Source organism: Pipistrellus kuhlii, unplaced genomic scaffold (genome assembly GCF_014108245.1).
Source record: "Pipistrellus kuhlii isolate mPipKuh1 unplaced genomic scaffold, mPipKuh1.p scaffold_m20_p_1, whole genome shotgun sequence".
Taxonomy (NCBI): Eukaryota; Metazoa; Chordata; class Mammalia; order Chiroptera; family Vespertilionidae; genus Pipistrellus; species Pipistrellus kuhlii.
The window spans coordinates 119,080,273-119,196,447 of NW_023425404.1; the positions used below are offsets into that span (position 1 = coordinate 119,080,273).

The 116,175-nt window shown below is 41.2% G+C and overlaps 1 protein-coding gene across 2 annotated transcripts; it reads right to left on the reverse strand.

The window, feature by feature from the left end:
- Nucleotides 1–30,702: 30,702 nt before the first annotated feature.
- ITIH5 (inter-alpha-trypsin inhibitor heavy chain 5) lies at nucleotides 30,703–110,035 on the reverse strand. 2 transcript variants are annotated; one of them, XM_036461320.2, is made up of 14 exons: nucleotides 109,862–110,035; nucleotides 100,947–100,991; nucleotides 92,306–92,469; nucleotides 91,292–91,393; nucleotides 87,419–87,669; nucleotides 69,463–69,635; nucleotides 67,560–67,676; nucleotides 46,043–46,211; nucleotides 43,803–44,112; nucleotides 40,481–41,040; nucleotides 37,783–37,836; nucleotides 35,415–35,531; nucleotides 32,811–33,188; nucleotides 30,703–31,766 (listed from the first exon to the last, which is right to left on the reverse strand). In XM_036461320.2, exons 1-14 carry the CDS (start codon nucleotides 109,949–109,951, stop codon nucleotides 31,468–31,470), a joined length of 2,829 nt encoding a protein of 942 aa, XP_036317213.1. In that variant the 5' UTR covers nucleotides 109,952–110,035; the 3' UTR covers nucleotides 30,703–31,467. The 2 variants fall into 2 exon arrangements, with proteins under 2 accessions (XP_036317213.1, XP_036317224.1); XM_036461331.2 differs by having other exon boundaries at nucleotides 69,463–69,632; nucleotides 109,862–110,034.
- Nucleotides 110,036–116,175: the final 6,140 nt, after the last annotated feature.

Below are 116,175 nucleotides of genomic sequence, written 5' to 3' on the forward strand. Positions count from 1 at the left end.
CTTGGTTGCTTCCTTCCAGTTGGAATACAATGAATAGTATGAGGGGTGGGCCATTCTGGACCCCATGAGTTAGTGTGCCCTGTTCTAAGGTGACCAAGTCCCAATGCTCCATACTCACAACTTCACATGGAAGTTTCGTCCTGAGGACACTCACCCAAAAGAGAGCTGGGCAGGCTAAAAGCCAGACTGAAGGGTTCTGGCTCAGGACCTATCCTAGACCCAGTCTGCCTTAGCCTGTAAGTTCCCTGAGGAGGACACCACATCTGCCCTGTCCTCCTTAGGCCCACAGTACTCAGCCAATGAATGAATGAATGACATGAATGAATGAATTAATGAATGAATAAACAAATAAACTCCTGTCTAGTGTTCCCTCTCCTTGACTTTAAGGCCCATTCTCACCCACAGGTGTGGACTTGGACCCCTTTTATGACTATAAGATCCACCATTAAGGACACTCTCCAGAACATTGAGTAATGAGTTACCCTCATTGCTCCAGGTCCAGTAAAGTTGTAGTTCCAGCAGTGGGCTACCCTAGAGGCCTAAACATGTCTAGTCATTTGTCTTATCAAATTCATATGTTCAGTCATGGATCTATTCTCTTTCTCAAAGTAATTAGTTGAGCACCTGCCATGTGCCAGTTGCTACTCATTTTTTAATACATAGTATATTTACACAACTTAAAGTTCAAAATTATATATAAAATCTAATATTTTAAAGAAGGCTCCCCCTGCTAGTAGCCATTCCTACTTTGTTTTTTATTTATAAGTAACTATAAATATATAAGGAAGCACCCTATATATTACTGTTTTTGTACCTGGATCTCTCCATAGCAGCACATAGCTGCTATGTATCTTCCTCAGTACTTTTAATAGCTGTATAGTATTCCATTGTCATATGTACCAGAGTTTACTTGAGTCTTTTTCTATTGTTGAGCACGGATTCTTTCTAATCTTTCATTATTGTAGTACAATATCTCAGTGAATACATTTATGTACATACTATTGTACAATACTTGTGTAATTGAATTTGTAGAATAAATGCCCAGAAGTGGGAATGCTAGATCAGGGGTCAATGCATTTGCATTTGGGGGAGGTCAGATTCCTTCTTTTCTGCTCCCCACCAGCAGTGCATAAAGATGAAGCAGCATTCCCAGGAGTGGGGATGCTGTGGGGACCATGGTGGACAGGAGCTCAGCTTTTTCCAGTGTAGGCGGCCGGACAATCAATACACAGATAATTGCAGGTTGTAATTAAATGCTGTGAAGACAATGAAACATGATACTGTGATGGAGAGTTGTGGCGGGTGAGGGTTGACCCATGCTACATAAGGAGTCAAAGAAGGTCTCTTTGCAGAAATGACTTTTGATTTGAGACCCAAATGGTGAGAAGGGGGCAGCCAAGAGATCAGGAGAGCATCTGAGGGGACAACGTGGCAGAGATGCTTAGGCTCCTCTGGAAAGCAGTCTCTGCCCAACTCACCCTGGGAAGCCCGAGAAACAGATGGATCAACAAGGCACACAGCTACACACAAATCACAGGCTGCTGGGTTCGATTATTCTATATATTTCCAACCTGAAGAGTGTGTAATGTAAGGGGAAATGGGACAAGGACAAGTTCATTTTGTTGCTTAGACTCAGAACTTTCTGTTCTTCACACGTAAGATTTTATTTTTTTCATAAAAAATGTTAGTTTCCGTAATTTAGCAGATACAGCATTTAAAAATTGTGCTTCAAAATAACACATTATAAAATTGACCGTTTAACCATTGTTAAGTGTGCTGTTCAATAGTGTTAGGTACATTCACGTTGCTATAAAGTTTTAAATTTATTAACAGCAAAAATGAGGCCAGCCTGTGAAAAGCTGGAAACAAGATAAAAATAACTAGAACACTGACAAAGTCATGTGAGCACCTCTGCTTCCAAAGTTCAATGGGAATTTTAAAAATGGGGGATGGGGGGGTGGGGAGGGGAACTCACTTATGGATGAGGATAAAATCAAGAGTCTTTGATGTCTGGAAATGGCCGTTCCCTAAGACTCATTCTCACTGTCCCTTCCCATCTAGGATATAAAGTTATGGCATTTTTCAACTCCTGCAGCGAACTTCTATGCTTGAGGATGAGTCACATCCTTTACTCAGGAAAAGAAATAATGAACATTTAGTAGATGATTGAATCAGATACAGCAGGCAGGTCGGACTTTTCTCAGCAGCTACCTGCTCATCTCTGTACACTTCAGACCCAGCCTGGCAATCACAGGCCACAGTGTCTGTGGGTTCCTGCGGAACCAGTGGTTGCTAGATAGATTCACTAACGTGTGCCCATGTCAGACCTGTACACCCTCTCTGTGCTCTCTGGCCTCTCATATATCTTATGGCAATCACTGGGAAGACAACGATCGGCTATTTTATAATTTTATAACAAATTAATGAATTTTAAAAATCTATTAGAGCCTGGCCGAGGTGGCTCAGTGATTGAGCATCAACTTAGGAATCAGAAGGTCACAGTTAGATTATGGTCAGGGCACATGCCAGGGTTATAAGCTCAATTCCCAGTGGGGGGCATACAGGAGGCAACTAATCAATGATTCCCTCATCATTGATGTTTCTATCCCTCTCTCCCTCTCTCTTTTTCTCTGAAATCAATTTTAAAAATCTATTAGAGATAAATTATGACATCTTAATAAATGACAATGAGCTGCACTGAGTCCTGCTTATCCTTTATGTACATAAGATGTACATATAGATGATGCAACAAAAAGTAGCTTTACTACAGAGACAGGAAATATATTGATAGTGAAAAAATATATCCAGGTGTATCAATTTTCTCTTCATTTTATTTGCTTCAGTGTGCAGTATGGCAGCAATCCACTAGATGGAGACATCCATCCGTTTATCTGTCAGTGTGCACCTCTTCCACTGCTTTGGACTCAATTTTGGGACTTGAAAGCTAGGGGGCAAGATTTCCTTAGAAATAACTTGTCCATTAAAGAAGAAATAAAATAAGGATCCCTTTGAGTACAAAATGCCTATGAAAGTCCCACTCTTCTGGCGACAAGGCTCAGCTTGCTTCAGGGAAGCAACAGATGTGAGGGGATTTTGTTAAAAGCCTGGACAGTTGTTTTTCTAGAGGTGGACAGAGGCATCAAGGAACGAATGTATGATTCCATGAAAAACCTAAAAAAAAATTCGATAAATGCTGCTGTGGCCTGGAAAGTGTGTCTTGGGTCTGTGTGCTTTCTCTTCCATCACTGCTCCCCAGGCAAAGGGGATGTGGCCATGCTGAGTGTTCACTCCCAGAGTGAGTGCAGAGCAGAGCCTGGAAGAGATTCTGGCATCTTGAAGTCATAAGGCCACTCAGAAACATTTGATGTCATGCCTTGTGAACGGTGCTTGAGCTTCAAGGCCTTTCCTTGGTCTGAGGGCCTGGTGGGCACAATGAAGCTGAATTTCCATGTGGAGGTGCCTGGGGGCTGCGCCAGGAGAGAAAGCCGCCCTTTGCCCCTGCCCGGCCCTTGGCCACCTGCTCTTGCCTTTTCACTCATTTTGTGATCTCTGACCAGCACTGTCTGCCACTTTCTTTCTTTTATAATTTTTCTTTTACTTTTCAAAGTTTGTTCTAAAATTGTAGATATACTGAGTGGCCAGATTATTATGATCTCTGAACGCATAATAAGCTGGCCACTCAGTGTATATCCTATATAACAAAAGGCTAATATGCAAATTGTCCCTTCGATCAGGTGTTCGACCAGCAGGCAAGCCAGCCAACTTCCCATGTCCCCTCCCCCTGGCCAGGCTGGCCAGACCCCGTCCATGCAGGAATTCATGCACCGGGCCTCTAAAATATATATATATACTGAGTGGCCAGATTATTATGCGTTCAGAGATCATAAAATTAATATGTGTTCAGAAACTCAGCAGTGTGTGTGTGTGTGTGTGTGTGTGTGAGTGTGTGTATTGGTGGGGATATATAGGAATAGATTATTTCAGGCCCACAAAGAACTGCACTTTTCCTTGTGTGTGTGTGTGGGGGGGAGGGTTCTGATTGGCCAGAACCCTCCATGCCTATGACCACCTCTCATCCAGAAGTGGGGGCAGGGGGCACGGAGGCTGAGGAAGGGGTGCTCCCTCCTGCTAAGCTATCAGGCTGATGCGATGCCCGCTGACAGCTCTCCCCAGACCACCCTGTGGAGTGTCCACTTGCATTAATATCAACATTATAATGACGATGCCTCTTAGCTCCTCAGGAAGGTGCCTCAGACACATGTAGGAGAGGAATTCAGGCAAACATGCCACATTCTTGTGTGACCTCCACAAACAGATTTGTCCCATGCCACAGGCCCCTCCTGCCTGCTAGAATATTTGTTACATTCATTTGGCACACTTTGGCCAATGTTGTCTAAAAGCACTCATTTAAGTTGCTTTCCAAAACGCATTCCATTTGTTAAGTTGAAGGAGGAGGGAAGGCTGTGGGAAAGAGGGTGAGTGTGCATAGCCTGCGGAATAGGGTGGAGTTTTCCAGCCTAAGTCGTCCCTGGAAGAGTAAACTGATTGTGTTCATTTTATTTAACCAGAAAGATGATAGAAATAGATAGGTAGATAGGTAGACAGATATGATTGATAGATTAGATAGATGGATGGATAGCTAGATGGTGGCTGGATAGATATTGTAGATAAGTACATAGATGTTAGAGAGACTTTATACTCCATTTTTCATAATTTTAAAGGTAATCCAAAGAAAGGGAGGAATAATGTATTAGATTACATTATAAATAGACAGATCCTGTTATCAGGTGAGCCGTCTGCATGTTTTTGGTGAAGTGAGTTATAGCTCCCTCTCTAGCCTGAGAGGATCTAGCCAGGGGCTGCAGGAAGGTGGAAGTGTGGGGACAGCCACTGGCTCCATCCACGGAAGGAGTGGGCAGCCACGTGGGAGCAGTAGGACCTTTCTCTGTAAATGGCAGCAACAGAGCAGAGTAAGAATTTAGAGGCAAAGCCAGAAATACAGCATTTATTCTGTCTCTGAATATAGAGGCCTTAGGAGGCCTTCATGGAACACTGCATGTATCTCCATGACCAGAACCCTGGAGGTCCAGGCCGAACGTCATCCCATGAACGTTGTTCTGGAGCCAAGAGCGCTCTGCTGGGCAGCTGACTGTGAGAGAAGGGTGGGCTGCTTAGATGGGAGAGAAAAACTGAGAGTTTGGGCCCTTTTGTTCAGGTTTAAAATACTCAACTTGAGCTCACGTTAGGAAAGGTTCTTACAAACTTCTCTGGCGGTGGTAGACACGTCCAGTGATTTATGCATCCCTAAGGTCTGCATACTTGTCCATAAGTCACTTTAAAAATAAGAATGATTAATTAAGACCAGGTCCACCTAGCCCTTCTGCTATGTAAAAAGGATCCCCAAACAACAGAATTGTTGTTTTATGGATTGGTTTAGATACAATGGGCTCACTTGATTACAATGCCACATGCTTCAAATATTTTTACTGAAATGGATCAGGCCCCTGAGAGCCCCTCGGTAACAGGGAGGTTATGCCAATGTCCCCAGGGGAGGAAATGGAGATTGCTTCAAAGGTTTCGGTTTTGTGATTAATAACAATAAGAAAAAAGGGGACACAGTCATAGGGTACAGGTTCAGGTCTTTCTTTTTTACACTCTTGTCTACGACTTTTCCCACCTCGGTGAATCTGAAAACACTGTGGTGGAATTCTGGTCCCCCTCTTTTCTTCCTTTCTAGTGGAACCAGAGGAAGAAAGACATGGTGGAGAATCTGGTCTGATGTGACTATTTTAATATGGAACTAAAGAATATAATAAGATTTTACCACTTTCCCGAGAGTTTTCCTCCAATAATGGCTTGTAATCACATTGCTTTTTGCTTTTGAATATTTCAAACATGGCCCATGTTAGGGCTACTTTCTCTTGGTTTATAAAATGGCAACTAACACAAAGTAAGTTGCCGCACATGAAAGTCAAATGAGATAAACAAAATATTTTTTCCAAAAAGCACAAAATTATTTCAGAAAAAATGATTTTCTTTAACTTCAGCTTATTTTTAAAATGCAATTGATCAGGTATATGGATGTGTCTAGATTTCTACTTTATTCACTCTCCTGACAATTTTTCTGAGGACAATTATTAAAATCTTCATTATTTTCTAATTTTGCAAAAATAAGATAGTATAATTACTTATGAATTATTGTAAAAATAAATAAAATATAAGTGTTGTAATTTAATGTTCCATTGAAGTTGCTATGACAAACACCATCCTATATAATAAAGAGGTAATATGCAAATTTACCATCATGCCCTCACACAAGATGGCCACCCCCATGTGGTCACAAGATGGCTGCCAAAGATTGCTAGCAGGGGAGGGTATTAGGGGTGACCAGGCTGGCATGGGAGGGCAGTTGGGGGGGACTAGGCCTGCAGGGAAGGGCAGCTGGCAGGGACCAGGCCTATAGGGGAGGGGAGTTAGGGACAACCAGGCCGACAGGGGAGGAAAGTTGGGGGTAATCTGGCAGGAAGGGGAGCAGTTAGGCATGATTAGGTTGGCAAGGGAGCAGTTAGGAGGTAATCAGGCTGGCAGGCAGGCGAACAGTTGGGAGCCAGCAGTCCTGGATTGTGAGAGGGATGTCCTACTGCCTGTTTAGGACCAATCCCCCAGAGCCTAAGCTGTCAATTGGACATCCCTGAGCAGTCCCAGATTGGAGAGGGTGAAGGCTGGGCTGAGGGATACCCCTCCCCAGTGCACAAATTTTGTGCACCAGGTCCTCTAGTAATTTATAAAGAACTATAAAATATATTTGATGTTTGTCTCATTTATTTCTAAATGTTTGCCTATATGAATGGCATCAAATTGAATGTATTTGAAAATGTATGATGTGGAACAAGACAGTGTCACTTAGAATGGTAGATGAAACTATGGCATTTAAAGAAAACTATTTCTCAGTTCTGTAAGACCTGACTTCATAAAGACTTTATCTCTAAAACATGTCATTGCCCTTATAACCAAAATTAATTAAATTCTGCATATAAATAAATATATATTTAATTATCACTAATTGTTACCCAGCTCTAACTAGGAATGTGAAGTGCTAGTGAGTCTATCATCGATATTCAGTCTTCCTTTGCCAGCATGGCTTTTTAGGTAGGGAAACCTGATGTCATAATAATAAGCTTTTGTGCTTCTTCAGACCTTATTTGACTAACAACATTTTATATTAAATGAACACGTCTTTGGAGAACAGCTCAGTCTATTTTCACTGGTTATGTGCAGTGCATTTTGCCTTTGATCTGTGAAAATGGATTGGTCGGTGTCTTTGAAAGCTATTGGAGAGACTGTGGTTGTCAGAAATCAGACAGGCGAGTACAATAGCATTCGATACAACAGATATTGATTGGTGCAGACACTATGTACCAGACACTATGCTGTGTTTGGGACATACAGAAATTAATTAGTCTTTGCTCTTCGCTTTGTGAAAAACACATACTTCTGATTCTCCTGTGCTGTGGCATGTGAGGCCCATCCTTGCCTGTTTAATTCTAATTATAATCAGTTATTCAGTACTCATCCCTTTTTAAATTCATCCTCTCATTCACTTGCTCATTCAACAAATCTCTATTTTGTACCTACTATGAGGTAGGCACTGTGCTGGGGTAGAAGGAGGAGAAAATCCAGGCCTGGTTTTCATGGTGTTCACACTTCAGTGAGGGAGAAAGATGTTAATTCAAGAATCCTGGTGATCAAATGTAAGGCTGCAGCCAAGAGGAGTGCTGTGAAGGAGAAGGTTGGTGGGTGCTGTGAGCCATGTGATAAGGGGAGGGGAGAACTGGGCCTGTGATCTGAAGGTGGAGGAGGGACTAAGGAGCAGATAGTGACCAGAGCAGAGGATGCAATTTGGTGCAAGAATAGAGAAAAAAGGAAGCAGGAGTCAAACTATGGTGGCCTTGTAAGAATTATTCTGAATGGAGTGGTGACATGCTTAGACTTGGATTTTGATACAATTTCTCTTCACAGCAAAGAACTCTATGCCCCAAAATATTAATAGTACAGTTGAGAAACCTCGGGTTAAAGAAAATAAACTGTTCAAGATTTAAGAAAGAAAAATTCTCTTTATCATCCAGAGAAGCCAATAGCACTGGGTTTGAAGTAATTTCCAGTGGAACACAAATAAATAATACAGGTTTGATTAATCTTCTTTCTATTGTAAGATGCTTTGAAAACATGGCATAGTGAGTAAAATGGTAGAAGAAAATAATATTGTGGCCTCCTGAAATCCTTATTACTTTGCAGAGTATTCTCTCCTGGAGGGCAGAGAACATGCCTTCCTTTTATAGATCTGATGACACCCGTGTAGAAATGATCATCTGTGGGAAAAGACTGGTTCATTTAAATAAAATTGGATTGCCATTACAGACTGGCCGCTATATAAAGCCTTGAATATTTTCCAGCCAGTGAAAGAGAAACCACATCTCCTGCTGTGAAGAGCCTTCCATGGTTCTACTTTGATGGGCACAGCCTACAGATGTCACTTTAGCTTCTCTTCCCTCTCCTCTTTGCTTATTGACCCAACGAGTTTCATCTTGGATGCCACCATGGGAATCCTACTCCTCTGGTCTGGTGTGAAGTCAGGATTCTGGGTGGGAAATGCTGTGATTATTCCTGTTGGTGTGCGAAGGTGAACTCCAGCGGGGGCGGATTTAGTCTTCGCATCACAGAAAGGACAGTGCTGTGGCATTCTGTTCACTCAGAGCTTCAGCTTAATTTCCTTCCCACTATGGGCCTTCAGAAAAGGTTCTTTGTAGGATTACTACTACTCCTGTGTTTTATGAACAACAGGAGTTTCAGGAGCTCAAGTGACCCGTGTAGGTTCACTTGCGAAGAGCAGAGCCTGCTCTGGTTACTTTAAGCAGAGAAGGATTTGTTACAGGCCATTAAATGACTCCCAGAATCATTGGTAAGACTGAAAAATGGAGGCTGAGTTTCCTGACACTGCTCCCAGAGTCATACTGCAGGAATGGGCCACCAAGGAGCTGTGATTCTGCCATCATTGAAAGCTTCCTGCCGTTATACCTGCAGGTCTGGGAGACTAGGTTTTTGCTTTGTCCACACTAGCACAACACATTACCCCACTCTATGTCAGTTAGGAAACCAAGTCCTGAGCAATTGCTTTCATTTGGTGGAACAGAAGTTTCATTTAGATGCCCTGCATTTGTCAGGGTTCTCAAAGAAACAGAACTAATAGGATGTGCACTTGTAGTCAGAGATTTACATTAAGAAATTAACTCACATGATTATGGAGGCTTGGGAAGTCCAAAATTTGCAGGGTGGTTGGCAATCTGGAGACCCAGGAAGAGCTGGTGTTGCAGATGAAGTCCAGAGGCCACGTGCTGACGGAATTCCCTTTGCCAGGAGGAGAGTCAGTCTTTTTGTTATATTTATGTCTTCAAGTGATTGGATGAAGCACACTCACTTTATACAGAGCAGTCTGCTTTATTCAAAGCCCATCAATTTAAATGTTAATCTCATCCGAAAACACCCTCACAAAAACATTGAGAATAATGTTTGGCCATATATCTGGGCACTAATGTGGCCAAGCCAAGTTGACAAATAAAATTAACAATCCTCTCTGTCTCAAGAGAGTCTAACACATGTCTCCCCACTACTCTCTGAAGTACAGGCAGGTATCCCAGAAGGAGGCTGGAATAGATGTGTATGAGCCAAACTGAAGAATCTGCTAGTGTCTCTGAAGACATCCTCATGAAATCAGAATAACACTTCTAAGTTTATGTACAAATATTTTTGGCAACCAAATACAAAGCATTGCTGATTCTGTTGTTGGCTTTAGTGCAAGGTGAACAATTTGATTTAAGTTCTGTCTTAGATGTGGAGAAAAAATATCTCCTGTATAGGACAGAAAAGATTGTCCTAGTCTTAGTTCATGGGTGTTCACATGGATTCCTGAAACAAATGATTCTAAGCCTCTATCTTTCCTAATGATTAATGCAGAAATCTCCTCACTTATTTCCATTTGCCCAAATTAATTTAATGCGGCCAACTTCTTTAGTTTCTCTCAAAATCTCAGCCGAACGCCTTTTCTTGGAGAGGATACCTCAGGTCCTCCCACTAGAATTAACCAGGTCAACTCTCAAAGCTTCTGATTTGACCATTGCACAGTGCTTCAGGTTAATCAGGCACTAATTAAAGCACATAATTAGTAATCATTCACTTTGTATGGTGCTTCATATTTTGAAATATTGTCATATCTCTTGTAATCTTTGGTCTTCATTGTTTTTCAGGTGAAGAAAATGAAGGTCGGGCACTTTGAGTGACTTGTTCTGTGGAGTACAGTGCTTAGTCCTGGGGCAGCAGGCCCACTCGCCTTACTCCACTTGTCTGACCTCCTCTGTTCCATGGCTTCCATCCCCACGGTTCTGCTGCAGCTTACATTCCATTACTCCAACACTACCTCTCACCCTTATGACTTTCTCTGCCTTGCTTCACGGTATCCTATGTGAGCTACCTCAAGTGGGTTGTGAAAGATGCCAAAGGCTAATTTAAATTAACTCTCATTTAATCTTTGAGTATATAAACAAATTACATGCCAGTATACTCCCTCTGTTTTAATATTTCTCAAACAGTCCCACCAGGGTGCCATAAGAGGTCTCTGAGTGGCTAAAAATTCCAGCGCAGTCTTTCTTGTGGTTTGGTAGACATTATTTATCGCCAGACCAGAAAATGTACTATTTATGCATTATTAAAAAGTCAAGAAAATTTACTACAGCTTACTTGCTATAAATTCTATTTTAATCCACTGGTTTGAACTTGTTTCTTATAAGAAATATGTGTTAAATGTAAGGTTTATTTCCTCACCTCTTTTTCCTTGTCTCTGCCTTGTTTTAGTTTATGCTGGTATTTTCTACTAATTAGTGTCCCTCTGATGTTTATAGCTCCTCCCAGCTCTTAACATGCCCCACAGACAGGCCTCATGGTATCTTGGGCAGAGCAACCTTAAGAACTAAGGTCACAATGATAACCAGAACAGTGAGCTGAGGTTTTTTACCAGGGTTGTGTCTCCCTACACCGAAGAATGAGCTCCATGGTCCAGAAGATTTAAGCAAAGCGTGTGTTTTTTTATTGCAAGCAGATTCAAACTCCCTGCATTGGAAGGGCGTCCAAATAATTGATTTCCAGTGCAACTAATTGGTCTAGGGGCATATATGTGCTCTAAGCCTGCTCTGTATCTACCTGTGCCATCACCTGATTGATTCCCTCATTGCTCTTGCCCAGAAATGGACCTGAACTTTCTCTATTCCTATGCATCAGTACACCTTGTTGTTGTAGGCCCTCCCTTGGTTTCACATGCCTCCCACTGTTCCAAAAATCATTCCATTATTTCAGCATGTTTAGTTTCTGTAATTGGCCTTCTCAAGCTGCTGTATCTACCCCTGCCTATGTTCCACCTGCCTTTGTTTTCCACTGGACCCCTGTCCTGTCTACCTGCATGTCAAGCTAACTTCTCTCAACAATAGTGTTAATTTAACATTGCAAGCTCCTAGGAGGAAGGACGAGTGCTGTGTACTTCTTTGCATTCCACACCAGCCAGTGAAATGAGACCATCTTAGTGCCTGTGTGATAGGGTAGCTGTCCTGTGCACAAAGCATCCACTCAAGCTTTTGTTGAACATATTATAGTGAAAGAGAAAATGAATAAATTCATCAACGACAATTTTAGGAGAGAAAGAGCAGGAACATCATAGACTCCTGAGTCTATTCTCATTTCCTTAAATTTTTCATCCTTAGAGACAAGGCCATCTCTCAAAGCCTTAACTCAGGCTACCCTACCATCTTTCAAGTCTCAGTCACACCAACTTCCATGCCTTTCCTGGCTGCTCACAAAATCCACCCCCTTCTCTGACTTCTTCTGTAATGAGCTAATTTTCTTGTATGTTTACCTCTCACCCAGATAGTAACCCTGGTATCTCTTACACTGTGGGTATTCAGTAAAGGATTCTTGATTAGAGTCTACATTCATTATGTCACTGTACAGTTAATCTCCATGGGTAACATGTCAACATGGAAAAAAAACTGCAGTCCCATAACCTATTTAAAAATATGACATCTCTCCTGACTGCTGGGTTGCCCTTCAATGGAAAAAAAAAAAGTGTCAGATTTGTTCTCCTATTTATTTGAAACTTCATGCCACCATGGCTTTGCACCTCTGAGGATGGGAAGAAAGCTTCATGATTGCTGAGAATCCAGCATGAAATAATGGAGGCATTTATCTTGGGGGGTGGTAAAAGAGAAAGAAGCTTGGAAGGGTCAGAATGAATGGAATCTGGTTGGGCCCTCCTCACTTTCTCCCTCTGTGTGGGAGAAGAACAGATGGTGAAAGGGCGGAAGAAATGACTATTTCAAGTTGTTCCAAAAACTGGGAATGGGTGGGGATGAAGTCGCTCTGGGGTCAAGTGAATACTGGTTGGAGTTAGGGAAGTAAATGATGGTGCGTCTTGGCCTTAATCTGTTTAAGAAGGAATTTTAAAGTCCTTCCACCAAAGTACTCCAGCTCTACCTAATGTAATGCTTAAGGTTTTTCACAGGCAATTTCCAGTGACTTATGAGGCTGTGTTTTCTCTACTTGTTGAAGGTATCTTTCTTAATCTGAAAAGCCCAATGGGAATTTGTGTTGGTTCTTCTCCCATCTCTTGGCTTAGGAGTCCTGCTGCCAGTGTCTTCAGTAATGTTCTCTGCAGAGGGGGCAGACAGATCCTCCCTCCAATCCCAAGGACCTGAAGATTATAAGCGAGAAGCAGACCATGTGATGTGCTCAGCAGCAGTGGACACCCGGGAGGCAAGGAGGAAAAGGACTGAGGACCTGGGATGAATTCTAACCGGAATGAGCTGTAGAGGGATGGAATAATCGCATCACTTATCCAAGAGTGGATAACCCCAAATTCATTTCTTTCTCCTGTAGAATATGATGTCCTGTTTTCATATCAAAATGTGCTCTATTTAACCTTATAATTTCTCTGTATTGCCTAAATAATACCATATGCAAAGAACAGGATGAAAGTTTGACATAAATTTTCTTCCTTATAGAAGAACAAAACTGTTTGTTAAACTCAGGTGAAGGCTGAACTGAAATCAGCCATGGCTCTCTTTTTTCTTTGTTTCCCATGACTATATCTATAGGTATGGCCCTTGGAATCTGCAGTCATTCATTATCTCAAGGACACGGAGGCAGAATTCCTCCCTAAAATAAGGTTGTTCTGACTGTGGCTGGTCCTTTGCAGTCATGTCAGAGGCACATATCCTGCCGGCCATGGAGGCATGGGGGTTGCTCCCATGCTGTTGCCATGGTGATGTGCAACGTTTCCACAACACAGCCTTCCCACGTTCTCTGAAAGCCAATTTGGACAGTGAGCCCTGAATGATGCTAGTCAGGCTGGAAAGTGATGAAGGACCCTTTGGGATTGGTATTCTGATTTTCGCGTGTAAAAGTTTAACTCTGGCTAGAACCAGGCACGTACATGAGCACAGGCTTGAGCTCTAAAGGAGATGAACCCAGAGGAAGACACAGGGTTGCTCAGAGGTATGGAACAAGTGGAACCTCCTTCCCTTTTTATTCGTTTTTAGGTGTTTGTAAGATGTGTAGAATGCCGTAATTGCAGGCATTCTTGTGTCTGTGAGAGACAGGCAAGCTGCAGAGAGTAAAATGAAAGTGAACACAGGTGAGGAGGAGGCAGTGAGCTAATGACAAGGGCGCAAGCAATGGTTTATGTCCATGGTTTCAAGATTTTAGCCTTTTCTACAAAAGAACAAAAGGGAATCCAGGAACTTAATTTAAACTTGATAGGTGTAAATAGTAGTAAGACACTATATTTAGAGCACTTTGTGACCCCAGGAGAAAAGAGTACCCAACACCCTACATAATTTCTCCACTGTTATTAACAGAATTAATCTGTGTCTGGCACGGGGCCGCACACTTAGCTGGTAAACAGTAAAATGCTGAGTGAATGAAGGAGCAAAGCACCCAAACCATCAGTGTATTGATGTGTCATTTTCTGGCCATCTGGCTCCTTTGGGCACATGCCCAACCTTGGGGGAATTCCCAGCTTTGAGTCCTGTCCTCCACATGGAAGTGTCCGAGGGCCAAGATTCCACAAGATGAGCAAGAAAGCGCTATTCTCCCACCCCCGCTTTCCTTTTCCATGGGCGTGCTCCGGAGAGGAGCCTGTTGGGGAAGACAGACTCTCAGGAGAGGATTTCAGCCTTGGTCTTTTTTTTTTTTTTTTTAATATATTTTATTGATTTTTTACAGAGAGGAAGGGAGAGGGATAGAGAGCCAGAAACATCGATGAGAGAGAAACATCAACCAGCTGTCTCCTTCACACCCCCTACCGGGAATGTGCCCACAACCAATGTGCATGTCCTTGACCGGAATCGAACCCGTGACCTTTCAGTCCGCACGCTGACGCTCTATCTAATGATCCAAACCAGTTTTGGCTTTTTTGGCCTTTTTAGTTCAAGTCTTGTGGTCCTGATTTTCAGAAGGAAATAGAAGTGCAGGTAAATTGATGAAGAAGGAAACGGTTTAGTCATTTATGACTGACTACGTGGTCCAAGGTCATCAGCCCAAAACTGGAAACAGAGGATCTCAGGTTTGTCCTCCTCCGGGTGGATCAGAATCTCCTGTTTAGAAAATTTCCCTGGTGATCCATAAGCACTTTAATGCCTGAGAAGAATGGTTTGGAGGAAAGCCCAAGCAGCCGTCTTCAGAACTGTGAAAGGAAACGTGTACTCGACCGAGTCACGTTAAACAGTTACTTGGATTTAGCACCAAGGAAGACAGAAAATTCCAGAAGGATATAGAAATGAGGGCGTAGTTCTAACACAACATTCCATTGTAGGAACTTTTGGATTCCTTGACTTGTAAATCTCTGGCACATTAACAGTCTGATTAGGCCCTGGGAGGGAAGAAGACAAGCAGGAGAGAGACATTGGTGGGGAGGAGAAAGAACAAAGGAAAGAGAGATCCAATACTTTTCTTAGTAATTTAAAGTAATACATACCCATTCTAAAACTTTTAAAATACCATGTAAGAGCATAAAATTTAAAAAAAAAAAAATGACGTTGGCATTGCCTTCCCCCAAGATTGTATTAATCAAATACATTTAAAAGCACAGTCTCTGGAGTCCAACTGCCAGGTTTTGAATCCCAGCTCTATCATTTACCAGCTGTGTGATCTCAGGAACATTATTTAACTTCTGTTTGCCTCAGTTTCTTCTGCTATAAAATTGAAGTAACAGCAGAATTGTTGTGAGGATTCCATTTTGATAGGTGTATAGCACTTTCAACCATGCCTGCACATGTGTTTTATGTGTTGGCTGTTACAATTCTAATACTTTAATTTTTTTTTTTCATATTTAGATCCCTTTGGTCTTTCAGCATAGGAGTAAGGAATTAGGGAATTCATTATTTTCTGTGTTGGTTAGTCAGTTATTTAAGCATCATTTATTGATTAATCTCTCTTCCTATATGTCTTAAGGGTTTATTACATCCCCAAATGATCCGTGGATGTCCTGACCCCCAGTCCTTCAGAATGTGACCTTATTTGGAAACAGAAGCATTGAAGATATACATATTGTAGTTAAGATCATATTAGAATAGGGTGGGCCCCTTAATCCAACATATCTCAGGCCCTTATAAAAAGATGAACAGAGACATAGAGAAGATGGCCATACGAAGCAGAGATGGGAGTGATGCTGCCACAGGCCAAGGATTGCCTGGAGCTGCCAGAAACTGCAAGACACTAGGAAGAGGCCTTACTCTAGAAACTTCGAAGAGACATAGCCCTGCCAACACCTCAATTTCAGACTTCCGGCCTCTAAAGATAAACTTCTGTTGTCCCAAGCCACCCAGTTTGTGGTACTTTGTTATGGAAGCCCCAGGAAATGAAAAGAACATATAATGGACATTTTTTTTGTTGTTGTTCTTTTGGTCTGGTCACTTATTCCTATGCCTTAATGATATGTTTTAATGATTCAGAAGAAAGAGATATTGAGCATTCCCATTTCCCCCAATAGGTACTTTTTGAGATAAAATTTAACAGAGGCCAAACCGGTTATAGTTATGGGCCATTGTAAAATTCTCATGCTTTTCTGAAAATCTGAGACTCCTGTCAGTCTCACCTCTCACTTTAGGGCCTTATGCACAGGGATTTTTTCCACGGTGACACCTCAAATAAAGGTTTCAGTGTCTTAGCTGCCATGTCTGCTTTCATTAATTGAGAGAGGTTTATAAAACTTAGTGGGATGTTATTAATGATTAATAAATTCCATCCATGCATCGCACCGAAGACTGCATTCATGCCCAATCTGTCTTCACTCCCTGGTTTACGACAATGTTAATTGCTTTTTAAGGACTGTTGGTGGGGTTGCAGGGAGAGAGTGCCAGTGCCAGGATCTATTTCACTTGAGTAAAGAAAATCAGATTAGAATAATGAATGACACTCCAGGAACTATGAGGTTTCCTGGGGGAGCTAATGACTGTTCATGGGGTCTTAGCACGAGACCCCCTCTGTGGCATAAATAGGGATGCATTTCATAGCAGCTAAGCATCAGGAAATATGCTTTTAATTATCACTTAAGATGTAACCTGTCAGAGGTATTCGTATCACTTGTATGTAATGAGAATTGATTTTCAGATTGCATTACTCAGAAAGCCTTGGATAATGGACACCCGGGTTCTTTCCTGAGACCCTGAGTCACCATATGTTTCTGTGTTGGTGCTGTCCTGACCGGCAGCCATCAGATATCTGATCTACCACATGCGACCAGGCAGAGGCCTGCTCGTTAGCTTTGGGGTGGCTCTTGATGTATGAAACGCCACCAAGCTGAGCCTGGCTCCCAGGCTTTGCTGCAAAGTGGAGGAGCTCTGGAAAAACAAATTAGGGGCTGAATGGTTGACTGGTGCCCAGACTTGCCTTGTCAGTGCAGGAATTTCGTGCAGAAAGGATGTTGATGGGAGAAGCATCCATGTGAGCACTGCTCACTTCTGGCTCCAGGCGTCTTCAAACTACGGCCCGCGGGCCACATGCGGCCCGCAGAGGAGTCTGATCCGGCCCGCCAGGTTTTTTGGGCAGTGAGCGCAGCCGAGTTGTTACAGTAGGAATTAGTAGTTCATATAGTCCGGCCCTCCAGTCTCTGAGGGACCGTGATCTGGCCCCCACTTTAAAAAGTTTGAGGACCCCTGGTAGACCTTCCCAGGGTTTCCTCACCTTCTCGCAAGTGATCAAGCAGGACCCAGAAAGGCAGTCTGGGTGCGGGTGCAGAAATGTGCTGAGAGGAGGAAAGCTGTCTGGTTATCCACGTGTTTCCCAAATTTACATCCTTCTGACATCATATGCTACTTTCCTGTTTGTCTTGCCGTAACTTGTACTGCCTTTACAGTGATTTAGTTAATACTTTGCTTTAAGCTAACTTGGTACATTTTATGTTTACTTTGCAAAGAAAACTTAAATCACTATTGTAAACAGATTAATCTTTACTAGTTTGGAAATAAAACTCTGTAGTTGTATTTATTTTTTATTGAAATATATCAGATATATAACATTGTGCAAGTTTAAGGTGTACAACACATTGATTTGATGCATGTATATATTGCAATACGATTGCCTTCACAGAATTAGTTAACACCTCTATTGTGTCACATAATGTCATTTCTTGTGTGTGTGTGTGTGTGTGTGTGGTGGGAATAATTTAACTTTTCAGTTATAGAGGGATATCGTTGCCTGCTGATGGTTTTGGCTATGATGATTGTTCATGATTTCTTTGTTAAAATAGATATTTGAGAGGTGTTAAAGGCATAGTAACATGATCTGGAACCTTCTCTTTTCTTTGTCAGATCAGGAAGATTGGAAGAGAATTGGACAGGAATAACTTTTTCTCTATGAGATCCCATATTATTGATTTTTATGTCTATCTAAAACCTAAAAGAATGGTGCTGTGTGTTCTTTTGTTTGAGAAACAATAATATCCATGCATAACTATAATATGTTGAGCCCACGTTGGCAGATTATGTAGAGGGAAGTCAGAGAAAGGTGGAAAAAAGGACACAAGCAAGAGTAAGCAGGTCCCATTGATGAAACTCTGCTTCTCTAGCTCTGGAAAGAAAAACAATCAGGGTTAAAATAAGCCCCTCCTCGGTCTGTTGGCCCCTCCCTCACGTTCCTTCATTGCCTGGGTGAGTATTAATTGCTTCCCATGTATCAGACACCATGGACACACTGGAGCCACAAAGACAAAGACTCACTGTCCTCAGGGGCTTGTCTAGTTTGACAAAAAGCAGAGAGGTGCGTGGAGAGCTGTGGGGTCTGCTAGGATGTCACTTGAATCAGATCCTGGGGACAAGCAGCAGCAACAGGGGAGAGTGGTTCTGAGGCGTGATCAATGTCACCAACCTTATCCATGAGTCTTCTGCCCACATCTTGATGCTGCTTGTAGAGAGCATCCCTTTAAGCAGTATACGAAATCAAGGTGTGCATGGGTATTTAAGATGATACTTAATGCGAAGGTGCCCTTCAGACATATGGCACCAATTTTGCCTCCCATCATCAGTGAGCAAGGTGCCCATTTTGCTGGGTGTGATTCTGTCTAATGGACACTAGAGGGCTTCCATGTGGAGTCCAGGGGGAGTTGGAGAAGGCTCCGTAATGCCTAGGAAGGAATGATTACCCATCAAAGAAGACCATGGTCGCCCCAAATCAGATAAAGCCTGGACTAGAGTTGGGAGTCCCAAGTTCAAGCCCTGCCCAATGAGCTCTGTGTCTAGCTTATGCTACTCTATTTTTCTGGGCTTCAATTTCCTCTCCTAAAAAGTGGTGATTGAGACAATCACTTCCAGACAATAAATGTCCCTGAAGTTAAGTTTCCCACTTTTAAGTGGGCAACCCCCCCCCCACACACACACACACACACCCGGCTGGGAGCAGCCTGAGCTGCACTGGAAGCTGTGCCCATGAAGCCAAGTCACTAATGCTCACACCCCAGGACGAAGCTGTTATTGGCCAAGGCATGGGTAAAGCTTACCTCCTTTCTTAACTAACTGGATTGTGGCTTTTAAAACATTTATTGCTGGCTGGTATTCTTCTTCCAGAGCTGAGTAAACCAAGCAGGCCCCGTACTTGGGACCCTTAACGTGACTATAATTGAAGTAACAGGGAGTTAAGGTTAAATGGGGTCATAGTGTAGAACCCTGAACCAATGGGATTATAGTCCTTAGAAGAAGAGACACTAAAAGGCTCTTCTCTCTCTCCTCTCTCTCTCCCAATGTGACCGTAGAGTGAAGTGTTCACTGGGACCTAAATTGATCTGTACCTTGATCTTGCATTTCCAGCCTCAGAACTGTGAGAAGTAAATGTCTTTTGTAAGCCACCCCATCTTTATTTGTTATGGTAGCCAGAGAAATCAGCATGTCTCGGCGCTACACATGAGAAACAAAAACAAAAACAAAACAAAACACCAAAAAAGAGAAATGCAAGCAGGGATTTCATGGAGGCATCAAAACCCCAACTGTCCATCCAAAGCTGAGACAAAGTTCAGCGTCATCATGTATCAGTAGAAAGCAGGAGGCCAGGCGGACCCCACATTAGGCACGGGTGGCGGGTCTGGCTGCTGCTCCTCCCCATCCACTTTCCTGGGTTTCAGTAGGGTCAGCCTGGATCGGTTTCCTCCTGCTGATTAGCAGACAAAGGGTGGCTCAGCGCCATCTGGGAATCACGCTTTCTGGCTTTCTCGCTGGCAGTGGCAGCACCTGGAACAATGTGTGGGGACAGAGTGTCGCCCACGGCCCTCTGTGCAGCACAGCGGCATTCATGCCCGTTCCCAGGAGAGGCACATCCTAATTCTCTCTGGCACCCGGACCAGGGAATCGCACTCTTCACTTCCAGGGGAGCCATGATGAGGTTTCCTCCACACCCGAGACTGGCACTTCCCCCAAAATCTGGAGCCTGCAGGCTCCTGGCCTCAGAAGCCAATTAAAAAAATAGACCATCCAGGACTGAGCGGGCCATTCCTGGGATGCAGGGTGTTTGTTAGGCTGGCTGGCACTCTGCCAAGGGAAGGGCTTCTCACCAGCTCTTCTAGAAGGTTCAGGAGGGGCCTCCATGCCCAGCCTCGGATTCATGCACACACTGCTGGACTTGGGCCCTCCTGCTGCCTGGCCCCCTCCCTCTTCTTCTCACCCTGCCTGTCCCAGCAGCAGGGCCCCTCCCAGCTCTGCTCCTTCTCCTGCAGTCCTGCAGGCCCATTCCCTCGCTGGCCTCTGCCAGCGCCTCTGGACGGGCAGACAGCCCCGCCCTGGCTGCCAGAGCCGCTCTGGCTCCGCCCGCACCCTCCCGGCGCCCTCCCTCTCCGCGGGGCACTAGAGTTTCCCCTGGCGGACCAGGCCGGGTGGGGAAAGTGCCTTCGGGTTTATCAGAGTTCATCGGACTGTCTAACAGCAGGCGCCGGGCTGCCAGCATCAGGGCGACTTGAATTTCAACCATTTTCTCTACTTAACACCTCGCCGGCCCTCCCCCCGCGGCCCCGCACATAATGAGCCCCATTCTTTCCCGCAGGCTCAGCCCGGTGGCAGCCCGGACCCACCGCGGGGACACGCTGGCCTCGCTGAGCCTGCTGATTGTTCTCCCGTTTCTTTCGGGGACACTCAGCCGTAATCCTACCTACTGGGGCACTGGGCAGAGGGGCGCCAAGGCCTTTGCTTCTGGGCCTCTGGGGGCGAGCCCAGCAGGGACCTGTAACGGGGGCCTGGCCTGAGCGGCCTGTGGTCGTCAGCGGGTCACTGGGTCTTCGCTGCCACTGTGACCCTAGAAGCAGGAAACAATAGGCCTTGCAGGGAGGTCTTGGAAAACCTCCTAACGTTAAAGTCCTGGGAGAAAAGGAATTGAAGATTGGGGCTGGGGGTGGGAGGGAGGTGACAAAAAACCATTCTAGTTATTGTGCTTAGAGTTAGGCTCTGTTCACTAAAAGGGATGGACCGTTGGGAGAAAGCCAGAGTAGTGAGGGTTATTTAGGATGGATTCCCTTAAATCTAGTACAAGGCACTTAGGTGTGACTCTAAGTGTCTGCTGTGCAAATATGGCAGCAAAAAGACCTGCTTTGGGAAGCTTTAGTAAGAAATTAACTTGCAGGTGTTTTGTGTTTTTGTTTGTTGTTGTTGTTTTTTTGAGGGAGAGATCATATTTTATCAGGTGTTCAAAAGTGTCCCTGACTCGAAAGATATTAAGCATCATGTAATCTGGTAGGATCATTCTATACAACTATTCTGCAACTTGTTTCTACGTACGTTAGACCTCTATGTTAATACACACGGATTCATATTGTTGTAGTAGCCACTAACCATTGTCTTCACGTGCCCAGGGTGAATGCATACTGCCATCTTCTGATGGCCAAGTAGGCTATTTGTTTTTACTATTATTAGGAAGTGGCAAGGAACAACCTGTACAGATAACTGCAAATTTATGTGAGTTTATGAAATATATTCATAAAAGTAAAAGAAAAAAGAAAAAAAATTGATGCTGTGACCTGCCCAGATCCCTTTTGGCTCCCTAACCAGGGGGAGTGGCATCCTTACTTCTCCCAGTTCCTTCCCCATCTTCCTCCAAAGCCCGGGACCAGGTAGACATGAGCCAGCAGAGCAGACAGAGTGGATTGGCCCTAAATTCCCTGAAGCTCTCCTGCCCCAGACAAAGAGTATGGAAGAGAGGAACAGGGGACAGAGAATGTGCCCACCCTGCGTGGGAAATAGAAGCCAGGGGCCAGCAGAACCTCACAGAACCTCAGAAATCTGTTCCTTTTTCTAAATATGGGCAAGTGCATAATTCACTTTTGCTTCATTCCTCTGAGCTACAGAGATACAGGATGTGCAAATGAGGTTGGGCAGGAAATGGGGACGCATTTACCTCTGGGCAGTTGATTCTGTGCAGCACCTCCCATCCTCCCATGGCCCACGGCCCCAGATCTAAGTCTACGCTGGGCTCTTCCCTTTCTTACTCCCTGACAGATGCGTGAGGACTGGCTTATCTCCTCCGCAGAAACCAGGGCAGTCACCCCAGCTCAGCGTTGGGTGTCTGACAGAGAAAAAGGGAAGTTCCTCGAGCTCCCACCTTCCCAGCCAGAGTCCCTCTCTGCCAGGTGCGGTCCAGCGGCTCATTAATCATGTCAGTAGCTGCATTGTCTGGGCCTCTCCCAAGGAAGACAGGTGACATTTACAAGCCAGTGGATGTTCATGTGAGTTCCGTCTCTCTCCATTTCTGTGTATGCAATTGGGTGGGGGTTAGCACGCTCTTCCCCGGCCGGCTCTGCACACCCCAGCTCCCCAGATGTGTGTCCATGTCTTTCGAGTCCTGATTTGCTGTCAAAAGCTACCAACTGAAGCTGTTTCTAAGAGAACATGAGAAAGATGTGGTCCCCACCCGGCAGAATTCCCTGCCTACTCCGGGCCCAGACTAGAGAAACCCAACATTCCATATCCATACAATGGACACCTGTTGTTAGAGGGGAAATAAGCAACACTGATGTTACCTCGTTTGGGGATGAGGTGGGATCCTGGGGGGCCAGCAGTCCTCAGCAGTAGCAGTAGAAGCCCCACACCTCACCTTTTCACCCCTCTATTTTGTCCAAAGCATCACAGTGTCATGAGAAGAGCAAAGGCACTGTGGTCAGGCCACCCTGTGCTCACAGAGCTCTGTGATGAGGGCAAGGCATTCCGTCTCTCTGAATGTTTACTTTTTCTATACAGTTTACTTCTCTGTCCTTGTGGCATTTTTATTAAGAATAAATATGTTTTTATGTAACATACTTCTAGTTCGGCCAGCATGGGTCAGCGGTTGAGCATCTACCTATGAACCTGGAGGCACATGCTTAGGTTGTGGGCTGGATCCCCAGTAGGGGGTGTGTTGGAGGTAGCGGATCAATGATTCTCTCTCATCATTTATGTTTCTATCTCTCTCTCCCTCTCCCTTCCTCTCTGAAATCAATAAAAAATATATTTAAAAAAATACTTCTGTGAGACCTAGATCAAATGCCAGCACCCCTTCTACCCCAGACTGGGAACAGTCTCTTCCTTTTTAAACCCCAACACACTTCCTCTGAGCCTCTGTAAGAGCACCCTGCTGTCTGTCTTTTATAAGAATTGATTACATGACCCATTATCTGCAGGGCTGGGAGGGAGGTCACTATGTCCCCTCCACATAGTTGGGGACAACCAAATATTAGTTAAACAAGTGAAAAAGTGAATATGTTTGTTTTAAAGCACTTTCTCTCCTGGGAAAATTGCATGAACAATTTAAAATGCTATTATCATTCAATAATATACAAAGTTTTGTACTTATTTTCATTATAAGTTCTTAAAGTGTCCCACTTTTGTTTTACAGGGAGTCAGATGAAGAGATTGGAAAAAATAGATACCTTCATGTTGTATAGGAGATCTTTTAGTTCCTAGAGTAGTGCAGGAGAACTTTTAGTTTCTAGAATATTCCTGGAATATGCTAAGCCTTCTTCCAAAGCAAATACACTGCCCTGTTGAGACGAGTCTTCAGGCTTTGAACTATTTCTGCCTTCCCTTGGAAATGTTTGTTTCTTCTGTAACATTCAGAACTTTCAGAATAGAACCTGGGATTCAGCATTCTACAACATTTACAGAGCTTATGTTACCTTCATGGCTTAACAAGCCTGGCAATGTGAGGCAGACTTCCAGGAGGAGATATAACAGGAGAAAAGTGTGTATGTGTACCAGTTATACATCCATTCACACTGAAATATCTCAAGTTATTGCATTTTTCTGTTGCCCTTATACATTTCACAAAGTTATTTGTAAAAAGCATAATAAAATGTATTTATAATTAATGTTGTACTGATAGTTCAATGAAGTAATTTGATGTTATATCAATAAACTTAGTGCATGTGGATTTCATCTTATATAACCAGAAATTCTCAATAAGCAATCAGGACATTGAGCGTTTTCTTACACAAACACAGCTGTTGTTTTGAGAAAATAATATGATCAACAAAGAATTTTCAGGAAGAATGCTATGTCAATAAAAATTAATTTTGACTTGGCCTATGAAATGTACCCAACATACATGCACATGTGTGTGTCACACACACACACACACACACACACACACACATACACATTTTCACCTTTATTTGCAACAATCAAAATTAAAAAGGACTGTGCTGGACCTTCCTGTCTTCTCAGATCACAAATTTCAAATCCTATATAATAAAAGGGTAATATGCAAATTGTCCCCTGGACCAGGAGTTCAACCGGAGTTCAACCAGGGGGCAGGGCCAGCCTACCAACTGCCTTCGGCCCCTCCCCCCTGCCAGCCCAATTGGTCTGTTTGTGCAGGCTGGCCAGACCCCACCTATGCACGAATTCAGGCACTGGGCCTCTAGTACTTATAATAAAATGGTAGACATTTTGAAGATGTGAAGTTTTGATTTTGGTCCTGAGTTTGAGATGATGCCAGATTAACTAAAAGGAAGCATCCCAAGATGAGAAATCCACACTGCAGACTTATGTGCAAGAGCCTCTTATGCAGAGCCAGAGGATGGAGCCATGCAAGGGATGAGGTCTCTAAGGGAGAGAGTATAGGGTGGAAAGTGTAGAGGATGAAGGATGAACCTTAGGGTAGGTCCACAGTTTGGTGATAGGAAAGAAATGAGACTAAAAATATATATATTTTTTTAAATTAAGAAGCAAAGGGACCTAGCACTGCAAAAGAGGCCAATGCTGTCATGTGGGGAAGTTGAAGACACTGATAGCTGGAACTGGACCTCAGAAATGGTAACGTGATGTCTGAGAAACAGTTCCTTTAGTGTGGTGAGGACAGAAGCTGAATCTGATGAGTTAAACAACTGAGTAGGAGGTTAACAAAGAAAAATAAGGGTTTGAATACCAAGCACTACAGCAAGCCTGGCATAGAAATAAAAGAGAAAATAGAAGCCCAATGGAACCCAAGCAGAAAGAATAGTCTGAGACCAGAGGAGACTTCTGGAATGATATGTGAAATCAAGAGAAAAGAACCTAGTGGGGAACAATAGTTTGGAGATTCTAGAATGAAAAGGAATAATTTAGGCAACTGCCCGCAGGAAATGAGAATGGTGGGGATCTGGAATGAAGGTAGACAGTTTTACTTGGAAGGAAGGGGTATGATGGTAATAAAGCCATGTGATGCTAGAGCCACTTTGAGTGTTTTTTGTTGTTGTTTGTTTGCTTTTTAATATATTTTATTGATTTTTTACAGAGAGGAAGAGAGAGGGATAGAGAGTTAAAAACAACAATGAGAGAGAATCATCAATCAGCTGCCTCTTGCATACCCTCTACTTGGTATGTGCCTGTAACCAAGGTACATGCCCTTGACCCAAATAGAATCTGGGACCTTTCAGTCCGCAGACCGACGCTCTATCCACTGAGTCAAACCAGTTTTGGCTATAGAGCCACTTTGATATGACAGTGAATGAGGGGGATCTTGCAGTTTTCTCAACAAAATAGGGGGCAGCTTCCTGTGGAAAACTGAGGGTGAGGCGGTCTTGAAAGCTGAAGAAGAATACAGTGGCAGTCAAGGTCAATGCACTTTGGGAAAAAAGGATTTAGGTTTGCTGAATGCCAGTGGAGGCCCTGCTGATTGAACAGGCCCCTGGGGGCGCTCTGTGACTTTCCCTAGACATTTTCTGTGTCTTAGGAATGGGAGTAAAGGAAGCTTGTAACAAAGACAGATTTGGGATAAGGTCAAGGGAGGTAGAAACCTGGGATTCTACCAAACTTTATCCACTGTGGGTTCTCAGCAACTGCTGGATCTACAGAGCAGTGTTTGAAACTGAGCTGAGTAAGAAGACTGCTTCAGAGTCCAGAGTATCACCATTTGTCCACCACCCAGAACTGAAATATCATTGCTGACATGTACACATAAGGAACTGTTTGACATTAAAATTGGGTCTCAAAAGAACTGTTGGCCCAGAAAGACTACAGACTAATTCATTTGCCTTTCAGCATAACCATTATTGCTTGTCTCATTTTCGGTTCTTATAAGTGTATTTCTAGTAGGACATGATCTCACTCATCTAGGGGAAATGATGAAAAACATGGACTGATGAACAAGAACAGACCAGGAGACAAGGAAGCATAGATCAGACTGTCGGACCTCAGGGGGAAGGTAGGGGAGGGTGGGGAGAAAGGGGAGAAATCAACCAAAGGACTTGTGTGCATCCATGTGAGCCTAACCAGTGGTCAAGGACAACAGGGGGGTGGGGGCATGCATGAGGAGGGGTGTGGGATGAGAATGGGGGGGGGTGATGGCAAATATGTGATACCTTAATCAATAAAGAAATTTTTTAAAAAATACTGCTACAATTCAGAAGATGTTCCCAGTGGCTTAACATTATAGAGACAGTACTAGTGTAGCATGTGGTTGCCTCTGCATGCACTCTTCTTTCTTGCAGCTTAACACTTCACATTTTGAGAGTGGTTCCCAACCCCCTTCCCACCTTCAATGCTGTGCCTCTCAATGCTCAGATCGCATTCCTCTGCCAAGCTCTCTTACAGGGTTCCCACACTCTGTGCCAGTCTTTGTATTCATTCTTTCTCCTCCTCAAAACTGTGAACCGTGGTGGTATGGACTTTGTTTTCTCTGAATCCATGGCTTTGGGACACTGTATCTAGAAATACACTGGAGTCACTGAATGAATCCTCTTGCATTTATTACTTGGAAGTTCAGGAAATATCTTTGTATAAAGGCAAAAGATAAAAGTCACAGACCTAAGAAGTTATCTCGTCAGTCCCTTTTTATTGTATTTATATTGTAGATGAAGAAGCCAAAACCCAGAGAGGTCGATTTCGAGCTGTTGAGACCAGGCATTTGCTTGTTTTTAACACAGCCTCTCAGGAGTATTTCACTCCTGCTCAGTCTGGTTTGGCTCTAGTCAGGTGCTGCACCATGCACCACTCAGAAACTTAATGTAGCTCAGTGGGAATCTGAGAAAGAGCCATTGGACCACTCAGAACTGGAAATGGGATGCCAGAACCACAGGCTGGAGATGCCCCTTGAATAGCCTTTGACCCAGAGCCAAATGAAATAAGTTCTGAGCAAGATGGTGGGCCAGTGTGTGCAAATGAGTAGCCTGATAAGAAGGTGATCAAACTTTGAGATGCTAGAGTTCCAGAAAATAAGGCACTGAGATGTTTAAGACACTTCTCTACTTATTTGACAGTTTTATAAAAGGCCAGGAATGACTGTTGTACATTTACTGTTCTATATAATAATTTTTGTGTCTCAACAGTATTCTTCCAATGTCATTAATTACTCCATTTACATATATTTTTGTGTAATTCATAAATTCCTACAAACAAGCAGTGCAACTAGAATCATAAAGCTTTATTTTCCAGAGCCTTAACTCTGTTTTCACTAAAAACACAAACATGCCAATATGTTGGTTATTTTCCTATGTAGTTCTCCTATTAATTTTGTTTAAGAAAAATGTCTCTTGAATGTGAACTATCTTGTACCCTACTTATTATTTTAAACTGACTAAAATAAACACTTACAGTTATATTTCTAAGTGTTTGTTTAGCTGTGCTATTTTATTTGCCATTTATTTTAGGTGGATTGTGTTCTTCTGGCCTCAAGAGTCCTCCAAATTTAATAACAGCACTGTTTGTATACATTCTGTGGGGCTTGAAGAAATGAAAAGAACTTGTTTGTTGATTCAGTATCTTATTTGGCTCAGGCTGTTATATCAAAAATGCTACAGATTGGGAGGCTTAAACAACAAACATTCATTTCTCACAGTTCTAGAAGCTGGAAAATCCAAGATCAAGACACTGGCAGATTTGGTATCTGGTGAGAGCCCACTGTCTGGCTCATAGATGGCATCTTTTACCAGTATAATGGCATGGTAGAAGGGTAAAGGGAGCTCTCTGGGTCTCTGTTATAAGAACACTAATCTCATTCATGAGGGCCCCTCCCTCATGACCTCATCACCTCCAAAAGGCTCCACCTCCCAATTCAACACACAGGGAATTTGGACTTTGACATATGAATCTGGGGGATGGGGGTGGGAGAACCTTCAGTTCATAGCATTCACTTTAGTCAAGAGATAAATTTAAATTATTCCTGTCCCTAATCCACCTCTCCTGAGGATACATGATTCAGTTAAAGTTTTAATGTTACTCCTGATAGAAACAAAGAGGTGTTCTTACCAACTCCCAGTGCCTGTCTAACAGTGCTTGGTTGTGACAGAATATCAAGATGGTAGATCCTCCCAAAAGCCCACTCCCTTGAGCCTGAAGTAGTATATCATCAAAAAGTCAAATGGAAGAACATTATGCACCCTGCACAGCTGGGTAGAGAATGTCCAGTCCATTTTAGTTGGAGAATATAAAACTTTATATTAGGAGACCCTGAAAGATAACCCATCAAAAGCCATTCTTTTAGATGCATGAAGGAATGGAAACCCAGAAATGAAGACTTTGAAGATCTTATTAATTATTATGAGTTTTTAACAGTAGCTATTAACATGAGATTTATGTCCTCTAATTGCAATGTATTTCCCAATCTCATTCATCTTCTTCTTCTATTTTTTTCCCCTTACCCAAGAATATTTTTCCATTGAATTTTAGAGTAAGTGGGAGAGGGAGAGACACACAGAGAGAAACATTGATGTGAGAGAGACACATCAATTGGTTACTTCCTACAGAGGCCCCAACCAGGACTGGGGATCGAGCCTGCAATCAAGATACATGCACTTGACTGAAATGGAACTCTACACCCTTCAGTCCACAGGCCAAAAGTCTATCCACTGCACCAAACTGGCTAGGGCACATTGAACTTCTTATTTAGTTACCCTCCCTCAATTTATAAATGCTTAAGGAAAACAAATGATTGCTCCAATGGTGAAATTACATCAAAGCTAAGAGAAGCTGTTCTGGAGGTTCAGCCAGGCCCTCCAGAACATAACATGGGAAAAATCACCCAACTTTCCTTGCCTCAGCTTTCCCATCTGAGAAGAGGGTTCCTCTACTGCTCTGCATTGGTAAAAGAGCTTGCTATTCATGCACATGGCCAACAGAAAATACTACATTTTTTCAGGTAAATTAAAAAGTCCTAACTATCACACGAGTGTGGAGTTTTGAGCTCACATATATTACAGTCTCTGGCTGAAAGAGAAAATTTAATAGTAAATACCTTTAGCAATAAAAACAGGTGTACAACGGAAGAGAAGGAGAAAGAAAAGTGTGATTCAAAGAAAGGTAAAAACTTTAAAATAATAAAGCTCAACCTTGATACTTAAAAGAAAATATTTTTTTCTAAGTAGGTGAGTAAGGGGTGGTAGTCCACTGGAATTTTTGTCACTGTTCTTAGGAAAGCAGTAGTAACTGGGAATGTCTGGCAGTAGCCTCCTCTCCAGCTGACTCCTGCACCTGGAACACAGATCACTGCCCCAAGTGCTAACTCAGCAGGCCCACCTCTTGGCTCGAGGGGCATCTACCCAACTGGGACTAAGATGATGTAACAGGAAGGTCCTCATAGAGCGTGGACAGGCACTGGCTGGCCCTGGCTCATGCTCCTCTTCCCCTGAGCTCTGAAATGTGGAAGCATCTGTCAGTCTAGGCAGGTGTCCTCACACCGCTGACATGGAAACAGGCAGCTAGTCTGGGAAGATGGGAGTAAGAAGTAACATAGAGGGCAGGCCATGGTCTGGTGGGTTCAAAAAGAAGAGAGAGACTGAGACTCTGAGAGAGGCCTGAAGAATCCCCCGGCACTAACTTAATCTCCTGGTCCGACAGGAATGTGTGGGGATCGTTTTGCTGCTCATTGTTCCCATGAGAGGGCAAGTCTGATAAACAATTTTTATAACTCTGATTTCCCTCCAAGTGCTAAGTATGCTTCCATATTTCATGAAAGCCTGCTCTGGAGTCAGTCCTGACTGGGAGAAACCACCTGTGAAGCCAACACAAAGGCTTTTATTTCATTCAGTCTCATATCTAACTATTCTATTTCTCTGACCCAAGCCTCTCTTTCTCCCTTGTTTGGCACAAGTGCCCCCTGCGTCCATCTGCATACTGACTGTGCCCCTCACTCAGTGAGGGTCAGGCTTCCTGAACTTTGGTGGTCCAGAGAAGAGCAAACTGAGCAAAAGTGATGAAGGCGGAAAACAAGGCTTTGATGTCACTAGCAGGCAGTCTTCCCTTGATAATATGTATGGGTTGCAAAGAGGGTGTCTACAATCAGAAGGTTGACGGTCACTGATTCTTGAAGCCACCTCTGATTTCAACCTTTCCCTTTTGGGATCAGATGTGTCCTTGTTCTGAACACATCTGATTCCATAAGAGCTCCTTACTCATGTTGATTTCCTGGCTTTGCCTATTTGAAGTGTGGAAGGCGTCTTAGACTTTGCAAACATGTGCCCACTTCCTGCAGAGAACGCACAGGTTGATTCCTGTATGTCAGCTGTCAGACACTCGCTGTGCTGTGTCTCTCCCAGTCCAGCACTGTGAGAGCCTACTTTATTGCCCCCCTGGAGGATCGGGACCAAAGAAGGCTACAATTATGATGAAGGCTAAAATGTGCCCAGCAAAAGTTTTGCCATTTAACTGGCCAACCACCAACACCAAGACAGGCAGGAAAACACATCCATGCAGAGTTGTCCTCTTTATTATAAGCATTTAGCTTACTGGAATAAATAGGAGAATATCCACTGGCAAAGTAAAGCATTTTACAAAACCCATGAGAAAGACATGGGTAGCTGCGATATAGGCTTTCTATTTCCAAATCAATTTTTTTTATAAAAATGAAAACTAATTTTCAAGGGCAAGATATTATAGCAGAAGAAAACCTTCTCCTAAGAAAAGACTTAATTGTTTACAATGATCAAATCTCCATGCTATCTGTATGACCTGTGGCCTGGGCTCCATCAGAGGATCCCCTGAAGCAGAGGCTGGAGATCGTAGCAGTGCTAAGAGGAAGGATTCCTAAGCATTTATAAGGGGGAAAGCTGTGTGCCCAAACTTGGCTTTTTTTCATAGAGAAAACAAACTTTGCAGCACCCTTACTTCATCAGAGTTACTTTTTGGTAGGCTATGAGATGGACAAGCCAGTTGCTATAAGACACAGACTTCTTGCTTTTAATCATGACCTTCCCCCCTTGATGCTACCATCTTTCCCTATAGGACATAAGGAGAGCATGTCAGGAGGAAGGAGCAGGGAAAATAACATTTCATTTCAGCTCCCTGATCCTACTCTTTGCTTAAGCTGATGCCTGTCCTACAAGCCACCAGGGGCAGGCCAGGGGTTGCAGCTAACTGCCAAGAGATGGGGCATAGGCCAGCAACAAGAACCACACGATGGTATCCCCCAAGGCCATTTCCCTGTCATGCACTCTCACATTAATGCACACTAGTGTCAGAGTCCCTTGGTTAGTCCCAGGCCGAAGGTAGTCTCTGAGTCAAAAGGATGGGCTGCCAGGTAATCCTTGTATTCACCATCGAGCAGCTGGGCAGCGTTCCTGGCAAACCAGCAGTCTATCTGCTCCTCCCCGTTGTAGATTTTCCTCTGTTTCCAGACCACCGGGACCTGATGCCCTTTCACCTTGAGGACCGTTTCAGACTTCTCATCTGCCTTTGGGAATGGAGGACTAGTAGTGTTCCTGCTGAGCCTGTCAGGCTCCTCTGTGAGTCTGGCATCCTGGTTCAGGAACTGACCTGAATGGACAGAGAAGCATCTGGTTTTAGTAGAGCACAGGCCACATCATGTAAGAAAAAAATCTGACATCGATTCAGGCCTTCAGTGACCAGCAAATGCACAGGTGGTACCCAGAGGAAGGGGATTCATGATGTCAGAGATTGACTCCTAGCTGGACTCTGCCAGAAGCCACTTGCGCCTTCTCCAGCGTAATTGACAGAACACGTGTTTGGGGGCATATGGAGAGGAGAGACCTCCACATCTGGAAGCTGCCCTCTTGCTGACACTGGAGAGCTGCCTAACCAGCAAACAGAGATAACCAGAGTCTCCTACTGCGCTGGGAAGGCAAGAAAAGGGGCAGATGAATAAAGAAGAGTTAGGCCTCCCCCTCTTTCCTCCAGGGTCATGGCACCCTCCATACTAGGTTTGTGGTGTCCTGGGCCAAGGGTGCAGAAAGCAGTCAGTTTAATTGGTTCCTGAGACACATCATCAGAATTCCCCAGGTCAAGTGAGGACGTCGCTAGGGCCAAGGATACCGGTCTGTGTCCGTCAGAGAGAGCTCACAGTTGGCAGGCAGTCGCTACAGAAATGTGTTCAGCTCAAGTGCCAGGAAATCCTGCTTTCTAAACTGAGCCCGGCAGCGCTGGCTCTTTACTTGTGGGCAAGGAGCCCGCACAAAACTGCACGTCCAAGAAAGCCAGTCCAAATGGACAGCCTGCTGCTGCTCACACAATGTGGGTGGCTGCCATGGAGGAATCGCCATGGCGCATGGGTGCTGGGCTGTGGACGGCCCCTTCTTTGTATCTTCTTGCTGAGAGTGAGGAACCAGAGGATTACTCACAGTTTCTTTGCTCACTTTCCCAGAAGGCAAGTGAGTGATAATTTGTTTACAAAGCCCACTCCTATTCCAGAAAGTCATGAGGAGGCAAGAAACACAACTTTTGTAATATAGGTAAAGACATGCTTCCCACCCAATGTCTCCATCAAGCTAACGTTATTGGCAGCACCAGTTCATTCAGAGCCGAGTGCTCTCCTCAGACCCCGCGGGAAGAGCAGCTGCTTACCTAAGAGTCCATGGCAGTTGCCAGAAAGGCCTTTGCTGCTGGAGATGTAGAAGCCCAGGTGGTCTCGCTGGTAGGGGGCTGGCTTTTTGTAGAGGTGAATGAGGATGACGAAGGCAATGGTGCCTTGGATGGTGACGGTGACATTGGCATTGGCAGACACTGACACCTCCAGCCCCCGACTCTCCACTACCATGCTCTGGTTGCAGGGGAGGACCAGCCTGTCCCCGCCATCCAGGATGACCCTGTGCGGTGTGATCTCCAAGTATGACCTCTCGGGCTTGTTGACAAGGATGGTGATGGTGCGGAAGTAAGTGCGTTGTTTCTTGTGGCCGTTGGGAGGAGCAGGGGCCCCGATTAACGCTCCATTCACTGTCACACCTGAAGGCAGAGGGGCAGAGAGCAATGGTTAGAAAAACTATCCTACTTTCATGCTAAAGGCATCCGAACAAAATCTCCTTCCTCCTCCGGCCTTATCTTTGTAGCTCTCTCACCATGAACTTTCACTCTCAAGTAGAGGCCACTCAATGCCTGCGGAATGAATGAAGAAATGAATGAATGTATGAAGTTAGGAGGGAATTTCTGCCCCATGTTTGACCAGTATCTCAGGGGAGGGGAAGGATGATGTAGGTTTGGGTCAAGATGTAATAAAGATTAACAGATTGCATTCATTCTAGTATTTCTTTCATTCTGACTGTAGGGACAAAGACACATACAGTACTTCTTATCTACCAGTGGCCACTGATTCTGATTTGGAGACACTGTGATGCCATGAGCAGTGTGATATAATGCAAAGGTTAGAGTTATGCTTAATCCACAACTCAAGTTCTTCTATCTTCTAGGTGTGCACCTCTGGACAAGTCACTTTAAAACTCCGAGCCTCAATGTCCTCATGTGTAAAAGGGGGCATGAAACCTAAGGGGACTATAGTGAGTTTCACAGGAGATGACATATGTGCAAGCTGCCAATGGCCAGCAAATACAACTCTTTTTTTTCCCCCCCCACTTCGCCATCATGAACGCACAGCAACTTTACTAGACCTGAGTGAGGCATGTGAGTCAGACCCCTAGCAATAGGTGCTGTCCAGACAGATGGCAATTCTTCATCAGATGTTTGGGGCTGAATTAGATCATGTACATTAAGTGTATTTTGCTCTCAGCAAAGAGCCAATTTGCATTAATAAAATATTGCTTCATGATTAACTCCTATTGTCTCTGCTTTGGGGATAATCTTCCCCTACATCTTGACTAGAAACTTCTTGGACATCCCAGGAGAAAACTGCTTTCTCTGGGCTGAAGGGTAGGGGGAGGGAAAAAGCTCAGCATGAGTAGAGGTCAAGTATTTCTACCTTAAGGCTCCAAGCATCTTCCTCAGAGCTTCTCATCATGGACACACATTGAACACAGGAATGAGAGAATGGCTCAGGGATAGGAGGGGGAGGAACGTCCAGGGAGGGCACAGTTAGGCCTATCTCACTCCTGAGCCTTTTTGAATTACAAAAAAAAAAAAGCTGAGATTTTGTTCTACAGCTAGAAAGGCCTGTAAGAGAGCAAGGTAAGTGAGGAGCTTAAAATCAGACATTACATAACTCCATCATCTGTGTCAGCATGCTGCGAGGCCCTCTGTCACCTAGCCTTCCAAGAAACTCATTTTCTTAGAACTGAGAAATGCCAGAATGTCTACTGCAAAACTTGTCCTCAAAAGTTGGGCTGCATGGCTGTCCACATTGCCATCCTGAGGCACTGTTACCTGCATGTAACAATTGTTAATTATAATCCTCACTGGAGGGCATGCTTTTTGATTTTAGAGAGAGGGGAAGTGAGAGAGGGAGGGAAGAAGGGAGAAAGGGAGGGAGGGAGGGAGGGAAAGAAAAACATCAATGTGAGAGAGAAACATGGACTGTTGCCTTCTGTACACGCCTTGACTAGGAATAGAATCTAAAATTCTAGTATGTGCCCTGACTGAGAATGGAACCTGAAACCTTTTGGTGCACAGAATGACACTCCAACCAACTGAGCCACATGGGCCAGGGCCGAGGGAAGCTTTTTATATACCAATCTCTTTTACGTGGTCCCTCTATGGAACAAAGGGGATCAGAGCCATGCTTACACCCATGTTCTCTGTACACAAAGCCCAGTAATTGACATGGGGCTTAACATCTTAGTCATGGAGGAGCTGAGATAAATGAATTTAGAACACCCCACCACCACAGTTTTTGAATAGAAAGACATAATAACAATAATATAACACGAATTCGTATAGCACTAATATGTTTTCAAAACAACTTCTGTTCCATTATTTAATTAAATCTCTACAATAGACTGGTAAGACCCGTACATGAGCACCACTGTTTTACAGGAGAGACAATATAAACTCTCTAGTTGAATAGTCAAGGCCACAAAATTAGTTAAGTCAGAGAGCAGGGTTTCCAATAATGTCTTCCTGCCTTCAAGCCCAGCACACAGTCTAATTCCTTTAACTAATCATCAACAATCCTCACTGAGCATCTGTGAGGAGCCCCTTACATGTACATCCATCTCCGGAACAGTGGAGACATAATGTCTACCTGGCTCTTGCCCAGAGACCACAACAGAGGGCAGAACTTACCAGAGTCTGCATGATCAGAGACCAGCCTTAGGATGTCCCCGGGCTGCCCATCAATGTTGAAGCAGACAGTGAGCTTGCTCAAGGGGAAATCCACAACAAAATGGGGGTCTCCATCCGCTGCAGAGCAGGAAAACACAGGAGAAAACAGAGAGGAAAGACACTTACTGAGTGTAATACTCTTTTATATTTTCCTTGGGATTAGTTATTTGATCCTCTCAGTGATCCTGAATGTCCAAATGAGAAAGATGTCTGGGAGGTGAAGTCACTCACCAAAGTTATGTAGTTAGTACACAGTAAAGTAAGGATTTGAATTCAGGTCCCCTAAATTCAAATATAATGCTCCCTTTCATCACACCTTGGCCAAACTCAGACAACTAAGCTTTGAGAGGTAAGTGGGAAACAGAAATGAAAGAGGGTTATTGCAATACTAGAGGCCCAGTGCACAAATTCATGCATCAGTGGGGTCCTTTCGTTTGGCTTGGGGGACTGGGCAGGAACTGGCTCTCTGATATCCCCCAAGGGGTCCTGGATTATGAGAGGGCAAGGGCCACGCCGAGTAACCCCATCAGTACACGGTGGGGTCAGGGAAGGATGCAGGATGTTGACCAGGTTGAGGGATCCCACCAGTGCATGATTGGAGCCAGGGAAGGACAATGGGAGGCATCAGGGCATATCCAGCCCATCTCACTCACTCCTGATTAGCCAGACCCCAGCAGCAAACTAATTTACTGGTCAGAGCATCTGCCCCTGAATGGTTAGTATACATCACATGTGTTAAACACAAGGCCCGCGGGCCAAATCCGTCCCGCCAGGCCTTGCAATGTGGCCCGCACCGCGCTGTCATCACTGCACTCCGCTGCGTTTCCATCACAATGACAGTTTATGACTGTTCAGTAAACCATTCGGCCCGCGATTTAGGCTGGATTTTAGATTTTGGCCCCTTCTCTGATTGAGTTCGACACCCCTAGTATACATCATAGTGACTAGTCAACCAGTCGAATGCCTGCCCCCTGGTGGTCAGTGTACATCATAGCAAGCGGTTGAACGGCCTTAGCCTATCATTAGCATATTATACTTTGATTGGTTGAACAAACAATCAAGCACTTAGCATATTAGGCTTTTATTATATAGGATACCCCCTCTATTACGGAGCCTGCTTTCTTCAATTTCCAGTATGACTCCAATAATTTCTTTTCTCCTTTGACCACCAAGTGGAGAGTGCCATGGCACTAGGGACATTCATAGTGCCAGATGCACAAAAGCCTTGCCCGACAGTAGTAACAACCAAGCCTAGCAGAGGGCTGGTGACAAGTGAAGGACACAGAGTCAGCAGGAACATGGCTAAGTGACAGTTCTCTGAGAGTTTCTTGGGCTCACACCACAGCATTTCTCCTCAACTCATCAAAATCCCTTTACAAGGAAAGCTGCTGCTTATCCCAAAAACTAGAGGAGAAAGTCATTACTCCACGTGCATCCAAGAGAAAGATTTTCTTGCATCCATCAGCACCCGTGTGTTCAAAGGAATTGCATTCTCTCCACTAGAGACTGCGTTTTCTATCCATACAACTCATCCTGAGGATGTCTCTGGTTTTATGAACATGCACATCCAGTACATCAGCAGCAAGACTTACAAAGAGAAGTGCACATTTTAAGAATCTAACCCAGCCGTTGTGTTGTTATCTCATCTGGATTTTTTAAAAAATATATATATTTTATTGATTTTTCACAGAGAGGAAGAGAGAGGATAGAGAGTCAGAAACATCGATGAGACAGAATCATCGATCAGCTGCTTCTTGCACACCCCCTACCGGGGATGTGCCCACAACCGAGGTACATGCCCTTGACCAGAATTGAATCTGGGACCTTTCAGTCCGCAGACCGATGCTCTATCCACTGAGCCAAACTGGTCTCGGCTCATCTGGATTTTTACTGTAATTCCAGAGAATTGGCCAAAAGAAATTTTATGGTATGTTTATCTATTCTTCCCTCTAAACCAGGGATTAAAAAATAATAAAATAATTTTTGTAAAACCAGCATGCCCCATATATTTGTAATACCAGAAGCTGAAGCACACATTGCTTCAGATCTGTAAAACAAATGTCTTTTAAACTCCACAATGATGAGACTGTGAGTCTACTACCCATCCTTCCATCTGGGCTGTTGCCAGGCTCCTGGGACTGTTATCCACGGTGCTTATGTAACAGTTTAATGATGATCTTGATTCTCAGAACTGCCTCACGCTGCTGGTTTGGGCTAAGAATATGGGTCTCGGTGTCACATTTCTATGAGCTAGTATTTTAACTGGCTTCAGGGCATTCCTGGATGTCCACTTTCTAAACATGTAAATCACATACATTGTTTTCCTTACCTGATGTTCTGGAAACTTTAATTCTTGGGTTATATGGTTTCTTGAGAGTAGATCCTATAAAATAAAGGAAAATAGCAACCACTGTTATTCATTAAAGAGGATGAAGTGAGGGATATGAGAGGAGAGTATTGAGATGAGTAAAATATAATTTTCAGATACATTCATAGCAATTTCAAACATTATCTGTTTTTTGTTTGTTTGTTTTCCCACAGAGATATTTGTGTGTATATATATTTTTTAATGGGTTATACTATACATGCTGAGTCATATCTTGCTTTTTTTTCAGGTTGGACCAAATGCTTAAAAGGGAAACAATTCTATAATCCAGGCACAATAAACATTCAAATTCTATTCTGGGAATCAGTATTCCTGTATTCCTTGTCTTAAATGGTGATCCAGGAGTAAAAGTAATAATGATTACCTTGTAATTGTGTGACTCTTTGTCTATTCAGAGCTTTTAAACATATAGTATCTTGTTTGACACCCTCAGCAACTTTGAGGGATGATTTAAAGAAGGATCTTGGCCTTACAACACACAAATGAAGGTGCAACAAGTGGAGGCTTAATTACTTTATGTTTTTATAAATTAGATAATAGTCTTTTTGTCTGTGATTTCTGTGCATATACTAGAGGGAATATTCCATCTTAATTCAGATGTAGTTATAGGAGGAAGGAAAAAATATTTGTTTAATGATCCAGAATTTCAGATTTGCAAGATGAAAAAGTTCTTTCAATCAGTTTCACAACATCAATATACTGACTGCTACTGAACTGTACACTTACAAATTGTTAAGAAGGTAAATTTTATGTAATGTGTTTTTGTACCATACTTAAAAAAAAAAAAAACAGAGAAAAATGTAAAAGGAAATTAGAATCCAGTGTCTATTGTTGTGTGTATAAACACAATCCATAAAGCAGCAGGCAAAAATAAATGATCAATTAAAAAATAACCCAAAAGTAAATTAATTTCTACAAATAAACTAACATTAATATCTTATTTCAAATTGTTTGTAATAACAATTATGCCCCTCTTAACTAACGTTTGCCCCTCACAGAAATTAAAGATCAAAGTATTGCAATGCTTCTATGTGTCCCTATCTTTCCCACACTGGTCCCTGGCCAGCAGGACCCGGGCAGAATTGGGCAGACCACAGGAAAGCAACTTCTCAATTTGGATGGCTAATGTGAGAAGCCTTAGTGAGTGGCAGCTGCCACAGACACTCAAAAAGAAATAAAGAAAAACTCATCATAGCTTTAAGAAAACAAAGATTGTCTTAAATACTAACTTACGCTTTAGGAAAATTCAATTCCAAACAATTTTTTTGAGCTATCAGTTGGTTATTTCTTCATAGGGCTAATCCATAGCATTACACAATTTGCTTTTCATCAGAACTAAAATTGCACTAGTTTTGCCAAAACAAGCTCCACTCTTTCTAAAAAGGCAACATATCACTTTTAACCTCTACATCAGGGTCTGAACTTTTCAATAAATGTCTAGTTCTACATTCCTCAAAGGGAGAAATTCTAAACATTTGTTGAACTCTCATATATGCCAAAACTTTACACATTCAATCCTTGCAATGGCCCTTCAGGGAAGTTATTGTCTACATTTAACAGGCGAGGGAGTAGAAGTTCAGGCGGGCTGGTGAGCTGAAAGTCAGCTCTTTCTGGATTCTAAACGTATGCTCTCTTCACTACATCTAGAGCTTATCAGAGTTTTGTGGTTTTTTTTTTAAATATATTTTTCTTTACTTTAGAGAGGAAAAGAGAGAGAGAGAAACATCAATGATGGGAATCATTGATTGTCTGCCTCCTGCACACCTCCTACTGGGGATGGAGCCCAAAACCCAGGCATGTTCCCTGACCAGGGTATCGAACTAGTGACCTCCTGGTTCATAGATCAATGCCCAACAACTGAGTCACACTAGCTGGGCTCTTCTAGGAGTTTAGAGTGTGAGGAATAAATGAGACAGCATTTGCAGGTCCAAGGGTAATATCTCCCCCAAGTTCACAAGGAGATGTGAACTTGACAGAAATTTAATGAAAATGTTACACATACAAAAAAAAAAAAAGGCCCTTTTCCACAAACAGATACTACTGAGAATGTAACCCTCAGTTTTGGTTGAACTAATTTTCTTTTCCACTTCCTGTTCTCCTTGCTACTATTTTCCCCATCAAAATGTAGCTGAGACCTTAGACGGTTACTATTTAGAGTCTGAGTGACAAGTATGAAAAGGGTGAATTCTCTCAAGAATCAGGAATTCTCACCTATGTTCTCAGGAAAGTAAATCTAGCATACACATAAAATGATATAACTCTGAAGTACTTAAATACGTGGAAAGGCACTTAAAGAGTGAATATGGTCTATTTGTTAGTTCATCTTGGTGCCTCCATTAATGACTGGCAAATGTTGGGCATTCAATATTGGTGATTGATGGATGGATGATTTTCACCAGGCAACCTTTCTAAGACAACTGTCATCCTCTCTAGTGTCTCTATAGAGATCCACAGTGTATAACAGTACAAACACAATAATTGAACACACACTCTGAAAACTAGGAGCTGCAGGTGGGGTTATTGCTTATAAAATTATAATGCCACAGAATAAAACAGACTCCTGCTGAGGTGACCTTGCCTGAGAAGGAGGCAGAAAGGACATGTTAGGCTCCTACATTTGGCCATCCCTGGAGTTGGTTACCTGGCTGCAGGTTGGAGCCTTGCAGACTCTGCACCACTGTCTCAGGCCCTGTTGCAGCAGACATGCCATAGCTGTCCTCCAGCTTCCTTGTCTGCAGTGTGGATTTCTTCAATTTCATGGAGGTGAACGGGGTGAGGAAGTGAGAGTTCATGGCCAGAGCCTGGGCCTTCTGCCTCAGTCGCTCCTTCTCCTGCTCGTCGTCATTCTGCAGCCAGGAATTCAGCAGCTCCTTTACGGTCAGGTAGCTCCAGAGACGCTCAAGGTGGTTGGGGTCCTTCTCACCATCACCGTTGGGCCGGATGCTTCCTATGACATCATTCCCCACCTTCTGGGGCCCCACAGGCACATCTGTCTTCAGTATGACAAATTTCTTACTGTTGCTGGCCCTGACTTCCACGTGCAGTCGATCTATCTTCTTGTCCATCAGCTTCCCAGCAATGATGATCTCTGAGCCATTGAAGTAGTTGGGGAAGAAGGTTCTGGTAGCCTGTTCCACGGAGCTGGGTGGGTAATTGATGTGAATGTCAGAGAGCAGAGGGGTCCTGATCTCATCATAGAACCTGGAGTAAAGAAAGAGAGTGAGAGAGAGTTAAGATCCAGCCCTGACTGCAGGTAGTGCAGGTCCTAAAGGAAATCATGGGCTGTTAGAAGGGTGAGCTTATCTTAGAAGCAATCAAATCCAACTTCTACCAGCAGAACAGTGCTCATAGGAGGCTATACAGCAGTAGCTTGAACACCGCTGGTGATCAAGAACTATGCCTCATAAAGCTTCCTCCTCTCTTTCAACTGCTCAGAGGAGGAGGAGGAACCTCCTTGTAGTAGATCACAGTCTTCTCCCTGAAATTTCCACCCACTGGTCTCACTTTTGCCTTTGGAGCAGCACAGCATGAACTAGCATAATCTGTCTTCAACATAACAGTTATTTAGGGGCATGGCAAACACTGTTCTTAGGCATCATCTCTATGCAGTCTAATTAATTCCAGTTTTATGAACTCTTCTTCAGATGACATGATTACAAGGTCCCATAACCACTTTCGGTAACTTTCCTTTGTACACACCTAAGTTTCTCAAAACTTAAAAAAACATTTTAAAACATTTTTCTTAGAATCAAAGACATGTTGCCTCTTAAAACATTTTTCTTAGAACCAAAGACATGTTGCACATATGCTTTAATAAGCACATTATACTTGAGAAATCTGACCTTGACCTTGCCACTATGCTTTTGTGTAAAGCAGCATTACATTAGCTTTTCTTCTAGTTACATCACAAGCTTGCTACTTTTTGCATAAAGAGGCAATTAAAATCCCTTTCCAAAAATCTAAAAAGCATAGGCTGGGCATTAGACTTCCACCTCAGCTATTTACTTGCTGTATGTCTTGGGACACATAACCTCACCTCTCTAAACTTCAGTTTCTTCCTCTATAAAATTGGAACATTAATAGTAACCACTTTGGTAGACTGCTGTCTCCCAGACCCAGTCTCCCCTTCTTTCATAATAAATTATTTTTAACTTGATGAAGCCCATCTAGCTACAAACTACTTTTCTAAGCCTCTATTCTTGCCAAATATGGTCATATTAACCCTAATGGAATAGGAGTGGAAGCGATATGCAAAACTTCTGTAATTCTTGCATAAAATAGAATGGCTTGCTCTGGCTTTCTTTTCCTTCCACACTTTTAGAGTTGGAATACAGAAATCATTATGACCTTATTTCAACCTTGCAGTTAAGAACAACATCTAAGGGGTGTAGAACGGTAAAATGGAAGGAACCTGAGTCTCTGAATGACCTCATGGAGCCAAACTGAGCTGTGCAGACTGTTACAGGAGAAAGTCATCTGAATGTCAGCTTAGCCTTTACCCTCATATACCCACTCCTAGGATTTCTGCCTGTAGAAATGTCTGTCATATTGTAAGTGCTCAATAAATGTTGGGTTGTCACAATATTTTTAGTAGTATGTTAGTGCAGTCCGTTTGTTTCAATGTATTGTACTTGCTTTTGCTTATGGACACATTATTTTTTAATGTATTAAATTCTCCCTCTTTTAATGTAGTTTTGAATGATTTTGAAAATGTGGGAAGCTAATCTGTGTTTTTATTTAAATCTTGACAAAAATGCTGGGTAAACAATGGTGGCTAGCTTCATCTCAAGGACCTATCTTTATTTTTCATCTTATAGACCTCTAATTAGATTTATCATTAATTAATATTCTTTTATTATGGCTGTTAAACACCTATAAAGGTACCTGAAGCTCACTTTTTCTTTTAAGTAACTACTATTTATGCCACAAAGTGGATTAAAGCAATAGTGCTGAGCTGGGCGTCATTATGTCATTGAATCAACAGCAAAGTTATATCTCATGTTGACAACATGATATCAAAGGGAAGGCATTGAACTAATTAGAAGCCCTCACTTCTAGTTTCTTTTCTCTCTCCCTCTCTCTCTCTCTCTCTCTCTCTCTCTCTCTCTCTCTCTCTCTCTCTCTCTCTCCCCTGCGCCCTCTCACAATCCAAGACACCTTGAGGGATGTCAGAGAGCCAGTTTCGGCCCCACAGACCAGGCCATGGGATGTCACCAGTGCATGAATTGTGCACCAGGCCTCTAATATGCATATAAGAGCTTTGCTTAATCTCTTCCTGCCCTCCCCTCTCTTCCCTTCCCTCTGAGATTCATCAGTCTGTTCCATGTTTCCATGCCTGTGGTTTCTGCTCCTGAGTTGAGTGTCTGCCCCCTGGTGGTTAGTGTGAATGTCATAGCTACCAGCTTGTTAGCCAGTTGGTCAGTCACTTAATCTTTTATATATATAGATATGATCAGGAACTAGTGTCAAATGGTCACTTAGCTTCCAAATTAAAATATGATAATTTTAATTACTATTCAACATAGAAATAACTACTTCTCCTAGCTACTGAAGAGGGTGGAATTAGAATAAATATAGCAGGAAGTGCTTTGAGATGTTAAGAAGACAATTATAATCAGAATAGCTAGTTGAATACCTAACACATGATAGCCATTCTGCCAATATTTTATACAGGTTTTCTCATTAAATTCTGTCAACTGACCATAATCCTCACTCTATAATGAGGGAACTTAAAATCTTGCCTAGAGTCATAAAACATAACCAGAATTTGCAGCCAGACCTGCCTAATGGATTTCAAACCCCATTATGACATCTCCCAGTGTAATGAGTTATGGTCATTTCCAGGATACTCAAGGCTAAGGTGCAGCTAACAATTCTCATTTCCTAGTCTCTTGTAAAACCCAACCCTTAAATCCCCTTCTGAGAGCCTCTCATCATTATCCCAAGAAGACAAGCAAACGGACCCAATGAGCTGTGAGCCTGCATCCTCCTCCTCGTGAACACGCCGTGTGAGGCCACAGTTCTCCAGCGACAGTTTCTCCAGCAGCTTGAAGTCCACGTCATTCCCGATGCCAATGGTGAAAATGCAGATTTGGCCTCGGGCGGCCTCCTTGGTATTGTTGAGAATCTTGAGGGTGTGAGTCTCCCCAACAGTGGGTTTCCCATCCGTCAGGAAGATGATGAGGGACACGGTGCGGTCTTCAATGTCATTGTGAGCCACGTAGTTGTTGAGCAGCCTGATGCCCCTCTGCAGGGCCCCATTGATGTCTGTGCCTGTGGGACCAAAACAAGACAGCTCAAGCTTGTGTCCGTCTCCTTAGCCTGGCTGCACATTCATGGCTGTGGTTTACTCACAGCTGTTCGAGAATTAGCAGGAGTGGCATGTGGAGGGGGAGGAAGAAACCCCCAGGCATATGGGGTGATTCTAAGTCACTCGGCCTATCTAGAAACTTGGCAACTGTTTGTTAAGTACTTTAAACATCTTAACTCATTTTATCCTAATAACAGCATTTGTTATCCCCATTTAACAAATGAAGAAATTGCGGCTACTGAGATTAAATGACTTGTGGATGGTGGAGCTGGATCCAAATCCAGCAATCTGACTTCAGAATCTATGCTCCCAACCCTGATGTTTCACATCTTTGAGAAGAGCAGATTTATTTTCTGTCCACCTGCAGAGGTTGGGGCAATGAAGTGCCATGAAAAAAATAGAGGGAACCATAAGGTTTCTAAGGTTTGGATTCCAAAACGTAATACACACCAACCAATTGCTAAAGTCATATCCCCCACCTCCACGTAACATTTTAATTGTAATGTGAATGTAACATACATATGTCAGGGGCTATGCTAGAAGCTGGGGTATATAGAATATGAAGAGTTTCTGATCAAGGACTAGACAGCCTTGTCAACTTCCTGCCATAGATCAATGCTATTGTATAATAGTGCATAAAATCTAATCTAGTATTTCTCCCATCAACTGGTAAAAGTTCCTAAATATCACTGTGGTGGAGACTGGTAAGAAACCCCATTGTAAGTCAAAGTTCAGTCTAAGCAAGATGAAGTTCCAAATGAAATTCATGTGGGAAATCAGAACTTTGACTTGGAGAAGAAATGATGAATGTAAGACAAATAGAAACTCTCAATGGAAGAAGATTGAACTGGATGTGTCATAGGTTTCCAGATGACCACCAAAGCAAAATAACTGAGACAACAAGTAATGGTGTCCCTGTGAATGGCCTTTAAGAAAGTGGGGAGGGCCCCCTGTGTGGCTCAGTTGGAGTGTCATCCTGTACATGGAAAGGTTGTGGGTCTGATTCCTGGTTGAGGGATCAGTCTTATGTGGGGTGTGAACAGGAGGCAACCGACTTATGTTTCTCTCTCACATCAATGTCTCTCCCTCTCTCTCTTTCTTCCTTCTCCTCTCTCTAAAATTAATAAACATATACTCAGGTGGAGCTTCAAAAAAAGAAGGAAGGAAGGAAAAAAGGAGGGAGTGGTCAGGATCAGTTCCAACAAACACTCCAATACTGAGCACCTGCCATGTGTCCATTGTATTAACGATGAAGATGACAGCACGAGTAAGACCCAGGCCCCGAGTTGAAGGAACTTACATCTAGCACAGCCGGGTAACATTAGCACACTGTTCTGATAATCTAGTTTTCTTAGAATTATGTATTTCCCTCCTCTGCACACTAACCTGGCACCAAAGCGTGCAGAGGCTCGGAGCCCATAGCACTTCCCATCCACGGCCTTTCGCAGGCCCCTGGGACTCCTGCTCTGCTATTTCAGCCCCGCCGAAGGAACTAAGGTGCAGTGGCACAGTCCTACCTGCTGCTTCCTAAGTTGCTAAGATTTAAGCACACAACACACTGCCTCATCTAGTTGGCTTTAATTCTATACCCTAAAACAATTTACAAACCCGGCTTCATTGCTCAGGACCCATGAGATAAACCAGGAAAGGTTCCAAACCCTATCAGGTATTCCCCCTCCCCCCCATAACTTAATTGACCATCTAGTCCAGGCCTGGAAGAGGAGAATTTACGGAATCGGTGTTCGGAGAAACCTAAGCTTCTGGGAAAGTGTTCAGCTGTTATCTCCTTTCCTGTGATAGCTTCAGCATTCAAATCCTCGTCTCTTGGCAGAAAATTTAGCTACTCACTTATTATCACGTCAAGCTAATGTGAAAAGAGGGACTCATATTTACCTCCGGTGGGCGACATGTGGTGAATGTAGACTTTGCCGTCTCTGATATTGTTTGGAGTCACTGATACCAAATGGTCCTTCCACACTTTGATCCGGTTGGAAAATCCAATGATATTGAAGCGGTCCTGGGGTCGGAGGTCATGGAGGATTCTGAAGAGGGCATCCTTGGTCTAGGCAAATGCAAAACCAAAATCAGCCACATCAGCTGCATTAGTGCATATGTCCCCTGACTTAGAAACTGCGCACCCTGCTCAAAGTCAGGATTAAAATTAAGTGCTGACTCTGTAAAGGGCACTTGTATAAATGTCCAAGTAACAATTATTTGCTTTATATATATTTCTCTTTATTGTAAGAGCTTTCTAGGCATGTTCCACTCATCTTTGTAAACTCACTACATTCAGGAGGTACTAGAAAGATTTAGTGAATGATTGAATAAAGAAATGGGCAGACATTTAATTAATTAGAAGATCAAAAGTACAAGTAAAAAATGCTGTAGGATTTTTAAAAAGCGAAAAAACTGGGCCTGAGTGACATTAAAAAACTTCACTGAGAAGCAGGAGTATGAGGCTTAAAGGAACTGGGTAACATGACAGCGAGGGAGGGCATTCTGCAAGGAGCAAAGAAGACAAAAGAGATGGTTCAAGCAAAGTAAAGAGGGGAGATAGGTGAGTATGGACGCAATGAGTGGATAAGAGGTATGGGAAAGAGACATGACTTGTGGAAAGAAAAGAAAGACCATATGAAACTGAAGACAGAAAAGTCCTAGAAGCCTGGCTAAGAATTTCTAAAATAATCAGCCCTATGTTGAAAGAAAGCACTGCCTTCTCTAAACATTATTGTTGTTAGTCATTTAAAGTGATTCATGATATGAAGCAAGGAGGCCTCATTACATAATTGCCTTCACCCTGATATCTGGCACCTTTTACAGGGATTAAAAGCACAGACTTCAGAGCAGACAGTCTGGGCTTGACCTTAGATCATCACGTATCTCTGGGTGGCCCTGGGGCTCTGCGTAGTAAGCCCTATCACTACCCTTTTGCTCTGTGCCTAAGTTATCCACCTGGAAAAGCAAAACAGTAATAGTGCCACCTCATCGGGTTGCCACGAGGATTAAATAAGTTACCAGCAAAAAATATTCCTAACAGGGCCAGGCCCACAGTAAGTTATACACGTGTCTGCTCGAACTTGCTGGTGGGTGGGGAGCAGCAGAATCAAGAGAAAGAATAACCTCTTCTAAGGAAATATATGTTTACCTTGAAAATATTTTACAGGTTTTTTCCCAGATTCTATTAGCCTTTGCTTTATAACCAGCTCAGTCAGTGCTGCCCCCTCACGCTGCACTTCCCCTCTGTAAAACAATCACGACTTCTTCTCCCTTCTGAATGTTCCCTCCCCCTGCCCCTAGTCTTACTCTTCAATCCTGTATCCAACTGTTCACTCTAATATCTCATCATCCAACCCTCGGATGTCATAGGAACCTCAAAACCCACTCTAGAAAACTAACCTAGATGAACTTATTTTTAAATCTGGATATTACATTCTTATAGTAAATGTACAGAGTTTGTAGCCTGAGCAAACAGATGTTCCCTTAACATTCTCCTTGTGGATCCTAACTAAGTGAATGAAGTTGTGCCTCAATTTCCCCCGATCTTCATTCCCAGGTCAAGAAAGCAGTGGAGCGTAATGAGATCATTCGCAGCACAATAATGATGACATTGGCAGCTAACTTTTCTGGGAGCCTCTTACTCCCCAGGTATACGCCAAGTGCCAGACCTTTCCATATTATGATGCGATGGACCCATTTAATCCTCCCACAGCCCATCCAATGGAGAGTGAGTGTTCATATTTCCATTTTGCAGGCGAAGCGGCTGAGGCATGAAAGAGTTAATGAGGCATCGTGCCCTCTGGGAGCCTGGATGAAGATCCAGGAAGTCAGACTCCAGGGCCAGCTCTGACACCAGCAGCAGTGGAATCTCAGCCCCTAGATGCTGGTGCTGAGCGTGCTCTGAGTTATACCCCTTACAATGTGCAGCTCATTTTGGGATTCCTTCCAGGTCCCTGCATACTTGACGGCTCTGCTTATTTCTTTGTTTCTTTCACTTGGTTTCTGGCAGCAATTAATGGATTCGTTTCCTATAACATCCTTGCAGAAAGCATCCACCCCGGGATGAGAACAAAGAATCCATTTTATTAAATTCATCCTCACATCCTACAGAGGGTTTGTCCAGCCCACAGCCCCCTCCCGCCCCCCCAACTGCCCCCAGGTCTTCCATGAGAAAGAATGGCAATGGCGGGGCTTATTTTCTTTCAGAGTCTTGGAATCCCCCTCCAGACTCTGTTCCCTCCACTGGAGGTGGGCCGTTCCTCCTTCTAACCCATCACCCTGGGTTGTTCAGAGGACAGACTCACTGGCAGCCAAATTTCCTGTCCATTCCCAACCCTGACTCCCACCTTCAGGAAATGTGTATAAGGATCTTATGAAAATAAGCAGATGCCACACCCAGTCTGGATTCCATTGAAAGGATCTGTGCTGCTCCTCCTCTGGCTTCCCTGTCTTCCCCCTGGATGCCTCTTCTCAGAACAGCCCGCCTTGCATGGCTGCCTCCTTCTCAGACCAGCCTGGGATGCTTTCGGCCCCCTCACACTACGTACTTCCCCACGGCCAATGATTGCATGACTGACTTTCACGCTTACACTCAGAGCTCACCACTCTCATGAGGCCCAGACTAAATTGCCAGCTATAGGTCCTGCATGGCCCACAGACACTCAAGCTCAACATGTGGAAGACTGGAAGCTCTGCCTCTCTCCCCAGACCTTCCCTCCTCTGCTGCCGCTCCCAGCCAGGGGTCCAGGTCAGAGACCAGACATCATGTGGCAGCTTCTTCCTGCCCGCTCAGGCACCTCATGCCCTTGGGCCCATCTCTTCTTGTAAACCCCTCTCTTCCTAAACATCCCTAAGACCGTAATCTGGGCTCAGGCCACTTCTGCTCTAGATTGATAACAAAGATTCATTAAAAATAAAAAAAATAAAAAAAAAGATCAGAAGAAAAACATATGACTCACAAAATTCCCCTCACCTAGACAGATGCCGTACTACATATTCCTTCAGAAACCTTCCTGTGTGTGTAATTAAAGTAAAATGGGTTCATTCATCATGTTATAACATTTTTATTTACTATATCACATAAAGTTTTGATGCCCATAGGTAGAGGTCTACATATCATTTTAATGGTGACACTATTCTACCATATGCATATACCACAATTAAATATTTTGAATATTTATTTAATTTTTATTTTCTTCATCCTCACCCAAGGATATTTTTTCCATTGATGTTTTGAAAGAGTGGAGGAAGAGAGTCAGGAAGAGGAGGATACAGAGAAGAAGAGAGAAAAAGAGCAGAGAGGAAGAGGGGGGGGGGGAAGGGTGGTAGGGAGAGAAAGAGAAAGAATATAGGGATTGGTTGCCTCCTGCATGTGCCAAAGATTGAATCTGCAACACAGGTATGTGCCCTTGACTGGAAATTGAACCCGAGACCTTTTGGTATGTAGATAAGCACTCTAACCACTGAGCACACTGTCTAGGGCAATATTTTGCATATTTAAACAGTACTTCCATGAAACTCAGTATTCACACATCTTTGTGCCATTGTTATTTTCTTAGGATAAACTCACTTCACAGAAAGGGTGTGACAAAGGGCTGTACTTTTAAAGGGCTTAGCCTGTCCTCACATTGCTGCCAGCATTATATTTTTATCCTTCTCAGCATTTAGTTCTGGGCTTACACGTCATTTCCTAAGAAAGACTTTCTTGTCTCCTCACCACCACCCCACTATTCTCTCAATCATGGCATCCTGTTCTTTTCCTTCACAATATTTATAGAGAAAGTGTAATTACTTATCTGTGCATTTACTTTTCTATCCAACTCAATCCTATGCTTCTGAGTACAGAGACTTGTTCCATTTTGCCACTCTATCTTAATGCCCAGCAGTGCCTGAGCACGTCGCAGGTACCTGACGCATGCCTCCTGAGTATGTGAATGGGGAATGATTGTCTGTCTGTCACTAGATAGGGGGGCTGCTCAAGACAACATGGTATTTCACACACTGTACTACTGGGTTTCTGGTGAATGAGTAAAGAAGAGAGTGGTAGAATTCTACTAAATGAACACAAAGGAAGGGAGACACGCCCCTGCCCTTGAGAACCTACAGCAGAGAATACTGAGAATGAGGATGTGTAGAAATCATGAAGCCGACTGGCCAAATAAATAAGTCTGATAATTACAATAAGCAGATGTGGGTGGAGTGCCCGAAGTGTTGGTACTGATGGCATTAGCCAGGGGACTGGCAACACTTTGCCTCCTCCCCCTTCTTTCAAGTTAGAGCCAACACACCCCAGCGTGAGCATCAGACGGGCTCGGCGTCATTCCCAGCAGAAGGCCTAGACCTCCGGAGAGCCTGAAGGTCCGCAGCTGTGACAAAGCAACAACAAGCAGTGGCCGCCTCTGAGACAGCACCACTGGGAGCCCAGCTCTAGGCACTTGGAGAGATTCCCACTGCTCCCTGTTGGAGCTCAGAGCTGGCCAGGCACCCAGAAGATTGTTATTTGTTTAGCTGCTGGGCCCTTAGGAATCCTTAAATAGTGTGCTGAAGACCTCCTGAGGGCCCCGCATGGCTCCTTTGCCAATATTCTCCCCCATTCTGATGGATATTCTGCTTTCAGAATAGTTGTCCAAGCCTCTCCACTCTCCTCCCCTTAGCACAGCAACTACGGATTCCTTATGACCTTGTAAGGCCACAGCTGCAACTTAACCTTACATGAACCAAAGCAAGACAGGCCAGCGGGCTCAGAGCTGCTCCTTTTCTAGATGCATTAGGACCTTTGGATGGCCTTCCACCCTCATCCCAAGGGGCCTGAGCAGAAGCTGCCACTGATGCTTGCAGCCACCACCATCCATTAACCCTTTACAGGCTCCGACCCTTTCCTGAATTCCTGGTGGCCCTAGGAATTCTGCATCCTGTAGCGGGCTTAGAAGGCAAGCAGAAGGTGAGTGTCCAGATAGAAGAGTAAATGTGAGTAGGCTTAAGCTGATATTTCTGCATGGTGTGTTTACATGCTGAAGATTAACAGAAGCCTAGTCAAACATTTCCCAAGAGCACAGACCAGAGAACAGGGCGAGGACATCCCAGAAAGATCAAAGGAAGCCCAGAAAGGCAGAAAGTGTGTAATGTCCTGCCTGGTCTGAGGCAAAGGGGCATCCATTGAGGGGTTGGGCTGCATCTCCTTACGGTCCCTCCCAAACTCAGGACGGTAGCTGCAGACTCTGCAAGTGAAGGCAACAAACTGAGCTGGTCACCCCACTCCCCAATGCCCTACAACTAACCTGACCTGAAGGAAAAGATGCTGGATACCCAGCATATTGTGTCCTTGGACTTAGTCCCCTGTCCCCAAAGCTCCACCTAGTGGCCTTGCACTTTGGGAAGAAGTTGGCCTGCTGGAGACAAGCAACCCCAAAGTGCACCACTTGGCGTAATGATGTCCTGAAATTAACTTGCTAATAGGTGACCACAAGGGTCTGTGGAAATGTGTTTCTTAAAAATATTCGAAAATAAGCATATAACATTTATAATTGTACATGCTGCATAGAGTTCAACTGGGGGTAAGGGTCTGACTAGTGAGGAAGGATAAAAGTTTGGCCCTACCTGGTTTGGCTCAGTGGACAGAGCATCGGCCTGACGACAGAAAGGTCCCGGGTTCGATTCTGGTCAAGGGCATATGCCCAGGTTTAGTGCTCGATCCCCAGTGGGAGGTGTGCAGAAGGCAGCCAATCAATGATTCTCTCTCCTCATTGATGTTTCTATCTTTCTCTCCCTTTCCCTTCCTCTCTGAAATCAATAAAAATGTATTTTTAAATTAATTTTAAAAAATTAAAAGTCTGACATTGTAAGGTCACATTCACTCTGTGGGACCATAAGAAAAGGCTCCAGGAAGTACCATCTTCACTCATCTTTATGTGGGGACAAGGATAAGCCTTATGTGGAGATAGGTTTAGGTCACTGCATCCAATACTAGGAGGTAAGCCTGTCATGGAGGAGTTAGTACCCTGTTTCCCCGAAAATAAGACAGTGTCTTATATTAATTTTTTCTCCCAAAGTTGCACTAGGTCTTATTTTCAGAGGATGTCTTATTTTCGGGGAAACGGTAAATCTTGGGGAAAGACAGTGATGGGGAAGAGGCAGGAAAACCAAACCCTGAACCTCTAGAAAGAAGAAGAAAATGCACATAGGTGTTTGGCTGAGGAAGAAAACAGAATTCTTAAAGAGATCAGCTAGCAAGAGGTCCCGCGGGTCTCCTCTGAGTATGTGCCAGCCCCAGAGGTGCCCATCCACACGCAGCTGGTATCCACACACTGCCTGCCCTCCCACCGGGCAGTTTGCAAGCCCTGGTGCATCAGCAGAAGGGATCTTTACCACATTCAGATTACATTCGGACTGAGGGAAATAAAAAGGTACACAAATGCAACCAATACATGAAAAGGACCCACTTCCCTTTACTATTTAGGAGCGAAGAAGTAGCCAGGCCTGAATGCAAGCCTTAGACAAGACTCCTTTTAATCCTGGCTATTTACAAGCACAAAGAACAGGGTCACTTCTCTGCTAGAAACTATTTTATAGTGATGAATTCCTCTTCTTGTATGTATTTTCCTTGGGTTAAAAAGAGGAAAAGTATTCCTGTTGTAAACAGTGCCTTAGAAGTTAATTCCAGCTCTGCCTTCAGTTTATTATTAATAAAGTCCTTTAATCTCTGTGCATTTAAATGTTTTCAGGAACAAGGCAGGATATCAATAAACAAAACTTAACTCTCTGTTTCAGGTTCTCCATTCATTCAATGGAGTTGGCAACGGTCCTCCTTGTTCTAGTGGATCTTCGGGGAGTGGGGAAGGAGGGAGGGATTATGCAGTCTCCTCTGGTGTGTCTGTAGGAAGGAGCAGAGCTGGACCCTGGAGACGCAGCCCCTGTCCACTCTGTGCTCACGCTGCCCCTCGCGGCACTACTATTAAGGAAGGGGCAGCTCTGTCCTGCGCACTTTGGGTCCCTGCATCAAGCTGTACTTGGACAGAGGATGGAACCTACCCCTGCCTTCCTCTTCCTGTTCCCTACAAAACTGAGCCCAAGCAGCTGCAGGCTCTTGGCACAGCCCTGTGCTAACTGCCATGGCGGGAGTGGCCATGAAACACGAATAGAGAAGCATTACACAACAAGACCCTCAGAGTGAGCTGTGAATGGAGCCCATGAAAGCTCAGCTGCCTGCCCACTCCTTGCTACCACTGTTGGGTGCCAGTTTGATGCAGCTTTTCTCAAATATTTCTGAATTTGCATCAGACTGCACTGGAAAGGAACTAACTCTGACACAAAAGGCTTTTGTTCCACAAACCCTGGGTTGTTGGGCATAATACAAGGGGAGCCTGTGACATCATAGAAGAAACTCAAATTCAAGGGTATTAGATATTAGCATTCCTGTGTTTTCAGCAGAATGGCTGTGCTGTTCTCCTAAGCAGTCCTATCACTTGCCTTATTCTAAAATGTTTATCGTGGAGTTGACATTTTTTCTTTCAGTGGTCCACACAGTCCTTTTAAATGAACCATCATCTGTGATGAAAAGTTGAAAATAATCCAACAATGAAACCTAAGACCTTCTAAAAGTCTGATCTGAGCCATGAAAGAATCATGCTCAATAGATATAGACCATAAAAGCAGCCCTAAGTCTCTTGAGATGACATTGGGAAATGGAACATGCTCAATAGTAACTTAAGCTGCAGTTCAGCCTTCTCCCTTGCCTAGGTTTGGACAGGGAGGGACAGGGAGGTTTATCTGTTTTGTCCTCCTCTTAGTCTGTAGTTCTTCCTGATGCCAGTAGGGGAAGCCCTTAGTGTCCAGCGTGTCTTGCTCCTAGGTGGCAGGATGTCACTGTAGTCTGACTATTTTAAATGAAAGACAGAAATTTAGGATAGAAGTCATCATATCTTCCAATATTTTAAAAACAGTTTAGTAAATGCTATATATTAACTTAAAATTTCACCCACAACTAAATATAGAAAAAAAATCTATTTCTTTAGTCTCTATATTTTAATGTTCACAAATTACAAAGAGCATATTTTCTAAATTAAGCAATCATAGGGCTCCTGTATTCAAAAATATATTATTTTAAAGCTATTAAAATTTCATTTACTGTTTGAGTTCTAATTTCAAATGTTCTTGAAATGCAGTACTGTGCTAGATTATGTTGCAATTCTGGTCCTAATTACCTATTCATATATGCTTACATAATCTGTGTGGAAATATAAGATGGTTGTTTCTTCAAGTCAAAAAAAAAAAGCACCTTTTTAGTAAAGATTCAGATGTAATTACCAACATTATTCCAGGATGTATTTTAAAAGAAAATGCTTGTTAAAGACTAGATTCTGGCTAAATTTAGACTTACCTTAAAAAAAAAAGTCTGAATAATATAATATTAGAGCATCTTTTACAATGTAAACATAACTAAATCTCATTAGTCTTGGTGTTTAAATAACATTATTCTAACTTGAGAAGCAAATTTCTCTCGCATGTTATTATTCTGGCTAATATGAAGATTCATTACCTAATGTTTTGACTTTGCTTTGACAAGTTTATCAAACATTTACTTAATAATGTCATTGTGCAATTTTCTAAAAAGCTGTTTGCCAATAACATGTCTTTGCTTCTTATGACATATTAAGCACATCTATTTTTCATACTTGATGTGTAAATAACGCAAGACTCTAAACAGTTTTCTTTTCACTTCTCTTCACATGGAACATTAGTTCTTAATCAGGATTTGCCCTCACTATGGATCTTATAAGTCTCATTCTAGAATAGAGCCAAGACTAGAGCCTTACCACCTCTATCTCTAGGCTCCAGGCAGTCATCAGTTCTAACAAGAAGTAAATAAGAGGATAATGACCAAGAGAAGTTCACCTGAGTTTACAGATCTCCTTTGCAATCAGTGTCCTTTAGCCATGTTCTGACTCATCTACTGACTAACATGATTGAGTTGTTGGTCCCTAGGGCCTGATCTGAATTCTGAAATTCATATTGCCCAACTAACTGCATATTTGGATTCTGGAGCCCTGCCTGTTTCATTCTACAGATTTTTTAAAATTTATTTTTGTGTGTGGCTGACTCCCTGGCTTGTCCTATGACCTGTTCAATTTTCCCTTACGTATGAGTTCTCATGATTCCTGCTTCCCTGCTGTAAGTGCTTCCAATGCCGCTCGCTATAATTCCCCTCCCCACAAGGATGTGCCTTGACAAACATCGAGAACATAATAGAAAGATATGAGGAGGTTGTGAAAAAGTCATGCTAAATAGGAAACAGTGGAGCAATTATCAGCACCTGCAGAGTGTATATGTAGGAAAATATGTAGAGGAAGTGAAGTTAGCTCCATCAGACAGGGAGAATGGAGATTCTGGAGAGCTGGAGGGTCCAGAGTAGAGATGGCAGGACTTTTCTTCATCCATTAAGTCACTGAGGAACCAGCTTTGTGCAAGCGTCTCACTCAACTCCCCACCTCTGAGAGCACAAGCTCTCATCCTCATTCCATGTGGGTGTTAAAACCTCAGGCCTTAGGACATGGAGACTGGCATCTCTCCGAGGGGAACAATCACTTATCTCAGGTGCTCACCACTTTACTTCTCGGTTCCCTTTTCATTCGGAGAACGTGTGGTGCTCTTTGTTTACTTACCAGTTCCGCCATGCACTCAAAGGACTTGCTTTAATTTGCCTGCCTCTCTCAATGTTCATATCAGGATGGTTTTCAAAATATTACCAGAACTTTTCAGCTATAACATATTCACTCCTGTTGTATGCCTTTCTTCATATTTTTCCCCAACCAAGAATTCATTCCCCCCTTTCCTGCCCGGAAAATTGTATCCCATCTTCAAAAACCAGTTTCTCCATCATAAATCTCTTGTTGACTACCTCAAGCTCTTTCCCCTCCCTAAAATTCTTCCCACCATCTACGTGGCAGGTTGGATTTGATTAACCAATGAGTATTCCATGTTTCTTTTTGCAGCAAAATCCTAAGGTCCTTAATTACAGTGATTTAAATATGATGCTTTTCTTGACGTCACTGTCTCCTGCCTCCATGTTTCTGCACATGCTAGCCATTCTCCCCGCTTCTTCTCCCACCCACTTGACTAACTTTTAAAATACCTTAGACTCACTCAACTATCCCCTCCTCTGAGAAGCATTCAATATCTCCTATTCTATCCATAGAAACAATGGGTCAGCACTCCCAATGTGCCTTGACTATAATATCTCTGTTATAGTAGCACTTTGCCTATGGTTTTCACAAGACTTTCCTTTTCCTCCAGCCCTCCTGAGAGAAAAGGTTGTGTCTTTTATTTATCTCTGTATCTCCTATGCCCAGTACCTATCCCATTGCATATAATCAATATTTATTGCATTCTCTGAGAATCTGAAGGCTGGAGTTACAGCCAAAATGGGATCCTGAGGGCGGCGAGTCAGGTGTCCTGAGGAAGAGAAGGGGTAGCTGCCGTATTGGCATGGCAGCTCTTAGGAATTTCAATCAGCTAGTTTCCATCCGCCAGCCGAGGGGATGGCTCCCCAGGAACGACTCCACTTTCACACATTCTGATAAGCACTTCCACATTTGTTATCTCATTCAATTCTCTTTGGTTTATACAGTTTATCTCCTTGTTACTTGTAGCCAAAGTTTCCTTGGGGGCCCTATCTAGCCCTGTTCGGAGAAATTCTGCCCATCTCCATTCCAGACTCGAGTGCAAAATTAGGAAGCCATTTGAAAGGGGAAGCGAGGCTCTTCGATGGTTTCAGAAGCTGAAAACAAGGTCTGCAACCTGAACAGATAAAGCAGGAGTATTCAAAGCTCTACTTTGTTCAGTTCTTCTTTCTGTGAGAGCCACATAAAGCCTTCATTCAGAGATCCTCAACATTTTTAAACATGACCTCATTTGGGTAAACCTCAACAAAAAATTTTGAATGGGTACCTCCAATTTATTTTAAACTATATTAACACTAGACAAATATACAAATTATCCAGGATGCCATCACAACCGTTCAGCAGGGTGGGCAGGGCTATGGGGCCAGGAGCAGGACTGCAGTCTCCTGCAATTTTGTCCTGTCCAGGCAGACCCCCCACCGTGGTCCCACAGCCAAATCCCAACATGACCCGGGGTTTATTAAACTTTACTGGAGCTGCTCCCCACACCCACTTCCCCACCCCTGCCCCAGGACAGCACTGCCCACAGCAGGGTGCCCGGACAGCCTCCTGAAAGGCAGGCGGCCAGGGAGAGCCCAGTGAGACAGGGGCAGCAGGGAGCCACAGAGGGGCAGGGCAGCTGGAACCAAGTTCCTGGGGGTCTGAGGAGAACGAACATCTGACAGAAGCCTGGACTGCAAAGAAGGAAGAGGAAGTGGCCAAGAGGAGCTCTTTCAATCCCCCTGCACAGACACCCTACTCCAGCCCCTGCACTCCTGGGGGAATGAAGAGGCTGACTAGACAGGGAGAAGACCCAGCCTCAGGGTGGCCATACCCCGCACCTCTGACTCCCCTATCTCTTTCCCTGCCAGGAGTGCCCACAACAATAGCATGCCAGAGAAGACCTGTCAGTGCCTCCAAGGCACTCAGTGCCCGAGGCCTGCCGCTGCGGGGCCCCCTCCACTGGGGTCCGGCACACCTCTCCTCCCTATAACTTCAGACCTGGGTAGAGGCAGGCTCGAGCAGCCTGCCAGGGTCAGACCCATCCCCCCTTGACAGCGGTGGTGCCATCTTTGCTGCAGAATCACAATGAACCTCACCGGGAGCTGAGCTGCAGCTAAACCCACCCTCCTAGCCCCCCTGGCCCCACCCAGGCCCAGCCCCCTCCCTGCTCCAGGATATTGAAGACCCACCCTGAGCATGTACAGCTTCGAAATGGCCACATACAATTTAAAGAATGGTGTCAAGTGGGGAGTTTTGACAGTTACTCCCCCTTCAGCCTCGCTGTCCCCCTATCATCCCTCTATTGCCCCCCCCCCCTTGCCAGCGCCTCTAAGGGACAACCAGGGCTGCTGGCCAGAGCCTGCCCCTCCGAGGCTTGTGAAACCCTCTTATAGCTACAATCCCAGGAAACAATCATGCCCTCCTCCCCTAATCAGCACCTGCTTCCTGCGAGGGTACTCTTGGGCTTAAAAATAAAAATCTTTTCCCATTTAGACATCACTTACTAATGAAACATTTCTAGGTTTATTAGCTCGGAACCTCCTCATGACAACCCAATGAGGTAGGCAGAGAAGAGATTACAGTTTCCGTGGTATATGCGGATGTGTTCAGAAATGAAGCTCAGAGAGGAAAAGTGTCAAGCCCAGTGGTTTCCAAGGTGCAGCACATGTCTCACAGAGGGGCAGTTTGATTTTAAGGGGGGCAATTCGAGAATGAGTTAACAGTGAATTTTTTGCATTTCTTATGGTGCTAGGGGGCCTCATCTATAGTGTATCCTATATAACAAAAGGCTAATATGCAAATGATTGAATGGTGAAATGACTGGTCACTATGATGTGCACTGACCGCTAGGGGGCAGACACTCAATGCAGGAGCTACCCCCTGGTGGTCAGTGTGCTTCCACAGGGGGAGTGCTGTTCAGCCAGAAGCTGGGCTCACAGCTGGGGAGCACACTGAGCACACCAGCAGTCATGGGAGCCTCTCCCAACTCCATGACAATGCTAAGGATGTCCAACTGATGGCTTAGGCTCACTGAGGGCCTAAGCCATCAGTTGGACATCCCCTCAGGGCTCCTGGACTGTGAGAGGGCACAGGACAGGCTGAGGGACTCCCAGCAAGTGCATGAAAATAGTGCACTGGGACTCTAGTCTATATTATAATTGTTAAAAAGCAAGTTCTGCCAAAACCGGTTTGGCTCAGTGGATAGAGCATCGGCCTGCAAACTGAAAGGTTCGATTCTGGTCAAGGGCATGTACCTTGGTTGTGGGCACATCCCCAGTAGGGGGTGTGCAGGAGGCAGCTGATCGATGATTCTCTCTCAACGATGTTGCTAACTCTCTATCCCTCTCTCTTCCTCTCTGTAAAAACTCAATAAAAAAAAAATAAAAAAAAAGCAAGTTCTTTAAACAAAAAAAATCCAAGTTTTCACTGGTGGCCTCAGGAAAAAAGTGTGTCCTCTGTCCATTATTTATTTCCTCACATTCTGAATTGGAGTCAAAAAACAAGTTTTCCCTATTGCCTGCTATTCACTGCCCCAAGTCCCAGATCTGTATTTTGCAATGTATTTCTGAAACACACCTACTACTAAAACACATCTACTACTAGCAATGTTTGTACAAAAGCAGCTCAGTAGATGAGAATAAATACTATCAACTGAAATGATCTCTAGGCATATAACAACCAGTTATCACTCTAGACCAGCAAACTATGGCCTGGTGGTCAAATGCAGACTGCTACCTATTATTAACAGAGTTTAATGGAACATAACACACTCATTTCTTTGCTAATTGCTTGTGGCTGCCTTTGTGCTACAATAGCAGAGTTGAGTAGTGATGACAGAGACCATTTAGCCTGTAAAGTTTAAGACATTTTATTCTCTGCCCTTTCAGAAAAAGTTTGCTGACCCTGTTCTAGAAATCCGGAATGGGGGAAGCTAGAGATTTCTGTTGCTAACTGGAGCCATGCTGTCAGATCCATACAAAGCCTGTGACCTGGAAAGATGATGCAAGAGTGCCCAAACCATATATTGTCCATTTTTATATGTAGGATAGCCATGTAGTGCCTACCTCCAGAGGCCCTCCAAATGTCTTAAATATGATCTCGTTTGTTATGCTTGCATCCCTTCTTTGCTAAGTTCCTTCATCTGTTCAGGGAGCTTTTGCCTCCTGACCCAATCACAACTCCCTGAGGGCCTTCTAGGTTGTGCTGGCATTGTCTGGTATTCTTCCAGGTGGACCTCAGACTGCCCCTCTTTGTTTCCTATCATTTAAAACTTTCTCTAGATCCTTATTCCTATTCCAGCATCCTCCCTTTCAAAATGTGGCAGATCCATATGCTCTGGAAGAGGACAGCTAGGATGAATATACCATTAGACATCATTAGACCTCACAGTCACTCACCTCAACTCCACTCTACACCTGTGCCATCACCATGCCTGCATTCAGCTCTCCAATCCAAACCATAAAGGGGAAAGAAGTCTGCATCCCGTATATGCCCATGATGCTTAACATTAAACAATAAATACTAGTAGTTAATTGTATGCATCAGCACAGAACAGGTCCGTTCATCTTTCACAACACCGAGCTGCTGGCTGAGGCCTCTCAGGGCAGCCCACCTCTGTGTGTGCTCACTGAGATGGGCAGCATTCCACATAATGTCACTTGGCATAAGAACAGGTGGAGCCTGACAGCTTAGCAGGTGGTCTGAAGTTATGTTAGGATCTACAGTGAGGAATGTGTGGTAAAGAGCTGTAGAGTGGGGTAGAGTGGGCATGACTATAAATTTTTCTGCTTAGAACTTTGTGTATTTTAGCATAGTTGTGGCACCTTCCTGCCCTTCTCATTTATAAAATGGGAATAACATTTCTTTGCTGAAAGATTGCATGAAAAATGTATGAAAGATTGCATGAAAAATGTATGCCAAACTTTTAAAATGCTTGATATATACTAGTCCTTCAATAGTATCTCCTGTGCCTTAAAAATGCATGTGACATTTGATGTTTATGTCCTGGTATGTTTTTCAGCTAACATCATCACCTATTGTATAGGATCTGGGGATATGTGCCATTATGATAAAAAAAAAAAAGATGGTGCTCAAATCCATAGAGTTTATAGACTATTTGCTTGTCAGGCTATATATAATATGAACAAATAGCTGTTGGAAGCACAATTTTGGACAGTGAAGAAGAAACTGGCACCCTGAAGCATGCGATAAGCCAGCGCATGAAGCACAAGCAGCATTCAGGTGGCACTTCTCCATCTAGTTCCCATTTCCCCTGTCTTCAATTTGGCAGTTACGGATAAGAAACTTTATGCTTGTTCTTTGCCCTCTAAAGCTGTTGAATAAATTAAATGGAGGAAGGAAGACAACCTTCCAAAAGCTAAATGGGAATCCAGAATTGGCCGAGAGTGGCACAGATAATGAGAACGAGTCTATAAAAGTTACAACATGAAGGCATCTGGTAAAAGATGCATTAGTCTCTGCTGGGTGGCCAAAGAGGGACCTTTAGCCAAGATCCTTAATATGCAGGTGAAAGTAGTAGGTCTACGTACACAGATTAGGAAAAAGAAAGAGAAGAACATGTAAACGTCTGCCAAGGAAAAACGTACCTAATAGACATGTATTCTCTTTAATGTTCCCGAGGATGTGTGTGTTTCCTTTAAGAATCCAACTAACAATGAAAGTTCTTCCCTGGTCACATTTTTTGTTGTTGCTCTTCCAGTTCCCTTCTCGCTGAGAAGTTTTACAAATTCAAGTTGGGAGGCAGAAATATTGCCTGACCCTACTAGTGCCAAACCCATCTCTCAGCACATTCATCAACAAAAGCACATGGGAGAGAAAACAGAGCCAATCCATGTGCCAGTAACGTGTGTGTGTGTGTGTGTGTGTGTGTGTGTGTGTGTGTGTGTTGGGTGGGGGGAGAGGGTGTGGCTGTCAGGGGTGTATCTCCCCAGCTGGTTAAGTCTGGCTTCCAAGATCACATTCCCACTGAGATTAGAACTAGAACCAGAAAATGCCAGGTGCACACTGGTATACTCTTTACTGCATATACATTTAAGGTTATATGATCTTTACAAAATATATAAATCTATTGTTCACATAATTATTACATACCAACATTATGATGGAAACAGTAAAGTATTTCACGCTCATCAGAGATGAGTGGAACCAAGAACTTCCAGGATAACAGTGAATGACCCTTTTGGCATGTGAGGGGACTTATGACTAATTTCTGATGTTGCCAAATCCATTGACACATTACGAAAGCCCTGTGCTTAGGGGTAATTTTCCTCTTTACCAGTGGACATATTGCATACAAAAGTCTGCAGAGAGCCAACTAAGCTTCTCACTCAGTGCTGTGTCCTTAGAGAAGCTGAGAGCTGTTAAAATAGTCAGTTTTCAAAACCACTCAAGGCAGCGATGAGCATTAGAAATTGTGTAGAGGCTTCTGACATGTGTATGGCTGTTCTTGGGTAGTTCTCCTGGAAAGAGGCCATGCTGTAGCTGAGAAGCCAGCAGAGTACATGCCAGACTTGCAGTGCCTAGCAAGGAATAGGATTTTAATATCCAGGAATGAAGGAAGAGGGGAGAATCACAAAGGAGTGACATCTAGCATTACAATGCTCTTGCATAATGCAAGGATATCCCTCCTGAAAGTCAGCCTTCTCAGTTGGGTTTGAAATGTCAAACTGCACTGACCCTGTACCCATTTGTTCTTCTAACATTGCATACAGAGTGCTGCTTCCTCGCACACTACTTGCACTGAGACTCACTCCATAGCCTTGTGCTTTGATTTATAAACTTCAGAGTCAAACCTGGCTTTGAAGTCTCCCCCTGCCATGTACTAGTGAGTTATATATCTTTGCAAACCCTCCATTTTTACATCAGTAAAACTGGGATGACAATCAAGTTGTTATAGAAAATAAATGTCCTTTTATTCAACAATTCATGTAATAACCTTAGAATAATGTCTAGCATGTTCAAAATGTTCTATGCCATATTTTAAAAAACTTACTCAAAGTATTGTATTATATCATTAATGGTAAGTCTAGGAGATCTCAGTTTAGCAAATTGGTTTTCTCTGGGCAACTTGTGACAGGATTTATCTCTCTGGAGTTTATTTGGTAAAAATAAATATTGGTAGCTCTCCTCCCATCAGAAGTGGAAGAAGACCTTGGGCACTGGTATGGACTGGGTTGAAGGTTAACTCAGCACCTAAAGATGTGAGTCCTTTGAGCTGCTGTGGCTTTGGGTAACTAATGGTCTTTGTACGAAGTTGCAGTAGAACTGACCATGCATTTTTACCATTTTGGTGTTTTCTTCAGGTTTATTGGGAAGTAATGTAAATATTTTGTTGAGCTCTAAAATAGAAACTATAGAAATTGTCATTATAGTTTATATTATTTAAAGTTTGATGATATAAAAATAATATTGTTTAATTTGCATTTCTTTAGTTACTAATATAATTGACTCTTTTTCATAATCTTACTAATCTTATTTCTTACTGGTAAATTTTTTTATCTTCTTTGACCATTTTCTTCTACAAGGTTATTTTTATTGATCTGGAATAAAATGCCATATTTTAAAAATATATATTGTATTGATTTTTTTACAGAGAGGAAGAGAGAAGGATAGAGAGTTAGAAACATTGATGAGATGATCAGTTGCCTCTTGCACACCCCCTACTGGGGATGTGCCCACAACCAAGGTACATGCCCTTGACAGGAATCGAACCTGGGACCCTTCAGTCCACAGGCCAACGCTCTATCCACTGAGCCAAACCAGCTTCAGTTAAAATGCCATATTTTTTTAAGACTTACTCATTTATTAAAGATAAGCTCCTATTGATCTTTATATATTAAAGTTTTTGCTACATATTTTTCCATCTTTTGTTAATTTTTGTTTTAACTTAAAACAAAAGTTTATAATTTTTATATAGGTAAAGTTGTTAAGTTGTTTTTCCTTTTTAGTTGCTTTCATTGCTTTTAGGCTTAGAAAGAGGCTTTCTCTACTTTAAAACTAGTTAAATATATACCTATATATTCTTATATATTGTAGAGTGTTGTTCATTTATTACTTTTTACTGCTTAACCCATTTAAAATTCTTAGACTGGTAACAGTTTTAAAGTTATAAATTTATATAGCCTTTCTAAAAAATGTTTTTGTAATATTTGTATAAGCACAAATGAGTTGGTATTAATTGTCCCAATTCTAAGAATCTAACTTAAGAAAATGTTTAGGCATGTAGTCAAGGATTTCTAGGTAAAGATAGTCATTCCAATGCTGTTTATAATGGCAAAAAATAGAAATAACTTAAAAATCTCTCATGGGTGGTAGAGTGAGTAAATGTTCTTCAGCATTACTGTCCAATATGGTGACCAGTAGCTATGACTGGCTATTTAAATTCAAATGTATTAAAGTTAAATAAAATTAAAGATACAGTTCCTCAGTTATACTAGTCACATTTCAAGTGTTAACAGCAATACATAACTAGTGGTTATCATATTGGAAAGCACAGATATAGTACATTTCCCTTCCCACAGAAGTTTCTATTACGTAGTACTGCCTTGTGGCCATTAAAATCAGGTTTAAGAATTATTTTAAATATGTTAGATGTATTCACAATATGATGCTAAGTAAAAATATAATAAAAATATTTGGTGGTAACAGAATTTCTGATTGGTTGCAGTAACTTCAATTATCACTATCTTCATCAAGTTATGTTTTTCTCAGAAGAAACCCAAAGAAAAAAAATCTGAAGCTTAATAAGTACATATAAATTTAATGAGATAGATGGGGAAATCTAGTGGATGGTACCCACTCATTAGCTATTATTTGATTCAAAATCCAAATGGGAATTATCATACAGGGTCAGATGCAAGACCTAATTAACACTGTATTCTGTGACCAACAATGGTCTTAAAATTTCTGTCAATATCTATTATCCAGCTAATAAAGGCACAAAAACAACTTAGCCAACAATGACACTTTGGAACTTGGGGTACATAAAGCAAAGAAATTTAGAGAATTTCATAAATATAGAAAGGCTGCAAGGCCTCTCAAACATCAATAAATAATCAACCACTACAAAAGAATGCTTCACTGTGTATGAATAAAATTTGGGGAAATTGTGCCCATAAAGAAAACCTACCTCAATCTTCCCACTGAGAATAACTAAAAATGTTAAATAAAATTTCTATTTCTAAAAAAATGTTCGGAGTATCAGAGAAGTAATAAACAGTAAAAAAAAAAAAATCTGGAAGAACATAATATGTAAAGAGGTGAGCTGAGCATTTAGGATCACTTCTGATTAAGTTTTGTCACGGCCAAAGAGGTATCTGAAAGGCTGAGCATTTTGTAGTTTATAAATTCAAAAGTTGCGGTCCAGAGCCCATAAATGATAGGTGTTTTATAAACCTTCTATACTTTGTGCAAAACAGAAATAAGCCAGCTTTTTTAAGAAGTGCAATCTAGCTTTGAGCCATCTGGGCCACCCAGAAAAAAAACTCAAACTCTAAAAATTGGCTAAAATAATCCCTGATTATAATTTTCTCAGATTCCCAACAGAAACAAACCAAAACTTTCTCTAGAGCCGTAGATCATCATCTTAGGCCTCAAAATATATGTACAAAGTTTTCTAAATACAATGTCCATCATGTAATCAAAGATAACCAGTCACAAAATGAGAGATGAGAAACAATAAAAACAACTCTTAAAGAAGCTCCTGAGTTTAGAATAATAAAGTACAGACTTTAAAATAACTATGTTTACTGTGCTTGAGATTTCTTTTAATTAAAAATATTGAAAAATAACTGAACATTTTAAAAAATGGCAGCAGATTTGAAAAAAGAACCAAATGGAAATTCTAGAACTGAAAAAAATGTAATGACTGAAATTACTCAATGAATTAGTTTAACAGTGGATCAAACAGACCTGAAGAAATAATTTGAGACCTGAAAGATAGGTTTGGAATGAGATATGGAAAGGCAAAAGTTGGAATAAATAGAAGAGAGCATGGGAAAAAATGGAGGATATGGAGAGAGAAATCTAGCATTGGAATCCCAGAAGAAAAAGCCAAGATGAAGCAATCTCAGAAAAATAGCTGGGGATTTTCCTATGAATCCACAAATTCATGAAGTCCTAGGAACTTCAGGAATAAAACAATAAGAAGAAATTCATACCTTGAACCATAGTATTAAAACAATAGAAAACTAAAGACAAAAAGAAAATTATTAAAAGAAGTTGACAGTAAAAGTCACTTTTAAAGAAACAACAGTTAGCCAAAACTGGTTTGGCTCAGTGGATAGAGTGTTGGCCTGTGGACTGAGAGGTCCTGGGTTCGATTCCGGTCAGGGGTATGTACCTTGGTTGTGGGCATATCTTCGGTAGGGGGTGTGTGGGAGGCAGCTAATCGATGTATCTCTCTCTCATTGATGTTTCTAAATAACTATCTCTCTCCCTTTCTCTCTGTAAAGGATCAATAGAATATAGTTTAAAAAAAGAAAAAAAAAGAAACAACAGTTAAAAATATAAATGACTTTTCAACATCAAGACAGTGGAATCTCTCTTCAATGAACTGAAAGAAAATCACTGTCAACATAGAATTCATACCACTAAAAATATCCTTCCACAATGGGAGTGAAATCAATAATGTCCAAACAAATGCTGACAAAATTCTTTACCAGTAGACCTACATTTAAAAAGAAACCAATGAGTGTTCTTCAGGCAAAGAAAAATAACCTCAGATGGAAAGTCAGAGATGTGAAAGGAAAGAAAAGCAATAAAAATTGAGGCATCAGCAGGCTGAAATCTGTACAAGAATATGATTTGGAAGAAGCTGACTTCCAGGTGACATTATCTTCCTACTATATTAGTTGGAAATTATATTTGACTACCATCTGAAAGAAAATAGTTAAACACAATCTTTAAATCACATTTTGGAATATATTTTTTACTATTTGTGGATAAAGAAAAATCAAATGCTATTAAGAGAAGATCAATATATTATACTGCATGATTTAAAAATACAAATGGCCAAAGAAACCATTTAAAAGTAATAATAGAGAAAATATGTACAATAGCTCATCAGAAATATTAGTTGTTTTAGCAGTCAGGAGCTCTTTCTGTCTTGTGTTATGTGAGTTGAAAATACATTGTAAATGAAAATTTATGATATTTAGGGTAGTAGAATAAGATAAGGAATAGCCTTCCAGTGGTTTGTTAAAAAAATGTAAATAGTTGTATTTTCACATTAATGAAAATTTTCAGTATAGACAATATGTCCCCTTGATATCCCCTCCATCCTTAGAATTTTAAGATTCATGCTAAATGTTCTGAGAATGTCAGTACTGAATTATTAAGATACAAGTCCTTTGCTGTAAGAATAGGTCAAAGGGACTGCCCATTAATCTATTCCATTGTTCTCAAAGGACATCATTACCAATAGAATCATTCTATCAACAATGGTGCTGTCGAGTAGGTCTCATAGGATAGTCCCTGTCTCATTCACATTATCCACTCTGCCAGTCCCCTTTATTTCATGGTATTTCTATAGCATGTCCTCTGTTCTCTGAAAACCATCATGTGGAAATGATGACTAATATCAATGGCTTAACTGAATCAGATCAGGAATGTCCTCTATAGGGAGCAACAGCTGGATGATAAAGCAGACACTTGGCATCAGTTAATTTTTATTCACATCACTGTCCCAGGCAAAACCGAGAGCAGGGGGTGGAAATGGGCATTTGGCACTCACTCACCTGCCGGAGCTTGGTTCCTACCATGGAGGCACTGCTGTCAAGCACAAATACCACATTCTTGGGTAAAGGAGGAAGGTCTTTGGGGGCAAAGTAGTGCACAAAATATTCATTTAGCACCTGGTGCAGGGAAAAGAAAGTAAAAATGATAGTATCCAGAATAGGTAGAAAAACGAAAATGGACTGTCTATGGAACTTCTAAACATCAAAGATATCATGGAACAGTGTCTCTGGTCAGATTCTGCACCCAGAGCAAAAGTATTCATGGCCTTGATCCTTCCAAAAGAACCAATTACTAATTTAATCTCAATAAGGATAAAATCATCCCTTAACATTTTATTGACTATGTTGACTAATTTAATTTAAATTGTCCTTTTCTGCCTCTTGCCACTTGAGAATCCCTGCTTCCTTAATTATCTGGTTTTTACCAAGCATCTTACTAGTACAAATTGAGATGTCAAGGAGTTTGTCCACATTCTGGGTGGCACGTTAATACATTTTAATATTCACACCTTTTCTCTGGAGCAATAAAACCTAAAGGGAAATGAGCAAGGGACCAATCTCTTTTAATTAAAATTTAAGAATTAAAATTCTAATGCCATCTAACATAGCACAGGGAAAAGTGTAGATATCAACTAGCTCTCCAGATTACTGAAGCAGGAAATACTAGGTGTACCAGTTAATAATGCAGATTTTTTCAATAGATTGAGTTACTCATATATTGATATATATGCAATTTGATATGTATGTTATTTTGTTGTATTGACAGTAAGCTTCAAAACTTCATATGACAAATTTTCTGAAAGTGTTAACATCATAGATATTTTTACACTTAAAAATGTCAAATTTTGTGCCCAAAAAAGAGCATTTGTGGGAGGTTTTAATTCATTATTTTATTTTGAAGAAAAGTGCTCCTAAAAGTTATCATATTCTTTGGGACACTTACAGTGAACATGCTCCATCTCAAGATACTTGTGAACGCTGATTTAAACGTTTTAAAAGTGATGATTTCTATGTGAAAGACAAAGAACGTACATTTTCCTTTCTTTAAAATATAAGAAATATTTTAAAGAAAGAAAAATGGGTGCCACATCAAGTGAACGAAAGACAAATGGAAAACCAAAAAGTCATCAGTAAGATTTTGTTTCAACAGCACGAAAGAAAGTCTTTTTTGCATTGAATTGTGACTGGCAATGAAAAGTGGATTTATTTTGAGAATCCCAAATGCACAAAATCATGGGTTTATCCAGGTCAACCATCAACATCTACTGCAAGGCCAAATTGCTTCTGAAAGAAGTCAATGCTCTGCATTTGGTGGGATCAGAAAGGTGTGAGCTTCTAAAACCAGGCGAAACCATTAATACTGATCACTACCAATAGCAAATAATCAATTTGAACCATGCTTTGATTGTAAACAACTAGTGTTCACAAGTATCTTGAGATGGAGCATGTTCACCATAAGCTTCCCAAAGTATATGATAACTTTCAGGACACTCTTCTTCAAAATAAAATAATGAATTAAAACTTCCCATAAATGCTCTTTTTTTGGCACAAAATTTGACATTTTTAAGTGTAAAAATATCTATGATGTTAACACTTTCAGAAAATTTGACATATGAAGTTTTGAAGGTTACTGTCAATACAACAAAATAATATACATACCAAATAGCATGTATATCAACATATGTGTAACTCCATCTATTGAAAAAAATCTACATTATTAACCGGTACATCTAGTACCCTCAGATTCCAGCTAGGGAATACCACTAGTCTCCTTGGAGACACATTTTGGGTTCAAATATATTTTCTAAGAATCAGTCACTATCCCTTGGGTAAGTATTGGAATCCCCAGTTCTGAGTCTAACTAAAAGTATTAAGCAACTAACATGAAACAGTAGCAACTTACCTGGATGTCCCCAATGTTCTGTTCCCTATTAACATCATATCTAATGATGAAATCTCCCAAAACGCCATTCTGAGCAATCCTTGCTTGCTGAACCACACTAGGCTTAAAAATGACTTTGGCAAAAGTTTCATTTTGGTTGATAACAGTAGAAGGAGGTGGCCCAGCATCATCTGCATGCAAAATATAAACATAATTAATCACTAAATATGTAAATACTAGAGGCCCAGTACATAAAATTCATGCATGGGGGGGGGGGGCCTCAACCCAACCTGCACCCTCTCCAATCCAGGACCACTCAAGGCATGCCCAACTGTTGGTTTAGGCCTGATCCCCAGGATCGGGCCTAACCTGGCAGTCAGCTATCACTCTCACAATCCAGGACTGCTGGCTTCTAACTGCTCACCTGCCACCTGCCTGATTGCTCCTAACCACTTCTGCCTGCCAGCCTAATCGCCCCCTAACTGCTCCCCTGCCAGCCTGATTGCCCCTAATTGCCCTCCCCTGCCAGCCTAATCACCCCTATCAACCCCCCCTGCCAGCCTGGTTGCCCCTCACTGTCCCCGCATTGGCCTGGTCACTTCTCACTGCCCCTCTCTGCTGGCCTTGTTGCCCCTCACTGCCCTCCCAGCTGACCTGGTTGCCCCCAACTATCCACCCTGCCAGCCTGGTCGCCCCATGCAGACTGCTATTCGGTCATTGTATGAGGGCGTCCCGACCAATTTGCATATTTCTCTATTATTACAATAGTATAGATTTTCCTTAAGGAGGGAAAATTGTATTACAGTGACACAGAGGGTTAGACTTCATTTGATCATGGGTTTATTTCCTCATGAAATTTCTAGACATTATGCTAATAATGTATCATGATGCATGAGATAAGCTATCATATAGTTCACCTTCATGCCTCTCTTTTAATCTTTTCTTATGAGAATTTTTTAAACACACAAAAGTAGAGAGAATAGTAAAATGAACCCCAAAAACCCATTACCCAACTTTAATAATTATCAACTATTTACCAATATTTTGTATCTATTTTTATGTATCACCTCATCATTTTTGATAGAGTAGTTTAATATATTTTATTGATTTTACACAGAGAGGAATTGAGAGGGACAGAGAGTTAGAAACGTTGATGAAAGAGAAACATCGACCAGCTGCCTCTTGCACACCCCCTACTGGGGATGTGCCCACAACCAAGGTACATGCCCTTGACTGGAATCGAACCCGGGACCTTTCAGTCCGCAGGCTGACGCTCTATCCACTGAGCCAAACCAGCCCCGGCTTGATAGAGTAGTTTAAAGACAAATCTCAGACATCATATTTCATCCATAAATACTTCAGTGTGAATCTCTAACTATAAGAACCTTTTTTTTAGCATAACCACAAAATCATTATCACAAGTAACAAAATTAATGGGCAATCCTTTATTATGGCTGAATACTGAGTCTGTATTAAAATTTTCCTAATTCTTTAGAAAATGTCTTGAAATGGTTCGTTTGTTGGAATTAGGATCAAAACAAAGTCCCAACATCACATTTGGTTTATGTTTCTTAAGTCTCTTTTAATCTATAAATGCCACCTATCCCCACCTTTTTTCTACTACTAAATATATGTGTTATAAAACATTGGTCATTTGTTCTACAAAGTTTCTCACATTCTGCATTTCTTGATTATTTTCTCATCCTATCTTTTAACTTGCTCCTCTATTCCCCTGGTTTACAACCTTGGTTTGTACTGTAACATCTGGGAGAGCTAGAAAAAATACTGATGCCCATGCCAAGAGCTCATTTAATTGGTCTGGGACACGGCCTGGGCCTCAGGGTTTTAAAATTTCCCCTGAGAGCCGAATGTATTAAAGTTCACAGCACAGCTCAATCCCCTGTATTTCTTTGTGTTCTGGCAGGTAGACCTGAAGGCTTGGTTAGACTTAGGTTCAATGCTATCTGCAAGAACACTTCATATGTGATGTGAGTACTTACTACTTTATCACATCAGAAGGTACATAATATCAACTTGTCTACTTTTAGTGGTGGTAAGATTGATGGTTGGTTCCAGGATTCGCAATCTGATGACCTATAATAAAGTTCCTCACCAAATTTTTACTTAACAGTTTTATCAACTGCTAATAATGTTGCTCTAGACCCACTATTTCATTAGAGTTGTAAAGGAGGTTTCTGATTCTATCATTACTTCCATATGGATTTCCTCCATAAAGAAAACCTTTCCTTCATCAGTTATTTGGTTGCCCTACCATACTGTTTGTCCAGAAAGTTTGTGGTTCTTAAAATACAAAACAACAAAAAAGAACAACTTTCTCAGAGCTTTCCCCACTTTCCAAAGCTTTCCCCAGCATGAATCTTGGGCTAAAAATTAGAATTCTATAAATGTAAACAGATGAATATATTTTATGTAATTTAAGAAAACTTAGTGAGATGATATAAAGCAAAGTCATCCCATTTTTTACCTCTGACCTTTACTTCATGTTAGAAAACAAATAATCGTTTCACAGACTGCCCATTTTTACAAATTCAAACACCACCATGTTTATATACTTAGCAACAGAAATACAAATTTTTGAGATCTTTTTACACAACAAATAATATGAAAATAAAATAGAGAATTCATAAATATCAGTGCATGTGGAGATGTTTTATCCAGATACTGAATCAAAACCAGGCTTAAGACTGCTGTAAAGCATCTGACTATCTTAAAATCTATTAAAGTTGATACCATAAAGATGATCAGGAATTTTCCATCCTTATTAAAATAAATAAATAAATAAGGAAATGAGGCATAATTTAGCTATGGTAATTTGTATTTAAGAATAAACTTCCTTCTGCTAAATTTTATTAGATATTAAAATGAAAGGAAATTTAAACATTTCCTTCAACAGAACAGACAATTATTTTTCAGCAACAAGTTAGGTATAACTGATAGGGAGGACTTATAATCTAATAGATAGAGCACTTAAATTAATCTGAAAAGTACTCATACTTTTTAAAATCTTAGAACATATATACTTAATAGGTGGTTAAGTTTCTTAAATATGAATAGGGGATTAAGTTTTTCTTAAAGTATCCTTATCAAGGCCTATGCAAAGCAATTGAGAAGGGGACTCAGCTATGAATCCAGCAAGCAGAACCGATAAACATAGTCAGGCTGACCTATCAGGAGTCAAACCATCATCTTATCAACATCATCTCATCACCTAATGACTAATTATAATAGCTGATGTCTGCAGACCCCCAGGCCTGCACATAGCTGCATTCCTCACCACAGCCCCTTCCCCTTTATAATGCTTCCCCCTGATTCTTGTTGGAAGACAGGATTTGATGTATGTAAGCACCCAGTGTCCCTGGTTGGCAGCCTTCTCAATCAATGCCTAGTATGATTCAACCCTGCCTTTGTTATTGGACACAGTGACAGGCAATCCATGCCCAACCAGGGGTTTCCTGGTAACATAGCCTAAACAGGAACCACAGAGCAAAATTGAGTCTTCTATTATTTCTACTTACCAAGGGCAGAAATGTTGGGAATGACCAGAGAGCTAGCAAATAGGAAAGTTTATTTCTGTAGAAAGAAAACTGTTTGGAAGATTACATGCTTCCAACAGATTTGCTCATCTGAAGAAGGAGTTGGGAAATTCTCAATGCTCATCTACAAATGCGAGCCTCCAATTCATTAGCCTGGTTGACATTATCTTAGAACCAGTAGGCAAGAAGAAGGAAAAGAGGCTGATAATGAAATGGTTCTTGAAATAGAATAAAATTTGCTGTTCTATGGAATCAATCTTTAATTTCATTGGTGATTATTGGTAAAGCACCAAGAGTGAGCAGCTTGATAATACACTACCTAAGAACTCAGGAACATGAATGAATGAGAAGTACTTGCATTTAATACCTCTTATTATCTACTAGAGGCCAGATGCACAAAGATTTGTGCAAGAATGGACCTTCCTTCCCCTGGCTGCCAGCACTGCCCTTGCTCTGGCCAGAGCCACCTTTCCTCCTTCACATGCTACCCAGAGGCCCAGAGTGGTTGGGGCTGTGTGGAACGCCTGCATCCAGCCCTGCCCCCATTGTACATTTCTGTAATTAACCCAGCTTTGTTGGGTTAAATTGCATACTCACTCCTGATTGTCTTGTGGGCATCATGAAGGTACGCTCAATTTGCATCTTTCTCTTTTCTTAATGTAGATGAGAATTTGGACAAATTACTGAGTCTGCATTATCTCATCTATAAAATGGATTAACTCACACTATTGAAAAGATTAAGTATGTATTAAGTAGTATAAAAAAGATTAAGTAATGTATTTAGTGTTATTCTGCTTCATGGTAAGCAGTCATGTTAGCTAATATTATTAGGAAACTAAAATGTCTAAAAATAAAAGTAGGGCCAGGGAATCAAATGTAAGACAATACGACATGTCAAATTTGAAATACTACAGGCAACAAAAAGAAAGGAACTACTGCTACTTAAAATATTGAATTTCACAATTATTTAGAGTAAAACATAACATAAATAAGACTGTATATTCACCATTTTTCCATTTACATAAACTTAAGAGCAGCACAACTTATACATGGCGTTTGGAATAGAATAGTGTTAGCTTTGGGGGGTGAGGACTGACTGGGAAAGAGTATAAGGGAGCCTTTGGGGTGGTGGAATACTCTATGTCTTGATTTGGAAGTAGCTATACTGATATATATATATATATATATATATATATATATATATATATATATATATATATGTGTGTGTGTGTGTGTGTGTGTGTGTGTGTGTGTGTGTGTAAAAATTAATCAAGGTGTACACATAAGGTGCATATACTTTAGTGTATGTATACCCCAACTTTTAAAAAAGTTAAAGTCATTGGAAGTTGTATAGCAGAACAGATTAGGTGTTTCCAAAGTAATTCCAGCTGGCAGGACCCAGAAGCACTTTCGTGCAATATCAGTAAAAGCTCTAAGAAAGATGTCTTGTTGGCAGAGGCCACTATTCCAACTCATCTCTTTTGAAATATTCAGAGCCAGCCTTGGATGACTCAGTCACCTGCAGGGACAGTGCAAGCAGTTCTGACCATGTGGTCTCAGACCAGCCACATCAATATCACATGGGAACTTGCTGGAAACACAAATTCTTGGGCCCACCTAGAAATTCTGAATCAGAAGCTCTGGAGGTGAGGCCCAGAAAGATGTATTTTAGCAGCTGATTCTGGTTCCTGCACAGAAACAATGGTCACGTGTTTTTGATGTATGTAATTGCACAGCACTGACATTGTACATTTCTGTAGTTAGATTCGACTCTTTATACAGTACTTTCAGCATGTACCTATTTTTTTCTTGTTTCAAATCTCTCTCGTTGATGTGTTCTTTACAATCACCCTGAATTAATACCATTCATGGTTGAATAAAAGCATTGAGTATTAAAAATTTAATTTCTCTCTTCATAATTCATTTGACTAGGCTCTTTGATATAAGCCATGAAAAAAGATAGTGTATTATTATTTTGGTTTCCTATTGACCTCTGTTGCTTACTAATTCATGATGAAAATTCGATGATTCCTCTAAATGGGCTTATTTTCTATGCCCAAATTGTGGGTTGGTTCACAATTTGGTGGCTCACCGAGGGGTTTAGCCCCCAAGACTGATTTCCATCCATTAAGTACCAGACAGTCAGTGTGACCCAGTGAATTTTCCACTCCCAATACCCCTCCAAAAAAAGTCACTTGGAAAATATTCCAGAGTAATCTCTCTAGGAAAAAATATCCTCTTTTTATTAGAGGAGGGAATAAATCTTTTAATCAATGAGGTTAGTATAGGCTACCCCACTGCTACTGGCCAAAATCCCAAAGCTTTTTCTTACTGTGAATTGTACTCATGTTCTTGACCCTCACAAAATAGTTCATAAACATAATGAGCTTTATTAACTGCCCTCAGCAGTCCCTGGATATGTTCTGAAGATAATGAAGGGTGCAAGGAAGAGGTTAGGAACAGATCAAAAGAGTGAAAATCTGGCTACTTCCCTAATAAGAATCCACATCTTTTCTTCCTGTTGGTTTTCTCTCCTTCTCACCCTCTTGGTTAGAGTCAAGAGTGTGGCAAGAATTGAAGGAGGCTGTTTTCTAATGTCATCTTCCCATTTTAATTCGGGCATCGGTCTTGTGCAAGATAACCTCCAGTGGCATACAACTGCCTCTGCTGTGTCCTCGGTGAGATTCACTAATGGCCTTTCTCCACATATTCTTCCCTGCTTCTCACCTGCATCCTTATGATGCTTTCTTCCTGTCTGAACCCCCATATTTTTTAATAAGAAATAGGTATTATTTTAGAAGCCACATCATACTGAAGAAAGTGCATTCTAGAGTATGACAAACTCAAAAGGACTGACTTAATATCTCTAAGCCTCAGTTCCACAACTGTTACATTGGGGTAAACCATGTCATAGCATCATTGTCAGAATTGCAAGATCACATATCTAAGGAGCTGAGCTTAGTGCCTGGCACCCAGTAGGTGCTGGCCAAATAATAGCCTCCAGCCTCTTCCCTCAGAAGCAGCTTCTTGTTTCTTCTAAGCTGAAAGGCAAATGGATGGGTTTAAAATATTCTTTGATAACATACAAATAACAAGCTTCGCTACATGACTGAGAGCTTAGTAAAAACATAACAAGCTTTGCTACATGACTGAGAGCTTAGTAAAAACAAATAATCATTATTTGGAGCACGGGTGGGTGGGAAAGTCACATCAAAATAAACATTCATAGCAGGCATTTAAGAATGTTTGTGTAGAGAAAAATCCTTATAAAATATGATGCAATTAGAAGCTTCCTGAAATTAAATGCAGAACTTTGCATGAAAGAGCATGCATGTTTATTTCTCCTAGAGAGAGAATCTATAGCTTCCACCAGATTCTCTAAGAAGACAACACAAGGTTAGGAAGCTTGCATACAACTGTTATTAAACATTTCAATTCTGTCTTTTAATGACAAGGCACTTAATACATTTTGTGTAAATGGTGAAGAGAACAAAAATGCTTGTCCTTAGTTTTGTTTTGGAACATGGATTTTATTCACAAGTAAACATTCTCTTCCTAGACAACCACATTAGAATAAAAGGAAGCCAACTGCAGTGTAATATGTCTAGAGGTGATAGTATTTAGGAGCAAAGGACCACACACAAGGACATCAGCTGGAAGCTACGCCCCTTTGGGTTAACTGACAGAGGGATTTCCTGTTCTCTGTTTCCTGTGGGCCTTGGGGTTGCCTACAGTTGGACAAAAGCAGCCAACACCTGGATATTTTACAAAAGGATTTCCAAACAAACACTGCCTGCTCATTTCCCCTTGGAAAAGAGACTAAATTATCTATGGGCTCCAGGGGCAGATTTCTTAAATATATGGCTGTCAAAAATACAGTTAATAATTAGCCAACTACCCTTTGATGGTAGCAATAAAGACACAATTCAAACAAATCAATAGAGTATTAAAAGAAAAAGTAATGGGCATGGTGATTATAGTTAACAAGGAGCCCAGAGCACGATTCGAAATCATGTGACACCAACCACCCTTGAGTCGCTGGTCAGTCCGGCCTCGCTCTCTGGCCCTTGAAGCAGCTGTGGCTACTGCTGATCAGGCCTTCCCCCAGTGCAGGCACATGGAGGACCCTGCTGCCCCACCCCCGACGCTGTGTGTGCAACCTCCTCCTATCCAGTCAACCCATTATGGCATTCCGGTTAATTAGCATATTTTTCTATTTTATATATTACTGTATTGCATATTTGAAAGTTACTAAGAAAGTAGATCTTAAAAGTTCTCATCAGCCCTAGCTGGTTTTGCTCAGTGGGTAGAACATCAGCCTATGGACTGAAGGGTCCTAGGTTCAATTCTGGTCAAGGCACATGCGTGGTTTGTGGGCTTGATCCCCAGTAGGTGGTGTGCAGGAGGCAATCAATCAATGATTCTCTCTCATTATTGATGTTTCTATCTCTCCCTCTCCCTTCCAGTCTGAAATAAATAAAAGTATATTTTTTAAAAGTTCTAATCATGAAAAAAAAAAAATTCTGTAGCAATATATGGTGATAGATCTTTTTTTTTTTCCTAATCATTAAATACAACAGTACAATGATTGAAATTTCATTTGAAAGCCAAATTTTTGAAATTTAAACTTCTTCTAATGCCACTTTAAAATAGACTTGCCCAGGCCGTGAAAGGCCCTCCTTCAAGGGGTCAAAGAGCTGCAGGTGGCTCTCGAGCTGCATGTGGCTCTCAAGCCACAGTTTGCCAACTAAGAACTAGGAGAAGGAGATACAGAATGTTATTTTGGGAAGATTCTGAAGATTGGTTGCATAACCATGTGAATAAAGAACACTACTAAACTGTACACTTAGAAATAGTTGTGCTAGAGGTGAAGGGAGTGAGAAGTACAGAGCAAAAGTTAAAAAACATGGAGCTATAAAGTACAGCATAGGGAAATATAGTCAATAATATTGTAATAACTATGTATGGTGCCCAATGGGTACTAGAAATGCCAAGGAAAACACTTTGTAAAGTACATGATTGATTACCACTATGCTGTGCACCTGAAACCAATACAAAATAATATTGAATATAAATTGCAAGTTAATTTTTAAATAAAAATATTTTTAAAGAAATTTAATGTTATGTCTGTTTTTTACCACAATCAAAAACTTCTTTAATTTTTAAAAATTGCCAACTCTAGCCCTAACCAGTTTGGCTCAGTGGATAGAGCATCGGCCTGTGGACTGAAAGGTCCCAGTTTCATTCTAGTCAAGGGCATGTACCTCGGTTGCAGTCACATCCCCAGTAGGAGGTGTACAGGAGGCAGCTGATCGATGTTTCTCTCTCATCAATGTTTCTAACTCTTTATCCCTCTCCCTTCCTCTCTGTAAAAAATCAATAAAATATTTTTTTAAATTGCCAACTTTAAGTTTTTCAAGTACAGTGACATCTTTGATATTTTTAGGTTCCAAGCATCTAGCACAGTGTCAGGAACATGGTGAGAATTCAAGGCAAGCTTGCTGAACATTTAACATGGGGATGACTCAACACATTGGCATGTAGTTGGCAAGTGAATAGAAGAGTCCTTGAAGGGATCATCTTGAAATTGTTTTTGGTGAATGGGGTAGATGCTCTAGGTAACTCCTGTCACATGCCCTGGATACACCTCTAGTGCCAGCCACAGCTATGGTGGACAGTGCCATATGCCCAGACAACATCCCACCTCACATCAAACTAAGACAGCAACGAAAAGAGGTCTTCCAGAGAAGAGTAGGTTGTGCACCTATGTCAAGTTAAAGAGAGAAGGCCAATCTCCTCGGTCTCTCTGAGCCACCCTGCTCATAGCTGGCCCTGCCTGAACTACAGCCAATGCCAGAACAAAGAAAATAAAATGTGTTCTCAAATCAGCATTAAAAACCAAACAAAACAAAACCATCTATGGAGCCAAATGATTCATACCTGAATAATTTCTGCACTGAACAATGCTGGAAACCCTCACATAACAATCAGATTGTTTTCTGGCAAATGTACAGAGGCCAAACAGGGCCATGCCCTTCCAGCTGCAGAGTGGACACTGGGTCCAGTAGAGAACACAGAACAACAGGGAATTGGAACTGGGGTGACAATCAGTCATAATTCGGCCCTTTAAAAGGGCAAAGATGCCAGATTTTTAGCAAATAAAAATTTCCCAGTTAGCCAAGACCGGTTTGGCTCAATGGATAGAGCGTCGGCTTGGGACTGAAGGGTCCCGGGTTCGATTCCGGTCAAGGGCATGTACCTTGGTTGCGGGCACATCCCCAGTAGGGGGTGTGCAAGAGGCAGCTGATCGATGACTCTCTCTCATTGATATTTCTAACTCTCTATCTCTCTCCCTTCCTCTCTGTACAAAATCAATAAAGATATATTTTTTAAAAAATTTCCAATTAAATTTGAATTTCAGATAAACAGTGAATGACCTTTTTTAAAGTATAAATATGTCACAGATATTGCATGGGACATACTGTTTATACAGAATTCAAATTTAACTTAGCATCCTATAGTTTATCTGGCAATCCTGACAAAGAAGATAAGCCCTAGATTTCTGTGACCAGTCTCCTGGAACCAAATTCTGTCTTCTAATCCCTCCTTCAGAAAAAAATATGATCTACACCAAGATCTGGCAACATTAACCAACTTAAACCAGGAAAGAGTTGAAAACCTACAAGCCTTTTTTTTTTTTTTTTTTTGCCAACAGCTATTATTCCTAAGTCCATTTTACAGATACTTAGTGAGCACCCATTATATGGCAGGCATCATTCTAAGTGCTAGAATACAATCCTTCACAACAAAAGACCTTCACAACAACAACAACAAAAAGAGTAATGAGATTAACCAAACAAAGAAAACATAAGATTTTAAAACAGATTCAATTTGGCCCCTTCTTGCTCATTTTCTGAAAAAGAAGACATTGTGTTAGTCTCCAGTCAGAGGCAACTTGATCTTGCAGGACCAGTGGCTGGCCATCAAACTATTCCCAAGGACAACTGCAGTGCCACCAACCTCATCTTAAAATAAGAGGTAATGAAACTATATCTTGAGAGGCTCTCTTCTAATTAAGCTTCCTCAGTCTTTAGGATGATCTTAAGGTCCACATTTTATAGGAAGCTTACATAGGAGTGATATGATTAAAAAGCAAGCCCTAGGTTGAGTTCCACCTATTTGCCCTCCTAGGCATGTAAAGAAACGCATAACTATTGAAGAGCACAGCAAACATGGAGTCTAACAACCTAAAATATAAGTTTACTCATTGTATGTTTTTGAGGTACAATTCACATAACATAAAATTAGAAAGTGTACAATTCAGTGACATTTAGTACATTCATGATGTCGTGCAACCATCACCTCTATCCAGTTCTACAACATATTCATCACCCTCAAAGAACACTAACCATTGAGCAGCCATTCTCTATTGTTTTCTCCCCAGGCCCAGGCCATCACCAATCTGCTCTCTGTTTCTATGGATTCATCCACTGTGGAATCATAAATATGTGTGTGATCTTTTGAATCTGGCTTCTTTCACTTAGTATAATGTTTTCAAAGTACACCCATGTTGTAGTATGTATCAGTATGTCATTGCTTTGTATGGATAACTAATATTCCATTGTATGGATATACTACAATTTGTTTATCCATTCATCTACTGATGGACATTTGGACTGCTTGCACCTTTTGGCTATTGTAAATAGTGTTACTATGACCATTCATATCCAAGTATTTGAGTACATGTTTTTAATTCTTTTGTGTATATACTAAGAGAAATTGCTAGGTCATATACTAAATCTATGTTTAACTTTTTGAAGAACCATCAAACTGTTTTCCATTGTGGCTACCCCATTTTATATTATAACCAGTAATGTATGAGAGTCCCAGTTTCTCCATATTTTTGTCAAAACTTATTTTCCCTTTGTTTCTTTTTTTTATTATTATAGCCATCCTAGTGAGTGTAAATTGGTATTTCATTGTACTTTTGGTTTACATTTCTCTAATGACTAATGGTCTTGAATATCTTTTCATATGCTTGTTTGCCATTTGTATATTTTGGAGAAATGTCTACTTATTTCCTTTGCCCATATTTTAATTGGGTTGTTTATATTTTTTGTGTCTGAGTTGCAAGGATTTTTTAATATATCTTGGACACTAGACTTTTATCAGATATATGATTTGCAAAGATTTTCTACCATTCTGTAGGTTGTCTTTTTAGAATATTTTTTAAATTAAAAGCCAAGTTGATACTCTTTGTCTTCTGTGTTCTTGAGTGGAGAGCACCCCTCAATGATTAACCAGAAAATAATGAAACAAGAAGACAATTGAAAATTTCCTCATTCCTGAAACTAAAATGTCCTTTTTATGTCAAATTAGGCCCAGCCTAATTATTAGGGTAACATCATATGGGGCCATCAGTTTTGACAGAGATGAGGAGTTGAGATTTCTTAGTAATTCAGCTTGGAGGCTTGGAAACAAAGTCGGTGGACCAAGAAACAAAGGGATAGGAACTAACACCAAATAATTCTTGAAAACAAGATCTCAGGCTGTATGGAAAAGCCAGGATGAAGGTAAACACTAAGCTAGGCTTTGGGGGATAACAGCATCTCTCACAGTGGTCGGGGGAAGAATGGGAAGAACAGAACAATTCTCACAGGTTCAGGGAGCTGCAGTGGAAATTGTGGAAAGTAGAGAAAAGCTCTCTGTCATGAAAATACACCAGATAATCATGTTTGTGTTTTCTAAGAGAAGATGGGATACCTAGTTTAATAAGCTTGAGACTGTGTTAGAAAGATTGCACTAGCCCCATTGGGATAGTTTTTGGGAACTTTTCCATCTCAAGTTTCTATGTTGATGAGCAGAAGTTGAATGTGGGACAAGGTTACTTCCCACCAACTGTGTGAGTAATTCTATGTTGGCCAGTATCCAATAGTAAAATCCTGTTGGTAGAAAAGGGAGAGATACACATTTTAAGAAAGATCGAATGTCAGAGTGTTCTGATGGCGCCTGAAACTAAAGAAATAACTTCCTTTAATTTAAAAGCTGTTCCTGTAGGTCAAGATCCTGACATAGTTTATGTCCCTAAAGTCTGCTAGGAAGTCCAAAGTAAGGAAGTCCAACATTTACTGAGCATCAGAATACCTGGGAGCTTTTAAAAATAGAGCTATCTGAAATCTCTAGATGGAAAATGGATTAATGGTTGCTTGGGGCTGAGGTGGGAACAGGGAATGACTGGGAATAGATGACAAGGATCTTTAGGGGGTGATAGGAATGTTTTAAAATTGGATTGTGGTAATGGTTTCACAATTCTACAAGCAATGAATTGGACACCTAAAATGAGTACATTTTAAGCTATGTAAACTGAACCTCAATAAAACTGAGCTTTAAAAAAGCAAAAAATATGCAGAATATATTTATATTCTTTATTCTATATGCAATTCTAGATAAGGACTTCTGTGTGCTAGACTCAGCACTTTGCATGTATCATTATCTCGTTCAGCCTTTATAACTACCCTCTTAGGGAGTTTTTGTAAAATACTAAGGGTGTGAGTTTTTTTTTTAATAAATTATATATATAAAATAAATTTATACATTACATATATATATATATATATATATATATATATATATATATAAAATCAGGGAAATGTCAGTAATTTGGAGGCCATGAAACAATAGAAAGTTTAAAATTTTAACATAGAGAGTGAAATAACCAGCCTTGAACCAGTCACATAGATGGAATATCTATACTGGAGTATGCTTTCGGATGATAACATAGCCCAAGCATGTTCTATGGTTAGTGGAAGATGAAAATATTCAGCATTACTTTAGCTTTACAAGTAAGTTAAAATGTTAAAATCACTCATGTAGTTTCTTTTTTTAAAGCAATTTAAAAAGATATTTTTATTGATTTCAGAGAGGGAGAGAGAGAGAGAAACATCATTGATAAGAGAGGATCACTGATCAGCTACCTCCTGCATGCCCCTACTGGGGATTAAGTCCTTGACTGGAATTGAACCTGGGACCTTCAGTTCTGAGGTTCTATCTACTGAGCCAAACCAGCTAGGGTCTCATATAGCTTCTGTATATAAATTCTTAATTTCTCATATAAATTAATAGATTATCACACCCCAAAATACAGCTACCTAAGCCTTACCCTAACAAGTTCTAATTCAAGTCATCTGCATTTCTTTCTTTTTATAATTTCTCCAGGTGACAATAAAAGTATAGCCAAGTTTGAGAGTCACTGAAGTAAAACAAAAAGGAATAAAACAGGCAAGATACCTTATTTCTTTACTTCATTTTATTTTAATCCTATCCCTTAGGGATTTTATCACAAATGAAAATTTTCTGTCAAAAAAAAATAAAATAAATTATATATATAAAATAAATTATATATATAATAAATTCATACATTATATATATATATATATATAAAATCAGGGAAATGTCAGTAATTTGGAGGCCATGAAACAATAGAAAGTTTAAAATTTTAACATAGAGAGTGAAATAACCAGCCTTGAACCAGTCACATAGATGGAATATCTATACTGGAGTATGCTTTCGGATGATAACATAGCCCAAGCATGTTCTAAGAAAGTCTGAATTTCAAATACTCTTTCCATCAAACCCATAAATAATCAAAATATTTTAGGGGAGAGGAACTGGGGGTAAGGGGATAGGAGAGAGAGTCTTGCTTTTCACTAGCTTGTCATCTTTTAGATTCTGAACCATGAATTATACTTATTAATAACCCAGAAAGTATAACACTTTGGCATCCAAATTACATCTCACAGAATTAGCTTACAGACTGAGAAGAAGCCCATTCATTGATAATACAGTAGCCATGAGCCCAATCCTGATATACCAGAAAAGTAAACTGAGGTGAAAATAGGTGATATTGCTTTTAGCCTTGTATTGCATTTTTATATAACTAGGGAGAGACTGGGAATTTAAACTCACACCCTTAGTATTTTACAAAAACTCCCTAAGAGGGTAGTTATAAAGGCTGAACGAGATAATGATACATGCAAAGTGCTGAGTCTAGATTCTAGCACACAGAAGTCCTTATCTAGAATTGCTTCCCTAAAGATGAAAATGGGTCCAGTGGTCTGAGATTTGCTTCGAGAAATTCCAAAAGTCTGACTTCTGAACACAACCAGCTCCATCTGAGGAATGTACTGGCTTGGGTTCACATTCATGTAATGACAACTCATGTTGGTGCAAGGCCAAACCTAGTTTGATCTCTACCCTGGATTTCTTTTGGAAACACGCAAGTGTCCAGACAAAAATCGCAACATCTGTGCCTCTCCAGCTGAGGCTGCCATTTTGCAGAAACAATAACAGCTGAGTTCTGAAAGATGGGAATGAGGAGCAAAAAGGCTCCTCATCCTCTGCACCTGGCCTGGGTAAATGCCTATGAAACCTTCATGCTCTGTAGGGAAAGTAATTGCTCTGCTACAACGTGCTAGGAAAACAATTTTTTAAAAAATAAACAGGTCCCAAGAGATCAATGGTCTGGAAAAATTCCTCTCAGGCCCTGTGAATGTAAACAGTAAGCAATTTTTCAGGCCAACAATTGTGATTCATACCCTCCAAACATAACACACACACAACACTTGCGCACATCTCTGATGAGTCACAGTGGTTCTGAAAAGTAGGCAAAACACACATACATCTCATCACTGTAGCAGGACCCTCAGAATCCCCTACTGGAGGCCTGGACACAGCTATTGAGTTCTGGGCATTCACCCCAGACACACAGCACAGCTGCTCTACCCTCTCAGAGCCTACAAACTCTCAAAGAATCTTCCCTGTGGAAACACAGTTATACATTAAAAAAAAAAAAAAGTATCCCTATAAATTATAATTAGGAAGCAATGAAATTTAAGAACATTCTTTGTTAAATTTCTCTGATCTCAATGTCACAATGATTTTGTTATTCTGACTCTGGTGTAATTATATATATAAAATACATATATTTGTTTTTATTCTCTAATTTCCTTACTTAGCTATCTACTCTCTAAAGACCATGAAAAAAGGGTTACCAGGATGTCACCATGTGATCTTACCTCATTCCCTCCCCTTTAAGCCTGAATCACTGTGTGTGTGCACAGAGGGCTCTCAATACCATGGACGTTCCAGCTCTTGACTTGACTGTGGTCATTGAGCTCACAGTGGAGAAAATTAGACTTCAAATCATTTTTTAGAAACTATGCTTCTCATAAACTTCTTAAAATAAAAAGGATATTTTTTGTGGTCTGTTTTTTGTTTGTTTTTTGGTTGCTCATGAAGTATGTAAAAACATTAAAGCAAATATACTTGAAAAAAAATAAAATAAAAAATAAAAGGCATTTTAAGGAGATAAAAGCTAATCAGACAAAGACCTGCCTCCAAAATCACACTTATGAGCTAATAAAAGTGGTAAGATTTGCAAAGAAAATAAATATAAGATGATAATAGTAATGACAATACTTAACAATTCTTAAGCTCTTACTCTCGGCCAGGCACTTCACACACACTAACAGTTCCAATGACCCTATGAGAAGTTATCACCCATGATTTGCGGATGCTCAAGCCGAGTCTTACAGGGCCCAGGTAATTTTTTGCCAAGGTTATAGTTAATAACAACTAGAATCCATTAACCATACACACAGCCGCCTATATGACATAAGAATAGTGTATTGTATCTGATGCCATTTCTGAATGTCAGATACCTTGACAATATTTTAAAGTTTTAATTAGATCTGAATTGAGAGTGTCAAACTCAATGTTGGGAGTCAACATATAACAAAAGACCCGAGTCCCCCTATAGACCAGGACACACTCCAGTGTTTGGGAGTAAACTACTTCTCATATGGTTATTTTCATTGTGTTAAATGTATTCCACTTATCAAGTCATTTGCCAAGCCTCCTGCCAATTTCACCCCTAAATATTCTTATATCTTGGGCCACTTTCCTTGCAATCACAGAGACTGAATTAAGATTCTGCATATTCACTTATTACTTAGCATTTCTCTGATCTCAAGGTCACAATGATCTTGTCATTCTGACTCTAGTGCAATTTTTAAAAAAGCTTTTTTTATTGAGCCCTAGCCAGTTTGGCTCAGTGGATACTGTTATCTTGCAGACTGAAGGGACCCAACTCCAATTCCCGTGAAGGGCATGTACAGTATTTGGTTATGGGTTTGATCCCCTGTAGGGGGAGTGCAGGAGGCAGATGATCAATTATTCTTTTTCATCATTGATATTTCTTTTCTTTTCTTTTGTGGGTTGTTTTGTTTTTGTTTTTGTTTTTGCATTAATTTTTAGGAAGAGTGGAAGAGAGACAGAAAGACAGAGAAACATCGATGTGAAAGAAACACATCGATTGGTTGCCTCTGCCACATACCCTGACTAGGGCTTGGGCTGGGGAGGAGACTGCAACCAAGGTATGTGCCCTTAACTGGAATCAAACCCAGGACTCTTTGGTCTACAGGTCAAAGCTCTATCCACTGAGCTAACCAACTAGTGCCTCAACGTTTATGTTTCTATCTCTTTCTCCCTTCCTATCTGAAATCAATAAGAATATATTTTTAAAAAAAGATTTTGTATTGAATTTTAGAGGAGGGCGGGAGGAGAAGAGAGAAAAACATTGATGTGAGAGAGAAACATTAATCAGCTGCCTCTATACAACCCTAATTGGGGATGGAGCCCACAACCAGGGCATGTACACTGACTGGAAATCAAATCAGCAACCTTTTCAGTGCGTGGGACAATACCCAACCAACTGGGCCACTCCGGCCAGAGCTCTGCTGCCATTTTTGGACCCATCTGTCCAAGCCGTACTGGTATTATAGTGTAAAACACAAGTGATTATTTAATATAAATTATTAGTTTTAAAACAGTTTTTTAGAAAATGACCCTATAAACCCTCACCTCTAGTATAAAATAATTATTTCATATAACTTCTTGGTCTTTTGTCATATTTGTATTTAACAAAGTTATCATATTTAACATTATAGTGTATGTACAACTGTGTCTTTTCTTCTCTGTAACATGCTCAATTGTGTTTATAACCATATTTTACTTATGACGCCTGTATGATTGAATATTCAGGGTGACAGAATGTTTTTGCTACTACAAATTATCAAACAGGTTCATGCATATAACATTACCAATATTTTAGGTGTTTCACCTAGGTTAAGTTCCCAGAAGTGAGATTACTGTGTTAAATAATTGAAACATTTTTAACTCTCTGGATAAACCTGAGCTTACAAAAAGATTGTTCAGGGCACTGTCTTTGCTTTGTTGCACTCATTTAGATTCCCCAAAAACACTCAGAGCCTTTGTTGAAAGGATGCCATCTGGTTTACAGATTTTTCTAAAGCCAACGCCCAGCTCCCCATTATCCCAGCACGTGTCTAGCAAGCACCACTCACCTTCCGCCCTTCCGCTGCCCTTCTGCCTACTGTTGTGTAGAGGCAGCACCTCCAGAGACTTGATGCCCGAACTCTCCAGAATATTCACTTCCACTGTCAGCCTCCCCACCAGTTGCTGGGGTCGCACACTGATGACGTGCTCATACTTCCCAAGCCGCCTCTGCAAGAGCTCTTCATAACTCAGGAGGAAGACAGCTTTGTCCTTGCTGGGAATGACCCCGGAGGCTCTGAACGTTTCAGTCCCCTTCTCCCTGTGTGCAAGGGGAAAGGAATAGTGGGTCGGAGAAAGCCAGATTCCTTGGGGCACAGGTCAAACTGTAGCAGTCCTTACAAACTAAAAGTAAAAATTAGCACAGGGGGTGGGGAAGGAGTAAAGGCTTGTGCCAGATGAAGTTTGCAAAGGTCCAAAGGATACTAAGAGTAGAGGATTCATACACTACTGAACTCACCTCCCTCTTCCTGAGTCAGACCCAAGGGGCCAAAGGGAGAAGGGGATGCTGTAATAGGTGAACTGCTGGAAAGAGAGTTTGGGGTCAAGATGTAAATTGCATTCTCTTTTTTGAAGGATGGCCAAATAAACCAGACATTTTATATAACTTTAAAATAGCTAATTTAGCCTGGCCGGCATGGCTCCGTAGTTGAGCGTTGTCCCATGAGCCAGGAGGTCACAGTTTGATTCCCAGTCAGGGTATATGCCTGGAGTTTTGTGTTTGATCCCCATAGTGGGCATGCAAGGGGCAGACCATCAATGATTCTTACTGATGTTTCTATCTCTTCCTGTCCATCTCCCTTCCTCAAAAAACAAACAAACACTTTTTTTTAAAAAAAAGTTATCTGTGTATATGTCTTTAAAAAATAGCTAATTTATAAGGTTTTTACATTTTGTTAAGGTTTGATGGATATGCTTAAGGGAAGGGTAAAAAGTAAAGTATCGCAAAGCATATAAAAATACAAATCATTTTTGCCGAGACCGGTTTGGCTCAATGGATAGAGCATCGGCTTGGGGACTGAAGGGACCCAGGTTCGATTCCGGTCAAGGGCATGTACCTTGGTTGCGGGCATATCCCCAGTGGGGAGTGTGCAAGAGGCAGCTGATCGATGACTCTTTCATCGATGTGTCTAGCTTCCTATCTCTCTCCCTTCCTCTCTGTACAAAATCAATAAAATATATTTTTTTTAAAAATACAAATCATTTTAAATGCTTTCATTACTTGGAGTGAGAGTTCTCTGATTCAATATGGCAGACTGACCACAACAGGAAGAGTAAACCAAAGAAATAAGGGTGGTAGAGACAACCATCAGTGAGTATTTCAAATCATTTATGGGAGACTTGGGAAATCCCATAGAACAAGAACTCTACAGCTCAGACTGTGCATGAAGGGACTGCAGCAAAGTAGAAAAAAACAGCATCTGCAGAATCTCAGAGACCCCAGGTTCTGATTCAACAGGACACGACAAGATGAGAGTGAGAAGGGGGCCAAACACAGGGAGGAGAACTCCAAGTTTACATATAATTGAATGAATGACTAAGATGATGGGGTTCCTACACTCCTCTTTCCCAGAGCTGAAAAGAGACAAAAATTGTAAACTTTTATTGAAAGCTAATTAGAATGGAAAACAAAAGCCTGACACTTAAACCCATTATTGTAAAATATCAGAGTATCAGGTAGAGAAAACAAAAGGAATGGCGTTAGACCACATTAAATGCATTATCAGTAATACTGGATGTTGTGAGGCACTGGAACAATGTCTTTAAAGTTCATTGGTAAATTATTCTGAATCTTAAATTCCATGCACAGTTAGCACTTTAATCAAGGTCTCAGAAAGTATGTTTCTCACACACTCATTTTGAGTAAGTTACTACAGAATACACTTGAGCAAAGTGGAAGGTGAAAAAGCAAGATATTATGGAATATAAGAAGTTAAAAAATCAGCCCAGGTAAAAATAAAAAGATGTTATGTGACAAGGAAAATATTATGTGACAGTGTTCCATAGTCTGGAGACACCTATTCTGTCATGTTTAACAGCTCAGGAATCAAGATGTGTCTCCCAATTAGTGAAGCCTTCAAGTTGCTGTTGACAATGACATGGATTCACTGCTTGTCAAATCTTGGTCATAATTGTTCACTTACCATTTCCAATGAGTTATGTGTCTTGCTAGATGTTAATTGTGACAAAATTAAATTTTATCTCATAAGAAAATCAACTAGAAACTCCAGGAAAAAATAGAAATGTGTAGATCTTGATCCAACTAAACTAAACTATTGCATGATTCTGAATGATCTGTGAGTTATAAGAAAAGGCAATCCTGATAAGACCATTTGGGGTGGTGAACACACAATACGATGTACAGATGATGTGGTATAGAATTGTGCACCTGAAAGCTGTATAATTCTGTGAACCCGTATCACCCCAATAAATTCAATAAAAGTGTATTGCTTTTTTAAAAAAAAAAATATTTATTGTTCATATTATTACAAATGTTCCTTTTTCCCCCCTCCCCTCCATTGCTCTCCTCCACCAGGTTCCCACCCCACCCTCTGCCCTTTCCCCACCCCCCTATTGTCCTCATCCATAGGTGCACAGTTTATGTTCAGTCTCTTTCCACATCCCCCTCTCCCCTTTTCCCCAAGAATCGTCAGTTCACTCCCCTTCCGTACCTCTGATTCTATTATATTCAACAGTTTTTAATAATCTGCTGTGGCAAGGGTATTACATACCAGACGCATCCTAGAACATTTTGCCAAAGAAAGAAAGACACAGGGTGATTATAGGAATGGGGGAAGGGTGGAATGTGGGTAAATGAAGCAGTGTTTGGAAGCTCAAAGAAAAGCAGGGCTTTGTGTAAAACATTTAATATCAGCCTGAATTGAGAAGTAAACTCAAGATTCTTTGTCCTAAGGAGCTACAAAATTAAGATAAATGTGGACTGTTGTGGCCAACAACCCCTTATCTGAAACTGTGGACCTTGGTTGCTTTTCACTAACAAAATGAACCCATGACTCACATGTTACATTCTTAATAGTAGGATTTCCAACAGCAAAGTTTCTGACCGTCTATGAATTTAGAGAACAAACTTTCTCAAAGCTACATCCTTTTATTAATGAACAAAATGCAAGCTTACATGTTCACAATGTTTTGTCTAGATACAAAGATGACTTTTCTCCAAACAGGCTGGTGGAGAGGGAAATAGAATCTTAGTATACTTGATGGCTCTACAGTTAATGTTATTTATGTATTATTAAAAGTAGATGCTACTTCTGGGTTTTCAATGTTTAGGTTCAGTTTATAGATAAAACAAAAAATACAAATATTGTGACAGATTAGAATTTAAATGTTAGTAACTCTGACAATGAAAAAGTAAATTATTAGATAAGAAAAGATGGGTGCTGGGAATGAAAACAGAAAAGGATAAAATGCAGGAGGGAGATTATTACTGAAGATTGTAGGGCTAGACTAAGATGGTGTAACTGCTAAAATGGATGTAAGAAGAAAGACTAATAATGTAAATATTTGGAACACAGAGGGAGAATGGAAGCATTGTAATTGAAATCCTATGATTTCACATTTAGATTCAATAAATAATATCTGATTTTTATCAAGAAATTTGTAAAAATCAAGACTATAATAATATTTAGAGTTATGGAGATTAAAAAAATACAGAAACAGTAGAAGTGGATGTTTCTAGGAAGTGGGAGTGCTAAAATATTCTTTTTTACTATAAATCCTTATTTATTATGCTGTTAACCAAGTGAATTATTATTATAAATAAGAAAATAAGGAAGAAAGAGCTCAAGATGGCTAAGCAAAAAGGTAGAAAATTTGACACTTTGCTACAGTGAATTTGTAATTTGTTAATTAACAGTACTCACCCATTATCTTCTGTGGTTTTATTCCTTTCCTCTTTTACTTTATTACCATTTTTCTTTTCTCTCTCTGTAATTTCTCCCTGATACACTGTGTCTCCAATTAGCCTGAAAGTAAAAGACAGCTGTGTTAGCAGCTTGCAGTTCCAAGACAAATGCATGGATCTCATAACCATGACAACAGTAAAAAAATATTTTTATTTGTCTCTTGGATATGCAAAAGCTGCATTCCAACCCAGGGCACCACCCTTGAATCATTCGTTTCATTCTAGGGCAATTTTCAACAGGTACAAATGTTAAGACACAACTCGAGGTGCCTCTGTGATTCTTCTGGAAAAAATCAGAAGATCTGCTCAGACAAACTTCAATGATAATCCATCAGCTTGAATCTATAAATGTGAAATTTAGGCCCAGGCCTAACATTCAAACCAAACACCTCCCTCTTCTGCATATCTTTACCATCCACTGGGAAAAGAAGAACTATATCTAACATAGCCAACGTTTCATGCTATCTTGTCTTTCAGATCTCAACTTAAACATCGCCTCTTCTGAGCCATCTCCCTGATTTTCCTACCTATACCAGCCCCTCTCAATTCTGTTTGCTTTCTTTATAGCATTTGCTACTGTCTGAAATTTTCTTATGTATTGATTTGTTTACTTATTATTATAAAATTTCTAGTGCAGAGCAGCGTTATCTCTTTCATAGATGTGGACAATCATCTTGAAGAGGGCCTGGCCCAGAGTGGATACTCATTTGTTGGAATGAAGGAGAGAAAGAAAGAGGAAAAGAAGAGGTCATGGAAAGGTGGAAGAAAGGAAGAGAGAGAGGGAAGAAGAAAGAAGGGAAAGAAGGAAGGGGGGGAGAAAGAAAAAAGGGAATCAACCTTCTGGCCCATGTATCATCCACTGGGAAATAAATTCTCACAGATCAAAGGCTGTGGGCCACACATCAGCTCAGGCTCAGCCTGTCCACCCCTACACAGAAATCTTCAATCCAGACGCTCTGACCATGTCACCTACATAGTAAAGTTGGTGATGAAAGCTGCGGCTGGAATCTGCATCAGAAACTCAATTTCTTGGTCCTCAGAAGCTCTATTCAGCATTCTGCAGGAAACCGTAGTGAAGGCATAGCGAGAAATAATGGTAGACTTCACCGAGAATTCTGTCATCAAAGGTTTGGTTTTCTGTTGGAATTAAAACACAGTATTTTCAATGATGTGTGAAACTATGATTCAGCCATTTGGGGAAAAAGTGGGGATTTTTTTCCATAAGAGAAATAGCCTTCAATTTGGGACAGTTTGGCATGTAATTCTTTACTTCTGTCCTTGTCTTTCCTGACTTTACCACTTTTTACTCCTTCCACTTGTAAGACAACCATAGTTGAATAACCAGTTTATCACATAGGAACAAATCTTTTGGCCTAACTTTAACAAATGCACACAGTTAATATTTCCAATTTAACAGACACTATGCACTACTTAAGTTCTTTAATGAGTTATTGAAACTTTAGAAGTATATAAAGTATATAATATTTTTCTGTTATAAACATTTAGGTCACATTTATAGAATCACCAAATTGATAAAAAATCAAAGCATGCCTAAAGAAGTTCTCATTTTTCAAATTAATTTCAATACCCACTTAAAGACACTATAATCCTGACTTTCCCATTTGGAGTATAATCACATTATTGTAAAATGAAAATCAATACTGAGCTCTAAAAAGTACTTGGGGATTTAGAACCAAAAAAAAGGAAGACTTATGCTAATTAAATTTATCCTAAAAGATTCTGATAAGAGCTGTACCTACTCCTTCAAGAAAAAGTTTGTTGATCCCTAGTCTACACTATTTGAATAGATAAGGCCCTGATATCCATCATTATATATTGGTGTGTTTTAGGAAGAGATCTCAAATTATACAGCTCATAGACTTTTTTATTTGACTTGCACAATATTTAAGTTTTGGTGACATTTAAAAATTAGAAAAGATTGCATAAAAATCCATAATGCCCATTTTTCCTGAAACACAAAGTGGGACTACTCTAGCTATGCATGTCTGCATGATCAGGAGTTGCTGGCTCTAGTGCTGGCTGCTTCTTTAGATCAGATCCAAACATATCCCATAGTCCCAACTCCTCAGGCCCTTCCAATCCCACTTGTCTCATTGACACTGAGGCTGAGCCATTTTCACTGTGGTTTTATTGGATTTTTCCTTATTTCCAGCCCATTCCCTCATTGATGTCCTCTGTTCTACGAGATAAAAAGTGCCCACAATTGCACACCTGTATTTATAGCAGCACTTTTCACAATAGCTAAAATGTTGAAACAACCCAAGTGTCCACTGATAGGTGAATAGACAAACAAGAGGTAGTATATGCAGACAATGAAATGCTATTCAGCCTTTAAAAGGCAAAAAAAATTCTGACACATGTTACAACACAAATGAACCATGAGAACATTAGGCTAAGTGAAATAAAGCAAACATAAAAGGACAAATCCTTTATGGGCTTTTGCAAGATAAAAAGAGTTATGAAGATTGAATGTGGTGATGGTTGCACGACAGTGTGAATGTACTTAATACCACTGAACAGTATACTTTAAAGTGTTAAGGTAAATTTTGTGTTATGAGTATTTTACTATGAATTCTAAAAAGAAAGAAAAATCATATTTTAAATGGACACAGATTCTTTACTTTTTGTACCTTTGAGAGCTGGAGTTTTATTCACTTCCCTGTGAATCCTGGCCTCAGTTACTTCCTCACCTGGAGAACCCACTGGAAGTGATGACTAATAATAGGCCTGGTCATAGGAAACTTTGCCAACTCCATCCAGGTCTCTCAGAGCACACTCTTTGGAGGCTCTGAGTTACCACATTAGACTGAGGCTGTCATGCTGGACAGGCCACGTGTAGGCTTTGCAGTCGCTGTGGCAGTGGAGCCCAGATATAATCATTCCTGCCCAGAGCCCAGCACATGAGGCAAGCTGTAATGAAGCTTCCAGATCAGTGCATCAGCCAGCTGAGTAGCACTTGGGCTAGCTCCATCCACATCATGTGGCCAGAAGACTCGCTCAGTCCAAACCTTGCCCTACAAATGGTGCAATAATGGTTCTGGCTTTAAAGCCACTGAGTTTAGAGAAGATTTTTATGCAGCATAAAACTGGAACTCCTGCCTCGTCTCTTTAGACATTTTAGGGTTTGCGACACTACTGTAGGGTGTCTTGTGCTTGAGTGAGAGTTAGTCATTTTGCCACTTATTTTTAACTTTATACTATTTCTGATCTCTACATGTTTTATTTGTTTTGTTTTGTGAACTAGACTTCTGCATATTAGAAATACCCTTGAAATCCTACAGGAAGAAGTTACAGTATAAATTATAAAGACAAATATAAAGAATAAAATTCTCAAGTTCAATCCTCTTACTTTTCCAATGCGACCACAGGTATGAGGTGATAAACCTAACTCAGGAACCTTGAGTCTCTGACTTCCAATCGTGCCTCTTTCATCAAGCATTCATGGAGGAACCTGACCATTCTCAGCTTTCCACAGTGATCATTATTAGATGGCCAGTGAAATACAGACCTCCAGAAGCATGCCAAATATAGCTCAGTCTTTGTTGCCAATTCAAAACTTACCTGTGAACCTCAGTGATCATCCATTAAATTGTCCACATTCAAGAAATAGACATTAAGCTGAACATGTTCTGCACTGTGGTCATATTCTGACATTTTTCCAAAAATCCATGTCAACCTATCACTTAACTCTTTTACATAAAAGTATAGTACTCTCGGGGGGAAATCCTTTTAAGTTCATATCTTAGATAAGAGAAAAATCACTCTCGCTGCAAAGCATTCCAAATAATTTAGCCTTAAGCAAATAGTCCTTGCCCACACTATTCTTAAAATAATTAAAAATCACCTTCATAACCAGTGGACACAGATACTAGGGGAGCATGTGCTGGGGGATGGAGGTGGAGGGCATATGCTGGGGGTGCAGGTGGCCAGGGAGAGGCCAATGGGGGAAAAGAAGACATATGTAATACTATATGCAATACTTGAAACAATAAAGAATTTTTTTAAATCATCTCTGTTTGGTACATCTGTGACTGTTTTGATGTCTTGTTGATTTGTTATTATTTATGATTATCAATTATCATCTCATTGAACTTTAAAAGTGAAAATTAGATACACATGACAAAAGACTAAGTTTACCTATATTATGGTATTTTCTTTTGCCTTAAATTAAGATTATGGATATAGCAGAATTTTCTACAATATTACATCAAGAATAGGAGCCATATTTATGGTCCAAAAGACAGGCTGAGGAAAGTTTTAAGAAACTATTTTAGTTTTACTGCTTCTGCCCAGTTACTGTTTTCCCAGAGGAGCCTCTGCTGTTACTTTTGAGTCATAGCCCTTGCCTTTCTGTTACAGCAGTCTACAATCTATTGAAATTAATTATGTACAAAGCTGTCCCCCACTTCCCTCAAGCTACCCATCCCTTATCCTTATCCCTACTAGATTGTAAACATGTGAAAAACAGGGACCAAGGCTTTCTCTTTTTATTTTCACTTCAGCTCTCAGTATGGAGTAAAAATAAAAAACATTTATGAAATTTAATTGGATTTTCTGAATCTTGAACAATTAAAGAAAAATACATACCCCAAGAAAAGAAATGCTAATAAACTAATATTTATTAACCACTACAATAGACTAAATTCTATAAAAGATGGGGAAGAAATGTTAGATATGGTTTCTTCTCTCAAGGCACTACAATCACACTGGGAAGAAAGTGCAACATAGGAAGAATCTTTAACTTATTGGCTGTAAGTCCTTAGAGTTTTCAGAAGAAAGAGAAACCAGTGTGGTATGTAGAAGTAAGAAAGGGTTTTAAAACAGACATATTTATATGTGGTGAAAGGAAACAAAAAGGACATTCTAGAAACACAAAATTCATGGAAGTAGAAATGAACCGCATTATGCTTTGTTTCTGGAACAAAGAACAGAATAGTTTAATTAGAAAGAAAGGTACATTGTGAGAAGAATATTGGACAGGTATGTCAAATCATAAGGAAATAGACAACACCAAAAGCTAAGTACAAAACTTGGAATGGCTGATGTTCATGAAAGTGTGTCATAAAAAGAAAGCTATAAAACTGTTGCTTCAATTTTTCCCAGTACACAGTTCTTAAAAATCCAACATGCTTTCCATTTTTATATTTAACTCATTTTGCTTGGAGATGTCAACTGGAAAATAGGGGGTAAAAATCAAGTCTTCCTGTGACATAATAATTTCTTCATCATTTTTCTACAAAAGCTAAACAGATGGAAAAGCAGTTTGAGGCAGGGAGTGTCTTAATTAGCTTCTCAAGGGAGCAAACGTTTCTGTGTGACTCATGTGAGTCACTTAAAATCAAACTACCCAGAGGATGTCCTGAATTACCCAAGATGCCATCCGAAAATGTAACTGAGGGATGTTTGTGACGGTATTTGCCAGAAGTCAGGCCTCTTACCAGAAGATTAACCTTTTCTTATTTTATTCTGGTCTCACAGTTCTTTAGTGATCATTAGGATAATTAATTCTGGAGTTGGGAGAGAACCTTAGCAATCATCTAACTGGGCTACCCTCACTATCTGAAGGAAAAGTCCGAGGCTAAGCATGAAAAACAGCAGAGCCCATGTCATTACATGAAGCAGAAGACCTCCAGAAAAGGCACCTTCCTAACAAGGCACCCGCACTTATCACCGTGGAGAAACAATTTACCCTCCTGTAGACGGAAGGTGACGTCAGCCTGAATTGACTATCTGTGGTAATAATTCTACATAGCAATATTTCACATTCAGAAGAGAAGAAAGATAAAATGCAATCATCACCTTTATGTAGGAGAAAAACCTACTCTATACAACGCCTAAAAGGGATAAAACATGGTGGTTAAAGCTGGGAGTAGGGAGCCAGAAACATGTAAAACAAACCCTCTTGTGAGGTAACAACACCCAGCACCATGCTACCTGCTATATTAACTGTACTTTCTGTTTTTCTATATTCTTGCTGCTCTGGCATTTGGGGCTTTGATCCCATGGATAGCTAATTCCTAGAGATAACAAACAACTCCCTGTGAACACGCCTTTGATATACAACCAACAGTCCAGAGTCCATGCTCCCAAACACCTCATTTATCAAATTCTTACACAATAGTCAATATGCGTCTGCCCTAAAACACCCCCAGATAACTTGGGTCCACCTCAATAGCTCAGAGCTTTCCAAAATTATTCAAACTATCCAATCCTAAGGTTACTCACCAATTCCTTCCTGCAAAATAAATAAATAAATAAATAAATAAATAAATAAATAAATAAATAAAGGCTCTGAGCCATGCCCTCCCTCTGCCCCTTCTTTCTGCCTCCTGACTGATCCTGGCTTCCCTGTGTGGGCCTGCATGGTGTGCTATACGCCTGTTCCTACAAATCCGTGAATATAAACTTCCTTTGTGATGATCATTTCTGGGTTCACTTTTCTCACCACAATTGCTTAAAACAAATTCAGTCTACAAATTTTAGAATATCCACTATGATGGAGATGCTAGACATGGCCCTTCCCATTGGTAGGTGAAATTCTGACAGTGAATTGTTTTAGGGAAACCAGGCCAGTATCTATTAAGCACCACAGAGACTTAGGCACAAAGACACACTATAAACATTTTTAAACTATAAACATTTTTGTGTTTGTGATGTCAAAGGGCGTCACAAAAAGGGTATTTAATTAATTCAGGATACAGAGTCAGGCAGGAGTCAAATCACACAGTGCCTCACATGTTCTTAGAGTTAATCCTACAGGAGATGAGGAATCATTGAAGACATTTGTAAAAGAAAGTCTGCTGGAAAGATTATTCTGGTGCCAATTGAATGGGCAAATAAGGTTCATGTTAAAAATTATAATACATGTGAAAGAAAGACTTTTAAAATCCCTAGAGATTTCAAGTTCTAGTTGGTTTGCTCAGTGGACAGAGCATTGGCCTATGTCCTGAAGGGTCCTGGGTTCAATTCCAATCCTAGTCAAGGGCATGTACCTCAGTTGCAGGCTTGATCCTTGGCCCTAGTCAGGGTACATGCAGGAAGCAACCAACTGATGAGTCTCTCACATTAATGTTTCTCTCTGTCAGTCTCTCCTCCTTCCTCCCACTCTCTCTAAAAATCAATGGGAAAATATCCTTGGGTGAGGATTAACAGCAACAACAAAAACTCTTAGAGATTTCTAAAAATATCTGGGCAATTACATAAACAGTCTCAGTCATAGGGTTAAGAAAATTTGTGTAATCAAGAATGAAAACTCAAAGACTAAAAAGAAAAGATGAACTCATTTGCTGCTTAGAAACTTAAAATTTTCAAATGACCAATATGCCATAAACATAGTTAATAGACAAATGACATGTTTAGGAGAGAATTTTTTCAACTTAGAAGACAGAATATGTATAACAAACGAAGATATCTGAAGTACTGACAATTAGGGTATAAAATTATACAAGAGGAAAATGAGTAAAAGATCTGAAAATAATTTACAGAAGAACTATGAATGGACAAAAATGAATAGGAAAAAATCATAAGTAGTTAGAGAAATGCAAGTTAAAAGAACAATAAAAGAGACAAGCAAATCAAAAGAGGGCAATTCTATCATATCTATTGTTAGTGAAAATGTGCATATTCATTATTATTGACAGAAATGAAGTTAATACAGGTAGTATTAAGAGTAACAGCATTCAAAAAGTAGTCTGAAAACATCTATCATAATTTAAAGTGTATATGCATTTTGATCCAGCAATCCTTCTACTGAAAATCTAGGACATTATGTTAAATAACCACATAACAGAATAAACAGAAAGTATTTTTTGCAACAGTATTTACAGAAGGGGATAAAATCTGGAAACAAATTGAAAATTCATCAATAGAATGCTAAATAAATTATGGTGTGCCAACAACAAGAAGTATTTCTCACCATCTAAAAGAATGGCTAGCCCTGACTGGTTTGGCTCAATGGATAGAGCGTTGGCCTGTGGACTGAAGGGTCCCAGGTTCGATTCTGGCCAAGGGCATGTACCTTGATTGCGGGCACATCCCCAGTAGGGGGTATACAGGAGGCAGCTGATCAATGTTTCTCTCTCATCGATGTTTCTAACTCTCTATCCTTCTCTCTTCTTCTCTGTAAAAAATTAATAAAACATATTGAAATAAAATGAAATTAAAGAATGTTTAGAGGTAGTCCAGTTGAGGTATTATTGACTAGAAGTACCATGTTTCCCCAAAAATAAGACATGCTCCAAAAATAAGACCTACTTACAGGTTTCCTTCTGAGAGAAATATAAGGCATCCCCCCGAAAATAAGGTCCTCCTACGAGTCACAAGAAATTCACCAGGAAATTCAGGAATTGGATTGTTATGGTGATGTTCCAGAAGATGATGACATGATTGTCATTGAATAAATGAGTAAATTCTTGATACTGTAGGATTCACAGTTTGTTTGGTTTCTGTTGACAACTACTGTCCTACAAATACAGGTAATAAATTTCCTTTATTTTCATTTAACAATAAATGTGTACCATATTCTTCTTCATGGAAAAATAAGACATCCCCTGAAAATAAGACCTAGCGCATCTTTGGGAGCAAAAATTAATATAAGATACTGTCTTATTTTTGGGGAAACAGGGTAATAATCAATAGAAAAGTACATATAATTGAGAAGGCAGTTTGGTGTATTAGTTAAGTGCACAGACTGTTAGGACTCAAATTCTGTTTCTTCCCTCTTTTACTAATTGTGCAGTTTAGAGAAAGTTACTCAATCTCTCTAAAGCTCAGTTTTCTCATCTGTAAAATGCCTCAAAAAATTGTGGCAAGAGTGTTTGAACTATGGCACATGACACACTTGGAAGAATGCCTGGCACATATTAAGTACTCAGTACACATTAGCTGTCATTATAGGAACTCACTGGAAAGTAGTGATCAGAAATCTCATAGATGCAAATGTGGGTAAGGTCCCCCCATCTTCCTCTGTTCCGGTATTTGCCATCTTCCCCATTACTAGTACACCTACAATTTATTTGTTTATTTTATCTCTGCCCCTCTCTAAAATTCAAGCTCTGTGACAGGCAGGGTCTTTGGTCTGTCTTGTTCACTGCTATATAGCCAATGCTTAGAACAGTGTGGGGCAAAAAGGAAGCATTCAAAAAATTATTTGGTGAGTGAATGCCTGAGTTCAAATCTGTTAGCTTCCAATATGCATTGAGAGCCTTGCTTAACTCATATCACATGAAGCTTTACTCTACAAATGTGAATTCTTCATTTGCTTTAGTTGTTTGTCTCACAAGGAGGCCTTTATTTTTGTATAAGAATGTCATAAAAAAAAAAAAAGTAAAGGTGAATTTAGGTGTGTGTGATTTTTAGGAAGGCCTTAAAAACGTCATACTTTGTCCTTATAATCCTACTGAAATAATCAGGTGTCTTAACGGAAAGAAAACTCCACTTAAATAAAATCTTATAAAAGCTACACTGTTTCATGTTAAAATCCGTCTTCAAGCAACTTTATTAGCTTTGGGGGAACTATAAACAAAGTTAGTGCCTGGTTCAAAATACACAACCAGTGAGGGGACAGATGTAAGATGCACCATGAATATACATACCAGCCTTTGCAACAGCCGGAGTTGCCTCGGGACCCTGAGTCCAACCTATAAAGAGAAGAGTCATGAAATACGACTGTGAGGTCATTCTTAAACAAATTAGTTACATGAGGAGGTTAAAATCAATTGAACTTCCCCAAAAGGGCTATCTATCCTGAAAAGCGGTTTTGATCTTTAATCAGAAAGATTCTAGGCCAGAACTTGAATTAACCCCTCCCAGGTTTGGTTGACTGCTGAACCCATGATGGTATATTACCTCGTTTTCTGAATGACCTTAAATCCGTTAGAGGAGTATGGATGAAATGACAAGAACACAAAGTTCATCTGTATTGCTTCACTTAATTTGGGCTTGAAAATAAGTTCATTGCTTTTTCCTGATGATTTGCTACACTTTTTTCCTGATGATTTGCTACACTTTCCCACATGAAGAGAAGGAGCATGGGAAGATGATAAGATCCTCATTTTCAAAACTCATACTAATGAGCCAGCCATTCTGGACTAATTTAAAAGTCCTACCTGGTTGTTGAACTTTACTCATGGCAAATCACTGTTTAACTGAACCGTGAACTATTGTTGCTCTGAGTATAAATAGTCCTTTCTGGAGGCAAGTTGCCAACGTAGATCAACACTTGAAAAATATGCCTAAGTCTTATGTATATCTATTTTTAACAGCTTTATGAGGTGTGATTTAAAGTACACAATTCAATGTTTTAGTATATTTGTAGAGTTGTGCAATGATCAATTTAGAAGATTATTGTTTTCCCAAAACAAACCCTGTACCCCTCAGCTGTCAACTCCCTACCCTGGCACTTCTGTCTGGTCCTAGGCAACCACCAAGCTCTTTTGTTTCTGTAGATGGGCACTTCTGGACATTTCTTATAAGTGGAGTCATACACTATGACTAGCTTTTTTCATTTAGCATAATCTTTTCAAGATTGTTCCATGTTGTAGCATGTGTTTATGCTTCATTCTTCTCTGTGTCTGAATAATATCCAGTGTATGAATATGCCACATTTTGTTTATCCACTCATCAGTTGATAGACTTTAGATTATTTTCACTTTGGGGCTATTATATGGAACTTGCATGAAAATTCACATGCAAACCTTGACTCTGGGTATATGTTTTTATTTCCTTCAGATACTTAACTAGGAATGGAATTCTTGAGTAGTGTAGTAAATTTAACTTTTAAGAAATTGCCAAACTGTTTTCCCAGTGGCTGTAACGTTCCTACCATACGAATGTACAAGAAAATTCTTTGGAATTTTTCAAACAATTGTTGATAATTGGAAATACCCTAAACTACCCTTAAAAAGTGGTTTGATTAAATATTTTGTGATACACAGATTAGGTAGAATACAGCTATTAAACATAATGGTGTGGATCTATATTTATTGACATCAATAAATATTCATTTTACTGGACTTCAGTGCTGTTCAACAAATATTTCTCTAGCTCTCTGCCAAATGTACTGTATTTCCTGGTCCCCTTGTGGCACAGTAGGGCCATCTGAATAAGTTCTGGTCAATAAGGTATGAATGTAAGCAACACTCGTCACTTCTGTGCCAAGGGTTCAACATCAGATGTGTAATACTGCAGAAATGTCTTTTCTTTGTGGCACAGTAATTAGCAGCATTGAGATGGTAGCTGCTGGTCAAGTCCAAATTCCCGAGTGAACACAACGTGCATATCTCCTTCCCTGCCAACCCAAGTTGAACAAGTTGTATAAACGAGAAATAAACATCTGTCATCTGAGACATTGAGATGTGGGTGTTGTTACCACAGTATAGCCTAGACTATCCTGATGGATTTATTAGTGATACATGTTTATGTGATTAAATCAAATGACAAAACACTATATCTAACATGACCTCATTGTTGTAAATATAAGTGTTTAAATGTAGAATGTGAACCAAAATGCTAATGGTGTTACCTTTGGATGGTTGAGTTCCTCTCCTTTAAATTTTCCCATGTTACTTCAGTTTTTGACAAATTAGCCATTATTACAATACTTCCTTTATTTCTTTTATTAGAAATCAGAAAAATATGTTTTTATTTGTAAACTAAAAGTATAACAGAAACTATTTTAATCCCCATCCTCTCCCTGATCCTCCCTCCAATACCCCCCCAAAAAATATACTATTGTAAATTACCATTATAATTGGAATTCAAAGAAATAATATAGGACTTAGATTGACATCTGCCCTGACTCCAAATGAGAACCAAACACTGACTAGGAGGATACTGGTTTCTATTTCTAAAATGAGATGGGCTACGAAAAACTGTTTAAGGAAAGTCACAATAAGCATCCTGGGCAAGGTCTTTATCAGCTCTGCAGATTCATCTCTGGCCTTCCCATCCTAAAATTGTGAAATTGTCTAGGGACCACTTAACAGAACCAGATTCCAAAGGAAAGCCTGACCTCTCTCAGGTATTAAGTTCTCTGATTGATCTAAAGTATTTTCTTTGAAGTTCCCTCCTCTGTAAAATAAGTTTTTTAAGAAAATAAACAAGCTTCAAGGAGAATAAGAGAAGTTGGTTTTTCATTTTTGAGATGACTATCTGACATCTCAGGGGGTCATTATGGCTTCACTTCAGTCCAAGTTTAAACTCAGATTGAACCAGAATCAAAGCTTCCCGGTATACGCAGTTTCCTGGTGCCAGCTAGGACTAAAGTGGAAAAAACACCAATGTAGTCATCATTGTTTTCAGTAAAGCATTCCTGATCCCTTTTACTGCATTAGAAGAATCTTGGAGTGGTGTGTTAAGTGACTCCAGCTTAATGTCAAGGACTGCTACGCAGAACAATCTTACAGCTTCCCCCAACCTGCCTGGGACCCCAAATCATAGACCTAAGAGTTGGCACAAATAAAATTTTTTGGTCTTCCTAAACTGAACTTATCTCTCCAGCATTAGAATAGGAAATGGCCAGGCCACACATTTATTAAGCTGCACCCAATCAGTGTGGCTGAGTTGGTAAACATCATCCCTTGCACAAAGGGGTTGCCCATTTGATTCCTGGTCAGGCCACATGCTTGGGTTGCAGGCTTGATCCCCAGTAGGGGGTGTGCAGGAGGCAGCTGGTCAAGCGTGGATATTTCTATCTTTCTTTCCCTCTCTGTGCCTCTTTCTCTCTTAAAAAAAAAATTAATAAAAAAAGAAATGGAAAATAGAATGTACTATGTTCTTGAGCGACAATGAGAGACTTTGTGATGAAGGTGTGGCTACAACTAGTTGTACAGGATGTCTGTTGAAGTGGGATGAAAGGGAAGGAAGAATTTAAGAGAATCAGGTTCAATACAGGAACTATGTGAAAAAATGGTCAGTTTCAAAGGACTGCCACTGTCTCTTCAACTCATATGGGCCAAGTAGCATTCACTACCAGGAGATAGAAGAGTGGCTGAAGAGTTCTTTGCACAAGGAATGTAAATATAGAGTTTACAATCTCCCCCATCTAGACCATCATTAGTTAGGTCAAAAATAGCAGGCACTACTTAAATGTTTGTAAGTTGATTCACAGAGATTTATTTTTTCCCAGGATCCATCACAGTGCTGTATCACGAATGGAAGAGAAGAGAAATATCTTGAAAAGTCCATAAATGGGAAAGAGCAGGGGAAGAGAGGAGAGCAGAGAAGCCTAATTCTACCCATGGTGAAAGAGACTCTAAAAACATACAGCATGTACATTGCCTTTTGGTGGATGCTCTAAAGACCTGGATTGATGGAGACATCAAAGCAGGATTCTCGCCTTCCACCTTCATTTCACTGGGTCTGTGAATCTAGGTCCCATACAGAGCCAAGAGACACTGCACTTGGCTCATCCACACTCCATCAAGTGACTGGTCATGAGTTCCTAGAGGGTGCTGTACTGAGAATTCATCTACCAGTCAGCCCCAACATCTGAGGGCATTCAAAAATCCCAGAAACCCAGGACTCGGTTGCCTCAAAGAAGTGTTATAGGATCTGTCACAAAGCCAAAGGCTTCAGGTTGGAAAGGCACTGGAGGTACCATCAACCACCTGGGCTGAGAACAGTTAGCCTGAGAAGATCCCCAGGTGGGTAATTTTATATCACTTACACAAAAGTTTTCTTCCTTTAGAGCAGTGTTTCCCAAACTTTTGACATATGTGTACCCCTTCTATAATTTTTGTAACGCTGAGTACAAGGGGTACACGTACCCCCACCAAACTCTTCCCGTACCCCTGGGGGTACGCATACCACACTTTGGAAAACACTGCTTTAGAGAAATGTTGCTGCAGGTTGTTTAGTTATTAAGCATTTGCAATTTGGGGTGCCTAAAATCTCAGTAATGAAAGAAGAAACTTCATTTTGGGGCTGCAATTTCCAGGCAAATTAAAAAAAAAAAATCAACTAGCTTTAAGCAAGTCATTGTTTCTTTTGACTGTGAAAAACAAGAGACATGGACCTTGCTTGTAGAAAAGTAATCAGGAGGTTCGGGATCCCTGTCCTTCCTCAGCGAGCTCCAGTATCATCTCTTGGTCCCATCTACTTAAATAGACTCTGCTGTTCCTTAAATACAAGTTTGCTGGATGTGCTGGCATGGCTCAGTGGTTGAGCATCAACCTATGAACCAGAGGTCATACTTCAATTCCCGGTCAGGGCACATGCCCAAGTTGCAGGCTCAATCCCAGGAGGCAGGCGATCCATTATTCTCTCTCATCATTGATGTTTCCATCTCTTCTCCCTGTCCCTTCCTCTCTAAAATCAATACAAACATATATATTTTAAAAGGGTTTGCTGGGTCCTCCAATGGAACTCTGATGCACAGTAAGCAAGACTGTTTAGTGGTTGAGATCTAGGCTCTGAGAAGAGGGCTAGTTAGGAACAAAAAGTCACTACAAGTCATCACCTGATTCTTAGGACCTCTGCCCTCCAACCCTCCCCCACATCTACCCCCACACACACACTTCCACCCTCCTCAGAGAAACACAATATGCTGGTTTGGTAGTGAGCAGATTTCTGGAATCTCTCCCACAATGTCCACCTTCCCCACTCAACTCTACACTTTATTTCAACAATCCCACCCATGCACATAAAGAAGACATTGCTGAGTGCTCTGGAATTGACACAATCTTCTACTGGCTTAATTTTCAGAGTTTTAAAAAACAAAAACAAAAACAAAAAAAACAGTCATTTTATTTTCTGTGTTTCCCCAAAATGCAAAGAGGTTTAGTTCTGAGAGAGAGATTATGAAAAATTAAAACTCCAGAAATTCTTAATTTAAGGAATTAGAAATGTTTCACCCCAATCAATATGGTCCCACAAGCATATATTAAACACTATCTATTTGCCAGCGACTGACTATAAGTAAAAATTGCATTGAAACAAGTTACAGGAGCTTGTCAATGAAAGTGGCTTGCTCTTTGGAGGAGTCACTGAGAGCTGCCTTTGGTATCGGCACACCTGTGCTCTGCTCCCTCTGTGCACACAGGAACTTGGGATGTCACTCCTCTGGCTGGATTTCCATGCTTCCCCTGGTTAAGTAGCACACTGACACTCTCCCTGCAGTGCTTAATCAGGCTGTAGATAAGTGCAAAAACAGCCAAGACCAGTTTGGCTCAATGGATTGAGCGTTGGCTTGGGGACTGAAAGGTCCCGGGTTTGACTCCGGTCAAGGGCATGTACCTTGGTTGCGGGCATATCCCCAGTAGGAGGTGTGCAAGAGGCAGCTGATCGATGTCTATCTCTCATTGATGTTTCTAACTCTCTCCCTTCCTCTCTGTACAAAATCAATAAAATATATATATTTTTTAAAGTGCAAAAACAGTGACTATGACTAAAGACAAGTGCTTTGCCTGAATTAATTCATTTAATCCTCACAACAGTCATAAGAGCAGAAGTGGGTTTACTATTTATATTTAATATGTTATTTAAAAGCTAATAAAATATAATAAGTTTCAGGATCCCTCACAGGCATAGTCCCTCATCAGTGAGGGAAACTTGTGGTGTTTGTCAGCTTGTCAGCTGTACCATGTGCTGTGACTTACTTAACATCCTAAATAAACGTTCACTTTAGCACCTAATTTGTAGTCATGCATTTATATTCTTTGCTTTAAGAGGGCCCTGCAAATTGTGTAAACTTTACTCCTCTCTCAAAACTTTTATCTACCCCTGTCTATGGGTAAAAAATATTAACAATTCTGGCTTGCAGATGATGAAACTGAGTCTCAGAGAGCTTAAGTTTCTTGCCCAAGAACACACAGCCAATACAGAATGGAGCACAGGCAGTCTGGCTCCACTTGGAATGCTCTTTAATCATATATTTAATTGCTTTTTATTATTTTTACATAGAGCTCCTAGCAAACTTTCTGGGAGAGTATGGACCTTTAATAATTAATTATTATTTTATAAATTAAAAATTGCTTTTGTAATAACAGGAATATAGTGCTATTCTTATTTAAAGAAACTATATCAATTTGAAACTTACAAAACAGATAAATTTGTAGCAGGCTGATTTTATACAAGAGACTTCTACTTTAACATTCATTCCTGAAAGCAGCATTATTCTAGGTGTGGTCCACAGATCACCAGCATCAAACCTAAGGGATCTAAACTGATTGGAGTGGGGCTCTCAGAAATGTGAATAGAGTGTCTTTTTGCACACCAACGTTTGAAAAACACTGCTCACAGTATTCCTACTGTGGGTGATATTGTTTACAGATGAGGTAGAGGGAAAGTGAGAAAGAATCTGAATCCAAAGTGTTACTATACCTCCAATTAAATGTAAATGACAAATAAGAGAACTTCTTAGAAATTGCAAGGCAATGCCGTTTAACATCCAGTTACATAAGACAAATTGAATTTAGTCCAGTGGGTGGGGAGCGGGTGGGAATTTGAATTTACATATAGTTGAGAAGACCACAATTCTGAGAACAGAGCACACACTACGTTTGTAGGTATTGTTCTCAGTTTTAAGTATACTATTAATTCTATCATCATCAGCCACACTTCATCAGCCACATTCTAGAGATGGGGAAATCAAAGCTCAGATGTTAACACTCAGAAAGTCTGATTCTGGAGCCCATCCTCCTAAATCCTATATAACAATAAATAAATATCAAATAAATATTTTAGTAGAGCAGTGATAGAGAGGTAAAATTGCTAATTTCTACAGGTCCCTATATCTTGGTGTGTGTTTTCTGAGTCATTATCAAGATGAATGAATAGGACCATGGCTTGAAGACAGCATAAAATCACTAAGCCCATGTTCTGTTGTGCCGGAGAGTTGAGAGTGGTAAAAGCCTACTTGGACTTGCAGATGTTAGAGCTTTAATCCCTTCTCCCAGTTCATAAACAGAATCTTTGTTTCAGTTCTTCCCACACTCTCCTTCCTCCATCCTCCCAGAAAACATGTTAAGATCTTTACCCTAAATTCCTTTCTTCAGCACTTCAGCTGCCCAAGCCTACCAGCCAGTGCCAGCATTAAGTTCTGACATTATTCCAAGCACTTTAAGTCTACCAGCTATTCAATCCTTACCACCCTGTTCTTTCCTACACTTCACAGAACTGGAAATTGAGGCCCCAAGTAGTGTCCTAGAGCTGGTAAGTGACAGAATCAGGAATCAAGTCCAAGCAGCCTGGAGCCAAGCCCACTTCCTTAACCACTTACTAAAACATCACCATTTATTAAGTGCCCACTGTATACTTTCACACAGATCAGCAGCTGAATATTTTGGAGTATTCTCAAAAGGAGATCTATGCCCCTCTGTGAGCAGCAGGAAGGAAAGAAGAGGCAGGGAATTAACCACTTGTTCAGGCCACACAACTATAAATGGCCAAGACCAGCCTTTCCCTCTGGAACCTCAGCCTGCAGTTTCCCCACTCCATGCACGGACTCCAGGAATTTTTATGGGTTATTTCTCCTGACAACCCTACAAGAGAATGACCGTTTCTTCCACTTTTCAGGAAGCACATCCATGAGGCAGAGTCCCCAAGAACGTAATCATCTGATGTTTAGGCAGATTCCATCTGGATCTGCTCTGTAAACCAAGGTGTTAGAAGAGGGGGAGGGGGGGAGAGAAACATGCCTACTATTTCTTTCTCACTTCATGTGAAAACATGCTTCACACGAAACAACTTAAAACTTTATGTGATAGATGTGTGAACGGCACCAGGAGCTGTAAATATGCACTGTCTGCTTAGGACGGTGCCATTTCTCCTTGTAAGGTCTTTACACTGATAGTCGTATGAACTTGTTTTCTATTTTTTCAAAAAGCTTTTCTGTTCATCAGTCACTATATTGAGGTTTCATGCTTGCAAGTTGCATCCACCTGTGAGGGTAGGCCATTTAAACGCAAACGCTGGCAGGTGCACAGAATAGTAACCAGGAGACCTGAGACCCTTTGGCTGCTGGTCCCCGGCCACCTGCTGGGAGCTGGGATGTCTGTCCTCCCGGTTTTCACAGTGGAAACTAAGAGGCATCAGGGATTTTGGAATTTTCCCTAGGTTGGGCTTTCTCTCTGAACAACTAGGAGCAACCGTAACAGCCACACTACCCCCAAAGAGCCTCTTAAAGAAGATCCTTGTAATTAATTAACTTAGGACTCAGGCTCAGAAATGGCAACAAAAAAACCTAGCAGAAATGTGCGCATATAACAGGAGCCACGAAGATTTGGTTCTGCAGGCCCCTGAAGTCCCAGGCACAGTTCTGCAGGAAACTTCCCCGTCCAGGCTCTTGCTCAAGTCACCAAGGGATAGAGAAGCTCCCTCGCAGGAGGTTGGGGGACGAAGAAGAAAAGGGGGACAATGTGCCAGGATATGGGGTGGTCCCTCCCTTCGTGGCGCCCAGGACTGGTTCAAAGGAGCCTGTCCAGAGGCCACGCGCCCAAAGAAGGCAGTGGGGAAGGGACAACAACCAGCATCCAGGGCCCTCCCTGGGTCCCCCCAGATTGCCACTTACTTGCTCCGAAGTGTCACCCCAGTTCTGCGCCTCTCCCGGCGCCCCCGCACAGAGCGGCAGCCCCCAGCACAGCGCCAGCAGCAGGAGCATGGCAGCACTCGCCGTGGGACTTGGGATTGTGCAGGGAGCTGCGCGGGATCCCGCTGCAGACGCCCAGGGGACAGCGCCCACACTCTGCAGCCCGGGCGCGGCCCTGCCTCCACGCTCTGGGCCAGCCTCAGCCCCGCCACCGCCCCGCCCCCGGCCCGCCCCGCGCCTCCCGGTCGTCCAGGGGCGTCCAGCAGCGAGCGCAACTCGCCCACCCCGTCTGCTTTCAGTCCGGCCCCCTAACTCTTGGACCCCGGGAGCTCACCCCGACTCCTTCCCTTGACTTCTTCGCAGCCTTCTCCTTCCAGCGCCCCTGACACCCCCAACCCCAAACTCTTCGTTTCCTGCAAAGTGTGAAATGCTTCTTTATGGACTCGCTTCTTTTCTGCAGGAGGATACCGGAAGGGCCAGACTGACCACCCTAGCCCACCTCCCTCATCTGCTGTAGATAGCTCTGCTCCACCTCCTCCCCCCACTCCGCACCTGCCCACCTGTTACAATTCCCGCCGCCCCCCACCTGCTGGACTAAAGACAACAGCAGTCCTTCTTCCCTCTGCCTGGAGAACAAACAGTACATTCCTCTTGGCCTCAGCACTGATGCTTAGAAGCCAATTAAGAGATGCTAATTAGGCTGAAACCGGTTTGGCTCAGTGGATAGAGCATGGGCCTGCTGACTCAAGGGTTCCAGGTTCAACTCATCAGGTCAAGGGCATGTATGTGGCTTGCAAGCACATCCCCAGTGGGTGGTGTGCAGGAGGCAGCTGATTGATGTTTCTAACTCTCTATCCCTCTCTCTTCCTCTCTGTGAAAAACAGATTATATATATATATATATATATATATATATATATATATATATATATATATATATAGAGAGAGAGAGAGAGAGAGAGAGAGAGAGAGAGAGAGAGAGAGAATTAGTAGCCTAATGCAGTAAGTACTACCAGTGTTGTCCCCATTTATGAGTTCTGCCATAAGGGGACAGGAAAGAGGAAGCTAGAAGTGGCATCATGTAGTATTTCTAATTCTTTTGGTCATTAATCTTGAAAATGAATGTCATTGTTACCTTAGTTACAAATTATTGGTGATATGTCCATCCTGTCATAGGAATAATTATTATCTACCAACCATCTACACATGGCCTTATAAAGACTGGGCACCATCTTTTTATCTGGTAGACACCGTGTAGCTAAAGCTGCTTCTTTATTTCATCTTCCAAAACACAATTACCACAATTACCCAAAAGACATGTTTAGGTCTAGTGACAATTGCACCTAAGTCAATGAGCTGAATGATAGTGAGAGGTGGATGACAATCTCAAAGGTAAACAACAGAGAAATAGCTAACTCAAATAATGGAACATTCATTGTGTAGAATATTATACAGCCATTAAATAATAGTCATATGATCTATGGAAACATGAAAAATGTTTGTAATATAAAATAAAGGATAAAATCAAATTATATGATAGTATCAACAGAATGGTTGTAATTAGGTAAAAATACATATGCATGGACATATTAACTAGGAGAAAACAAGAAAAATGAAAACAGTGAGAAACCAAGATGGCAGCATAGGGTAGACACCTGAATGCAGCCTACCACAACAAATTTGAATTTAGAACAGGGGAAACATCGTCCTGAAGAGCCGGACGTCTGGCTGAGAGAAGGCTCTACCATCTGGGAAGGAGAGAGAAGGTGAGCTGAGTCTCAGGAACTGTGAAGGTGAGGAGAACTGTGCACGAGAAAAGGCAGCCACCAGACTTCCCTGCTGGCTTGCTTGCAAAGTGTGGAGAGGGCAGCCGAGTTCGCTGCTGGCTTACTCCCTGCACACGGAGAGGGCCAACAGCTAATGCGAGGCTGGCTTTTTTGTTCGGGAGGAAAACAAAATTGCCCTATTGCTCTGATAGACGGCCCCAGACAGGGAGAGGCCAGACTGTCAGGCAGTGGGCAGGGATCTCTCAGAGGTGTGTGAAGCCAGCGGCCATTACTGCAGAACTCAGAAATCAGACCCTCATAGGGAGGGGCTGACAAAGCTTGTCTGCACCACCCTGAGACTCCGCCCCATCCAAGTGGAGCACAGAAGCCCTACCAGTGGCTAGCTTTCTTGTTAGCCACGAATAGGACTCTCCTAGGGAGGGACAGACAGGAATCCAAAGCTTGTCTGTGCCTATACCAAAGAGGTACAACCAATTGTGTGGTATTCACCAAAGCTTGGCTGTGCCAACCTGAGACTTTGCCCCATTCAAGCTGAATACAGAAATCCTCCTAGCTGAGACACTTCTGATCCTCATAGCCAATTATCTTGGGGATCAACGCTTCTCAGTGATACCAACAACAAGCAAGGCTTAACAACAAGACTGCACCTCAGGTAACTGGGAGGCTGACTCACTGAACCATATAGGACACCTTAGCACACAAAGCCACCCTACCAACTCAGGGAAGCTGTGAAAATGCCGAAACAAGGAAACAGATCACAAACAAAAGAAATGGAGGACAAAAAGCGACTGAATATAGAGTTCAAAACCACGCTTATAAGGTTTTTCAAGAATTTCCTAGAAAAGGCCGATAAAATAAACAAGACCTATGAGGATATGAAAAGGGATCAACTAGAAATAAAGAATACATTGTCTGAAATAAAAAATATTATAGAGTCCTAAAAACAGAATAGAAGATCACAAGAATCAAGTCAAAGATTTGGAACACAAAGAGTCAGAGGACACTCCTCCACAGAAGCAAGAAGATAAGAGAATCCAGAAAGTTGAAGATAGTGTAAGAAACCTCTGGGACAATTTCAAATGAAACAACATCAGAATTATGGGGGTCCCAGAAGAAGAGAGAAAGCAAGATACTGAAAACATACTGGAAGTAATAGTGACAGAAAACTTCCCCCACATTGTGAAAGAAATTGACTTACAAGTCCAGGAAGTGCACAGAACCCCAAACAAAAAGAACCCAAATAGGACCACACCAAGACACATCATAATTAAAATTCCAAGAGCAAAAGACAAAGAGAGAATAGTAAAAGCAGCAAGCAGGTAGTTACCTATAAAGGAGCATCCATACGATTGTCAGCTGATTTTTCAACAGAAACCATGCAGGCCAGACGGGAATGACAAGAAATATTCAAGGTGATGAATAGCAAGAACCTATAGCCAAAAATACTCTACCCAGCAAAGCTATCACTCAGAATCGAAGGCCAGATAAAGAGCTTCACAAATAAAAAGAAGCTAAAGGACCGCCAAACCAGAATTATATGAATTGCTGAAGGAGGTTCTTTAGGAAGAGGAAGAAGATAAAGATAAAAATTATGATCAACAAATACGTAACTATCAACAAGTGAAACTAAAAGCCAAGGGAATTAAAAAAACCTGATGAACAATATTAACTGGTGAATATAATAGAATCAGAGGTATGGAAGGGGAGTGGACTGAGGATTCTTGGGGGAAAGGGGAGTGGGGGTGCGGGAAGAGCCTGAACAAAAACTGTGCACTTATGGATGAGGACAATGGGGGATGGGGAAAGGGCAGAGGGTGGGGTGGGAACCTGGTGGAGGGGAGCAATTGGGGGTGGGGGGAGGGAAAGAGGAACATTTGTAATAATCTGAACAATAAAGATTTATTTTTTAAAAATGAAACAGTGGGTGTGTTAGTTTGTAGTGATACCTCTTGTTAAATTACTATATTTACTCTTGTTGTAAAGCTTTCTGTTCAACAAATATGTTGCTACTGTTAAATAAATGAAAGGAAAATCCCTATAATTAGCAGTTAATCATTTGACAGCTTAACCACAAATTAATTTTAAAAACTTGCAGCCAACAAGAAGTGACAGTAGCTGGTCCCACAAGATTTCTACAACAAAACCACAGATAAAGGAGAGTTTTGAACTAAGTCAAAGGATTTTTATTTTTAGAATCTGAACATGAGTTTTGAATGTGTCTCATGCCCAGCCAGACTCAGAGGAGAGACCCAAATCTTCTGGACTTGAAGTTTGCCTATTCCCTCCCTTCTCAAAAGAAAAATACTTACTTGTGAACTAAAATTGAATTTGGGAAAGCCATGTTATTTGAAAGAGAACAATAACAGCTCTATTATGTCAGTCCTCCAACACAACTGGGAGCACATCTTTGTCCTCCCTTCCTACCACCCCTCCCCCACTCAACTCTATTTTGGCCTTATATCTGCTCCACGTCCAGTTTGTCCCAACTGATTTCTGCAGTGGTCTAACATTAAGAAAAGTGAGTTTTGCCGAAGCCGGTTTGGCTCAGTGGTAGAACGTCGGTCTGCGGACTGAAGGGTCCCAGGTTCGATTCCGGTTAGGGGCATGTACATTGGTTGCAGGCACATCCCCGATAGAGGATGTGCAGGAGGCAGCTGGTCAATGTTTCTCTCTCATCGACATTTCTATCTTTCTATCCCTCTCCCTTCCTCTCTGTGGAAAATCAATAAAATATATTTAAAGAAAAGAAAAGAAAAGAAAAGTAAAGTGAGTTTTATTTTCATCATCTTGTAGGACTCTCCAATTTGCTCCTGCATTACTAATGTTTGTTTTAAGGCCAGTTTCTCCCATTGGAACAGAAGTTCCCTGAGGACAAGGATTTTCCACAACTTGAAGCACTGCACTAAATATAAGGTTATCACTTAATGAAAATTTGACGAATAGCATTAGGCCTTAGGGTGGGAAGATGGAGAAGAGACTATTCTGTGACTGCTGTGTCCTGCATGTTGGAATGGTCAGAATGGAAGATGCTTTGTGCAACACCCCCTTAGAGACCTTCGGATTGTACTTGGTATTCCTTCTTACATAAACCAGAAGGAATTGTCTCCTGCTATGTGCTGCTCCTTGGAACAGGTTGTTGACCTGGTCAAGCATTAAAGCAATTTCCTGTACCTGGGAGCATTCATGGATTAGTACTTGGGACTATTCCTTTTGTCCTATATCATTCTTCGGCACATGCCAAGTGGCACAGGGATTCATTTTGTCTTGCAGCTGCCTCATATGTAAGTTCCCTTAAATAAACTCCATTCATTACCAACTCTTTCAAGATGCAGGAGTAGCCTGCCTCTTTTTTGGGCCTTTCCCTGCCCTCTACTTAGGGAAGTGATTTTCAGTCTTGGGCTTTTCCTTGAGTCTGCATATATGAATAAGGGGCCTGAGCTGACTGTGCTAGAGAAGAGGAGGGCTGGGCTATTGTATGAACTTGACCACTATCTAGCTACGTAACTTGAGAGGATGTCTGAGCTTTCTAGAACTTAGAAATTATAATAGCCTAGTCTTCTATGTGACATTTTCTATGACCAAATAGAAATGGTCTTTAAAAACTGGGTAGATGTAATAAAAATAAGACCCAGTGAGAATTTTCCAAGACTGTTGACTAGCATGGGCAGTAATTTATATGGCCTTATAAATAAGGATGAAAAAGTTAACTGTCCCTCCAGAAAGAGGGCTGAGGCATCTCCACCTACAATTGTCCTTTGATTCCATGTTTCTCATTTCACCTCCAGGGGGAGCTGGTTTTCCAATTTGAAACTTCTGAACAAAATTTAAAGATGGAAAAGACCCTGAAGGACATCTCACGCAATCCTAATTTTCCCAACAAAATACCTCAAGGGGTTTGCCTAGTACCACACGTCAGTCAGAGACAAATTACCAGCAAGGCCCCAGGGGTTCATTGACAGAATCTAAGCCCAGGGCTCAGCAGCAGGTGCAAGAATGAAGAGGCACTGCTCTGCCTGGGTCAGAGAGGCCCTCTGTGCCAGCTCTTTCAAGGAAATGTCTCCTCAAGTAACTGAAAGATGGGCCAACGATCCCAAAATTTTAGAACCAGACTCATTAGAGTTACCAGCTGTATCCTGGTCTCCCACTTGAGACTGCCAACTGATGGGCCCGAAGCCATGGCTACTCTAGCCAAGGCAGAGATTAATGAGGAAAAGGCAGCTGTCCAGCTGTGTTCTTTTTCTCTCCCTTAAATTTAAACCTTGACACGCTCTGGTTTCTATGTCCAGATGCTCTGAAATTAAAGCCCTCCTCAAGTCCTCTGGGCCCCCTTCAGTCCCACCCTCGCCCCCACCCTACCTCTTTTCTGAGTGTCTGTAAAGTCATTGTTCTATTCTGGGCCAGGTCTTTTTCCCCTTCTTGGTCTCACCTTTTTATCTACTTATATGACCTTGTGTTTCTCTTGGACTCCTGACAACTTTACATAATTACTCTAGTTTCTTACAACCATAGT

Excerpts from the sequence above, each read along its gene's own strand:
- ITIH5 (XM_036461320.2), bottom strand. The coding sequence starts at position 109,951 with ATGCTCCTGCTGCTGGCGCTGTGCTGGGGGCTGCCGCTCTGTGCGGGG. Across the intron at positions 69,636-87,418 it reads GGGCAGCGGAAGGGCGGAAG|CAGATGATGCTGGGCCACCT; the intron begins GTGAGTGGTGCT and ends ATATTTTGCATG. Across the intron at positions 46,212-67,559 it reads TAGGAACCAAGCTCCGGCAG|ACCAAGGATGCCCTCTTCAG; the intron begins GTGAGTGAGTGC and ends GCATTTGCCTAG.